We start from the raw sequence: 144,179 nt of genomic DNA, 5'->3' as shown, positions 1-144,179 counted from the left end.
GCCCAAAGGCTCATAGCCATTGCATTTTACAACTGCAGGAATTTTGTGACCACCCCCTCCAGAACCCATGTATGAACGCCTGTGGGTGTGTTGACACATTAAGAGCAATGAGCCAATTTTCAACAAAATAAGCTTGAAATATATGTTAGCTTTCCAGGTTGTCACAATATGGTGCTATTTGTCAAACATGTCTGTAGCTCCAGCCTGAGAACACACTCAGAACCTATTTCCTGGACACAAAATCAGTCCCAGTTATTTACTTTTGTTTTCTCCCAAGAGTATTTCTTGTCGTGCTTTGTTCATTATCTTTAGTTGAATGACTGTGGGCTATTTTTGAAATTGCAAACCATTCTCAGAAGAGTCCATCATTAAGGAAATCCAGAGACTGTGCAGTAGGCTCTGAAAGAAACCCGAAGGGGGTTTTAGAAGGGATCCTGTCCAAGGTTAAACCATGAGATGAGGAACTCTGCTCAAATACGACCATGTGTTGGTTACATGTGCTGACTGTGGTTATTATTTTAAGGACAGTGATGCGTATTTCAGTGTATATGACATTTAAAAATATTACTTTGAAGAGATAGTAAATTTGATTGTTTTAAGTTATCTAGTAAAGTTACTTGCATCAAGATTATTGGAAATATCTAGATCTTTGTCACTTGTGTAGGTACAATTTAGTGTCACTTTAGAGACACGGTTCGATCCATGTGGCAGGAAGATCCTCTGGAGTAGGTAATAGCCGCTCACTCCAGTATTCTTGCCTGGGAAGTCCCATGGACAGAGGAGCCTGGAGGGCTACAGTCATGGGGTCACAAAGAGTTTAACACGACTGAGCGTGTACGTGCAAACTGTCTTTGAAAATCTAATCCTTCAGTGAACCTGTGTAGAAATAGTATATATCTCAGTCACTTGACTTGTTTGTTTGTATAATCTGGTTAATTTTCTTTTTTCTGTTAAAATCTGGTTAATTTTCAATGATCTGAGAAGCTACTGAATAATTATACCTAAATGAATGGTTAAAATCTTTTTCTTATGGCAGTTTTCACTGTATTGTCTTTGCTTCTAAAGCCAGACTGAAATGTTATCCATTCTAAAAATTATTTTTGTTTTGGGAATATGATGTTACTCTTTGGATCACTGGCTCTAGTTCTAGAACTGTTTGAACTCACTTTGGATGTTTAAGTTATCAGTTGTATTGACTGGAAAATTGCGTCTTTCTGACCACATACCCATATGGTGCTTAAAAGCCAGAAACTGTTTATTTTGTACATAGATGTCGGTTAGTAGAAGGGTACGATTAAGATTTCCACAGTCTAATTTTATCCCCCATCTCACTTAAATGGTGACTGACGTTGTTGATGTGTGTCTGTGCCAACATCATGGGCTCCCCTTTTTGAACGGGCTTTAGGGCTGCAGAAGTGGTTATACTTTTCACATTCCAGTTTGAATGTTTGAAGCATGATTCTCACCTTTTCAAAAAACTTCTTCCTCCCTCCCTCCCTCCCTTCCTTCCATTCTGTCTGCCACACGGATACACCCATTCACAAGTCCTTATGGGCAATACAATCCCATCACACAACTCCATCTGGTAACTAATTGTTGGGTCATTGAAAAGATAGGCTTTGGTGCACATGGCTGTTTCAAGTCCAGGTACTTGTTCTAATACTATCACTTTCTTTCTCGTAGAGACAGTGATTCCAGTGTACTATGGCTGATGACCACTGGCTTAAGACAGATAATGTCCTTCGTATTTCCTCGGGATGTTTAGTGTTGGTTCCTGCTACTCAAGACGTGATCCAGCAACCAGCAATATCAGCATGACCTGGGAGTTTGTTAGAAAAGCAGAATGCCAGGCCCCACCCCAGATCTGCTGAATTGGTATTTGTTTTAACAAGACCCACTTGTGCTTGCATGCACATCAGTGTTTGAGTGGCACTGATTTAGATAGTTCTACATAAGCTCAAAGAACTTGACACGACTGAACGACTTCACTTCACATAAGCTCAAATACAAAGAAATTGCAGAAAATGCTGAATTGCTGTATTTGGGTGATGGATAATAGAAAAAAAAAATGTAAGTAGACTGAATAAACACAGCTTTATTTAGCAAGCAGTGGGTATAAATACGTGAAATGGTTAAATTCCAGATATTTGGCTTATTCTCTTTATCCTTTGAAATTGGTTATTTTTCCATTTCCATTGCCTTTCATGTTAAGTTTGGGCTCTGTTCTGACTCACTGACTAAAGCTCATTATCCGAATCAACATTTTAAATTTGCTTCTCTTGGGAGTAAGATTTTGTGGTTTCATCTCATATGAAACCACAGGTCTTGTGAAGTAATCTAATTTCATCCCAAGTTAGTAGCAAGGATTAAGGATGCGACCAACTGACCAAAAACATGTTGTAAACACAATATGCAACCACAGGTCTGGATCAAAAACTAAACATTCAGCCTAGAAATTTACTTCCCAATCTGCAGAACTCTGTAGATCTAGCTGGAGCTCCTGCTAGCATTCTGCTATCTCCTGAGCCATTGTTTGGTAGGATGTTGAAATGGGTCCCTCTTCTCTCTTACTCTCCTGGTGGAAGAGAAAATGGTATAAGCCTTGCAGAAGGCAATTTTGGGAACATGTATCAGAAGCATTCAAAAATGCATATGCTATGATCTAGTAATTCCACTGCTAGAAATGTATTTTCAAATAATCATATATATGGATTTGTAAGTGAAATGGGATGTCAGTTCTATAACAACATGGCTAGAATATCTATAGAAGACTAAAGAATGCTTCTGCTTGCTGCATCACGGGCAGCCCTCTCTCTCTGTCTGCTCTCTGCCCAGCATGCCGCCCACCCCCACCCCCCGCCAACCCCACCTCAATCTTGCCCCTCAAGACTTCCTCAAAACCATGGACGTTCTTGTAGAAAATCATCTGCTACCACTTAGGATTCAGTTTCCTCACTGGGCACAAAGTTTAGGATAAAGGCAGTGTTTCTTAGAATATTACCTATATAGATGACCTGAGTGAGAATCATTTTGCCTGCTTGTATGAAACAAAGATTTCTGGGCCTGAATTATTGCAGCATCCTGTGAATAAAAAAGTTATTTTCTTTTTATGCAGAAGAAACTAAGATTCAGAGAGACTTTCATTTTACACTTGTTGAGAGGTAGAGCTGCAGTTTGAACCCACTTCTGTGGATTTAAGGGATCAGACAGTAAACAGTCTGCCTGTAATGCAGGAGACCTGGGTTTGATCCCTGAGCTGGGAAGATCTCCTGGAGAAGGGCATGGCAACCCACTCCAGTATTCTTGCCTGGAGAATCCCATGGACAGAGGAGCCTGGCAGGCTACAGTTCATGGGGTTGCAAGACTGAGTCACACACACATACACACAATGGACTTAATTCCAGTGCTTGCTTTAGGTGCTGGACAGACAGACCCCTGTCCTTCTGAGGTCACATCCTAGCAGGGGGGACTGTGAAGACTATTGTCATGTGCCCCATGTGGTTCCTTAGAGTGGCTTTTTCGGTGAAAATATTTTGAGAATCTTTACAAAATAGTGGAAGATCTGGTTTTGACTTTTTCTTGTCATTTTTTTTGAGTTATAGAGAATGAGAGATACTGCTCTGCACATATTTAATATTCAGTAGCTACTGAAAAGTGCTACGTCTTACTTTTAAATTACAGACCTCTCTAGTACTATTGCTCTGCTTAGAAAGATGGTGCTGTTCTGTGAACTGGAACAAGACTGACTCCCGTTCTGTGGGTTATGGTTGCTCTGATGTATGAGCCTTGTTTCTTACTCCAGGGAAGTCTGGTTTCCTGGCTGGTAGTTGCAGATTTGATACTGCCTTCAACCTATGCTGCTTTTATCTCCTTTAAACTCTTTGAACTGATTCCTGTTAGGAAAAAATAAATCTCATTTAAAGCATTAAAGAAGTACACCTATTGAGCACTTCTTATATGCCCAGCACTGGACAAAGCGGGGGCAGCAGTGGTGGGGCTACCGAGTGAGCTAAGCACGCAAGAACTAGTGACTTTATGGATTCAGATCACTGTCTCAGTACAGACATGCCTCATTTTGTTGTGTTTCACATTAATATATATATATATATTTTTTTTTCTTTTAAATGAATTGAAGGTTGGTGCAACTCTACACTGAGCAAAAACTATGTGCTCTGTGCGTGTTTAGTTGCTAGGTCGTGTCTGACTCTTTTGTGACCCCATGGACTGCAGCCTGCCAGGCTCCTCTGTCCCTAGGATTCTCTAGGCAAGAATACTGAAATGGGTTGCCATTTCCTTCTCCAGGGAATCTTCCTGACCCAGGAATCGAACCCTCATCTTCTGCGTTGCAGGTGGATTCTTTACCACTGAGCACCCGGGCAGCCCAGATGCTCATTTACCATTAGGAAAAACCCAAGGGCCTTAAGAATTGTGCTAAAATCTACTCAGTCTGTGCTTTATAAATGGAACAACAGAGCCAGGATGACAGCACATCTGTTTACAAGACGGTTTCCTGACTATTTTACGCCCACTCTTGAGATCTACTGCTCAGAAAAAAAAGTTTCCTTTGAAAATATTACTCTCATTAACAGTGCACCTGGTCACCCAAGAGCTCTGATGGTTAATGTTGTGCCTGCTAATGAGATAGCACCTATAGATCAAGGAGTGGTTTCAATTTTCAAATCTTATTCTTTAAGAAATAGATTTTGTAAGAATATAGGTACCTCAGGTAGTGATTCTTCTGGTGGATCTGGGAGAAGTACATTCAGAACCTCCTGGAAAGGATTTACATTCTAGATGCCATTAAGAACATTCTTGATTCGTGGGAAGGGGTCAGAATATCAACAATAACAAGAGTCTGGAAGAAGTTGATTTCAACCCTCATGGATGACTTTGAGGGTTTGGAGACTTCAGTGGAGGAAGTAATTGCAGATGTAGTAGAAACAGCAAGAGACCTAGAATCATAAATGGAGCCTGAAGACGTGACTGAATCGCTGCCATCTCATGATAAAACTTGCACGAATGAAGAGTTGCTTCCTTATGGATGAGCAAAGAATATTATTTCTTCAGATGAAATCGACTCCTGGTGAAGATGCTGTAAACAGTGTTGAAATGACAGCAAGGGACTTAGAATGTTGCATAAACTTAGTTGATGAAGCAGTGGCAGACTTTGAGAAGATTGACTCCGGTTGTTAAAGAAGTTCTATGGGTACAGTGCTATCACACTGCATTGCATGTTGCAGAAAAATCATTTGTGAGTCTATTAGTGTGGCAAATTTCATTGTTTTAAGAAACTGCCACACCCACCCCAGCTTTCAGCAACTACCACTCTGATCAGTCAGTTACCATCAACATCAAGGCAAGGCCCTCCACCAGCAAAAAGATTACAACTCACTGAAAGCTCTGATGATGTTTAGTATTTTTTAGTAATATTTTAAATTAAGGTTTGTACAGTTTTTCAGACATAATGCTTTGCACACTTAACAGGCTATGTTATTGTGTAAACATAACTTTTATATGCAGTTGTTCAGTCACTGAGTTGGGTCCGACTCTTTGAGACCCCATGAACGGTGGCACAAAAACTTCATGTAACTAAGTTTATTGTGATATTTGCTTTATTGTGGTGGTGTGAAACCAGACCTGTCATGTCTCCAAGGGGTGCCTATAGTCTGCTTTTAAATCCTTTCTCCATTTTGCTAAGATTTGATCTAAAATTTAGTTGATTAAGAAAGTGAGCAATTAAGGTGCAATTTTGTATATACGTCTATCTCATTGGAAATGCAGCAGTGTGACAGCCTGCATAACTGAAAGCTCTCCTTCCAAGGAGAAGACCCACAACAGGTTAATTTCCATTGTTAAAACTGTGAACCCATTTTTGGGGGTAAGTGTTGTTAAAGGATCTGGTTGCTTTGGAAATCCTGCCTTAATATTTACTGCTCTTTCATTATATTTGATCTTCAATTTTATGGGCTGCTTTGGTTAGTGATGGTAACACCAGAGAATTATGTAGGCTTCAATAGGATGAAAGGAGGAATGGCACTGATTAAGAATAAGTCGGCTTTTTCATATACGGGAAGGAGGAATAGTGAAGAGGCAGCAACACATCCTTGAAATGACTCAGTAACTTACTAGGGCGTTGTGAAGCCTGGGTAAAAATTAACAAATTGATCTTAATGCATCTTGTCTCATTTTGTTGGAAGGTTGCCCAGTGCCTTGAGATGCTGGTTAATGGGCTCGAATGAGAATCTCTACCAAATGGCAGTCATCTAACATTGGAAAACCATCTCTCTCTGCTATTGATTATAGTGAAGCAAAGACAGAGCAAGGTGGGCCCTTCTCTAGGATGATTTTCACAAAATTTACATTTTGATTTATTGACCACACAAAGAAGCAATCTCCCAAGTGTTGCTACTGCATCTGAGATTTGTCTCACTTGAGATTATAAATGCCTTTGCTGAACACCAGCTCTATCTACTGGAGAAGGCAATGGCACCCCCCTCCAGTACTCTTGCCTGGAAAATCCCATGGACCGAGGAGCCTGGTAGGCTGCAGTCCATGGGGTCGCTAGGAGTCAGACACGACTGAGCAAATTCACTTTAACTTTCATGCATTGGAGAAGGAAATGGCAACCCACTCCAGTGTTCTTGCCTGGAGAATCCCAGGGACGGGGGAGCCTGGTGGGCTGCCGTCTATGGGGTCACACAGAGTTGGACACAACTGAAGTGACTTAGCAGCAGCAGCAGCAGCTCTATCTACACCCATTTAAGTAAATTAGATTAGATTTAAATTCTAAGTCTCTGTGAACTGCTTAAGTTCACCATCGTGAAATGGAAGAAACAAGACTAGGAAGCTGGCCTGACCCTGCGGTCTGCTAGCATGGTTAGGTCACAGCTCTGTCTTTGTCCTGTTCATTCTTGCTGGAGGAGCTGTTGTCCTTTGGCTATTTGTCATATTCCCATCAACAAATCAAGGGGTCTCTTGTGAATATTCATTCCCTAAGGAGTGTTTCATCTGCTAGGACACCAGTTATGCATCATTTTGCATGTATCATCACTTTATATGAAAACTCATGATATCAGGAACCATTCAGTTAGAAAAGGGCCTCAAAATTCTCAGTCAAATCCATGCCTTTCCATTTGGCTCTATAGCCCCACCTTAGGCTCTATTCCTTACCTAAAGACTTTGAACTAGAATGTGGAAGAGTCACACCAAGTCTCTTCCCTTTGCTTATCATTGTCTACTTCCCAAGCGTTGATTACATCCCTTCTGTTTTATTCATTTCTTCAACATACACACATAGACACACACACGATGCATCCTCTACCATTGCTAGTTATTATTTTTAAGTAGGATAACTTGCTAATACTTTTCAAGCAAACTTCTAGACATATCTTGAAAGTGTCAAAAAAAATGTCACAGTATTCCTAGTCAACACATCCATGCATCATATATTAACAGTATTTTGTTCCAGTGGCCTGTGTTTATGAATCTTTTTAAAGCTACCATTTTAGTTTTCAGAGAAATGATATATACTGCTTTTTCAATTCACATTTCATGGATTTACGTAAAATGTCATTGCTTGTACGTGGTTAAAATAGCGGCATCAGAATTTGCAGTTTTGAGAACTAAGAACAAGTGACAGCACAGCACTTCAGAGTGAACGTGTGCGAGGATAGCAGAGGGGAATACAACAGCAGTGAGTGATCAGTATTCCATGGACGTCCGCAGGCGTTAGGTAATCTCGTGGCTTGATTAAGAGAAGATTGGCCAAGAAGGCTGTCATAACTGTGAATAACATTTATGCAAGGTTCATTCTGGGCACACTCTGTGTTAATTTCTGAATATAGTCTCTCATCTAACCTTTAAGGTAACTATGAAAGTTAGACATTAGTAACCCCCATTTATGTAAGGGAAAACTATTTCTGCGAAGTACCTTGTCCAAGATCAAAATGCTGGAAAGTAACAGTTAAAAAATCCCCTAGCTGTCTCCAGAGACCTGATTTTTAACCATCTTGCTATATCATAGTAATTTTTTGACTAACAACTCAAAAATATTATAATTACAGAGAGAATGCAGATATCACTAAAAAGGCTCCATTTTACTAAAGAAATCATTTTCTCTACTTAATGTCCATTTGTTGTTCCTCTTGTTACAGGGATTCACAGAAAAAGTTTTGTTGAAGGAGCCTGGAAAAATACAGGCAGTGACTTTGGAGTTCTGTATAAACGAGGGCAAATAGACCAGATGTCTCCTCCTGCTCTGAGTTATTCATTAGAACATTTCCAGTTGAGTAGCGAGTGATGCCACATTTAATGTAGCCTCAGGACTTCCATGAGGTCTATTAGCTTGCACTTTCCTAAGTTAGGAACACAAAGACTTTATGACAGGCATTTGTTTTCTTGTGGTTCTTTGTACTGTTGCTTCGCTCTGTTAGTTTAAGTCCTTCAGTTTTGATGAAAGCTTTGATGTCTGATTAGAGAGGATAATTAGGATAATTAGGGGAGGTTTGTGGCTTTTATTGGTGATTTAGACAGTGACATGTTTATGGCTAAGCTATGGGATCAACCATATTTCATATTTATATATATATATTCACATCTCTTATGTTTAGGAAAGAATATTCTGAAAATAAGTTGAAAGTAGAAAATTGACCTTGACTTTAGGACATAAGTCTTGGAGTAAGCCAACCATTTGTTTTGGGAGGTTTCTAGAGCTGATGAAGAAAACTGTCTAAAAGTCCTCATCCTTCGTGAATCAGCTGGTGCTATTGCTCTGCACTCTGTTTAATCAAGTCAAGATAATTCTGGGTTTAATAGGTTTTTGGAATCTCCTGTACCTAAATGGAATGCTTTTGCCTTAAGTGAATTTGACACTCAACTCCCTAGAGTGCCTTTTTCATCAGCGTGTTTTCTTCATACCTTTTGCATATTTTCATGCATTAGGAAGTCACTTCTCTTGTGACTTTGAGTGTTGACATAGATTACACGGTTTATCCAGATCAGCCTCTCCTTCCCCTGGTGATGTGCTGGTAAAGGTCTAACAATGGGCTCTTAGTGGGAAGAGACTTGGCCCTGATCAATAGCATTTGGTGATGTACGTGGTAAAAAAAAATCTTCCCTTCTGGCCTATGTGAGGCACCACTGTGGTTGGGTTGGGAAGAGATGTGAACAGTCAGTTCTCACTAGGTAATCTGAGCAGGCAATCTGTCCCTTATCAAGTAGCACAATTGTGTGAGTTCACTTCTGATGTTGACCAGTGGGAATGCAATGAACAGTTGCTCTGGGGGAATTCCCTGGGAGTCCAGAGGTTAAGACTCTAGGCTTTCACTGCTGGGGCCTTAGGGTCCATCCCTGGTCAGGGAACAAAGATCCTGCAAATGTAGCATGGCTTAAAAAAAAAATTTCCTCTGGCAGTGCATCCTTACTGAGTTTTCAAGCTATTTCTTCTCAACTCTTTAACTTACATACTCTTGAGAGTCCCTTGGACTGCGAGGAGATCCAACCAGTCCATTCTGAAGGAGATCAGCCATGGGATTTCTTTGGAAGGAATGATGCTAAAGCTGAAGTGCCAGTACTTTGGCCACCTCATGCGAAGAGTTGACTCATTGGAAAAGTCTCTGATGCTGGGAGGGATTGGGGGCAGGAGGAGAAGGGGACGACCGAGGATGAGATGAATGGATGGCATCACGGACTTGATGGACGTGAGTCTGAGTGAACTCCGGGAGTTGGTGATAGACAGGGAGGCCTGGCGTGCTGCAATTCACGGGGTCGCAAAGAGTCAGACATGACTGAGTGACTGAACTGAACTGAAGTGAAAGATTTCATTTTAGAGCTTATCTGTGTGTAAGTGTGTATGTTTTTTTTTTTTTTTGTGTGTGTGTTTGTGTGTATATATACACGCATATATTGGTGGTGGTGTTCAACCACTAAGTTGTGTCTGACTCTGTGACCCCACGGACTGTAACCCGCCAGGCTTCTCTGTCCATGGCATGTCCCAGGCAGGAATACTGGAGTTGGGTTGCCATTTCCTTCTCCAAAGGCTCTTCCCAACTCAGGGATCGATTCTGCATCACCTGCATTGGCAGGCAGATTCTTTACCAGTGAGCCACCTGGGAAGCCCACACATAAATATAAACAGACATATGCTATTTATTTGTATTAAAATTGATACTCTGTTTCAGGTTTTCATTTTGGGTTTTGTCATACCACATTTTCTTAATGTTTTCAAGTCTTGAGTCCTGTCTCTTTAACTTGTTTTACTCAGCGTCCTGAGTAATAAAATCAGTAATCAATCAGTAATAAAATTGTCTTAGGCGTGAGCCCCTCACTTTCAACTCTTCCTTCCAGTATATCCTCACAGATTTTCCTAGTGCAAACTTACTGTGGTGGGATAGACTTTTTTTTTTTTTTTCAAGAAGGGAAACAACGCAAATGTGACCCCAGCCAGTTTCATGCCAGCTCTTCCTAACCTTTGAACAGGATTTCAAGTGCAAGTGAGATGATTCCATTGATCTTTTAATGATAGAATGAAAGGGGGTTAATTTCTCTTGAAACATTGCCGGTTTTTTATGGCTATCATGGTCTGCAAGTTCCCTGTGTTACACTGGATACTATCAGCAGGATGAAACATGGAAAAATACTACCACCCACTGGTCCTTCCTCCTCAAGACAAGATTTCCAAACGTTGGATAGGTTGGCTCTTCTTGGTAAGGTTTTGGTCCCTTTACAGTTGGTACAAGTAGTGACCGCAGTAGTCAAAATGAAGCCGAGGGTCAAACTTGGAAAATCCCTTCTGCCTCACACATATAGAAATGATAGATGAAATACCATCAAAGCTCAGAAAACAAACAAAAAAGGACAAGTGGCCCCACAACAAAATAAATATTTTGGGGGCCTCGGAATGTTGTAGAAATGCCTGAGTAGTGTTGGCGCTGCTGTCTCTGAGGTCTTCCTCTCATGTCACCTTCCCAACTCGGATTCCCTGAACACCACACTATAGCAACTTCTCTTTCTCCACCCAGACAAGCACTCGCCCTCTTCTCTGCTTCATTTTTATCCTTTGGTGTTGCTGTTCAGTCATGTCTTTCTCTTTGCGACCCCATGGACTGCAGCATGCCAGGCTTCCCTGTCCTTCACAATCACCCAGAGTTTGTTCAAACTCATGTCCATTGAGTCGGTGATGCCATCCAACCATCTCATTCTCTGTCGCCCCCTTCTCCTCCATTCCTCGATCTTTCCTAGGATCAGGGTCTTTTCCAGTCAGTTGGCTCTTCACATCAGGTGAATGAAGTATTAGAGCTTCAGCTTCAGCATTAGTCCTGCCAGTGAATATTCAGGGTTGATTTCCTTCAGGATTGACTGGTTTGATCTCTTTGCTGTCCAAGGGACTCTGAAGAGTTTTTCCCAGCACCACAGTTTGAAGTTCATTTTTATCCTTAGTACTGATTATCCCTTAACATACTGTGTGCCTTATTAATTTATCTTATTGTCAGACCAGGGTGTCAGGTTTAGGAGGACAGGGCTTTTGTCTTTCAAGTATTTGTGAATGAATAACTGAATAATAACACATGTAATGCATTTACCAAAGTAGTAGCATGTGGTAAATGTCCAATGAATGTTGTTGTTATCATTAGTCTTATTATTAACATACAGTTCTTAGTGTTGGCAGAATCTGATGTTTCCTGTTTTCTACTTCATTTCTGTCTGTCTCCTCCATCCCTCAGCTGCCTTTATGTCTATTTACTACCCATTTTTCTCCACGATTCTTTCTTTCTTCCTCTTTGTCCAGTATTGAAGCCAGTGCCCTGTGTGTGTGGAGAATAGCACAGGCCCCTGCAGACCCTCAGTTTCTGAGTTCAGGCTGTTTGTAGGTATCTGGTGGCCGATAGGAGAGGGCAGTGGGAGAATAAGGGGGCTCCTGGCATTGGTAGGGCAGGAAGACCCCTCCTCATCCCTCCTCTATCTCAACGTCACTGCTGTGTCCACAGGGTTATTTAGCTTCCATGAGGTCAGAGCCTAAGGTTCTTGCTGATTCATATCAAACTACACAGATAAAGTACAATCACAGTGGACTGGTGATTTGGGGACACATTACTTCTGTTTAATAAAACCTGGGCTTTTTAAAATTTGTATTTTTTTGATTGAAAAATACAGTTAATTTATAATGAGCCAGTCTCTGTTGTATAGCAGGGTGACTCAGTTATACACATGTAGACATTCTTTTTTTAAAATTTAATATTTTTTCCATTATGGCTTGTCACAGGATATTAAATATATTTCCTTGTGATATGCACAGTGGGACCTTGGTGTTTATCCATCCTATATATAGTAGCTTGCATATGCTGATCCAAACTCCCAGGCCTTCCTGCCCCACCCTCTTGGCAACCGCAAGTCAGTTCTCTATGTCTGTGAGTCTATTTCTGTTTTGTAGATAGAGGTTCATTTGTGCCATATTTTAGATTCCATATTTTATGATTTATATCCTATGTCCTTCTCTTTCTGACTGACTTGATTTAGTATGGTCATCTCTAGGTGTATCTGTGTTGCCGCACATGGCATTAGTTCACTCTTTTTTATGGCTGAAGAGTATTCCGTTGTGTATAGGCACCGCATCTTCTTTATCCATTCATCTGTAGATGGGCATTTATGTTGTTTCCATGTCTTGGCTATTGTGAAAAGTACTCTATGAACATAGGGGTGCATATATCTTTTTGAATTATAGTCTTGTCTGGATATATGCCTAGGAGTGGGATTGCTGGATCATATGATGGCTCTATTTTTGGATTTCTGAGGAACTTCCACACTATTTTCCATAGTGGCAGTACCAACTTATATTTCCACCAACAGTGTAGGAGCACTGTATTTTTTCCACACCCTCTCCAGCATTTATTTGTAGACTTTTAAAAAGAAATTTGTGGGAGGAAGAAGCAAGATACAACCTATAACCAAGATATAGGAGGGGTACAGGGCATCAAGAACTCGATTTTAGTACTGAAGCAATTTATTTTTTAATTAATTAATTTATTTAAATTAATTTATTTTAATTGGAGGCTAATTACTTTACAATATTGTAGTGGTTTTGCCATACATTGACATGAATTAGCCACGGGTGTCCATGCGTTCCCCATCCTGAACCCCCCTCCCACCTCCCTCCTCATCCCTTCCCTCAGCGTTGTCCCAGTGCACCGGCTTTGAGTGTGCTGTCTCATGCATTGAACTTGGACTGATGATCTATTTCACATATTCTAATATACATGTTTCAATGCTGTTCTCTCAAATCATTCCACCCTCACCTTCTCCCACAGAGTCCAAAAGTCTGCTCTTTATATCTGTGTCTCTTTTTCTGTCTCGCATATAGGGTCATTGTTACCATCTTTCTAAATTCCATATATATATATGCATTAATATACTGTATTGATGTTTTTATTTCTGACTTACTTCACTCTATATAATAGGCTCCAGTTTCATCATTAGATGAACTGATTAGAACTCAGTTAAAACTGATTAGAACTGATTCAAATGCATTCTTTTTAATAGCTGAGTAATATTCCACTGTGTATATGTACCACAACTTTCTTATCCATTCATCTGCTCATGGACATCTAGGTTGCTTCCATGTCCTGGCTATTATAAACAGTGCTGCGATGAACATTGGGATACACATGTCTCTTTCAATTCTGGTTTCCTCAGTGTGTATGCCCAGCAGTGGGATTGCTGGGTCATATGGCAGTTCTATTTCCAGTTTTTTAAGGAATCTCCACACTGTTCTCCATAGTGGCTGTACTGGTTTGCATTCCCACCAACAGTGTAAGAGGATTCCCTTTTCTCTGCACCTTCTCCAGCATTTATTGCTTGTAGACTTTTGGATCGCAGCCATTCTGACCAGCGTGAGATGGTACCTCATTGTGGTTTTGATTTGCATTTCTCTGATAATAAGTGATGTTGAGCATCTTTTCATTTGTTTGTTAGCCATCTGTATGTCTTCTTTGGAGAAATGTCTGTTTAGTTCTTTGGCCCATTTTTTGATTGGGTCATTTATTTTTCTGGTATTGAGCTGCATGAGCTGCTTGTATATTTTTGAGATTAATTCTTTGTCAGTTGCTTTGTTTGAAGCAATGTATTTTCCCTGCGTAAGACAATAAACACAGCTTCTCCTCCCCAAAGAAATAAGAAATTGTGATATTGGCTTTACTATCTGAGGCCCTCCTTTCTTAGATTCCAGTCACAGGCAGGGTATAAGCTGTGTTGATGGAAGGATAAAATGATGAATCCCCTGCATTTGATGAGAGGGAAGCTGTCAATTTTTCTTGGTAAGAAAAAAGTGAAACATGTGGCTTGTCCCTATTAGCACTTTGTGAAATTTATTGTGTCCTTCACAATAGTCCTCAGCAAATGGGAAACATATTTTTAAGAAGTGACTGAGGGATTTTATCCCTCGTAAATAGTAGGATAGTTGGTTGAAGGAATGAGAAAGTTAAGAGCACCAAGAAAGCATAGTGTTCAAGCTGAGTCTTTCTGTTTTGAATTTTAATAAAACAAAATGACCATAAAAGTAGGTCAAATCATCATTCTCCATGCACCTAACTACTGCCTTATCAATGTATGTTTACTATACTGATTTGTTTCAAGGTGACATTCATCTTTGCTAAATCTCAGCAGAGAAGATGAAGTACTGAGATCCTCAGGTAGCAGCAGAAAGTGGGAGATGTTGACCAGAGGCCTCTGAGACATGAGAAGAGCTCTCTAGGGTAACTTTCTCTGATAATTACTCTGCTTCATGAGCACTCCCCACCCTGGCTGATGCCCAGAGCTGCTTGGAGCCACAGCTCTGGGTGCTTGAGGTAGTGGTGAAGATTGTTGAGAAATTTCACGAAGCAGGAACTCTTTCCACAACAGGTAGCCCCATGTTTAGGGGTGTTGGCTGCCCATCAGTTGTGGGGAACCATTGCCTTTTGGTGCTGGGAGGAGCCTTGAAACCTGCTCCACTCTGCTTCCATTGCTACAGCCTCTGAGGCTAGACAGGCCAGTCTATTTAACCAGCCATGTGATTCTCTAAAAGTTGCTCAAACATTCTGAGCCTCAGTTTCTTCAGCAATAAGATAGGAACAATGCTTGCTTGCAGTGTTGTCCTCCTAGAGGACATTTAATTAGTTAAAATTTTTTTATTAAGCATCTACTATGTGCCAGACCTGTGTTGTGGTTGTTCAGTTGCTCAGTTGTGTCCAACTCTTCGTGACCCCATGGCCTGCAGCACACCAGGCTTCCCTGTCCTTCACTACTTCCTGGAGTTTGCTCAAACTCTTGTCCATTGAGTTGGTGAGGCCATCCAACCATCTCATCCTCTGCTGCCCTCTGCTTTTGTCTTCAATCTTTCCCAGCATCAGGGTCTTCTCTAATGAGTTGGCTCTTTACCACATCAGGTGGCCAAAATATTGGAGCTTCAGCTTCAGCATCAGTACTTCCAATGAATATTCAGGGTTGATTTCCTTTAGGGTTGAGTGGTTGATCTTGCTGTCCAAGGGTCTCTCGAGTCTCCTTCAGGCAGTGCAATTCTAAAGACCTGTGTTAAATGATGGGAATACAAAAGTGAGCAAAAGAAATACTGAGCTTGCTCTCATGGAACTTATAATCCATATTAAATGGTGACTGGTCTCAGAAAATGGTAGCTATCTTATTATTCATTTAAAAATGAGGGTGTTGCAGCTAAGAGGTTAAGTGACCTGCTCCAAATTTCAGTTTCTCCTGATATAGGCAAGACTTGATATTTTGGCCTATAATCTAAAATCAAATACTTTTCAGAGAGGTCAGTCATGGTGTCCAGAGCCTTTGTGATGAGATGGACATTTTGATTCATTTGGAGGCAATATTTCCTAACCACACCTCTGGCTAGCATGAGTGCCCCTAGCATGGCCAGGTATTACCAGGTCAGACTTACTTCCCATGGAATTCTCCAGGCCAGAATACTGGAGAGGGTAGCCTTTCCCTTCTCCAGGGGAATCTTCCCAACCCAGGGAATGAACCAAGGTCTCACCTGCATTGCAGGCAGATTCTTTACCAACTGAGCTACAAGGGAAGCCCAACAATGCTGGAGTGGGTAGCCTATCCCTTCTCTAGCGGATATTCCTGACCCAGGAGTCAAACCAGCATCTCCTGTATTGCAGGTGGATTCTTTACCAAGTGAGCTATCAGGGAAGCCCCTTACTTCAATTAGAATAATTTAAAAAATTATTAGTTCATTTTATGTGAAGTTTGTTATCCTCTTGTAGGTTCTTAGAAAATCTGCACCAAAAAATCAGTACTATAAATCATAGGCTTAGGGTTAAATGAGCTTTGTTTTGCCTGGACCACAGAAGTGGTAAGGAGAATGATGTCCATAATGGAACACAATGACTCCCATTAGAAGACTCATATGAGAAATGTGACGCTTTAGAGCCCACAAATTTTTTACTTTCTCCTAACAACTGAGAACCATGAAAATAATGGTTTGCCTCTTTTGCCAAATCTGCACAAAATTTTGGATTCAAAATTAATGTCCAGTCACAAGGAATGTATATGTCCTTGAGGTTAGGGTATATGTTTTCTTTCGCTTCTTTGGTTCCAGTGTGTTTCATGTATATGATTTTATTGTCTGTATGTCCTTTGATGTGAAGTGAAAGTCACTCAGTCGTGTCCAACTCTTTGTGACCCCATGGACTATACAGTCCATGGAATTCTCCAGGCCAGAATACTGGAGTGGGTAGCCTTTCCCTTCTCCAGGGATAGGCCAGAGATGTATGTCCTTTAATCTGAGTTAATTGCCAGAAGAATATGTTCAAAAAACCCAACAACAACAAAAACTGCTTTCCTTTGTAGGGCAGAGAGTGCCAGTACAGGAAAGATAGAAGCAATGAGGGGGACAGTGGGGAAAAACATGAATGAGGACGATCCCTGGACAGTTTTTTTGCTGTCGACCTCTTTAAGGCTTTCCTGATGGCTCAGTGGTAAAGAACTCGCCTGCCAATGCAGGAGATGCCAAGAGACGGGGGTTTGATCCCTGGGTTGGGAAGATCCCCTGGAGGAGGGAATGGAAACCCTCTCCAGTATTCTTGTCTGAAGAATCCCATGGAGAGAGGAACCTGGCAGGCTACAGTCCATGGGGTTGCAAAGAGTTGGACACAACTGAGCGACTGAACAAAAAACCCCTTTTCACTTCCTGTCTGCTCCTAATGAATGTAGCCCAAGGACCTGTGACCTCTTGTTTGACCTGGATCCAGTCTCAAAACAGCCCTTTCCTTTGGTCGCTGTGTACATTTGCAGGCATATTGGATAAGGCACAGCAGTTAGAAACTTTTTGGTCCCATATTTCCTGTTTGTCTAGATTTGCAAGCACAGTTTTATCTCAACTTCCAGCACTTTTGCTGTGATAATTAGGATTTTCTTCTTCAGGACCAGAGCTACCTTTCCCCTTATTTTCTTTCCCTTTGTGCACCAAGTGCTCTTCAGATTTCTGCAGAAGAGCATGTTTTCTGTTCACTGCTTTTCCCTTCTCTGCTTGTTACTATCGAGAAGGGAAATACAAATAAAATATTTGGACCCAACTCTTAAGCAGAAATATGTTTTGAGCAAGTAGAGCTATAAAAACATCATAAAACTCCCCAGATTTACCCCAGCTCTCCAGCCTGGGGACAGAGTGAGGCCACAGTAAGAGTCACAGAACAGCCCGTTTCTGGCCCAGCTCAGTTGGTGATATGCCTGCAATACAAAGCTCTTGCTGGTGGAAGGGGTCGCTGGGTGCCCCACCATACACTCACCAAAGGTCATGAATGATCTGCTCTCTTTTGCCCTCAGGGGTCCCATTGTCCTGTGTTTCTCCAGGGATCCTCTCCTGCCTGTAACTCTGAGGACTCCTTTTGAGGACCCTCTTCCCAGTGCTCCATCCTCCTGGCCACAGGCTGGGGGCTGTGGTTGGAGCAATTCCTCTGCTCCCATCCCACTGTCTCCAGGCTCCCTCTGATCAGGGCTGTACCCTGTTACCAGGTACAAAGCCCGAGTACCTATGTCCTCAACTGTCCACAGGCCCTCGGGCATGACTGTCTTTACACTTCACCTGCTCATTAATTTACTGGACTAGTGTGGAGACTGCCATATGCCCAGATTTATTGTCCCTTTTCCGTGTAATTGGGCTGCCTAGCTAGAGCCTACCTTTTCCCTCTCCCCTGCAGCTAGGTTAAGGTCATGGTGCTGAGAGCTCACTGATGGGATATTTGGGTTGACATTTTTGGTCACTTACTTGAAGAGAAAGTGTTGGCCTTATATTCATACATCATTGTTCCCCCTTTCCCCTGGGGGTCAGTCACACTGATGAGGACAGAAATTTGAATTTTGGAAAATATGTATCTGCCACTATGAACCTGACAACATCTCACTGCCTAAAAACTTTTATTCTGAGGTTGGCAGTGATATGAATGAACGTGATTTTCTGCTGCAGTACAAGAAAATGTATCAACATTTGGCAGTTTGGCATAACTCAGTGAACCAGTAATTTCCAAAGGGTAGATGCATGATGTTATGAAATCACACAGGGGTAAAAGAACCCATGTGTGGAAAACATGTAGTGTAAGATAAAAAACTTTGCTTTTCTGTTTGATAATTTTTGATATAAGTAATCAGTGTGCAATCACCATTATATGGATTTTAATGTGACAGAGTATAAAAAGTTCATTGATAAGGTTTCAGATTTCAAATTGCAACAACCTTTTTAGAAAATACCACTTGAGTTTTGTTCTTTATAGTATTAAAGAACAACACAACCATCTGGAAAAGCTATTATACTACTGTCCCTTTTCTCAGCTATATAGTTGTGTGAGGCTAGATTCTCTTCACACACTTTAACTAAAACAACCTTCTGCACTAGATTGAACATTCAATCATCACCAGCACCACCGTCATCATGTCGCCTATTATTAAGCCAGACACAAAAGAGATTTTAAAAAATATAAGTAATGCCAGTCTTTACACTTTTTTAAGACATAATTTTTAAAAAATAAGTTAAATTGTGTTAGCATACAATAGGTTTATCATTGCTTTAAAAAAGAAATGAGTGAACAAATGTTAATAAATAGTTTTTCTATTTTTGAATACAGTCAGTGTCAATAGATACTTCCCACATAAACAGATTTCTCTGGGGTCCTCAATAATTTTTGAATGTAAAGGTGTCCTGAGACCAAAACATCTGAGAACCCTTGCCTTCAATGATGGCAGAGCTACATGTTAGACTCACCTGGGACCACTGAGTGAGCTCTTAGAACATAGCAATCTCCTTTCAGATGTGGTATATGAGAAAATAAGATACCTCTATTTTGTTTGAGATGCTTGTATATTGGGGCCACTTTACTACAGCATCTTGGCCCATATTCTAAATAATATATTAATATTAGTCTAGAAATTGATCTAATGTACACAATTAGAATCATTATTTCCTTTTAGCCCTCATCAATGTCCCCAAATTGAGCTTGTGTATCTGGACTCTTTATCAAGAAGAGCCTGGATAGTTGACCAATGACTTTTTCCTTAATTTTTTAGGCAAAATCATTGTTGGGCGCTTGTTCATCCTAACATATCAAGTCAGTTGTCCTTTTCGTGAGGGACCTCTGGATTCTTAAATGGTGGAATTTTTAAGAAGTAAACTGCCCATGTCCATATTCTGGGATCTCTTTTGCATAAGGTTTTAATCTTCATTCTGTCTGTTCTCTTAATGTTAATATGTTTGGCCTTGTTCTTATAGTAATAATATTTTTTTTCTGAAACAACAATGAAGACATGTGTTTTTACAAGTCCAGAGTCTAATCCAGGACCATGGAAGAATACTTGAGTGTGAAACTTTCTGAAAAATTCATCATTGTTCATCATGTTTATAATAAAAGTCCCTAGAATACGAAAATCACATTTCACTAATTTCCCTTTACTAGACTTTCTGGAAACCTTTCCAAATTCCATAGCGTAGAGTGATTTTTCTAGTCTCTGAATCTTCTTCAGCAGTTCTTTCTCAGTTAATTATGTTGGCACATCCTGTCACTGACTCGCCTTTGGTTGTCCTGTTTCCTGGCTCTACATGTGTGATCTGTCTGTCCAGTGCGGTAGTGATGTGCCCAAGGGTGTCAGTCATCATTTATTTATCTTGTATCTGGGTATCCTATAGCACGTGTGTGCATGCATGTTCAGTCGTGTCTGACTCTTTGTGACTCTATGGACTGCAGCCCACCAGGCTCCTCTGTCCATGGAATTCTCCAGGCAGGAATACTGGAGTGGGTTGCTATTTCCTCCTCCAGCAGATCTTCCTGACCCAGGGATCGCATCTCTTGCGTCTCCTGCATTGGCAGGTAGATTTTTAAACACTGTGTCATGTCTCCTATAGAGTCCTAGGTTAATAATGAAGCTGAATTAAACAGGCTTGGATGTCATTTCCTTTCCTCATTGAGTAGCAAAAGAGACACCTTGAGGCAAGGAACCCTGAGTGGAGTTGTCAGGTGCGTGTGGTGTGCTTTCTGGGACAGTAAGAAAATTCCTCTGCCCTGCCTACAGATTTCTGCCCCTGTCTTCCCTCCACATTTGCTCAGGGATGTCTAATAGCAACTTTCTGAGAAACTGTTAGGCTGAAAATAGAGTGAGGGGTTTTTCTTTTAAACTTCTTTATTGAGGTATGATTGACATACAAAAGGCTACAGATATGTAATGTATGCAGCTTGTTACGTTTGGAGATAAGTATGCACCTTAGGAAACCAAAGTCACTATTAGGAACAAGGTATTTAAAATGCAGATGTCTATCAGCAGGGGCAAGATAGTGGCTTACACTCACAATTCCTAACTGGTTCTTTTCTAGAAAAAATTAGTGGAGGGTGGAAAATGAATAGAATGTCTGAGATGAAAAAATATGCTAAAAAGGAAAGCAATGACCTGATTTATACTTTAACAGATCAGCTCTGGTCTGGACTAGCAGACTGAAGAATCAGAGGATATTTCCTTGAGTTAGAATCAGACGTGGCTGAGACTCTGTTCTAGGAAATGCCTGGCCCAAATCTTAACTCTCTTATTACAAACCATGTGACCTTAGGAAAAATACTTCATTTCTCTGGGTCTGAGAACTCCTACTTAGCTAATGAGATTACTTCTTGGCTTATTGTGAAGATTAAACGAGTATCTAATAAATATTAACTATCGGAGGGCCCTTTTCTTAGTTTAAACCATCCTCACTGTAAGTAAGAATAAACCTGTTCTCTCAGGAATGATGCGGGAGGTGAGGGGTGGGGCTGATGCCTGAGAGATTGCTGTTTCTTCCCTAAATGCTTTCTTATTAGGGGCAGTGGTCCTCTGACTTTTGGAATAGAGGAGTTGCTTTTTGTTTTCCTGAAGGTTTGAAATCGCCAGGATGTAAATATGAGGGGAGATGTGGATAATGAAAAATGTCTGAGCAGGTTGAAGTGAGTGTGGGGAGGATGGCACTGATGTCTATGAGAGTGATCTTGCCCCAGAAAGGAACCATCTAGAATGAGCCACACTTGACCCTTGAAAAACATGGGCTTGAATTGCAAGGATCCATGCATATGTTGATTTTTTTTTGTCAATAGTAAATACTACAGTCCTATGTGGTCCTGGTTGGTTAAATCCAAAGATGTAGAACTATGGATGTAGGAGGCCAACTGTAAGTTATACTTGGATGCATACTCTGGCTGCAGAGGGTCAGCACCCCTAAGACCTCTTTATTTTTTAAGGGTCAACTGTAGTTCCTTGACTCCTGGGAATTCCACCAAGCTGTGAAAGGAGGCTAACCCTGGAAGAAAGATAGGTATAGGCTTATCCCCACTTTAGAATTTAGCCCAGTGAACTGACTTGAAGGAAAGTCATGCAGACGGACTCCAAGGCACATGCTCTTTTGATAACTATGCTGCCTTTCCTGCACACTTCAGAAATGAACTGAACAGTAAAAGTGCTGAAATCCAAAGAATATTCTAGAAGTCCATGTGAAACCTCTCAGAAGTAGATTTGACCTGTAATGTAGGGTGGGGGTGACCTTTCAAATAGTTTAGAAATCTAATGTTTATGTTACATCAACTTTCTCATAGACCTCACCGCCTCTGAAGACACAGCACTTCCTGCCAGCTCCCAAAACACCCTTGAAGTGGTGGGCATCGTGACTCACGGTCAGGTAAACATTCCTTTTAGACACATATCAGCAGATTTGTTATTCCATTACTGTCCAAACAGCAGAAAACCTCAGGAGGTAAAATCGGATTAGTGTTGAAGAATTCAGTCTCACCTGTTCTCTTTTATTCAAATCAAACTTTCAAAACATTCACTGTGGGGAGTTCATTTTTGCTTCCAATAAGGGATAAGGGAAGGATGTATGGCAGGTCTCAGTCTTTGGAGTCAAGCCTTATTTTGGAACTGTTTCATTTTGAAACCACACCTAACTCGCAGCAAGGAAATCATCTGACATAAACCACGACCACTTGCATGTGTAGAAAAGGAAGGAGTTGGCATCAAACAGCACAATGTATAAGGGTAATCAACAGAATTCTATAAAATGTCCATTAGCTACTCAAGGTGGAAAAATGGCTTGCTTGCAGTGGAAACTGGTAATGTGGGTCAGTAAAATGGCTAGATTCATATACCTTAGCCATAAATCTCATGTCATAAAATCACAGCCAATGACCAGACTCTTATACATAATTTCCTGAACTAATCTGTAAATAGTATAAAGTACTATAATATCTGTAGTGTACACTGGATTAAGGGAACATATATTTTAGATCAACCATAGAAGCTAAAGGTACTAGTACACAGTGAGAGTCAATTACATATGTGTTGATTGATTTCATAGTTTGTTAAAATGCTGCAAATGTTTGAGTAGTCCCCGAATTTTAATTTTTTTAGTTTGCAGAGTAAAAGATTTTCTTTTATGTATTTATTAATTTAATAAATACTTAAAGCATCTAAACCAAGCACTAACTCCGATTCTTACTGGTTGATTAAACTTTGGCAGTTACCTAACCTTTCTGCCTCAGTTTCCTCATATGTAAAATCAACCTCCTAAAGTTGTTGCAGCTATTAAATGGATGAATACCTATGAAGTGCTTAGAATATTGTCTCAGTGGTAGGAGACACATCTGTTAAGTTGCTGCATACTATTACTCTAAAGTTTAGAGGCTTAAAACAACACATTTATTATCTTATAATTTTTGTGGATCAGGAATCTGAGCATGGTTTAAGATAAGTCTTCTACTTTTCAGGCTGAAATCAGGGTGTCCCCTTGGTTGTCACTGCAAGGCTCAGCTCTGGGAAAACCTGCTTCCAAGCTCATATGTGTATTTGTTGGCAGAATTTAGTTCCTCCATAGCTGTTGGCCAGTGATTACCCTCAGTTCACTGCCATTTGGGTCTTTCCAACATGGCAACTTGGTTTGTCAAAGCATGCAACATGAGAAGTCAAGAGATTAGAATCAGCAAGCAAGCTGCAGTTCATAGCTTTTTACAACCTAATTAGGGAAGTGATATTCCATCACTCTTGCCATATTTATTGATTAGATATGAGTCACTAGGCCCGGCCCACACTTAAGGAGATGAAATTACACAATTCCAGTGTGACTATCAGGGGTAAGCAATCACTGGAGTTCATGTTAGAAGCTGCCTACCACGATGGTGAACAATACACATTTGAGGATTACATGCTTATTGGGGGAGAAAGACGTTAAAAAGAATTCTAGAATAAAATAGCAATTAGACATTGTGATAAGCACTATGAATTGGAAACACAATGTTTGATGACAAATTACAATCTTGATATCTGTTTTGAGTTGGTATTTTTCAAATGAAGACATCTTTGAGGAAATAATTTTTAGTTTCAGATGTGAAGGGTGAGTGAAGTGAGCCAAGAGTGGAGTCAGGAGAAAGGTGAGCCCTTCAGAAGAGTGAATAGATGGTGTGTAGGCCCTTGAGGGAGGGGAACACCTAGAGTTGGCCCCTCCATGTGGCTTGGGATTATTTTCTCTGCACATGGCTAGTTTCTGGGATAGAGTGCTCCAAGAGAAGAAAATAGAAGCAGCAGCTGCATTCCGGTCAACTTAACAGGCATCCCTTCCACTGTATTATATTGATCAAGGCAGTTACAAACCTATATCAGAGTCAAGGGGTACCAAGCTCTGCCTTTTGATGGGAGGAGGAGCATGCTTATATCAGAACAGAAGAGTTGTTTGGGACTCTCCAGGACAAAGAACCACATCTGATGATTTTAGCAAGAGTCATTTATTTTCAAGTTAAATATCAGATAAGAAAGAAAGCAAAGAAATCATGTGTGGGTCCCTCTTTGAGACCCTTGGGTAGGTTGGGAAGTGAGACTTAGAGGGAGGCCTGGAGGAAGACAGGGGTGAAGAGAAGACGTTAAAGTGATGTTGTGTGTTTTCAAAAGCAGAGACATTACTTTGCCGACTAAGGTCCGTCTAATCAAGGCTATGGTTTTTCCAGTAGTCATGTATGGATGTGAGAGTTGGATTGTGAAGAAGGCTGAGTGCCGAAGAATTGATGCTTTTGAACTGTGGTGTTGGAGAAGACTCTTCAGAGTCCCTTGGATTGCAAGGAGATCCAACCAGTCCATTCTGAAGGAAATAAGCCCTGGGATTTCTTTGGAAGGAATGATGCTAAAGCTGAAACTCCAGTACTTTGGCCACCTCATGTGAAGAGTTGACTCATTGGAAAAGACTCTGATGCTGGGAGGGATTGGGGGCAGGAGGAGAAGGGGACGACAGAGGATGAGATGGCTGGATGGCATCACTGACTCGATGGACGTGAGTCTGAGTGAACTCCAGGAGTTGGTGATGGACAGGGAGGCCTGGCGTGCTGCAATTCATGGGGTCGCAAAGAGTTGGACACAACTGAGTGACTGGACTGAACTGAACTGTATGTTTTAGGGACTGGTCCTCTGGAGAGGGTCATGATAGAAGTAGGCTGGTGGATGAAACACATTTCTGAGAGATGGAAACGGAAGGAATTCAGAGTACATATTTGGGGGAACTGAGCTTTGATGGGAGAAATTTTTCCATTGTCACAGGAAAAAAAGGATACAAGTGGTGTTGAAGGCTGACTTTTCATTAGTGTTGGGGATCCCAGGTAGTGTAAACAGCAACACACAGCTAAGTGGGAGTACTCTGAGTGCTGAGACATTGTAGGGGAGAGAGGAAGAGGGCTGTTGCCACAGATGTGGCTGAACCCAATCCAAGGAAAGATTTTTTTTTTTTAGTTTAATTAGTGTGTTGTTACCTTAAGAGATTGTTTTATTTCAGGGTTCATTCTTGTTTTATCACCTGAACAGGAAAGAGCACAAGAAACGTTTTAGTCACTTACCTGTTTTGTTTGTCTCTTCTATTAGCTTTCTTTTTAAGTTAAACTAAGTGAACTTAAGACAGGAAATATTCATATCAGAAGCAGAAGGACCCCTCACCCCAGTGAGAGGAAATATATCACTGGGTTGCAGATCAGCTCTGTCTTGAGGTTTGATTGAACATTTGTATAAGAAACACTTATAAGAAAAACTGTCAGATATTGTTTGCAGCCCATTCTGATGCCCATTATTTCTTATATAGGACCATGCATGGTTTACTCTTTCTGAATTTTGTTCTCAGAAGATTTTTCTTTTGAAGAGGATGGCCTGTTTCATTTGTTGGATGATGAAAATGCTAAATCAGTCACTTTTTCTTTAGCTACCCTCCTTTTTTGCATTACATGTCAGGAGCTCAGACTTAAAATTTAGGGCTGCACCACAGTATGTATTGATGGTGAGGGCATAGCACAGAATTTGAAATTTTGTCTCTCTAAACCACAGTTTATTCATCTTTCAAATGAGATAACTTTGGAACCTACCTCTTAGGATTATTTTAAGGATTAAATGAGTTAATACAAGTGAAGTACTTAAAATTACTGCTTGGCATTTGACTGTTAATTCTATTGGTCTCAAATGTATCCTTCAATTTACAGTGATTGATTTGTAAATATATAAATACCCAGTTTTCTGTGCTCACATATGTTTTTAGGTATCTCTCTAGCTTCTGTAGAGACTAGAATAAGTGATTTCTAAGAAATTATCCAGTTCTTTGATATCATATATTCTATGACTCTTCTCTAAGGAGGTACAGGTAAATAATATATACTCAAGGCAACATATAATCAATATGAGTAGCTCTGACTTAACACCTAGGGACTCGAACTGGAGAGTGGATGTTAACACTTGTGATATCCTTCTCACTGTAAACTTTTTTCTACCTAATTTGAATGGATGGGCTGTATAAACAAAGGGCTTATTGGCTCATGTTATCTTGGAAAAGGCAGGATAAGAAGGCTTCAAAATTTTTGACCTGTAGGGACATAGGATCTACATATATAACAAACACTTTACATCAGCATGAAAAAAAATAGACCCAAGGGGATATACAACACTTGAGGTAACCAGTAATCTTACTTAAACATGTACTTACCCAGTCACTTAAACCTGGTGTCGTGAGATAATAATTTTCTTACTCAAACAAAGTTGATGGGCAGTTTTCTAGAATGTTGTAGAGAGAATGGATATATTAAGTAGATGACTGGAATAGATAAACTCTAATATCCTTCCAACTCTTAATATTCCTGGTTTCATGATCTTGTCCTCAGAGCATTGGGTCTGGATTTTCTCCACTCAGTGCAATGGTCTCATTTGTGATTAGGTGAGTCATTTTGATTTCATCGTGGGGCTAGGTGTCAGGGCATTCCAAACAAAGGCAATCAGACTTTCCCCTTTGTATACTAAATTAATCCCCCTGAGGCCAACTTAACTGCTGCTCAAAGATTTGGCTCTAAGTGTTCATTCTTTCAGATCACGGTATGGGTTTTTTCCTCCCTGTATTTGTAATTGTATTATAAAAAGGGTTATCAAACTCTGGTTAAGGGTTGGGTAGGTTCAGTGTACATCTGCGTGAAATAAGGGATTTTTTTCTTTCATTTTTCATCTTGCTTGGCCTGAAAGACAAATATACCAGAGGGATTTCTTCTATCTGAAGTTTCAGGAATTCACTGGATACCACCCAAGGCTTTAAATCAGACTAAAGTCTCTTTACTAGATTTGATGCTTCATTTGTACTGTTATGATTATGTGGGTGTACGCTCGAAGTTTAGGGCATGAGTATGAGAGGAGGAAGGCAATTATCTAGAGTCTAAGGTGTGGGCAATGTGAGATGCTCTCCTTATACCCTGAATATGCCAGAATGAAACTCACTCTGTAAGAAAGAAATGGGATGCTATAAATACACTTCTCTCTCATCAGTTCAGTTGCTCCATCATGTCCAACTTGTTGTGACCCCATGGACTGCAGCATGCCATGCTTCCCTGTCCTTCACCATCTCCTGGAGCTTGCTCAAACTCATGTCCATTGAGTCGATGATGCCATTCAACCATCTCATCCTCTGTTGTCCCCTTCTCCTCCTGCTTTCAATCTTTCCCAGCATCAGGGTCTTTTCTAATGAGTTGGCTTCTCACATCAGGTGGCCAAAGTATTGGCCTTTCAGCTTCAGCATCAGTCATTCCAATGAATATTCAGGGTTCATTTCCTTTAGGATTGAGTGGTTTGATCTCCTTGCTGTCCAAAGGACTCTCAAGAGTCTTCTCCAACACCACACTTCAAAAGCACAGTTCACTCTCATACTGATCCTGTATTTGAAATACACAGTCATCCCAATCTTATTACTTAGAAAAAAGACCCCTGACTTAGCTGTGCCCAGCATCCTGAGAAATGTTGAGTATTACATGAATACTAGACTAGTAGGTAATCACTGCCAAGGACTGCTTATGATCTATCACTGATAATCAAAATCTGTCTGGGCTTTCCTTTTAGTCCTTGATAATGTCAAACTTGCTAGGAAAAATTGGCAAAAATGTAAGAATTTTGGGTTGATTCTCTTTAATATGCATTTTACTAGGCTATCAGGTTTTTTTTTCATTGTAGACAATCTTACATTGATCTCTAATGGTTTAAACTATATGCTGGATACATTTCAATGGCAAAAACTGGGCTTCATTAACTCTCTTTTATATTAATATCTTAGTTTCTCCTCAAGAGGAGTCAAAAGTAACTAATGTCTTGAGACTCTTTGATGACTAAGAAACAGGATTTAGTTCCAAGTGCTTAAAGGGATTAAAGAAGGCAATTTAAGTTTTTATTTAACACTTCACAAAATAGACAGTCTCCACTGGGCCAACTTCAAAATGGGGTGAAGGGCAGGGAGCTTTTAAGATAAAGAAGAACAAAGAAGAGAAAAACAGAAAATATCTAGTTAGCTGGAGCCATGTAGTCAATATGTTTGGATGCTTGTGGTGAGAAGGAATAAGGAAATAAGTACAGGGCCCAGAGTAAGCTTGGCCTTTGGGAATTGGCTGACCAGATAATAGTGCATTTCTGGTCAAGCAGAGCATTTAATTGGACATGAAAGCTGAATGGAAAAAAAAGGAACTAAGTTTAGATTTGCTGATGTGGCACTCTGGGCAGCAGAAGCTCCATCTTGGGCCCAGAGAGTAATTTCAACACAGGTAATGCGTTAAAAACTGGACTTTCAGCTTCCATTTCTTCAGGTTATCCTAGGTGGTCTAGCAAGCGTGGAATGCAGCTGCACACTTTTCTCCCAGGGCATAGCTGGTATGTCAAAAAGAAGGGTCAGTGAGAGGGCAAGAGGCAGAGAAGAGGCCCAGGTGAGCAGGCAGAGTCTGCTTTCCCTGGGCCTAGCACATCGTCTGCTTGGTGTATGTGGTGGTTAGCGCTGGCCACCTGGTAGACACTGGTTGATGAATGACTGTATGAAAGCTGAATTAATCTGGACAGACAAGTTGGGTTAGCTCTAAATCTCCCCTCTGTTTGCTTGGGAAAGCTAAATTCAATCCAGCTGTTCTTCAGACTGCCAAGCCACTTACAAGCAAGTTCCTTTCTATTTCTTTCATTTCTATTTATTCCCCCCTTGGGTGCTGAAGAAGTAAATGCTTCACCAATTATTTATTCTTTATAAGAGTTGGCTCTTTGTACTTGACATTTTCTTAATTGTTCACATTCTGCATATTTGCTTATTTTCCCTGATGCTGTTCCATTCCCAGTAACATCTTATTATGCGACTCTAGTGATGAAACTGCAGGGAGATTGCCTATCCCGGCCTTCTTATTTGTCCTTTCTGCATGTCTCTGTTACAAATTTCCCCTAATGCCAATTTTCATAACTAAGCTGAGCACACCATTGGCTTTGAAGTTAGAAGGTGTCGTAGCTCCTGCATTTAGGACATACTGTTCCAAAAATTCATGTTCGTGTGTGCTAAGTCACTTCAGTCATGTCTGACTCTGTGCAACCCCATGGACTGTAGCCTGCCAGGCTTCTTTGTCTATGGGGATTCTCCAGGCAAGATTACTGGAGTGGGTTGCCATGTCCTCCTCCAGGGGATCTTCCTGACCCAGGGATTGAATCCACGTCTCTGATGTTTCCTGCATCGGCACGTGTATTCTCCACCACTAGTTCAACCTGGGAAACCCTGTAAAAATTCATACTGATGTTCAACTCAGCTCTTTCTCAGAAACTGCTTTTAGAATAGATGTCTGTCAATCAGATTCACTGATCTAATGTGACATGTGACCAGCAGGTGAGAACATATCTGTTGGTGAATTCATACATGAGCTGCACTAGGGTGACCTGCCTTCTGGCACCATTAGGTGATACAGGATATGATCATAGGAACATATGAAGGAAGATCAGAAAAACTGAAGAACTGAATCAGAGCACCCCCTGCAACTCCAACCTTCAGTCAGCCAAACTTAGGGAGAAAATCTATTAGCATTAAAGTCAGTTTTAGGAAAAAGAAAAGAAAAAAACAAAACAAAAACCAACAGTCTATTCTATAATGCTGTTCATTTTGATGTCTTCCAATTCTTGTTCACATACTACTACTGTTTTTAAAAGAGCAATGATTATAAGATGTATGCAACTTTAAATTGTTTTTTTTTTTACTTTATACCATTGCTTTCTTTGTCATATATATAATTTACCTTGTTTCTGCCCTCATTTGCCATGTATTTCCCTTTATTCTTAAATATTAGCTAATATTATTATTTCTACTTAAAACTTCTGAATTATTTTGCAGCCCAATGTACAAAGGCAACCGAAGCACAGCCGCACTCACACTTCCTCTTTCCCTTCTCTTGCCCCTCTCCATTTCCCCGCTTCCCCTCCTCCTCCACCTCTCCACCACCTCCCTTCTCTCCTCTTCCCCCACCTCTGCTCCGTTTCCTGTCTCCTTCTCTCTTTCTGGTACAACTGAATTGATTTAATAAACCATCCTCTTAAGTTAGTAAGAAAAACATCATAATTTATCTAGATACTTGGCCCTTATTTTATGACCTTTCCTTACCTCATCCCCAGACCTGGGTTCCACTGACACAATATCCTTATGTTCAGATGGTTCTTTGGAGGTATTTCTTGACTAGTCAGATGCTTCTGTGTTCTTAAGGCAAGTCTTTTCCTCCTTTTCTGAAAAGAGGAAATTTCCTCATATTTTCCACATTCATTTTGTTGTCCTGGTTTCAGTGATAAATGCAGAGCAGTGGTTCTCAAATTTTAGTGCGCTTGTTATCACTTGGAGGCTTGTTAAAACAGATTCCTGGACTCCACCCTCAGAATCTCTCATTTAGTAGATCTTGGGTGGGCCCAGCAACTAGTATTTCCTGGTGATATTGGTCATCATGATCAACCACTCTTTGAGAACTGCCTCGTTCCAGGAGTTCTATCTTTTTTTTCTTTTGGTCAAAGCATAGGTATTGGAGATAATTTAAGGGAGAGTGACTTGCCTCAGGCCAGAAACCCAAGGTTTTACTGTGTGTGTGTGTGTTTAGACATGTATGATTCTGAGGCTGAAACGTACCTCTGCCATCAAAAACCATCTAACTGCTCATCAATCCTGGGAAGTTACGTGCTTTTATTTAACAAAGAAGTCAGGTCTTTTTATTAGTAAGTGGTAAGTAAGACCCTCGGAGAAGAAAATGGCAACTCATTCCAGTATTATTGCCTGGAGAATTTCCTGGACAGAGGAGCCTGGCGGGCTACAGTCCTTAGGGTCACAAGAGTCGTACACTACTTAGCAACTAAACCATTAAATCACCAAGTGAGACCCTACCATGACTCTGTAAGAAAGTCCAAAAAATTCATTGCATACAGTGTGGAATGTCATTATTTCCGTGTTAATAAAAGAGGTGTGGAAAGCCAACTGGTCGAGCAGGAGCCTATAGCAATTGGCCTCATATTTAAACATATGTTAATTGCAGGCCAATTAACTATAACATCTTAGTTAACTCTAATCCTTGGTCTCTTCAGACTGGAGTAATCCAAATAAAACTTTTGAGATGTGTAATGCAAAAGATCAGCTGATCTGGGGATTTGGGCTAGCAATGGAAAACACAGAGGGAGGAGCAATATTAGACTTTCAGCAAGACAGTGAAAAATGTTTAGGGAAAATCACAGACACCTCTCCCCTTCCTTTTTCTAGTTCTTTCTACAGACATTTGTTGCAATGTTGAAAAAGTGAACGTAAGCTTAATATAGGGCCAGGTACATAGTGAAAGTGAAAGTCATCCAGTTGCGTCCAACTCTTTGCGACCCCATGGACCATGCAGTACACGGAATTCTCCAGGGCAGAATACTGGAGTGGGTAGCCATTCCCTTCTCCAGGGGATCTTCCCAAGCCAGGGGTTGAACCCAAGTATTCAATAAATACTTGCTACATAAAGAAGAGAATGAATGAAACGAGGAGGATGTGAAGTTTTGTGGGAGTGAAGAATTAGGTGATGATACTGCTGCTGAGTGTAATTTTTAAGGCCCAAGTGACCTTAGAGATGGTCCTGCCACTGATACTACTACAGAAATATTATCCTACATGTGGGGTTTAGATATAAGTGTACAGCGCAGGTCATCCTGAGAGCATGACATGGTAGGCTGGCTGTTAACCATTATTAACATCTAAGTGTGAATTTGTGTTTCCCACCAAATGTGATATGACTGGGGCATTTTATGGAGAAAGGGAGCTCTGGATGATTAGGAGAGAGGGTGAATTTTTGGCTTGGGGCATTTGCTGAGCAGGCTGCCCCTAGTGCCCAGGCTCATAGAAAAAGGACAATCAGAGAGGGACAGAAGGTAGACTAGGCAGGGGAGAGGAGTGACAAAGTCTGCCTACCTCTCAGGGATCAACCCTGCTCTTAGGATTATTTATGCCAAGAATCATCAGATCACCTAGAGGCCTTTCGCTGAAATATGGGCTGCTGGCTCCATCCTCAGGCATTCTGATTCAGTGCCTTCAGAAATACTAAATTTACTTTTCAAACAAGTTCCCAGATGATGCTGTCTGAGCACCACAGTTTGAGACCCATCACTTTAGTCATTTCTGTGTGCAGAGCAAACTTCTCAGTTAATCTTTTATCTCTAGTAATAAAAGTAAGGAGATTAGAAATGGCTGTAATATGCTTTAAAGAAATATGTTTAAAATTTTAAAATTTATTTTTTATTGGGAACTAATTGCTTCCCAGTTGGCTCGTGGGTAAAGAATCGGCCTGCCAATGCAGGAGACACGGATTTGATCCCTGGGTTATGAAGATCCCCTGGAGAAGGAAATGGCACCCCACTCCAGTATTCTTGCCTGGGAAATCCTATGGACAGAAGAGCCTGGTTGCCTACAGTCCATGCAGTTGAAAAATTGTTGGATAGGACTTAGCAACTAAACAACAACAATTGCTTTGCAAAGTTGTGTTCAGTTCAGTTGCTCAGTCATGTCTGACTCTTTGCGATCCCATGAACCGCAGCACGCCAGGCCTCCCTGTCCATTACCAACTCCCGGAGTCTACCCAAACCCATGTCCATCGAGTCGGTGATGCCATCTAACCATCTCATCCTCTGTCGTCCCCTTCTCTTCCTGCCCTCAATCTTTTCCAGCATCAGGGTCTTTTCAAATGAGTCAACTCTTCACATAGGTGGCCAAAGTATTGGAATTTCAGCTTCAACATCAGTCCTTCCAATGAACACCCAGCACTGATCTCCTTTAGGATGGACTGGTTGGATCTCCTTGCAGTTCAAGGGACTCTCAAGAGTCTTCTCTAACACCACAGTTCAAAAGCATCAATTCTTCGGAGCTCAGCCTGCTTCACAGTCCAACTCTCACATCCATACATGACCACTGGACAAACCATAGCCTTGACTAGACGCACCTTTGTTGGCAAAGTAATGTCTCTGCTTTTTAATACGCTGTCTAGGGTGGTCATAACTTTCCTTCCAAGGAGTAAGCGTCTTTTAATTTCATGGCTGCAGTCACCATCTGCAGTGATTTTGGAGCCCAGAAAAATAAAGTCAGCCATTGTTTTCACTGTTTCCCCATCTACTTGTCATGAAGTGATGGGACCAGATGCCATGATCTTAGTTTTCTGAATGTAAAGTTGCGTTAGTCTGTGCTATACAATGAAGTGTATCAGCTAACTGTATACAAATATCCCCTCCCTCGTGACCCTTCTTCCCTGCTTCCATCTCACTCCCCTAACTCCTCTAGGTCATCACAGAGCACCAATATGAACTCCCTTTATAGAAGGCTCCCACTAGCTATCTCTTTATACACGGTGGTGAACAATTAAAAATTTTTTTTGCATGATATGGTTTTAATTGATGCAGATTGACTAGAAATGTATTACAGACCTCATGTTATTTCCAGTAGGGCATAAAATTAAAAAAATTATCAGATCCAAATAAATTAAAAAAATGAATTGTTTTAATCAAGTAATAAGATTAACATGTTATATTTTGGCAGGAAATCCTGTGGCTGTGTATTTTGGAGCTTTTTCTTTCAGATTTGCATATAATATTTTCCCTACATCATTGAACTTCATTAGAAAAGAAAACCATTGTCCCTAATTATGAAAGAAAATAAAGGTTAAAAAAGAATGTGGTCTGTAGGTTTGTGTGGGAGTGTGTGTGTGTGTGCATGCATTCACGATCACAGAGGAAAAGGAGGCCTCATGTAACAGTTCAATATCACGGATGATTTAGATAAGTATAAGTCAAGGTAAATATTTAAAATTTCCATCTTAGCTTGGGAAGCCCAGCATACAATAACCAGAAGTTTTCTGTAATAGTAAACATGTTTTACATCCCTTTTATGTTTTAACAACAGTTGCTTGAACCTACATTGACTTCATGATTTTACTCTTAGTAGAGTCAGTCTTATATTTATTTTCCTTGTGATAAAGAGCTGTGCTAGGGGAAGCTTTACATGAGTTTCATGACAGTGATAATAGCAATAATCATAATTTATATGAACTATCTGGTTATTCACGATATAGTTTCATACAAACTATTGTTTCTTCTGATTACCATGAATAAATCAAGACGCTAATATTAGTTCACTGATGTTATAAAGTCACTTTGAAGTGCTTAAAAAGCAAATATTATCATTTTCTGTGTTACATATTGGATCCAGGGATCTTCAACAATGAACTGTTTCGTCTGTACTTACTCAGGCTGGGTTAATATAAGAGAAATAAGAGTAAGTGATCCAGCAATTTCAGCCAGCTTCACATCCAGAGCATGTTGATTGCATGGTAATCGGTGTGCAGAAATAGGTGGGAGACAGGACAAGAAGCCAAACCAATTGATAAGTATCACTGAGCAACAAGAATCAATTTAATCCAAGTTAATTGAGATGTTATTGTGAAGAAAGAAAATCAACTGAGGGTACTAAAAAGGCCTCCCAGCTCTATTGGAGTACTATTTACTTTACAAGTATTTAGATATGTGAAGGGCTACAGCTTCCTTGCATGCATGCTGAGTCACTTCAGTAATGTCCGAATTTTTTGCAACCCTATAGACTGTAGGCCACCAGACTTCTCTGTCCATGGGCTTCTCCAGGCAAGAATACTGGAGTGGCTTGCTGTACCCTCCTCCAGGGAATCTTCTTGACACAGGGGTTGAAGCTGCCTCTCTTGCCTTCTCCTGTATTGGCAGGCAGGTTCTTTACCACTGGTGCCACCTGGGAAGCTTCCTTAGGATCATGCTTACTTTTGTAAAAGGGAATTATGGAATTATGTAACAGGGCAAATTTCCCTGATAATGTATGTTTAAACAAAGAATGTAATATTTATATGTATGACTGATTTATTTTGCCATATAGCAGAAATGAACACAACATGGTAAATCAACTATTACTCCGATAAAAATTAAAAAGCAAAACAAACAGTGTAATAATCAATTTCTTCTGTTGTGGAAGGAACACAGAGTTGAAGAATTTATTGTAGATTTAAAAGATAAAATAATACCCATCATAAAGATGGAAATAAAATTCCAGATTTTGAAATTTATGTATTTTCAGACATCTAAAATAGAAAACCCTCTTCAGGCTAAATGACTTGAAACAGACTAGGAATTAAGAGGTGTTTAAAGGAGAGGAAGAGGTCTTCCTAGGTGGCTCATTGGTAAAGAATCTGCTTGCTAGTGCTGGAGATACAGGCTCAATCCCTGGGCCAGGAAGATCCTCTAGAGAAAAATGGCAACCCACTCCAGTATTCTTGCCTGGGAAATTTCATGAACAGAGGAGCCTGGTGAGCTACAGTCCATGGGGTTGCAAAGAGTTGAACACAACATATCGACTAAACGACAACAAGAGGAGAGGAAAGGAAGTGTGACTGAGTCAGGGGGAGAAGTGGGACATAAACTCACCTTTAGAAGCAGGGTACTTCTCAGATGGGCTCCCCTGTGGCTCAGCTGGTAAAGAATCCGTCTGCAATGCAGGAGACCTGGGTTTGATCCCTGGGTTGGGAAAATCCCCTGGAGAAGGGAAGGGCTACCCACTCCAGGATTTCAGTACTCCAGCTATTCATGGACTGTATAGTTCATGGGGTTGTAAAGAGTCAGACATGACCGAGTGACTTTCATTTTCCTCTCGTAGCTCAGTTGGTAAAGAATCCTCCTGCAATGCAGGAGACCCCGGTTCGATTCCTGGGTCAGGAAGAGCCACTGGAGAAGGGATAGGCTACCCAATCTTTTGCTTCCCTTGTGGCTCAGCTGGTAAAGAATCCGCCTGCAATGCAGAAGACCTGGATTCGATCCGCAGGTTGAGAAGATTCCCCTGGAGAAGCAAAAGGCTACCTACTCCAGTATTCTGGCCTGGAGAATTCCATGGACTCTATAGTCCATGGGGTCACAAAGAGTCAGACACAACAAAGTGACTTTCACTTCTTAGATAGGTGATGAGAGAAGACCCTTTCTACAACTGCCCCTCTAACATGGGCAAAAAACCCCTACAATCTATCAGGCCAGTACAGAAGACTGTAAGACTGGAGGCTGTTATTATTGTTGTTGTTATTTTTACCTAGCAAGCTGTCCCATTGTCTTTCTCTGTCTAGAGTCCAGGAGACAGAGTTCTTGGTGAGCTGTCTGTCTTCAATGTTTAGCCTATCCCAGTAAATAATAGCTTCCTTTTTGGCTTTGGTTACTTAGAATTGGGTCTCTGCCATTTCATGAAGATAGATCTTCACACAGGTGTGCTTCCTAACTCATTATAGCTGGCAAACTGCTGTAGGAAAATCTTTTTAAAATGCTACTTTCTGAATATTATTTCTCTTCACATAATCTTTCATGGCACTCTTTATTCCTGTATCCAGTCTATATATTCCTTTGGCTTAATTGCAAAGTCAAAAAGGGTGATATTGGTGAGCCTCCAGACTTTCAAAGCACTAAATGGTCTAGGGTGCAACTTCAGAATAACTAGACATTGAATGTGCTAGTTCATGTTGGAGACTGTAATGAGTGAGTCTCTAACAGTGACAAAATTCTTAATGTTGTCTGGTGGGAGGTCATTGCCATCGATGGCATCAGGGCTGAATCTAAATTTAAATTTTGGACTCATATAAGCTCAACCTGCAGGGCTTTTTGTGGGGTACCCGGGGGTTTTCAGAAAATGGGGATCTTTTGTGCTTCAAGATGCTACAGACTGAAAATGGACTCCTTTGATAAATGCCAGAGCACTCTGTCTTTCCAAGTACACTTCCCAGGTGATTCAGGTACCTGTTTCAAAGAACTTTGCTAGTCCTGGGACTTCTTTACAGAAGTAAGGGAGCACTAGAATATAATTTCCAAATCTTCAACTGGTGATCAGGGGCTTGGTTGGCTAGCATTCACGAAAATGCCTTCTTTAATGCACAGAGATAGCACGTGTTGGATTCGTAGACTGTCATGATTTATTGCTTAACCATCTGGGAGTTGGCAGAATGTGTTCTGCTAAGCAGATTTTCCTTTATTTTTTCAACCAATGAGTTTTATTTGAATGTACTAGAATTCATGTTTTTCATTAATTTGCAATTAACTCATATCAAGATGTTATTTTGTATGAGCAATTTAACATCCATCAGACCCTCTGAGTATTATTTTTATAATGCTCTATGTTCCTTTTTGACCTTAGAAAGCAGTAGGCGTGGCATTAAAGACAGATGACACAAAGATAAAGCCTGGATTTGGCTCAAAGAGGAGAGCAGGTCCCAGTAGGTATTGAACGAGAGCCAATAAAGTTGTTTTGTTTTAAAATTTATTACATATAGTTGCTTTACAATGTTGTGTTAGTTTCTACTGAACAGCAAGGTGAATCAGCAGTATGTATGTGTGTGTATATATATATCTCCTCTTTTTTGGACTTCCTTTCATTTAGGTCATCACATAGCACTGAGTAGAGTTCTTCCGCTACACAGTAGGTTTTCATTAGTTATCTCATAGTATCATAGTGTGCAGGCTTCCCTGATGGCTCAGTGGTAAAGAATCTGCTTGTCGTGCAGGAGATGCAGGTTCAACCCCTGGGTCGGGAAGAGCCCCTGGAGAAGGAAATGTCAACCATTCCAGTATTCTTACCTGGGAAATCCCATGGACAGGGGAGCCTAGTGGGCTGTAGTCCTTGGGGTCACAGAAAGATTGGACCTAACTTGGTGACTAAACAACAATGTGAATAGTGTATATATGCCAGTCTCCCAATTCATCCTATCCCCCCTTCCCCTGCTTGGTATCCATACATTTATTCTCTACGTCTGTGTGTCTACTTCTGCTTTGTAAAGAAGATCGTCTATAATACTTTTTTCAGAGTCCATATATATGCTTTAATATATGGTATTTGCTTTTGTCTTTCTGCTTTGTTGCATTCTCTATGACAGTCTCTGGGTCTCTCCATGTCTTTATAGATGACCCAGTTTCATTCTTTTTTATCCATTCCTCTGTTGTTGGACATTTAGTTTGTTTCCAAATCCTGAGTATTGTAAACAGTGCTGCGGTGAACATTGGGGTGCACGTGTCTTTTTGAATTATGGTTTTCTCTGTGTGTTTGTCCAGTAGTGGATTTGCTGCATCTTGTGGTAATTCTATTTTCAGTGTTTTAAAGTGAAAGGCAAAGTAGAAAAGGAAAGATATACCTATATGAATGCAGAGTTCCAAAGAATAGCAAGGAGAGATAAGAAAGCCTTCCTCAGTGATCAATGCAAAGAAATAGAGGAATACAATAGAATTTGAAAGACTAAAGATCTCTTCAAGAAAGATAGCGATACCAAGGGAACATTTCATGCAAAGATGAACACAGTAAAGGACAGAAATGGTATGCACCTAACAGGAGCAGAAGATATTAAGAAGAGGTGGCAAAATACACAGAAGAACTGTACAAAAAAGTTCTTCATGACCCAGATAACGATGATGGTGTGATCACTCGCCTAGAGCCAGACATCCTGGAGTCTGAAGTCAAGTGGGAAACATCACTATGAACAAAGCTAGGGGAGGTGATGGAATTCCAGATGAGCTCTTTCAAATCCTAAAAGATGATGCTGTTGAAATGTTGCACTCAATATGCAAGGAAATTTGGAAAACTCAGCAGTGGCCACAGGACTGGAAAAGGTCAGTTTTCATTCCGGTCCCAAAGAAAGGCAATGCCAAAGAGTGTTCAAACTACTGCACAACTGCACTCACCTGACACACTAGCAAAGTAATACTCAAAATTCTCCAAGCTAAGTTTCAACAGTATGTGAGACAGAAACATCCAGAAGTTCAAGCTGGATTTAGAAAAGGCAGAGGAACCAGAGATCAAATTGCCAACATCTGTTGGATCATAGAAAAAGCAAGAGAGTTCCACAAAATCATCTACTTCTGCTTCATTGACTACACCAAAGCCTTTGATAGTGTTGATCACAACACACTGGAAAATTCTTCAAGAGATGGGAACACCAGACCACCTGACCTGCTTCCTGAGAAACCTGTATGCAGGTCAGGAAGCAACAGTTAGAAGTGGACATGGAACAACAGACTGTTCCAAATCAGAAAAGGAGTACATAAAGGCTGTATATTGTCACCCTGCTTATTTGAGTTATATGCAGAGTACATCATGCAAAATGCTGGACTGGATGAAGCACAAGCTGGAATCAAGATTGCTAGGAGAAATATCAATAACCTCAGATATGCAGATGACACCACCCTTATGGCAGAAAGTGAAGAGGAACTAAAAAGCCTCTTGATGAAAGTGAAAGAGGAGAGTGAAAAAGCTGGCTTTAAACTCAACATTCAAAAAATGAAGATCATGGCATCTGGCCCTATCACTTCATGGCAAATAGATGAGGAAACAATGGAAACAGTGGAAACAGTGACAGATTTTATTTTCTTTGGCTCCAAAATCACTGCAGGTGGTGACTGCAGCCGTGAAATTAAAAGACGTTTCCTCCTTGGATGTAAAGCTAGGACAAACCTAGACAGCATATTAAAAGGCAGACATTACTTGGCCTACAAAGGTCTATCTAGTCAAGGCTATGGTTTTTCGAGTAGTCATGTATGAATGTGAGAGTTGGACCATAAAGAAGATTGAGCACTGAAAAACTGATGCTTTTGAACTGTGGTGTTGGAAAAGGCTCTTGAGAGCCCCTTGAACTGCAAAGAGATAAAGCCAGTCAATCCTAATGAAATCTGTTCTGAATATTCATTGGAAGCACTGATGCTGAAGCTCCAATACATTGGCCACATGATGTGAGGAGCTGAGTCATTAGAAAAGACCTTGATGCTGGGAAATATTGAAGGCAGGAGGAGAAGGGGATGACAAAGGATGAGATTGGATGACATCATTGACCTAATGAACATGAGTTTGAGCAAACTCCAGGTGATGGTGAAGGACAGAGAAGCCTGGAATTCTTCAGTCCATGGGGTTGCAGAGTTGGACACGACTGAGTAACTGAGCAACAAGAAAGGAACTGCCATTCTGTTCCCCACAGTGGGTTTATCAATTTATTCCTATCACAATGCAAGAGGATTTCTTTTTCTCCACATCCTCTCCAGCCTTTATTGTTTGTAGATTTTGTGATGATGGCTGTTCTGGCAGATATTAGGTGATACTTCATTGTAGTTTTGATTAGCATTTCTCTAATAATCAGTGATGCTGAGCATCTTTTCATGTGCCTACTGGCCATCTGTATGCCTTCTTTTGGAGAAAAGATAGATCTGCCTATTTTTTTTAATTGGGTTGTTCGTATTTCTTTGATATTGAGCTGCATGAGCTGCTTATATATTTTGGAGATTAATCCTTGGCCATTTCCTTATTTTGGAAATATTTTCTCCCATTCAGAGTTATCTTTTTGTCTTATGATTTCCTTTGCTCTGCAAAAGCTTCAGTAAGTGGTGCTGGGAAAACTGGGCAGATAATTTCAAAAGAATGAAATTAGAGCAGAAAACTGGACAGATAATTTCAAAAGAATGAAATTAGAACATTCCCTAAAACCATATACAAAAATAAACTCAGAATGGATTAAAGATCTAAATGTAAGGCCAGACACCATAAAACTCTTAGGCAAAAACATAGGCACAAGAGCACTTATAATGAGAATAAAAACAAAAATAAACAAATGGAAAGAACTGATAAAATTTAACTGAAACTAATTAGAAAGGGAAGCCTGGGTGTCAGTTTAACTAGTTGTTAGACTATGAGCATTCCTTGCCTTGATTTTCTTCTCTCTCTAATGGGAATAATGAGAGTATTCTGAATATAAAAGGATATAAAATAAAAAATTTTTTGAAAGATGGGACCAAGTTCAAGGAAAGTAAATATGAGATTCTTGTCCTTCAAACCTTTCTTCCTCAATGTTATTGTCAGACTTAGTTGATACTAAGATGAATATTGCCTCTGCCACGTAGTCCCCAAATTATAAACTAACATGGGTGATGTTTTGGAAACATTTTCCAGCGTCATTGTTTTATATTTCCATATTGTGTGCATACGCACACAACAGGTTAGTACCTCAGTCGCTCAGTTGTGTCCGACTCTTTGTGACCCCATGGACTGTAGCCCATCAGGCTCCTCTGTCTGTGGGATTCTCCAGGCAGGAATGCTGGAGTGCGTTGTCATGAAAATATTGCAGTTTGATTGGATAAGCGTAGGATTTTGTGTCAGAATTGCCTATGTTTGTGACATGAAATTGAAGGTAAGTTAATTGTCTTGTTCATTCGATGCTTTTCTCCTTTTTTGGAGGAACATGGGGGCAAAGAGGATATGATGCAAACATGGGGGGAATTTCCCTATGAGGCATTGCTCGTCTACCTGCCTGAATCATAAAAATGGGAATGTTTTCCTTTACAGAGTTGTATATTCAATTTATAAACTAACGTATAAACATATAATTTTAACATATACATTAGTGATATAATTTTCACTGGAATTTGCTACTGTAGTAATCATTTATTACACGTAACATTATCCCCATTACTCTGTTGAAAGGAGATTATTCTTTTTCTTACTAAACTAGGAAGATTCTCACAACCCCTTTTCACTAGAATCTTCAGGATGGAGGGAGGGGCTTGCAGCTGCAGGAGGCTCTGCTCAGGCCCCCCTCACTCCTCCTGATTTGAACTTCTGGACCAGCCTCTGGCTTGCCTGCCCGTCCTCCCCTTGTTCCCAATTAGCCTACAGTCTGCTGCCAGAATTCACCTTCTAAATTACAACTCCAATGAGGTAATTCAACAGAGCATAAATTTTCTTGACTCCACATTGGCTATTAAATTAGATAAATGTATCCAAGTGACATCCTGAATTCTCTTGAATATCATTAAACATTTTTTAAATGTCTGAAAAGACCTTTGCGTTTTTATTTTTAATGCTTTGTCCAACTCGATGACTTGCTCTTCCCCAGATACCAACCTGCTTCCTTTCTTGGGAAAGCCATTTTTCTCAAAATCTTCCTGTTGAATTCCTTTTTATTACATAGCTATACTTAGTTGCTCAGTCATGTCCAGCTCTTTGCAACCCCATGGACTGTAGCCTGCCAGGCTCCTCTGTCCATGGGGATTCTCCAGGCAAGAATACTGGAGTGAGTAGCCTATCCCTTCTCCAGGGGATCTTCCTGACCCAGGAATTGAATCGGCGGTCCCCTGCCATTGCAGGTGGATTCCTTACCAGCTGAGCTACCTTACATAAGGCCTATGTAGGAAGCCACTGCCTCCGTGAAGCCTGCCCTGTTCTCCCAACAGCTCTTTGTGTCAGTGATGAAGACTTATCCTCTCATGTGAGTTATTGTGGTTGTTTACTTGCTAAGTCCTGTCCTTGAGACCCCACTGTCTATAGCCCACCAGGTTCCTATGTCCATGGGATTTCCCAGGCAAGAATACCAGAGTGTGTTGCCATGTCCTTCTCCAGGGGATCTTCCCATCTCAGGGATCAAAACCACGTCTCCAAATTGGAGATGAATTCTTTACCACTGAGACACCAGGGAAGCCCTTAATGAGAGTTAGCGTGCACCTCTTAGAGGCAGGCCTGGTGTGTGTCATTATGGTCTTCCACCACACAGATAATTCCTCCACCACACAGATAATTCCAACACTAATGCTGTAAACACACCTCCAGTGAATATTTCTTGGGCTGAAAATTGAGTGCTCTTTCTAGCTTTTCTTCACTCACCCTGTAGTTTCTACTACTTGAATGGAGCTTGGGCCACCTACACACATTCTTCTTCAACAAGTTTTGGCAGTAGCTTCCCTACTTGACTTGTTAGTACCTTTTAAAAAACTACTTGTCCCGTTGCTAGACTTCAAGGTGTTAAATCCTTCTGTCCCTCTTGTTTATTTTCTCTTGTGTTGGCTCCCCAAACTGCATTTTAAATTTTTAAAAAATACAGAATAGGTTGAGTGCATAGCACCTTTCAAGGTGCCTAGAAAGCACCCTGTTATACAGATGGTCAATTGGTAGTTATTGATTGACTAATGTTGATGAAAGTGAAAGAGGAGAGTGAAAAAGTTGGCTTAAAGCTCAGCATTCAGAAAACAAAGATCATGGCATCTGGTCCCATCACTTCACAGCAAATAGATGGGGAAATAGTGGAAACAGCGGCACACTTTATTTTCTTGGGCTCCAAAATCACTGCAGATGGTGACTGCAGCTATGAAATTAAAAGACGCTTACTCCTTGGAAGGAAAGTTATGACCAACATAGACAGCATACTGAAAAGCAGAGACGTTACTCTGCCGCAAAAGGTCCGTCTAGTCAAGGCTATGGTTTTTCCAGTAGTCAGGTATGAGTGTGAGAGTTGGACTATGAAGAAAGCTTAGCACTGAAGAATTGATGCCTTTGAACTGTGGTGTTGGAGAAGACTCTTGAGCGTCCCTTGGACCACAAGGAGATTCAACCAGTCCATCCCAACGGAAATCAGTCCTGAGTGTTCATTGGAAGGACTGATGTTGAAGCTGAAACTCCAATACTTTGGCCACCTGATGTGAAGAGCTGACTCATTGGAAAAGACCCTGATGTTGGGAAAGATTGAAGGCAGGAGGAGAAGGGGATGATAGAGGATGAAATGGTTGGATGTCATCACCAACTCAATGGACATGAGTTTGGGTAAACTCCGGGAGTTGGTGATGGACAGGGAGGCCTGGCTTTCTGTGGTCTGCGGGGTTGCAAAGGAGTCAGACATGACTGAGCAACTGAACTGAACTGAATCCCAACAATGGGAGTAAATGGCTTACAAGGGAGAGGTCAACTTTGTCACCTGTTATGGTTGGGCCTCCCAGAAAGTCCAGTTTGCTGTAGACCTTTGGGAAAGAAGCACTGATGAAATTTAGATCAGAATCTAGCCTTGATGAATTTACCATAAATCATTATTGAGCAAATCTTATTTTTGAAAAGGTTCAGGATGCGTTCAGATTACTCAACTTAAACTAATAGAGGTTAGAATTGCCCCGGTTAGTTTGCCAGAGATTGCTAAGTGAAACAGTAGAAGGCTCTCACCTTTACTTAGAGTGAAGGGTTTTATTGGTGGATTAATTCTTCCTTGAGGGGTTATGTGTATAATTTGTGTAGGTGCCACTGGTTGAATGGTGATGGCTGGTAGTTACAATGGGAGGAGCATGTCCATATCTCTGGAGACTTAATATGTTATAATCCACATTTCTGAGCCCCACCCACTGTTGCAGTTTCTGATTCATATGGGTGGAATTGGAAATCAAACATGGTTTTTTTTTGTTGTTTTGGTTTTTTGGAAAAGTTCTGAGCTGATTCTGATGTACATCTATACACAGAGCTGTTGGTTTGGAATTTGGGATATCTTGATGTGCAAGTGTAAGTTTTTTTTTTTTTTTTTTTCCAGGTAAAGATGGCTGGAACCAAAGAGAAAGGAAGAAGCACTTGACTTTGCTCTTTGTGTGCTGTGGCTTAGTTGCTCAGTCGTGTCTGACTGTTTGCGACCCCGTGGACTGTATCCTGCCAGGCTCCTCTGCCCATGGGGATTCTTCAGGCAAGAATACTGAAGTGGGTTGCCATGCCTTCCTCCTCCAGAGAATCTTCCCAACCCAGGGATCGAAGCCAGGTCTCTGGCATTGCAGGCAGATTGGTTACCATCTGAGCCACCAGAGAAGCCCACTTGATTTTGCTATTTCTATATAATTATTTATGAAGAAAACTATAGGTATATTAATGAGCTTCTTCTGCCTATTATAACACTTAGAGTCAAAGAAATACACACTTCTAAGTATAGAACTCAGGATTTGCTTTGCAAGCTCTGAGATTTACAGGCTTCCCAAGCAGTGCTACCGGTAAAGAAATTACCTGCCAATGCAGAAGACATCAAAGATGGTGCTTCCATCCCTGGGTTGGGAAGACCCCCTGGACGAGGCCCTGGCAACCCACTCCAGTATTCTCGCCTGGACAGAGGAGCCTGGCGGGCTGCAGTCCTTAGGACTGCAAAGTTGGACATGACTAAAGTGACTTAGCATGAGTATTTAAAATTTTACTTTCCTTTCATCCTAAAGGAATGTTTTTGGTGTTTGTTTCATTATGGGAGTCTTTTGTAACTAAGTCCCTTTCCAGCTGTTCCTTCTATTCAAAGGGGAAGTGGAATTCCTGCCACCCCCGAACCCCAGCCCCCGGAAGTCTCCTTGTTTCCCTGCATTCAGTTCAGTTCAGTTCGGTCGCTCAGTCCTGTCCGACTCTTTGCGACCCCATGAATTGCAGCATGCCAGGCCTCCCTGTCCATCACCAACTCCCAGAGTTCACTCAGACTCATGTCCATCGAGTCAGTGATGCCATCCAGCCATTCCATTCTCGGTCGTCCCCTTCTCCTCCTGCCCCCAATCCTTCCCAGCATCAGGGTCTTTTCCAATGAGTCAACTCTTCGCATGAGGTGGCCGAAGTACTGGAGTTTCAGCTTTAGCATCATTCCTTCCAAAGAACACCCAGGACTGATTTCCTTTAGAATGGACTGGTTGGATCTCCTTGCAGTCCAAGGGACTCTCAAGAGTCTTCTCCAACACCACAGTTGAAAAGCATCAATTCTCCAGTGCTCAGCTTTCTTCACAGTCCAACTCTCACACTCATACATGACCACTGGAAAAACCATAGCCTTGACTAGACGGACCTTTGTTGGCAAAGTAATGTCTCTGCTTTTCAGTATGCTGTCTAGGTTGGTCATAATTTTCCTTCCAAGGAGTAAGTGTCTTTTAATTTCATGGCTGCAGTCACCATCTGCAGTGATTTTGGAGCCCCAAAAAATAATGTCTGGCACTGTTTCCATTATTTCCCCATCTATTTGCCATGAAGTGATGGGACCAGATGCCATGATCTTTGTTTTCTGAATGTTGAGCTTTAAGCCAACTTTTTCACTCTCCTCTTTTACTTTCATCAAGAGGCTTTTTAGTTCCTCTTCACTTTCTACCATAAGGGTGATGTCATCTGCATATCTGAGGTTATTGATATTTCTCCTGGCAATCTTGATTCCAGCTTGTGTTTCTTCCAGTCCAGCGTTTCTCATGATGTACTCTGCATATAAGTTAAATAAGCAGGGTGACAATATACGGCCTTGACATACTCCTTTTCCTATTTGGAACCAGTCTGTTGTTCCATGTCCACTTCTAACTGTTGCTTCCTGACCTGCATACATGTTTCTCAAGAGGCAGGTCAGGTGGTCTCGTATTCCCATCTCTTTCAGAAGTTTCCACAGTTTATTGTGATCCATACAGTCAATGGCTTTGGCAAAGTCAATAAAGCAGAAATAGATTTTTTCTGGAACTCTCTTGCTTTTTCCATGATCCAGCGGATGTTGGCAATTTGATCTCTGGTTTCTCTGCCTTTTCTAAATCCAGCTGGAACATCTGAAAGTCCATGGTTCACGTATTTCTGAAGCCTTGCTTGGAGAATTTTGAGCATTACTTTACTAGTGCATGAGATGAGTGCAATTGTGTGGTAGTTTGGACCTATAGTTGTTACTAATTGCCCCATTCTGAGCCCTGTTCCATTTATTTATTTCCCTGTCTTCTTAAATGGGCTACACAGTTCTAAATCTGAACACTTCAAAATCATCAAACAAAACAAGAGTAGAGAGATGATCTATTATTAGTATAATATTAATAGTATTACTATTATTAGTATAAACTGTGCTTAAAAATTTCTCAGGAAACCACAAGCGTTAGTCTGGCGGAAGGTATAGCACTGAGCATCACCCACAGCTGTGCCGTATGGATGCCTTTATTCATGAAACCGACTTTCAACAGAGCCCTTTTGGTACCTATGTTCCCTTCAGTGGGGATTGTGGAGTAGAATTTTGTTCTAGAAAAGTATTCTGTCAAGGAAGGAATCCTATGAACATTGACTGAGTAGCTCATGGGCCAGACTTTGTAGAGGGCACAATGGGATCTTTGAAACAGCCTTGTGAATTGATGTCATTCACATGTTTCATATGAGAACACTGAGAATGAGGGAATTACATAATTTGCCCAAGATCAGCCTAACTACTTGATGTGGATTTCCTCTGTCAGTCATTGCAGCTAATTCAACACCTGCCTGGCCCACTAGCCTAAGGCAACCAAGGCTTAAAACAGAGAAATTACAAAGGAGTCATACTCAGTGTCTGCCTTTAGTGTCCCTTCTTCCACGTGAGGGATTCTATTGAAGCACATGAGTGTGGCATTTGGGGAACATATGCTTTTACTTTTGGCAGAAATGACCTACCTTTTGCAAAATGAACAGTCTTATAAATCTAATTTATTTAGGAGTTTCAGTTCAGTTAATGAGTTAATAGGACTTTACCCCCACCTCCAATTCTGCCTTTGACTTTGGTGGTTAGAAGACTTCTGACTTGAGGCAACATCTTCAGTGAATTCTGTACATTTCAAGTCAATTTTGATTACTGGGACTCAGCCCAGCTTTCAGTTTCCAAGCTCACCTCTAATCTAAAGCCCTGAATAGTTCTTGCTCCATCTTTTAGTGCTGGGTGTCTCCAGAATGTTGTGAGCTTCCCTAGTGGCCTAGTTGGTAAAGAATCTGCCTGTGATGCAGGAGACAACCTGCAATGCAGGAGACTCAGGTTTGATTCCTGGGCAGGGAAGATCCCCTGGAAAAGGAAATGGGAACCTGCTATAGTATTCTTGCCTGGAGAATTCCACGGACAGAGGAGCCTGGAGGGCTACAGTCCATGGGGTCACAAGCGTCGGACACGACAGTGACTAAGTCACCACCACCAGAGCCTTGGAATGGGAGGAGGAAGAGGGGAAAGGGCTGCATTGTTTCATTTGCTGGCCCTGTTAGATTTCTCCTAGTTGCTTGTTGGTGTGTCTGTACTGGCCTTTGGTGCCTCTGTGGGACAGCATCCAAGTTTGGACCTCCTCCTGGGGAGCAGGCATGTGGTCTGCCCACTACCCAGCTCTCTGATGTTGGAATCTCATATTTTTCAGTTCCCCAAATCCCCACCATGAGCAGTCTAGCCACACCTTCCAGCTGCCGCAGTCTAGCCTTTGGCCAGAACATGGTAAGCAGTTTTCCTGGGTCAGCTTCCAAGAAAGACAGCCCTGGCTCAGCTGGGTTCTGCATGGTCCACTTGGCCCTTCAGAATTGAAGTATGTTTTCTACATCAACAGACTCCTCTTTCTATCACAATGTCCTTCTTGTTCTCCTTTCCCTTGCTCAGATAGACGGAGGCTAAACTTACCTACAAATAGCCTCCTCTCTTGTAGGAAAGCCCTCTTGGAATGGTCCCTAATCACCTTCCTACTCCCCAGGTTATGGGGAATAGGAATGCCCTTACTTAGGAGAGAGCGGTCCTTTCTATTCACAGCTGGTGTCTTCACCTCACCCTTTTCTTGTGCAACAGTCATGCCAATCTTGCTTGCAATTACAATCACCTGGGGAACTTAGTCTCCAGTCACTCGGGGTGACACCACAGACCAATTCAATAGTTATTTCTGCAGGAGGGATCCCGATATCGGATCTGCCAGCTCCGAGGTAATTCTAATGTGTAGCCAAGACTGAGAACTCTTGTGTGTAGATCGTAATCAGTGGGTCTGGTTTTGCCACCCCTTAAATGTCCTGGCAGGTATCTGCTGACCACCTTTTTAAAACGTGGATACTTCTGCCATGCTGGGAAAACTTTCCTGCAATGTCCTATTATCCAAGATGAAATGACATCCTGGAGAAGAGAAAGTGAAGTGAAACAGAGGGCTCACTGCTTTCTCCAACTATGGCCCCTGAAAGGGAGGTGACCATAAAGCTCAACAAGTGTTTGTGCTGCAATTGACCTGTCTAGATGAGTGCAGGCATTTCTACTCCTTCATTTCCAGGACAAATAAAAGCAGGACCTTCATGTGGTTAGTTTTTGCTCTTTCTCCCTGGTTATTTGTTTAAAATAATGCATGATGCCGAGGCTTTTTTTGTTGTGGTTTACCTAGTCATGGTTTGGTTGTAGGGAGATGTGAGATGAGTGTAGCTGAGGAGAGAAAAAAAATTCCATCTGTGAAATTGAGAAACACAACCAACTCTGAAGTTTGTGGAGAAAAGGAAGCATTTTTGATGTAGAGATAGCCAAGAGCCTCAGTGACTGGGATGAGGAAAACCTGTCTTGCCTGTGTGGAAATAGACATTTTAGAGTAGAAAAAACATTTAGGGTCAGGACTCTTGTGTTCTGGCCTTGACTCTGCCGCTAACTGGTTGAGTGAGGCAGTGGTTAATTACATAACATGTAGGGTCTACAAAAGGCGAGTCTGGGAGCTGATCCTGGCTTTGCCGTTAAACAGGCGAAGGCTCCTAACTTCTCTGTGCCCCGGTTTCCTCATCTGTAAAATGATGATTACAGTGGCATTGACATCAGGATTGTTAACAGGATTCAATGAGTTTTCTAATTTTCTAAAATGTACCACATAAGCAGATGTTGAATAAAAACTAAATTTGGGCAACTCATTGAATCTTTCTGCACTTCCATTTCCTTAGCTCTAAAACATAGAGCTTATTGTGATTTCCAGTGAAATAATCCTACTCAGGTTTGGTGCTTTTTACTTTTCTGGTTATTATTATTATTATTTTGGCTCTTGTTTATTTATATACAATTGCAGTAGATAAAATGTGCCTCCCCCAAATTCATATTTTAAAATTCTGACTCTCAATGTGATAGGATTAGGACTTGGGGGGCTTTGGGATGTAATTATGTCAAAAGGATGACATTACATTGGTTTTTGACTCTAGTTTTTCTAGAATACCAAAGAGATGGCAGTTTGAATTATATGCAAAAAGTAATTTTTTGTTTTATTATGTACTAGGCTGACACTTAAAAAACAATGACGTTTTATTGCAAGGGAAGGTAAACTTAAACAGCAAATAATTTGGGGGGATTCTGAAGAAAAACTTTTTTGCTGTAATTGCTTGATACTTGTGGAAGCAGGGAGAAAGTTCCATGAAAAGGTTATTTTTAAACATTGATTCTTCGAAGAGTAGTTCCAGACTTAGGCAAGAAGAATTTCTGGCTATAAAGAATTATTTACCTTTGTATTCTAATGAATACATATGGAGTCTAGAAAAATGGTCCTGAAGAATTTATTTATAGGGCAGCAATGGAGAAATAGACATAGAGCATAGACTTATGGACATGGGGAGAGGGGAGGAGAGGACGAGATGTAGGGAAAGAGTAGCAGGGAAACTTACATTACCATATGTAAAATACATAGCCAATGGGAATTTGCTGTACGGCTCAGAAACTCAAACAGGGGCTCTGTATCAACCTAGAGTGGGTGGGATGGACAGGGAGATGGGAGGGAGGTTCAAAAGGAAGGGGATATATGTATACCTATGGCTGAGTCATGTTGGGGTTTGACAGAGAACAGCAGAGTTCTGTACAGCAATTATCCTTCAATAAAAAATTAATTAAAAAAGAATCATTTGCCTTCATATGAGCAAGAATAGTTGGTGTAATTTTTTTCTGTGTGTTTCATCATTTCTTTTGGAAATTACTCTAGAATGCTGAGATTAAATAGTTTATCATACCCCTTGGATTCTGATATATTGCACCAATTGTCCGTGTTTAACATATATCTTAATGGCCCAGATAATCACGATGGTGTGATCACTCACCTAGAGCCAGACATTCTGGAATGTGAGTCAAGTGGGCCTTAGAAAGCATCACTATGAACAAAGCTAGTGGAGGTGATGGAATTCCAGTGGAGCTATTTCAAATCCTGAAAGATGATGCTGTGTAAGTGCTGCACTCAATATGCGAGCAAATTTGGAAAACTCAGCAGTGGCCACAGGACTGGAAAAGGTCAGTTTTCATTCCAATCCCAAAGAAAGGCAATGCCAAAGAATGCTCAAACTACCGCACAATTGCACTCATCTCACACACTAGTAAAGTGATGCTTAAAATTCTCCAAGCCAGGCTTTAGCATTATGTGAACCATGAACTTCCAGATGTTCGAGCTGGTTTTAGAAAAGGCAGAGGAACCAGAGATCAAATTGCCGACATCCGCTGGATCATGGAAAAAGCAAGAGAGTTCCAGAAAAACATCTATTTCTGCTTTATTGACTTTGCCAAAGCCTTTGACTGTGTGGATTACAATAAACTGTGGAAAATTCTGTAAGAGATGGGAATACCAGACCACCTGACCTGCCTCTTGAGAAACCTGTATGCAGGTCAGGAAGCAACAGTTAGAAGTGGACATGGAACAACAGACTGGTTCCAAATAGGAAAAGGAGTACATCAAGGCTGTATATTGTCACCCTGCTTATTTAAGTTCTATGCAGAGTACATCATGAGAAACACTAGGCTAGAGGAAACAAGCTGGAATCAAGATTGCCAGGAGAAATATCAATAACCTCAGATATGTAGATGACATCACCCTTATGGCAGAAAGTGAAGAAGAGCCTCTTGATGAAAGTGAAAGCAGAGAGTGAAAAAGTTGGCTTAAAGCTCAACATCCAGAAAACTAAGATCATGGCATCTGGTCCCATCACTTCATGGCAAATAGATGGGGAAACAGTGTCAGACTTTATTTTTTTGGGCTCCAAAATCACTGCAGATGGTGATTGCAGCCATGAAATTAAAAGACCCTTACTCCTTGGAAGGAAAGTTATGACCAACCTAGACAGCATATTAAAAAGCAGAGATATTACTTTGCCAACAAAGGTCCGTCTAGTCAAGGTTATAGTTTTTCCAGTGGTCATGTATGGATGTGAGAGTTGGACTATAAAGAAAGCTGAGTACTGAAGAATTGATGCTTTTGAACTGTGGTGTTGAAGGCTTTTGAGAGTCCTTTGGACTGGAAGGAGATCCAACCAGCCCATCCTAAAGGAGATCAGTCCTGGGTGTTCATTGGTAGGACTGATGTTGAAGCTGAAACTCCAATACTTTGGCCACCTCATGCAAAGAGCTGACTCATTGGAAAAGACCCTGTTGCTGGGAAAGATCGAGGGCAGGAGGAGAAGGGGGTGACAGAGGATGAGATGGCTGGATGGCATCATCAGCTCAATGGACATGGGTTTGGGTGGACTCTGGGAGTTGGTGATAGATAGGAAGGCCTGGTGTGCTGCGGTTCATGGGGTTGCAAAGAGACGGACACGACTGAGCAACTGAACTGAACATATGTCTTTAAATTGCCTTTTTAAAGAAAATTTTATCCAGACACATGGTTAAATATTCAAGCACTATAATAAAATACATTACAAACGTCTGTTTTTCCGCCAGTCCTCCCTTACCTCAATCCACCCCACCGCCATCTCCCCTTGGCCCCATTCCCACCCCCAGAAACAATGGCTGTGATCGATGTCTTGGGACTCAATTAAATCAGAGAGTGTTTTCTGGCCATCTGACTAAAAGTACTTGCCCAAGTCACTCTCTCTATTAGAACATATTGCTTTATTTTCATTAAGGCACTTAATCACTATCTCACATTTTCTTACTTATTTTGAGTATCTGTTTATAATTCACCATCTTCCACTCCTGGTCTAGAAAGTGAATTCTGGGAGAGCATGGATTTTCTCTGCTTCCTTAGTGTTGCATCTTCTTCTCCTAGGAAGGTGCCTGAAAAAGACTAGGTGCCTGTTCAGTGTTTGCTAAACGTGAAATCCTTTTGTAAGCTTTGTTGTTTAGTTGCCCAGTTGTGTTGGAGTCCTTGTTACTCCATAATCGGACTATAGGTAGCCCACCAGGCTCCTCTGTGCAATGAGATTTCCCAAGTCAGAATACTGGATTGCAATGCCATTTCCTTCTCCAGGGGCTCTTCCCAACCCAGTGATTGAATCCATGTCTTCTGCATCAGCAAGTGATTCTTTACTACTGAGCCCCCAGGGAAGCCAACTATCTTTATTGTACTATATAGAAAACCAATACTGTCTTTTCCTTAGAGGGAGAACTGTATCTTTCAAGACTCTTTTCCTTAGAGGAAGAGCTGTATGTTTCAAGGCTCTTCACTCTATCCATGTCCTTAAAAAGATAGTTGGAAACAAAAGCGGTCATTGCATCTATTTGCCAGACGTGCAGAAATGCAGGAGGCTCATGGAGAATTAATGCTCAACATCCCAGTTTGGGCTACTATGGATGAAGTTGCTGTAAGCATTAACAGGGACATTTTATATGGACATATGTTTTCATTTATCTTGGATAAATACCTAGAAGTGGAATTTCTGGTTTAAATGTATGGGTGTAGTTGAATTTTCAAAGGAAATGCCATATTGTTCTCCAAAGTGGCAATATCATTTTGCATTGGTCCCAACAATGTTGAGATTTCTAGCTGCTACACACCATCACCAGCATTTGGGATTTAAAAATTATAGCCAATTTAGAGGGTTGGTGGGATTTTCCATTAGTTTTAACATACATTTCTTTAATGACTGATGATATTGAATATTTTTCTCAATTTTTTCCATCTACCTCTCTTTTGGGTAAAGTATTTGTTTAACTATTTCATTAAAATTGTGGGTTGTTTGTCTTATTATTATCATTGAGGTTTCAGAGTTCTTTATATACTCTGGACACATGTTCTTTACTGGATATTGTGGGGAGAGAATTTATGGATTTTTCATGTTTCTGCAGATATAAGCGGAAACACTGACATACTGTCAGTGTTCCATACTGTCTTTATAAAGGTGTTTTGTGTGGCAAAATAGCCTTAGACAACTGAGATAATGTCTTCCTTTGGGGAAAGAAAATTTATTTGCTGTCTAGGACAATAAAGATAGCATCACCCAGGTTTGCTTGCAGCTCTTAAAAGAAAACGGCTTTCCTAAGCTTGAAGTTAATGAGTTGTGATGAAATCTACCACGTGCACAGCATACACTAGGGCCTAGCTGCCTGTGGATAGCACATAGGTGCTTGTTCTGCTGTGAGTAATGATGTCCTTCGTCTGTGACCCAGGAGTCTCAGGTCTTCTGCTAGAATCTGTGAAACTGTGGCAGGATGACATGCCAGTTTCCTAGGAGCGTAAAATCTCTGACCTTTTATAGCTAGCTCCTTACAGATAGGTTTCCAAAAAATTTTTTTCTCAGTCCATGTCCTACTCTTTGATTTTCTTAACATTAGCTTTTAAATACTTAAATTGTGATGAAATCTAATTCATGTTTTTAAAAATATAATCCCTGCTTCTTGTGCCTTATAGTCATAAAACTGCGGCTAACTCAAGGACAGAAGGATATTTTTCCTGTTTTCTTTTAGAAGCTTTATAACTTTAGGTTTTACGTTTAAACCTACGAGTCATTTTGAGTTAGTTTTTATATTTGGTATGAGGTTTGTTATTATTTTAAAATAAGGTTATTGAATTGTTTAGCATCATTTGTTGAAAAAATTGTCCCCTCTTTGTTGAATTTCCTAAGCATCTCAATCAATTCAAATTGGCTAAAAATGGATGGTCTATTTATGTATTTCCTATTCTGTTTCATTCATCTGTATGTATATTTTTAAGTCGTACTATTTGGATTATTGAAGTTTTATAATAAAGTCTTAAAATTAGGTGGTATAATTTCCACAACTGTTCTTTTTGAAAACTGTTTTATATATTCAAGATCATTTGCATTTCCATGGCATTTGAAGATCACCTTGATAATTTCCACATCAAAGAAGTTTCTGGAGTTTTTATTGGGATTGTGTTGAACTTTTGATCTATTTGGGGAGAAATGACATGTTTCTAATACTGAATCTTTTTGTGAACACGGTATCATCTCTTAATTTCTTTGGTCTTTTTAATTTCTCTCAGTAGTGTTTTGTATTTACCACTTACATATCTTGTAAATATTTTTGTTGAGTTTATCCCTCAATATTTAACATTTTCTGATGTGATTATAAATGATACCACTTTGTTGTAAATTTTAATTTCCAACTGTTTTTTGCTAGCATATAGAAATACAATGAATTTTTATATATCTTACTGCCTTGCTTATTAACTTCTTAATTTTAACAGAGTTTCTTTGTGGGTAGACTCCACAGGTTTTTCTATGTAATCATATCTTCTGGGAGTAACACCCACCCCCACCCCTAATTTGTAGACATTTGATTTCTTTTTCATGTCTTAATGTACTGGATAGGATGTCTACAACAGTGTTGAATGGAAATAGATTGGACATCCTTATCTTGTTCTTGAACTGACAGGGTAGTACTTAGTCTTTCACCATTTAATACAAAATGTTAGCAGTAGGTTTTTCCTAAATGCCCTTAGTCTCAAGTTCCCTTCTGGTTCTAGTTTGTTAAGAGTTTGCATTATGAATAGATGTTAAATTTGGTCAAGGGCCTTTTCTGTGTCTGTTGATCTTTCCTTTTATAGACTCTAGGATTGATTAGTTACATTGATTTTTGAATGTTAAAGCAGCCTTATGTTTCTGGAGTAAAACCAATATGGCTATGTTGTTTTAGTATATGTAGTTGGATTAAATTTATTAAAATGTTGTTAAAAATATTTGTCATGTGTTCATAAGAAATATTGGTCTTTAGGGCTTTTTAAAATAGCATGTCCTTTCTGGTTTTGGTATCAGGTTAATGATGCCCTCAGAATGAGTAGGGAAGAGTCCCCACCCCTTTATTTTCTAGACGAGTTCATGTATATATGGCACTATTTCTTGAGTGTTTTGGAGAATTCACAAGTCAGGCTATCTGGGTCTGAACTTTTCTTTTGCAGGAAGATTTGAAACTGTAAATTTGTTTTCTTTAATAAATATAGGGCAATTCAGGTTATCTTTTTCTTTCTGATGAGCCTCGGCAGATCATGTTTTTCAAGGAGTGTAACCATTCCATCAAATTTATCAAAAGTATTGCCATACACTTGTTCATCATCTTTCCTAATTATCCTTTTAATATCTATATAGTCATGGCCCGACTCCTGATTTGATAATTTGTGTTTTCTTTCTCTCTCCTCCTTTCCTCTGTCTCTCTGTATTTATGTCCAGTGTTTTCCAAACTTAAATGGATATAAAAAATTTACTCTGAAATCATTTTCCTTCTTTCTCAAAGAGTTTCTCTAATTTGTTTGTTTCTGTTCATGCCTGTTGGCAGTGAATTACCTGTGTTAGTATATCTGCAAAAAATAATTCATCTTTATCTTTTGAAGATTTTTCTTTTTCTGGATGTAGAATTCCAGATTATGTTTGTTTTTATTCTTTTCATTGTCTTCTGGTTTACAGTGTTTCTGACTAAAATTTCATGGTACTGTTATCTTTGTTTCTTAATATATAATATGTCTTTTCTCCTCTGGTTAAAATGTTTTTAAAACTTATTTATTTTCATAATAATTTGATTATCATGTAACTTAGTGTAATTTTCTTTTTCTCCAGTCTTTGACTATTGAGATGATTGGATTTGTGGGGTTTTATTAAAGCCTTCATCAACAACTTTTAAATTTTTATCAGATCTTTTGTTTCATCTTACTCTCCTTTCATTTTCCTATTTCTTTGCATAGGTAAGCTAAATGAGAACACACTCTTGTTGCAGTAACTATGTACTTTATAAGAAGGATGATTAAAAAAAATTTTTTTACAATTTAAAAACTGTCCTTTTTGCCTTTTTGTGCCAATTAACAGAAAAGTAAGTTGAGTAATATTATTTCTACAGTTATAGCAAATAAATCTCTATATATGTACACACACACACCTTCTTCAACATGGGACATGCTACACAGCTGCTTTTATAAATGATCTCTTTGGTTTTTCTATTTTTATTATTAATTGGCTAATAGGACACTGATTCTTTACAGTATTTTATGCAAATACAACATATATGTAGCTTTGGGTAAATGAATAAACTGTTATATGCTGTAGTCTTATTGTGGTATTTCAAGGTTAATGAGCAGACTGGACAGACTAGATTGAAACCCTACCCACTCTCTCTCTTTTGAGTAGTTTTAACTATTTTAGACATATTGAAATTATTTTTCTAGAACTTTACCTTAAGGAAGTTGATAGTTTTATTGTTTGGCTCTGTCTGTATCCATCAGATTGCCACATGGTTGAATGATTGTTGATATTAAACAAAAAAGGATTTAAGCTAGTAACCTGTGCTCAGGTCTAAAAGAGGTCTGTTATGTGCTCTCAAAGAAACTAGTTCTGTGACTGATACTGTCAGGTGTAGTACAAGGATTACCTGTTCTATCTAAATTGGTAACTGAGTTATCTCTGGGTGTTTGAAAGATCTTTTAATCCCATTACTACATGCAGTACTTTAAAATGTCTTGGTAATCTCAACATCTTATGAGATAAACAGAAAGAAATTAATATATTTATGCAAATTTAGTAACTAGAGCATTAAGAATTGAGGTACTTTTCCAAGCCTATGCAAGGCATCAGTATCAGAATGGCCTTTGGATTGCTTGGGTAAATTCATTCTGATTGTGGTATCTGATGAGTCATGTGGGTGACTATTCAAGAGATTTTTATCCTCAGTTCTGCTATTTCTGTGGGTATCACTGTTTTGGTTATTTGAAACCAAGGATACTCATAAGTCCTTAATTTGGACACAACTGGTAAAAATGGTCTGTTTATTCTTTTAAAAAAGTGCAATGGCATTAGGATAGTCATGGGAATTAACGTATGTTAGAAGCATCTGCTCTGCAGTCAAGAAACACTGTCGCTCATGTTAATCTCTTCCTCAAACATTCAAAACTATGCCTTGAAGGGGAGTTATTCTGCAAAGTTGCGAACGTATTGTATGGCATGCATGCTCAGTCATGTGCACTCTTTGCGACCCCATGGACTATAGACTGCCAGACTCCTCTGTTCATGAAATTTTCTAGGCTTGAGTACTAAAGTGGGTGCTGTTTCCTTCTTCAGTGAATTGCATGTGTGTATGTATACATGTATGTACAATACATACCTGTGTATGTATACATTTGAGGCAGAGGAGAAGGGAGAAACTGTTTATAGGGCAGTGAGGATTGCAGTGGTTTGAAGTTGAACAAATAAGTTTGGTTTTAATGTCAGGAATTTGGAAGGAAAATAATGGCAACAGTGAAGCTGGGTTTGAAATGTCTTTTCTAATGATTGATTTTATTATGAAAGGTGTTTCTCATTCATAGGTAAAATGTTACCATCTTAAGGAATTTTATAGGAAGAAGATATTCTTTCTAATCTCATATATAGGAACTAATAATTTAAGTAGTTAATTTTAGTCATATAATAAAGTCTGCAGTGGTTGTTTGTTGGCATCAATTCAGCTCCTTAATGCCTCCATCATAGATTGAGAATCCTTTTCTCTTTTAACTCCATTGCCCTTCTTTTCTTTTCTTTTGTCTTGAGAATTGCTGCTTTATGGTCACAAGATTGCCTCCCAAGCTTCTGTTGTGTTCCCTTTCAGCAGGAACACAAATATGCTAAAAACCTATCAGCTGAATTCCCTGCATGTCTCATGGCCAGGACTGGATCATGGGACTATGTCTAGCTGTGAGGGAGGGTGGGAAACTGACTTAGTTTCATCCTAATCCATCACCAGAGTCTGGGCACGTTGCTACTAAGGAATAAGGTATGGGGTTAAATCTTAGGTAGCAATAAACAGTGTTTGTCACAGAGGGCATATTTTTATCCTTCATTACTATAACCTAAGTAGTACTCTTCCAGATAATAAAGTAGTCCGTGTATTCACTAAAAGAGACTTACCTTGTACTCTAACATTTTTTATTCTTTAAATACCAACCTGCCTCTGTGAAGTTTCTGCATTTATTAACTGTCTCTCTCTTAATTTTGTAGAGGGAAACTCAATTTGTCGAAGATTTGATTACAGATCCACAATAGGAAGGAAATATAAGCACCCCCTGCCAAATGTGCAATTATAAATGAGTAAAACTTTCACAAAAGCAAAAGATACTCCTAAATTTAAGCTGTATAGTAGTTGCACAGGAAATATTTATGTTCCCATTTGATGCTAGAATCTTTGACAGTAAGGAAATACCAAAGTTTGAGTTATATCTGTTATATCACTTAATTATCAAGATATTGGAGTAAACCTTTGAAAAATAAGTTTAATAAGTATATAGTAAATACCTACTCTGTTTCGGGAGCTGTGTTAGCACAATGGAGACAAAAGGTGCAAATTAAAATTTTCCTTTAACCTCACAGTGAAATGACATAAATATCTCAATAACACAGGGAATTAAGTATTCAAAATCTAACAGTGAGCTGGGATTTTTGTCACCAAGATGACTGAGGAGTCTTGAAGTACGAGGATATAAGTATAGGGCTGCTGCTGCTACTAGGTGATCAGTTTTAAACAAAAATAGTATTGATGACTACTATTCCCCAAACATTGTTTTTCCAATTTGATGATATAGGAAAAGTAAAAGTGTTAGTTGCTCAGTCATGTTGACATTTTTGTAACCCCATGGACTGTAGCCCACAAGGCTCTTCTCTCCATGAGATTTCCTAGGAAAGAATACTGGTGTGGGTTGCCATTCCCTTCTCCAGGGGATCTTCCGGACCCAGGGATCGATCTGGTCTTCTGAGTAGCAGGTAGATTCTTTACTGTCTGAGCCACCAGGGAAGCCGTGGTGAGGATATATAGAACAAATATTTGGTGATAGTTTGTTTCCACTTTGAAGCCAAGCATTGTGACATTCTGAAGCCACGTTTTGTTTCATAAGCAAAAGAGATAGTGCTGTTATATTGAGAAGATATTTTCACATGTTACATACAGTGTTCATTCTAGGGACAGAGGAATAAGAAAATAATTGAAGACATTTATTTTGAAGTGATCCACACATTCAGTTTGGAAATAGGATTACCTGGGCCCCATGATAAAGAACATGCCAAAAGGGGTTCTGATCTCCATTTCAGAGATGGGGAAACTAATCTCAGAATCAGTAACTTGCCCAGGTTTTTGCAGACTATACCGCCATAATGGCAGTACTGGCAACCCTAAAAGGTTGGAGTATAAAATTTCTGAATCCATTTCATATAGCTGACACAATGGTGCTCAGTCTCACTCACACAGAATGACACAGGGAGCTTTAAAAAATCTTCAGCCATTTGGTGCCCCACTGGACATACAAACCTGGGCTTCCCAGGTGGCGCTAGTGATTAAGAACCTGCCTGCCAACACAGGAGACATAAGAGATGTGGGTTCAATCACTGGGTCGAGAGGACCCCCTGGAAGAGGGCATGGGAACTCATTCCAGGTTTCTTGCCTGGAGAATCCCATGGACAGAGGAGCCTGGTGGGCTACAGTCCAGGGGGTCACACAGAGTCAGACACAACTGAGGCCACTTAGCATGCACACAAACAGGCATACAACAGCCCAGCCCACTTCAAACTGGAGGATGTGAGAAAATCTGTAAGGGAGGCTTGAACTGTCTTTAAAATATTTCTCAGACACTCCTTGCTGGGATACTTGTCAGAAGTGCCCTAAGTCTATTTTTCTAGAGACATGAAACCCTTATTCAAGGACTTGTGGAGAGAAGGCAGACATGGCTTCAGACTCTGTTCTCATTTTTTACTGGAGGGCATACCTCATTTGCAAAAGGAGATTTAGATTATGTGATCCTGTAAAACTTGGCATAGAGAAACTGAAAGCAAATATTTACCCCTACAAGAATGGGTTAGCCATGTTAAGGTATTGAGACTTATCTTGTATGATTTTAAGGAAGTTTATTAAGTTATTAATGCAATGATGTTATCTCTGATTAACAAATGTTAGGAAACTGCTGTCAGATTTCTGGTAAATATTTAACAATACTTGTGAATCAGACAGCAGAAATTGAGTAAAATCCGCCCACCCATCCCCCTTCCCTTAAAAAAAAAAGCCACATTTTTATTTTGGCTCAAATCAAAGTAATATACTTTGTCCTATGCAACTGGCCTCTCTGTCACTGTGCATCTTTTAAGTTTCTGGGTCAGCATTGTGGGGAAATTGACACAGTTTCCAAAGGACCCTCAGATAAGTTTGCTCCATTTTGTTGATTCGTATGAAGAAACACAATACCTAATTTTTATTGAGAATATCCTAAAATGCCTTAATCCTGACTTTGGCCAAGGAAAATAAGAGGTCTTTTTGCTTCTTCATTTCTCTCTGTCTGTGGTATGTACATGTGTCTGTGTGTGCACGTCTGTGGGTTTGTCTGTATGAATGTGTTCATAAAGAATATTTGCAACAGTATTGAGATCCTGAATGCCGAGACAAAATTTCCTTCAACAAAAGATGGTGGTGTGTGGAAAATTCTTTTTGGTGTCAATTCTACCTAATACATTTCAGCTTTATCATAGCCTGGGGGTTGTGATAGTTGATGCCATGGGCATCCAGAATGTTGGCATGTGACTTCAAAGAAGAGATCAAAGAGAGAAACTCTAGAGGAGTTCCAGAGAAACTCTAGAGTTTCCAGAAACTCTAGAAACTAGGAGTTCCAGAAACTCTAGAGGAGTTCTGTAGCTGTTGGTGGAGAGTAGCAAACATTTATAATTCACTAGTAGTGTCTACACCACGTTGAATGGAGTAGAGATTTGGTACTCATTTCATTATTCATCTGTTGTCTCCCTACGTTGACAGCACACACCAATTAGAATAATGAGCTCATTGACCGAGCTCGACTTTGTCTTTTGTTTTATAGACAGTCCTAGACTATAGATGCCAAATGTGTGGTTCTGTCCTTGTGCACAATTTTTAAGATGACTTCGGGCCAGTCTAAACATTGCCTAGGGATTGTTTACCATGGCTGATTTAATACTCCTCCTGAAGCATGTACACTATTAATTTGTGCTGAGGAATTTCCAACAAAGCAAACATTTATACAAAGAGGGTGATTCCCTTCGAGCTGCAGGGGTGGATCAAGCCAGTGGGACCAAAATAGAAATGACTATGTCGAGGTCCTCAGGACTTTAATCATGTTTAATGACTGTACAGATTGCACCAGAAGGATGTGATGTCTCTTTGTGGCTGTGCAGTGTATCCTGTGGTGTATTTATGTGGCAGCCATAGAGGGGCCTTACTGTGGCTTTCACCCCAACTCCATTTATTGGCTGTTAGTAGAAAGACAGAGTTGGCATATTTAAAAACACAGAGAAGAGGGCAAGGCAAAAGAAGTGGAAGGATATGAGGAAAAAGGGAGGTTTTCCAGAATTACCAAGAGTTCATTCCACAGAGTAAGTCCTTCTCAACTGCTTCTTGTTCATGGAAATCTTGTCACCTGCCTTGCCAAGGCCTTGAAGATGATATCTGGGAGATGTTAAGCAATCCAGAAAGTTTATTCATCAGCTTTGATTCATCTTTATTCATGAAAGAGCAGAGAAATCAAAGTTATTTTCCTCCTCTCCCCAGAGTTCAGGATGTATAATGCCTTAATGGCTTGTTCCCTATTTAGAGCAGATACATGAGTCAAATTTGATATACTGACTCACAACTATGAGTCAGTATATCACACTGGGGCCAATCCTGTTCTGTTCTGAGAAATGAAGACTTCCTCTTGGCACATATTTTGGCTCTGGATTGAAACTGAATAATCAACATCTTTGGTTAAATTGTTGAATTTGGAAAGTAAACTGAAATACACAGGCCATCGGTGATCTCCTCAGCTCTCACAGATGGCACTGGTTTTAGGACGTGAAGCCTGGTGCATTTGGGGCTCCTATTTGAAATCAGTGCCCTTTCTGAGGGCTTCTCACTCAGTGAGTTTGAATTTAAGATCAAGTGGTTCTGGGTGTTGCAAGGAAACAACAGACTGGAGTGGAGTCTACCTAACGGAGACTCCCAGTCCACTGTGCGGAGTATCCTTGTTGCGTGGGATTGAACCTGAACCCTAACACCCCAGAGACCACCACAATCTAACCTTTGGAACCAAAGCACAAGAGCTAAGATGAGGCACTCTGTATGATCTGTGATCGAATTATTGCTAACTATGAATTAGTAATGCTAGAAATACATTTTTTTTGAGTTGAAAATATTTGAGATCTGAAGGAAGAACAGACTAATAGCTGACTCATTCCACCAAAGGAAAGCTTCAAAGAAGTAACCCAATCAAGACAACGTATTGCTTGATTTTTTAGAAGAAAAAGAAAACATCTGGCACTTTTCAATGAATAATGAAATGAATGTAAGAGCAGAATTTTCTCTCTCTGAAATCGAGAGAATCCCTTAAGTTGTGAAGATATTATATCAACCTTCTTAATTCTTTGTAGGAATTTTGGATTTTAGCTATCTTTACAGATTGTTTTGATATTGTCATAAAAGCTTTCTAGATGGGGGTATTTCCAACTCTTGTAAATGTCAAAGCCACACCCAGTCTTCTCCTGTGTCCTTAGGGGTGTCTATCCCTTGCCTTTTCCTAGAGGGTTGGGCTGAGATTTGAATGCTGAAGCCCAGGGTAATCAGAGCCTGGTTAGGAGCAGCTAGACTAGGTGAGCAGAGTTACCTGGACACACCAGGCTATGCTTGCAGGGCTGTGAAACAAGAACTTACAGGTTGCAGTGGTATGTCTGGTGAAGTCCACTGAGTCCGGAAATCAGTAATGTATCGATTGGATCTTATTGTGGTTTTGTTTTCCAGCATGAGTATCTACTATGTGCCCAACACAATGCTAAAGGATCTCTTAGCGCTCTTGGCCCCACACACTATAATACACCCTTAGTTTTTCCCTTCACCATCTAGACTGACAACAACATGGTCTGATAGAAAGTAGGAGGACTTTTGAATGAGAGTTCCAAGTTTATACCTGAGCACTGGCCTTCACTTGTGTGACCTTCGGTTCTTCATATTTCCTGAATCTCACGTTACTGACTTACAAGAATAAAAGCATCTCCTATATTTAAAATAGATGGCAAGCTTAGTACATTTTTTTATGAAGTTCTCATTTTAGACTTGAGCAAAGTATTAAGAGAAATAGAGCAATAAAATAAATGAAAGAAACAAGTGTGTGTGGAAAATAATATTTATGAGGGAAAATGGAAGGCCAGTTGAGACACAGGCAGCTTATGAACCAAGGAAGGGATAGTTGCCTGGGCAAGGATTTGAAACGTCTTCTGCCGAATGAGTCAACCGTGTCCCAGAACTGGGTTCCAGACTTCCCCTCTAGCTTGTGTGGTCAGATTGATAGTAAGGGGGCCATCCTCATTCTGTTTGTCAGAACCATCTGTCAGAGGGCCAAGCCCATCCTTTGTGTATCAGGAGGAGTGGGCCTGTATCCTTAATGTGGAGAGAGGTAATTTGTGTAGAATCACCGTCCTGCTCTGAGTTGGGAGTTGTGTCTCTAGAGCCTGTGGCACCTGAGTCAAAGTTGAACATTATGAGTTTCTCTTGGGCATGGCCTTTTTCTGTCTGGCAAGGCTGTGTGAATTTACACAAAACTGAGAAAAACAGAGGGCTAGCTATGCAAATTCCCGCAAGACGGGGATATCACATTTAAATTTCTCCTTTTCTTTTGTTATATGTTTGCTTTTCCGATTTTTACCTTTTTTCATTACTGTAATGCTTTGGGGATTCTTTGGAATATGAGCAGTGTATGCCTAGCTGTCACAGAGTTAGCGCTGACCTGGCCAGGAGTCCAGGGTGAATGACAGCAGTGTGCTAAGTCAGGGCTGTAGTCTGCAGCAGAGTGAGAGTGGAAGTTCTTGGGGATCTCTGGAGTGGGAGGACACAGAATCTTGGGAGTCAGAGAATCATTTTGTGCCTACTTCAGAAATGTGGTTCAGTTATAATCCCACTCCAGAGTCTCTTTCTGCTCCTCTGCTTCATACACCCATTTGGGGTGGGTATGTAGGTCCAACCTACAGTTAGAAAGTTAGATATCTACAGGTACAATTTACCCCTGATCAAAACCCACCAAACTGCTTCATTTGGCAGTCCAGAGGGAAGCGGAGCCTCTGGGATGGGAGACAGACTGAATGGAGAGCAGGAATGCCTGGAGTGTGTGATCCATGAAGAGGAAATTGAACGTTGATTATATTCAGATGGCCCATGGAATTTTGATTAATTCCAACAGGGAGAGCAGCCAGGTGTGAGAATGGTGTCCTTCAGCGTGCGAGAGATGCTGAGAACCAGTTCACAGCTGCAGTGGCCGGGCTTAGACAGAAGTAGGTATAGTTGAGCTGGAAGAACAGGAAGGAAGGCAGAGTGTACAGGCAAAGCTACAGTCAGGGGGGTAGGTCAGTGGATGGAGAATAAAGAAGTTCTTGTCTTTATGCTTCTAATTTCAGTGAAATAAGACACAAGGTTATCAGCTGGTAGTGAGAAAGGGAGGTGTGTTGGGAGGTATGACTGCGAAGTGAATGGCAGAGGAAATGAGATCACTGAAGATGAGCTGGTCCAGAAACCAAAAAGCCAAGATAACAGAAAGATTTTCCATAGGAATACATCTGTGTGTATAAAGAATGGTGATGGGGAGATAGAGAAAGCCATGAGCTGAGCTCTTCAAGAATTGCAGGTCAATCAGATGGATCTCTGTAGATTATTGTAGCAAGAAGACAGATTGGGTGCTCTAGACACAGGCATGACTTTTGCTGAAAGTTGCTGTGTTTGTATCATTGTCATGGGAAAGAATAAAGATCTGGAAGCAGAGTTAAATGGCAAGGACAACTACTGACAGTGGTCTGGTAGCTCCAGCTCAAGGGTGAAACAGCAAGACAATGAGAAGTTTTTAGGGGAAGCAGGTCCTCAAGGGAGTCCAGATTTCAGACGTGGCAAGAAGGTATAGGAAACAGTCATATGGGAGACTGAGGTTACCTGGGGATTGTGCTGACAGGAGATTGGGAATGCAGAGAAGAGCGGGAAAGATGAACGTGGGCTCTGAAAGTGGGTCCAATGAGAGGACAACAAATAGCCATATGGAAATGACGGTCTGGGTGATAAGGGATGACTTGGAAATTTTAGAAGAATGAAAATATTCTTATGAGCATATTTGGGGGGTGGATATAGAGGCTATGGGCTTCCCTGGCAGCTCAGTGGTAAAGAATCTGCCTGCAATGCCGGAGGCACAGGAAATGCGTGTTTGAGCCCTGGCTGGGGAAGACCCCCTGGAGGAGGAAATGGCAACCCATTCCAGTATTCCTGCCTGGAGAATCCCATAGACAGAAGAGCATGACGAGCTACATAGGGTCAAAAAGAGTCGGACACAGCTGAAGCGTCTGAGCACACATGTATACATAGAAGCTATACGATTTAGCTTTATCATCATCATCGTCAGACTGGTTAAGTGCCTGTCACTTGGATACAGCCAATTTCAGATTTGATCTGTTAGTGTAAGTTCTGTCTCCTGGAACATGTTTATTACTACTGATTCACGAGACTTGAAATAAACTTAGAGACCTCTAGTTGACTTGTCCCTCTGTGTGTGGTCAGTTTTATGGAGGTTTATTTTATATACAGTAAGAAGTGAGATTTATCCTTTATGTGTATCATTTTATGAGTTTTGATAAATGCATATACTATCAATTCAAGATCTATACTCATTCTAATAACTCTCAACATTCACTTATGCTTATAATCAGCACCTTATTCCTGCCCTCAGCACTTGACAACCATTGATCTGTTTTGGTTCCTATAATTTTGCCATTTTCAGAACGATAGCTAAGAGGACTCATGTAGTGTGTGGACTTTGGAGCCTAGCTTCTGTCCCTTAAACATAATGCAGTTGAAATTCATTCTTATTGTGTATATCAGTAGTTTGTTCCTTCTTTGTGCTGAGTGTTATTCCATTTTATGGATGTAACACTTTTTATTTTTTAATTTGCTAGTTGAAGAGCCTGTGTTTTATTTTTAGTTTTTGCTGATTATGAGTAAAGCCATTGTAAACATTTAAGTATGTATACGTTTTTGTGGGAACATAAGTTTCCATTTTTCTTGGGTGAAAATCAAGGAGATTGTTGGATCATATGGTAAATGAATGTTTAACTCATAAGAAACTGCAAAGCTAATGTCCAGGGTGGTTGTAACATTTTGCATTCCTGCCAGCAGTGCATGAGAGCTTCAGTTGCTCCTCATCCTTCCAGTGTTGATATTGTCAGTTATGTAAGATTTTTTTTTTTTTTTGACCAATCAAGTGGGTGTGTGGTTTTAATTTGTACTTTCCTAATGACTAAAGATGGGAAGCATCTTTTCATGTGCATATTTTCCATTTATTTGTATTTCTTCTTTGTTCAAATCTTTTGCCTATTTATTTTTCTTATTATTGAATTTGAAGTTTTTTACCTAACATGTCTTTCAAAAATATTCTATCCAAGGCAGCTTTTCTATCTTAATTTTCTTAACAGTATATTTGGAAGAACAGAAGTTTGCATTTTAATAAATTTCACTCTATCAATTTTATAAATAAAGGATTGTATTTTTGTAGCTAACAAATCACTGCCTAACCTAACCTAACCAGTTCCCTGGTAGCTCAGATGGTAAAGCATCTGCCTACAATGCGGGAGACCTGGGTTCGATCCCTGGGTTGGGAAGATCCCCTGGAGAAGGAAATGACAACCCAGTCCAGTATTCATGCCTGGAAAATCCCATGGACCAAGGAGCCTGGTGGGCTACAGTCTATGGGGTTGCAAAGAGTCGGACATGACTGAGCAAATTCATCATACTCATAACCTAATGTCACAAGTATTTTTTGCTATGTTTTCTTCTAGGTATGCTATACTTTAGAGTTTTACATTTAAATCTATAATCCATTTTAAGTTAATTTTGTGTATAGTCCTTGACCTTAGTGTAAAGATCAAGGATTATTATTTTTTTGAATGTTGAAGTCCGGTTTTTCCAGCAGCATTTGTTGTAAAGACTGTCCTTTATCATTTTAATTACCTTTGCACCTTTAGTGAAAAGTTAGTTGACCATATCTGTGTCAGTGTAATTCTGGGCTTTCCATTTTATTCCATTGAATATAGTTAGTACCATATTTCCTTGATTAATGTTACTTTATAGAAAGCCTTGAAATCAGGTACTGTGAGTCCTCCAGCAGTAATGAGTCTTCCATTACATGAACATGTAATGTATCTCCATTTACTTAGGTGTTCTTTCAATTTCTTTATTAGTTCTTGTAGTTTTCAATATATGGATGGTGATAATATTTTGTTAGATTTATATCTGATAATTTCATGCTTTTTTGTGATGGCAAATATACCTGATAAAAATTTTACTATAAAAATTTAAATTTCCAATGGTTATTGTAAATATATCAAAATAAAATTGATTTTTTGTACTGCCCTTTATCTGTGACACTTTATAGAGTCTATAGAGTCTTTGGGATTTTCTTTATTGTCTGAAAGTAGTAGCTTTTTTCTCCTTTCCAATTCTTATACCTTTTTATTTACTATTGTCTTCTTATTGTACTGGCTTCAAATTCCAGGGTGATCTTAAATAGAGGTGGTAAGAGTAGGTACTCTTGACTTTCTCATGGTATTAAGGGAAAAACATTGTGTTTCTATGTTAAGTATAGTTTAGCTGAACTCTTTACATAGATAGACTTGGTCAGACTGAGGAAGTTCCCTTTTATTCCTAGCTGAGCATTTTTATCATAAATGGATGTTGAATTTTATCAAATGATTTTTCTGCACCAATGAGATAATTATATCCTTAAGTCTATTTATGTAGTGAATAACATAGACTGATTTTCTAATGTTGAACTAGCTCTGTATCCTCAGGGTAACCTCATTTGTCCATGATGCATTATTTTATTTTGTAAATATTGCTGAATTTTACCTGCTAAGATTTTGTTGAGGATTTTAATGTTGATGTTGAGGGGGCACTGCTGGTTTATAGTTTTTTATTCATTGTAATTTCTTCATCTCGTTTTGGTGTTAGGGTATTGCTGGCCTCATAAGATGAGTTGGAAAGTTTCCCTTTCACTTCTAGTTTTTGGAAGCTTTTATGTATAATCCATGTTATATCTTCTTTAAGTTTTTGTAGAATATTCCAGTCAATCCATGTGGTCCTGGAGATTTTTCTTGTTGGAAAGCTTTAGTATAAATTAAATCTCTTTAGGAGATAGATACTCATTCAGGTTTTTTTGTCTCATCCTAAGTATACTTTGGCAGTTATTAAAGCATCTTGCACAGAATTTGTCCATTCCTTTTGAGTTGTTGAATTACCGATACTTGTGTTTCCTCCCCACCTCCTGTCACTTTCCTTCTCCCTCTCTTTTTAGTGTCAGTTTGCTTACAGGTTTATTAATTTTATAATCTTTAAAAAAAACTGGCCTTTGGTTTCATTATTATTAATTATTATTCATTTTATTTATTTATCTCTTCTCATTTTTATAGTTTTCCTCTACTGGCTTTGGGTTTACTTTTGTTTTGGTGGTTTTTTTTTTTATTTAATTTTTTTTAAATTTTTATTTTTACTTTATTTTACTTTACAATACTGTATTGGTTTTGCCATACATTGACATGAATCCACCACGGGTGTACATGCGTTCCCAAACATGAACCCCCCTCCCACCTCCCTCCCCATAACATCTCTCTGGGTCATCCCCGTGCACCAGCCCCAAGCATCCTGTATCCTGCATCGGACATAGACTGGCAATTCGATTCTTACATGATAGTATACATGTTTCAATGCCATTCTCCCAAATCATCCCACCCTCTCCCTCTCCCTCTGAGTCCAAAAGTCCACTATACATATCTGTCTTTTTTGCTGTCTTGCGTACAGGGTCATCATTGCCATCTTTCTAAATTCCATATATATGTGTTAGTATACTGTATTGGTGTTTTTCTTTCTGGCTTACTTCACTCTGTATAATCGGCTCCAGTTTCATCTATCTCATCAGAACTGATTCAAATGTATTCTTTTTAATGGCTGAGTAATACTCCATTGTGTATATGTACCACAGCTTTCTTATCCATTCATCTGCTGATGGACGTCTAGGTTGTTTCCATGTCCTGGTTATTATAAACAGTGTCTTCTTTTTAAATATAGACTTTTAATGCTATAAATTTTCCTTTGAGGTTTTTTTTTGAACTGTGAGTTACTTATAAGGCTGTTTAATTTCCAAATATGTAGAAATTTTCAGTATATTTTTATTGTTGAATTCTAGGTTAATTATTTTAGTATCACAGAACATACTTTATATGATTTTAATGACTATAGATTGGTTGAGATTTGTTTCATGAGACAGAATGTGGTCTATCTTCTTGAGTGTTCCTTGTACACTTGAAAAGAACAGTTATTGTGCTGTTTTTGTTTTTCTTTTATATATATATAAATACAGAGTTAGTACACATTGGTTGCTACTTTTGTTCGGGTTCCATGTTACTGATTTTCTCCTACTTATTTAGACAGAGGACTGTGTAAGTTTACAACTCTAATTGTGAATGTTTCCATTTATGTTTTTAGGTCTGTCAGCTTTCATATTTGCATTGTGAATATTGTTATCACACATTTAGGATTGTAATGCCTTTATTTGTAATATAATTTATTTAATCCTAAAAATATTCCTTGTTCCGAAATCCACTTTGTCAAAACAGTCACTACATCTTTCTTTCGGCTAATGTTAATATGGCAAATCTTTCTCATGCTTTTTGTTGTTGTTCAGTCACTCAGTTGTGTTCGACTCTTTGTGACCCCACGAATTACAGCATGCCACGCTTCCCTGTCTTTCACCATCTCCCAGAGTTTCCTCAAACTCATGTCCATTGAGTTGGTGTTGTCATCTCAGGCTTTTGCTTTTAACCTGTTTGAGTCTTTCAGTTCAAACTGGTTTTATTATAATCAGCATATATTTGCATGTTGCTTTTTCTCTTCTGATAATCTCTGGCTTTTATTTAATTTGCTTTGGCCATCTGCCTTTAAAATACTTATTGATATGGTTGAATTAAAATGTACCATTTTACTTGTTATTTTTATTTCATTCTTTGTTCCTTTTTTTCCTACATGCTAGTGGATTATTTTTTAATTTCTACTTTATTAAACTCCTTTACTGAATTTTTTTTTTTACCACATTTAAAAAATATTTTCCTCCTGTCATACCACTGGCAGTGTGTGTGTATGCTCAGTTGTGTGCAACTCTTTGTGACCCCATGGACTGTGCCCACGAGGCTCCTCTGTCCATGGAATTTTCTCTGCAAGAATACTGAAGTGGGTTGCCGTTTCCTCTTCCAGGGAATCTTTCTTACCCTGGGATCTTACCCTGCGATCTTACCCTGCATCTCCTGTATCGACAGGCAAATTCTTTACCACTGAGCCACCTGGGAAGCTCCACCATTGGCGATATACATCTCTAACTGCCATCTTCCTACATGTAATATTATACCTCTTAATGTGTAGGTTTAAGAAACTCACAGCAGTATACTTCCAATTCTGCTCTCTCAGCCTTTGAGCTATTGTTGCTATAATATTACTTTATGTATTCTATAAATACAGAGTAAATTTGTACTACTTTTACTTTAGACAGTCAGTTTTCTTTTAATGCCATTAAAAATGAGAAGAATATTTTGTATTTGCTTTCATCTTAACCATTTCCAGAGATCTTTAATTCTGTCTATAAATCCGAGTTTCTGTCTTATATCATATTCTTTCTCCTTGAAGAGTTTCCTTTTACATGTTTCAATGCACGTGTACCAGTAATTCTCTTATCTTTTTTTTTCTGAAAAAAGTCATTGATTTGGCATTGTTTTTAACGGCTGTTTCATAAAGTATAGAATTCTCAGTGTCAAGTTTTTCACTGTTCTTTTTTTTCCCCTTTCAACATAATGTCTGGTTCTCATACTTTCTGATTAAGAAATCTTTTTCAACTTTACTTCTGTTCCACGACATGTAATGTGGTCTTTTTCTCTGGTTGTTTTTAAGATTTTCTTTTTGGTTTTTGACATGTAGTATACATGTCTATTTAAAAAATATATCCATCTCACTTGGAAATCTGAGCTTCTGGGATCTATGCATTTGATATCCATCATTTTTGGAAAATTCTTGATCATCATCTCTTCAAATCTTTATCCTGTTCCATTTTCTTTTTTGTTTTCTGGATTTTCAACCAGTTTATATTAGACCATTTGATATCCTATTTTTAGCCCTTGGAGAATCTCATCTGTTTCATTCTTTCTCTTGATGTTTCAGCTTAGATATTTTTTTATTGATCTGTCTTCACATTAGCTGAACTTTTTTCTTCAGTTACATCATGTCTGTTAAAGTAACAGTTGAGTGCATTCTTCATTTCTGTTTCTATGTATTTGCTTCTAGCATTTCCAGTTGACTTTTCTGCTAATTTTCACATCTCCACTTAAACTCACTATCTGTTCACACATGTTGACCAACTTTCCTGCTAGATCCTTTAACATCTTTATTATCATAATTTAAAATTCACTATATTATGACCTAACATATGGGTTATCTCTGGTTCTCTTTGGTTCTGTCAGTTGCTTTTATTCTTACAGTGGATTGCTTTGTCCTTACCTTTTTGAATGTCTTGCTAATTTCTCACTGAATAGTGGGTATCATCTGTAGAATAGTAGAGAGTGAGTTAACTACTGTTAGCACACTGATTTTTAGGGCAAATGGCAAGATTTACACCTAGGAAAACTGGAGATGTTCTCCCTTAGATGAAATAACTCCATTCTATTGACCTCTGTCCTATGAACAGAAAGTGTATGTTGTGGGGAAAGGGTGAAGGCTTCCACCATGTGCTGAAAAAGAAACAAAAATAACACTGCTGTTTTCCCTGGATGCAATTTAAAATGACCAGACACACAGATTTTTAGATGAATTGTATCCAGTATTTATGCTTGGAAATGGGTCCATCTGTTTTCTCTAGGCTGTTACTGTGGCATGTTAGGTCAGTCTACTCAGAGCGGAGCTGGGCTTGGGTTATGTTGCTGCTACGGGTTCACTCATCGTATCCACGACTTCACATTTCTCTAGTATTACCTTTGTTTACTGTGAGAGCTCATTCATCAGTGGATTTTTCTTAATGTTTCTGTTCTACCTTTTTCAGCAATAGACCTTCTCTACCCATACTTCAGAGTGGTTTTTTCTCCATTCTTGCCACTCTCATCGTAGTGGGCTGCTGTTGCTTGCTTTTGGGGTTTTGCTATCTGAGGCAGGAGAGGTATTCTTTGTTTTATTGGTGGAGAATCATGAAGTCATGGAGAATGACAGATATGGCACAAATTATCCTCCCTCCTACAATTTCTAGACATTCCTTTTTTGAAGTCCCACCCTTGAACTTTAGAAATTTATTGAAAATTTTAACTGGGTTTGTCTTATCCACTTAGGTAGCAGCCTTGGCTTCCTTCTATTCTCATTAGGAAGTCCAGGCTCATATTCCCTCTCTCCTTAAAAATACCTATATTTTCTTAGGCTTTATGATGGTTGTGATATCAGTTCTGTAGGTTCAAGAAAACTCAAGATTTATAGTTTATCCAATTTTTCCTAGTTGATAAAATAGAAGCAATCCCCTCTCTATATTTCTACATCCCAGGCAGAAGCCAGAGGAAAGTACAAGCTTTTTAGTAAAAAGTTTCTAGTATTTTTTCACTTGTATTCATACAAGAATGGGTATTGGAACATTTTGATCTTGATTTTATTTTGATACTTACTTTGATCAGAATTAGAGTTTGGCTTATGAAACTCTGAACCCAGTCTGTACAGTTTTAAAAAAGAGACAACTGTACAGTCTACAGAAGGTGATTCCACTTGAAAAAAATCGAATCTTGGGGTAGTGACTTGTCCGTATAGCCACTGGGGTGATCTGTCCCCTATTTCCTGCCAAATTATGGATATAATGAGTCACAGGCACATTGCTAAATATACCAACAGCCCTGCAAAGTGTTTCAGGGGCATATCCATCAATTATAGTCATGAGAAAGGTCATCATAGTACAGGCTTTCATCATACTTCAGCTCTCCCTCCCCAGTTTGCCTTGGGTGTGTTGAAATGCTGTGATTGTTCAGTTAGAAGCAGTGTTCATTTTTGAAGACAACTTACTGGAAATGAATAAATATCTGAGGGAGACCATCCCATTTAAAGGCCTGTTTCCTTATTCAAAAGCTTTTTGTGTAATAGAAGTATCTCAAAAACTCTTCTGTGAGATTAATCAACCTCATTCCTTCTAAACCATTGAGTAGAGTCCATAACTTTAGCTGAAAAAAGATTAGCTGTAGACTTGGATGCCAGCCATTTTCACTGAATCCCCTTCTCATACACTTCTGTTAATAACAAAAGCATTGTTAATAACGCTGCTGTGTCCCTTCTTTCAAGCTTGGTGGGCATTTCTGAAACTATAACCCCGGAAGCATTGGACAATCCATAAAGTCCTCTGACATTTTAATGTGGCTATAAAATATGGTGAAATCTTACAGAAGGCTACCCTCCAAATTAGCCATGGATAAGAGAAAATTGTTCTGAATCCCATTATTTTGAAGAGTGTTCCCTTCCTACCAAAAACAATGATCCTGGCAACTTTCCATAGCCTATATAAATAAAATCAGAAAACAGGGATCAGGAAACCAGAAAACATTTCAAAATTAAATATTAAAAGATCTTCTGAAGCCAATACTCATAACCTAGCATTTTTTAGTTTTATTATCCTCTTGGTAAACTGTAATTGAAAGCAGTTCAAACTTTCCTTTTCTAACCTTCAGTCCCAAATCATATGGATTTGTCAAACCTCAGGAGATTATTCATCAAAATGGTTAATTTCATCAACAAGTTTCCATGTTTTGTCCGCATTTTGGCATATTAGTTTCCCCCTGCATATTAAAGGTCATATTTTGCACATGCTATATAGATAAAGAATTCCAAAAAGAAATCACATTGTTTCTTGCGTGCTTATGATTTGAAATGTATACATTTTCCTCTCCAGTTAATTTGGAGTTTTGTTTTTTTTTTAAAAAAAAAACAGTGCTTCATCACTTATTGTTATTCATTCTCTGTATATTTGTACTAACCATGAGTGAGGAAGTTCTTAAACTGCTAAGTTTATGATCAGTCACAGCTCTGTGAAGATCTGGAACCACATCACAAGTCTTTTGACCCAAAAGTAGAACATATTTATTTTGAATGAAGAGTGATATTAGTGAAGACCAAGCTGTTTGGATATGTTTTTGTTTGTACTAGAATGAAATTAATCAAACCAGAAAAAATTGCCTAGCAACATCTGCCATTAAAAAGATTCCATAACAAAAACTGAACCACATGGAGGATAAGATAGAAGACAGCCCAAGCCTTGTCTAGATAAGAGTCACGGTCTGTACATGGAACTGTCTTTAGTCCTAAAGAGAGATGGTAGGAAGGAAATTAGATACAGAGGAGCAACTAGATTTCAGCCAGCACGTATTGGGGCTTCCTTGGTGGCTCACTGGTTAAGAATCCACCTACCAGTTCAGGCAATACAGGAGACCTGGGTTCAGTTCCTAGGTCAGGAAGATCCCTTGGAGAAGGGAATGGCTACCCACTCCAGTATCCTTGCCTGGAAAATCCTATGGACAGAGAAGCCTGGTGTTCCATGAGGTTTCTAAGAATCAGACATGACTGAGCACACGTGTGCACATACAAAGCATATACTGAGCACTTACTAGATTTCTTATCCTGCACTAGGAGCATTATCAACATTTTATTTAATCCTCATAAAACTAATGATCTCCATTTACAGAAAAACAGAACCATGTGGGTCAAAACCAGTCAAGTCGAAGCCCAACACCCAACTTTTTAGAGTCTTGCTAGATTCTTATCACTTATAGGGACCTGTGTTCACTCAGTTGTGTCTGACTCTTTGTGGCCCCATGAACTGTAACCCACCAGGCTCCTCTGTCCATGGGATTCTTCAGGCAAGAATGCTGGAGTGGGTTGCCATTTCCTTCTACAATAGGGACCTAGGCAAATTAATTACCTTCTAATTGTAGCTGAAAAGTAGTGTGCTTGGAAATACAGATTTTTACAGTTTTGGAGTAGAGTTATTTAGAAAGTTAACTGGAATTTTCAGTTTTTCAAACTTTCTGTTATTATTAAAACAGACTTCTTTATATTAAAACAGACACATAAGTGGTAGGCTATATTTAGGTAGACTTTCTTTTTTTTTAATTTTTATTTTTACTTTATTTTGCTTTACAATACTGTATTGGTTTTGCCATACATTGACATGAATCAGACTTTCAGAGAGACGGCAGTAATGGGCAAAGCTGACCACGGCTGCAGTCACTTAGTGGGAGGGTGATTATGGAAGTGAGGTTCAAGAGTGAGGTTTAGTTTTGGGGTTGCAGAGTCTTGCCAAAAATAAACTTTAAATCTGTACATACCAAAATTCAAATTATTTTCTTTCTACTAAAAAAACCCCCCAAAACATAGAGATTTGAGTTGTAGCGGAGGAAAGAAGATCACAGCTGAAAATAACAGAGAAAATTTTTAAGAAGGATCATTCTACCAGGGTGGGGGTTAGGGGGACACTATGGATTAACAGGAAGGCATGCTTCAGTGGTGGATGAAAATCCAGCAATGCTTGGAACTTGGTAGCATAGATGACTAGTTTCTGGGACATCTGATTTATAAGGCGTTGGTTTCTTTCCCAGTATTTGTGAGGCCGCGGGGAAAGCACATACCCAGTGAAAAGGGGATTTTCCTTAGAGTTTTGCACTGCCAGGTAATCTGCATGTCCATATTCGTCATTTTATTTGTTAATGAATCTTTTGTGGTTTTGCTTCAAGAATGACTTGAGAAGCTGTATGGTCTTTTCTATATTCCTAACAGTGCTAGTGGAAATGAGGAAAATATGCCAGGAAAGAAATTAATGACCTTTTGAGGGGTTTCTGAACCTTTGGTTATGACTGGTTTTCAACACATGATAACCATCTTGTGATTCACCTGATTTAGAAATTTACATGGTTTTCTCGGTCAGTTACATTTTTGGAGTGTAGGTTTGTATGTGTGTATCTCTCTGTGTTTGTAGTTTTTTCTTTTCTCTGTGTTTCATAATCTGAGCCAGTCAGCATGCTATAGATTTTTACCTTGCCAGTTTCAAGGTTACAGGACTCAGAACAAATTAGGAAGGGGTAGGCAGCCTAGTAAGTCACAGCCTTCTCAGCGGGCTTGGTTCTTCTCCACCTCCCTTAACCTCTCTCCTAACAGGCTATTGTGTTAACTTTAGAGTGAACAAAACCAGGCTTTTCTTGAGTCTTTATCCATCTACATGAGCTGTGAAGAAGGTCATGTTATCCAGGCCAGAAGGAAAAATTAGAACAAGATAGAAGTGGGATCTTAGACATGCTTAATGAGTTTAATTCTACCCTTCAAATTTGGCAGAGAAAAAATTTTGTCTCTCTTGGCAGAAGAGGAGAACATTGTCTCTGAACTTCATACTGAATGCATCAAAAATGAACAAGCTGGTGATCTGAGTCCCCTGAGACTCACTTGGCCTCACTTCTAACAGTATTACCAAAAAAAAAAAAAAAAAAATAGCTATTCTTTCTACTGCGTCTCCTCAGCTTCAGTCTTATTCCCTCGCCTCTCTCTGCATCTTCTTTCCCCTGAAACACATACACAAAGGCGTATTTCTTATGGATATAAAACTCCCAGCCTAGGTCAGTGAGCTCAGGGACGCTGTTCTCCCCTGTCTCACTCAGAGCTGTCTGTATGTACTAACCTCAAGGGGTCTAGTTCTCACATCTACTCTAAGACCATTGTTAGGAACCTTCAAGATTATCAAATCAAGAGAAATATAGTAGACATGACCTTCTAGCATGTTTTCTAAAAATTCCATAGGATCTAAAAACATACATATAATCCTCTTGGGTGAACAATACTTTTACAGTGAATTATAAGTAAAAGTAGTTTTCTGTAATCAGAGATCCAATAGAATTTTGTCTTTAAGAAAGGCAAAACAAGATGGGAAAATGTTTAGTAAAGTAGTCTATGAATCTTGAGATTTATTTATCCGACCGTGTCTATCTAATTATTTTGTAAAAATAGCTGTTAATGGAAGATCGACCCTCTTACCAAATTTTTAAGTATAACACAATATTGATAACTATAGGTACTGTGCTGTACCTATAGGATCTCTAGGATTTATCTTATATAAACAAATCATTGTTCCCTGTTACTAATGCTTCCCCATTTTTCCCTCCTTCCAACCCCTGACAACCACCATTCTACTCTCTGCTTCTATGAGGCTGATTTTTTTAGATTGCTTGTATAAGTAGTATCACATGGTATTTGCCCTTCTATGTCTGTCTTATTTCACTTAGCATAATGTCCCTCAGGTTTATCCATGTTGTCACAAACGGCAAAATTTCCTGAATAAACATATACATTCTATTTATATACCACATTTTGTTTTTCCATTCATCCATCAATGGACTTTAGCTTGTTTCCATGTCTTGGCTATCAGGAGTAATCTACAAACATGGGACTACAGATCTCTCTTTGAGATCCTGATTTCAGTTCTTTTGTACATATAGCCCAAAGTGGAATTGCTGGATTATATACTAGTCCTGTTTTTAACTTATTGTGGAACTGTCACACTGATCTCCATAGTGACTATACCAATTTACATTCCCACCAAGAGTATACTAGGATTTTTTTTTTTTTTTTACTACATCCTGGGTTTTGAAGAAAATGTCATCACAGCTTAGTATATGGGTGATTTCAGCAGAAACTTGGATATTTTGGAGTAAATACTTATTTGTGGAAAATATTTTTGAAGCTCTGCATGTAGATAGAATCTCTGGATACAGTGGTTGGTGTCTGGTGAACTAGTCTGGGAGACTGACGGCAGGGCAGTTACATGTCTGGGCCGGGCAGGATAGAATTGGAAAAGTGGGTAAAGTTTGGTTATATCCTTGACTCCTTCTTTGTGCACTCTTCTGCTTCCCTTCCTCAGTAGTACATCCTTCCTCCTCTTATTAATCTAGCATCTTTACCCACTGACGAAAAGGTGGAGGATAGCATGAGCCCATCCATATAACCGTGGGGGCCAAGAATCTTCTCCAAGTCAGGATTGGGACGGTTCTCATTCAAATGGCCTTGTTACCAACTAAAGATTTCTCAGGAAATATGTGTGTGTTGTGCATATATGTGTGTGTGAGCGAGCGAGCATGTGTGTACGTACACATGTATGTGCACGAAAGAGAAAACCGAGGCCCGGGGAACATGGGAAAAAGGACTGATGCCTGTGACCTTCAGACCCAAATGTTTCATAAGCCACTGCTGCTTGTTTTCTTTCCACGTTCTTCACACACACACACCCCTGCAAGGGGATTTGTTAAGCACAGTACCACAGGAATGTTGTTTTTCTGTTTACTTGTTCCAAATGGCCAAGAGGCTAAAATTCCACCTGGAACCCTAAAATTTCAAATAACACTGAGCAGCTAGGCCAATGGCTTGGCTTGGAGAGGAGGATGTGCCCCACAGGAAAGACCCATTCTCCCTGTCTGCAGACCTTCCTTAATCCCTGCAATTGAGGACTCAGTATATCGTGGGGAAGAAAAGCCTCCTTTTGGAAAACGTTTCAGTAATGACATTGCATTCCTTTGCTGTTGACTGTCCTTTGTTTTGGAAGCAGATGGACTGTCATGTTGAGGCTGGAAGCCTATTTTGTGATGCTCATAAAAGCTACTCATTTTGTTTCCTATAACAAAAGGAATAAAAAGCTCAGTTTAGAAAAAATTAGATAACACCAAAGGATGGGGGGAAAAAAGGAGACACCCTACCACCTCACCAGCCATATATAACTTTTATTCATATTTTGGTGACTACCCTTCTAGTTCTAAATTTAAAAAAAGAAAGAAAAAAACAGGTCTCTGTGTGTGTGGTTGATGGGGGAGAGAGAGGGAGAGAGGAGTGTATTTGTCATAATGCTTTGTAGCCCCCTCCTTTGATATTTTAGCTCATTTTGGACATTTTCCCATGACACCAAATATTCCTGTTTAACAGTGATTCCCTACCAGGGGCAATGTTCACCCCCTGTGGACATTTGGTAACATCTGAGAACAATTTTTTCTCCTGGCATCTTCTGGCTATAAGTTCAGGATGCTGTTGCACGTCCTTTGGCGTGAAGGACAGCCCCTACAGCAAAGATTATGTGGTCCAAGATGTCAATAATGCTGAAGTTTAGAAATCCTCTTTTAGAACATTAAATAGCTACCTATCATTCTATCCTAAGATAGAATTATTCATTGCTTCACTGTTGCAAATTTAGATTGTTTCCACATTTTTTTTTGCTATTTTAAACAAACTGTTGAATATTCGTGGTCACACATTTTTGTGTATATTTGCTTAGGTTGAACTTGAAGAGACTCTTAGACATGAAAATTGGTGGATCAAAGGAAGTGGACTTTTTGAGCCTTTAATCACTGTTCTCAGATTTTTCTGTGGGAGGGTGAATTCAATTAATAGTTTCATGTGTATGCTAACTCTATCTTTATGGGGTTTTTTTTTGTTTTGTTGTTAGTAAAGTCCACATTCTTAGAATGTCCCACAGTTGATTTGAAGGGATTTTAGATTGTGCTCAGTTCGTGCAAAATTCATCAGAGAAACAGGAAGAGCAGCATCTGTGGGGTCATGACTTCACTCTTACCATTCACAAGTGGTTCTGGGGAACAAAGAAATTAAGAATGGAGGTTTGTGACACTCATTAATTTCTGATCTACATTTTGGTGAAAGGATTGAATGTCTAAACCTTGCCATAGCCAGTGGGCAGAAAGAAGAATGGTTTGACCAGAATTTATATCAGGTATTTGTTGTTGTTCAGTTTTCAGTCATATCCAAGTCTTTGCAACCTCACAGACTGCAGCACTCCAGTCGCCTCTGCCCTTCACCATCTCCGGGAGTTTGCTCAAATTCATGTTCATTGAGTCAGTGATGTCTTCCAACCATGTCATCCTCTGTTGCCCCCTTCACCTCCATCTCATAATCTTTTCTAGCATCAGCATCTTTTCTATTGAGTCAACTCTTCACATCAGGTAGCCAAAGTATTGGAGCTTCAGCATCAGTTCCGTTTAGTCACTCAGTCGTGTCCGACTCTTTGTGACCCCATGAATTACAGCACACCAGGCCTCCATGTCCATTACCAACTCCGGGAGTTCACTCAGACTCACCTCCATCAAGTCAGTGATGCCATGCAGCCATCTCATCCTCTGTCTTCCCCTTCTTCTCCTGCCCCCAATCCCTCCCAGCATCAGAGTCTTTTCCAATGAGTCAACTCTTCACATGAGGTGGCCAAAGTACAGGAGTTTCAGCTTTAGCATCATTCCTTCCAAAGAACACCCAGAACTGATCTCTTTTAGAGTGGACTGGTTGGATCTCCTTGCAGTCCAAGGGACTCTCAAGTCTTCTCCAACACCACAGTTCAAAAGCATCAATTCTTTGGCGCTCAGCTTTCTTCACAGTCCAACACTGACATCCATACATGACTACTGGAAAAATCATAGCCTTGACTAGACGGACCTTGGTTGGCAAAGTAATGTCTCTGCTTTTGAATATGCTATCTAGGTTGGTCATAACTTTCCTTCCAAGGAGTAAGCATCTTTTAATTTCATGGCTGCAGTCACCATCTGCAGTGATTTTGGAGCCCCCCCCAAAATAAAGTCTGACACTATTTCCACTGTTTCTCTATTTGCCATGAAGTGATGGGACCAGATGCCATGATCTTCGTTTTCTGAATGTTGAGCTTTAAGCCAACTTTTTCACTCTTCTCTTTCACTTTCATCAAGAGGGTTTTTAGTTCCTCTTCCCTTTCTGCCATAAGGGTGGTGTCATCTGCATATCTGAGGTTATTGATATTTCTCCCGGCAATCTTGATCCCACAGCTTGTGCTTCTTCCAGCCCAGCGTTTCTCATGATGTACTCTGCATATAAGTTAAATAAGCAGGGTGACAATATACAGCCTTGACGCACTCCTTTTTCTATATGGACCCAGTCTCTTGTTCCATGTCCAGTTCTAGCTGTTGCTTCCTGACCTGCATATAGGTTTCTCAAGAGGCAGGTCAGGTGCTCTGGTATTCCCATCTCTTTCAGAATTTTCCACAGTTTATTGTGATCCCCCCAGTCAAAGGCTTTGGCATAGTCAATAAAGCAGAAGTAGATGTTTCTCTGGAACTCTCTTGCTTTTTCCATGATCCAGCAGATGTTGGCAATTTGATCTCTGGTTCCTCTGCCTTTTCTAAAACCAGCTTGAACATCTGGAAGTTCATGGTTCACATATTGCTGAAGCCTGGCTTGGAGAATTTTGAGCATTACTTTACTAGCATGTGAGATGAGTGCAACTGTGTGGTAGTTTGAGCATTCTTTGGCATTGCCTTTCTTTGGGATTGGAATGAAAACTGACCTTTTCCAGTCCTGTGGCCACTGCTGAGTTTTCCAAATTTGCTGGCATACTGAGTACAGTACTTTCACAGCATCATCTTTCAGGATTTGAAATAGCTCAACTGGAATTCCATCACCTCCACTAGCTTTGTTCATAGTGATGCTTTCTAAGGCCCACTTGAAATCACATTCCAGGATGTCTGGCTCTAGGTGAGTCTTGGTCATGAAGATCTTTTCTCGTACAGTTCTTCTGTGTATTCTTGCCACGTCTTCTTAATATCTTCTGCTTCTGTTAGGTCCATACCGTTTCTGTCCTTTAGCGATCCTATCTTTGCATGAAATGTTCCCTTGGTATCTCTAATTTTCTTGAAGAGATCTCTAGGCTTTCCCATTCTGTTGTTTTCCTCTGTTTCTTTGCATTGATCCCTGAGGAATGCTTTTATATCTCTTCTTGCTATTCTTTGGAATTCAGGTGCAGATATCTTTCCTTTTCTCCTTTGCTTTTCGCTTCTCTTCTTTTCACAGCTATTTGTAAGGCCTCCCCAGACAGCCATTTTGCTTTTTTGTATTTCTTTTCCATGGGGATGGTCCTGATCCCTATCTCCTGTACAATGTCACGAACCTCATTCCATAGTTCATCAGGCACTCTATCTATCAGATCTAGTCCCTTAAATCTATTTCTCACTCCCACTGTATAATCATAAGGGATTTGATTTAGATCATTACTGAATGGTCTAGCGATTTCCCCTACTTTCTTCAATTTAAGTCTGCATTTGGCAATAAGGAGTTTATGATCTGAGCCACAGTTAGCTCCCAGTCTTGTTTTTGCTGACTGTATAGAGCTTCTCCATCTTTGGCTGGAAACAATATAATCAGTCTGATTTTGGTGTTGACCATCTGGTGATGTCCATGTGTAGAGTCTTCTCTTGTGTTGTTGGAAGAGGGTGTTTGCTATGACCATTGCGTTCTCTTGGCAAGACTCTATTAGCCTTTGCCCTGCTTCATTCCATACTCCAAGGCCAAATTTGCCTGTTATTCCAGGTGTTTCTTGACTTCCTACCTTTGCATTCCAGTCCCCTATAATGAAAAGGACATCTTTTTAGGGTGTTAGTTCTAAAAGATCTGGTAGGTCTTCATAGAACCGTTCAATTTCAGCTTCTTCAGCGTTACTGGTTGGGGCATAGACTTGGATTACTGTGATATTGAATGGTTTGCCTTGGAAATGAACAGAGATCATTCTGTCATTTTTGAGATTGCATCCAGGTCCTGCATTTTGGACTCTTTTGTTGACCATGATGGCTACTCCATTTCTTCTAAGGGATTCCTGCCTGCAGTAGTAGATATAATGGTCATCTGAGTTAAATTCACCCATTACATCCCATTTTAGTTTGCTGATTCCTAGAATGTCGACATTCATTCTTGCCATCTCCTGTCTGACAACTTCAATTTGCCTTGATTCATGAGGTTCCTATGCAATATTGCTCTTTACAGCATCAGACCTTGCTTCTATCACCAGTCACATCCACAACTGGGTTTTGTTTTTGCTTTGGCTCCATCCCTTCATTCTTTCTGGAGTCAGCATCAGTCCTTCCAAAGAATATTCAGGACTGATTTCCTTTAGGATTGACCGGTTTGATCACCTTGCTGTCCAAGGGACTCCCAAGAGCCTTCTCCACCACCACAGTTTGAAAGAATTGGTTCTTCGGTGCTCAGCCTTCTTTATGGACCAACTGTAACATCTAGTATACATGAATACTAGAAAAACCAGAGCTTTGACTATATTTGACTTAGAATAGCCGAGTTCCCCAGGTTATGAACATTTTCTCTGTTAGATCCTGCAGTGAGTCCAGTGTGGACATCCCTCCATTATTTCCTTGGTCATTGTCCTTTTCGGCATGACAGCATTCTTTGGTCAGAGCCTCTTCTGGTTGAAATCACCAATATGTACAACTGACCTTGAAAAATGTTGCTCCCACAACAGAACATCCATCTTTGAAAAATGGCTTTGTCCTATGTCAGAGTATTATGTATGGATACAGATGTTTTCCTACTTCAAATTTGTCATTTTAAAATTCTTTCTTCAAAATATTTGTTTGTGTTATAGTCTGATTGTTTTTCTTTAACATTTCTCTTCCTTAGTAACCTGGAATAGGTGTTGACTGAAAATTCATTGTGATGTTAAACTTTGTGCATACTGTTTTTCAAAGTGTCTCTTGACATGTGTGCCTAGATGTCTGTAAAACATCTTTTTCATTTCCTGTGGGGGAACACTTATGCTTCCAATTTCCACTAAGTTCAAAATGCCTTGAGATCATGGTTAATGCATTTTCATATCTCTGCCTAGAGCCCAGCACTGTACCTGCTGCATCAGATTTCCATATGTTATCAAAACAACTGAGTGTGACACATTCCCCAGCATCTGTAACATCATACCTTATAAACGGTTAAATAAAATGAAGAAAAATAGTTGCTGACCTTTCTTTAGCTCATTGAATCTTTCAATTTTCTTCTTTCCTCCCTCCTTTTATCTTTCTCCCTCTCTCTCTCTTTCTTTTTTTCCTTTCTCTCTTATTTCAAAAAATCATTGCTATATTTCTGGAGCTAGGCAGGCAGGGAAATGTAGTTAAAATAAAGAGAACCTGAACCCTTGGCTTTTTTAGGTTTAACCAGCTGTGTCTAAGTTTGACCTCTGGTATCATTTTCAAGGGGCTTCACTGGTGGCTCAGTGGCAAGTATCTGCCTGCCAATGCAGGAGCCCCAGGAGATGCAGATTCGATCCCTGGGTAAGTAAGATCCCCTGGAGGAGGAAATGGCAACCCAATCCAGTATTCTTGCTTGGAGAATCACATGGGCAGTGGATCCTGGTGGGATACAGTCCATGGGGTCGCAAAAGTGTCGGACACAGCTTAGCGACTCAACAACAATCCTTTTCAAGATTCTGATAAATAGGAAGTACAGTACTTCAGTGTTTATGCTGTTTTTCCTTAAAGAATGAGGAAGCACTGACCACACACAGGCAGTTTTTTCTCAGTGTTTTGTTGTAAAGCCGATGGCTTATCACTCTTTCCAGAAAATGAAGCCAGTCTAATTTCAAAGAATTCAAACTGTTATCTCATCAGAAATATTGCATTTCCTGTCTTGCACAATAAACAAGTTTCACTTTGCATTGCAGAGACTCTGGGGAGAGTGCCATTTCTTTGAAGCAGCTCTTCTGGACATTTTAGTAGTATTTGCCCATCACCAGAAAATTTGCCATTTGCTATTGACATCTCTGAGATAGAGTATATTAACAGTGGGATCTTGAACCTTACCAAATCCTCTATTGTCTAAACGCAAAGCATGTGATACCATGCTGGGCACAAGATAGCCACTGTGCAGTTGATGGCTCTGTAGGATAACAGTAGGCACATTTGTCTCGCTGTTATGAAAGGAATGCATTCAGATTTTGCCATCAAGCATCACATTGTCTTTAGTTTCTATAGACACACTTTATCAGATTCCTTAGATTCCTTTCTGTTCCTACCATGTGTATGATGTTTTAAAATCAGAAAAGCTTCTAAACTGCATCTAGTGCTTTTTCTGTGCCAATGGAATGACTATATGATTCCCAATCTGCTAATGTGTTGAATCATTGATATTCTCATATTATGCTAACCTTCCATTTCAACCCAAATTGATTATGGTGACTTATATTCATGGCTGGATTTGTTCTGGTAGTATTTTATTTAGATACTTCTAGGTTCAAGAGTGAGTTTAGACTCCAAGTTTTCTTTCAGTTACAGATCTTCTCTGGTTTTGGTCACAAAATTTTACTAGTTTCAGAAAATGAGTTGGATAGTATTCTTTGTTTTTCTGTTTTCTGGATTAAGGTTTGTAAGATTCTCATTTATGGACCATAAAATGATTGGTAGACTGTGCTTGCTGCCATGACATTTAGTCCTGGTGTTTTCCTTTTGGGATGATTATAAACGATTGATTAATTTTATTAATTTTAGTGTTTCAGTGGATGCGTGCTAAGTTGCTTTGGGCGTGTCTGACTCTTCGCGACCCCATGGACTGTAGCCCTCCAGGCTTCTCTGTCCAAGGGATTCTCCAGGCAAGAAAACTGGAGTGGGTTACTGTGACCTCCTCCAGGGGATCTTCCCAACCCAGGGATCGAACCCGTGTCTCTTTACATCTTCTGCATTGGCAGAGAGGTACTTTACCACTAGCACCACCTGGGAAGACCAAGTTTTTCATATTTTTAGTATTTCTCCTTGAATAAAGTTTGCTAAATCATATTTTAAAATTTATTCACTTTAGCTAAGTTTTCAAATTTAGTGGTATACATTTTTTAGAATATCTTTATAAGCTTTTATCTCTCTCATTATGTTCTCCCCTTTTCATTTCTAATGTTTGTGAATTTTGAGTTGTTTTCTTGATCAGTCATGCCAGTGTTTTTCTATTTATTAGTTGTTTAAAAAAGAAACATCCAACTTTTAGATTTTGGGTTATCTCTATTGTATCTTTTATTTTCTATTTAATTTTTATTTATTTCTGTTCTTTTCATTGGTTCCTTTTTACTACTTTCTTTGGGCTTTGTTATGTCAAGTTGTTTATTTAGTAACTTTCAGATTTTATGTTATTAAAATTTCTTGAGAGAGTCAAGGTTTAAGTATGGCTTTAAGCTATATTCTATAAGTTTTGATATGCATAACTATTTCATTATCTTTCAGTTCTAGTATTTTCAGTTTCCATTACGATTTTCATTTTTTTTAATTATTGAAAGTATGTTTTAATTTCCAAATATGTTACAGTTTTCTAATTATCTCTGAATATTGTGTTGAAGTCAGGTCATGTGATCTGCATGATATAAGTCCTTGAAAGATTTTTGAGACTTTCTTTAGCAACTTTTATGTGTTTTTCCTTTATGAATAAAAAATTTAGTAGGTATAATGAAATTTATATGTCCATAATATTAAAATAAGTAAATATACTCTTGAAATATTCTACAGCCTGACTGATATTTCTGTCTCCTTAATTAATTACTGAAGGTTTTTTTTTAAACCTCCCACTGTAGTGATAGACATTAATTATCATTTGCAGTTCTGTAGACTTGCTTTATGTATTTTGATGTATATTATTAGTTATATACAAATTTAAAACTTTTGCATCTACCTGGTGATTTAAATCTTTTATTTTTATGGTGTGACTAGATCAATTTCTGGTAACATTTTATCCTAAGTTATGTTTTAACTTACATCAGTTCAGCTAATCAACCTTTCTTTTGCTTATGTTTGCCTGATATGTCTTATTCCATTTCTTACTTTCAGAGCTCACCTTATCTTTTTTCTTAATGGGCACAATTTGATGATTTTAACAAATGTATAGGGTCATATGTCTGTCCTGCAATCTGGTAGTGGACTATTTCCATCTCCCCAAAGAGTTTCTTCATGACCATTTGTAGTTAATTTCTTCTATCTCTAGCCCACAATTGATCTGCCTCTTCTCTCTATAAATTTGGTTTTGGACATTTCATAAATCCAGTTGTCTGCTGTGCAGTCTTTTGTATCTGGCTTCTTTGGCTCAGCATAATTTTTGGACATTCATCTTTTTGTATCATGTTCGCTTCTTTTCATTGCTGAATATTAGTCCATCTCTGGCTACGTTTAAGATTTGTTTCTTTACTTCAGTGTTCCATGATGTTTATCCTACTTGTAATTCACTGGAATCCTAAACCTAAAAATCCAACAATTCTTCAAAATCTCCAGTCAGCATCTTTTTGAGTAATAACTTCCACCTTATTCTCTCATTTTTATATTACTAAGACTCTGATATACATAAATATTAGGTCTTCTCATTTTATCCCTCATGTTTTTTAACTTGTAACCATACTTTCTATCTCACTCTAAATTCTGGACAGTTTTTTCAGATTTTTCTATCAGTTTGATTGTGTTCTCATCTTTCATTTATGATTTGTTGTTTAACCTATACAAACAGTTTTTATATCTAAATATATATTTTTTAATTTCTAGGAATTTTATATATTTATCAGAATTGTCTGGTTTATGCTTTTCTTATTTATATTAATACACTATTTAGTTAGACATATGAAACACACTTTATTTTTTTTTCAGTGAATTCTGGTATCTAAAACTTTTGCAAATCTGAATTTACCATGTATTTTCTGATCACTCTCTGTCATGCTGTCCTATTTCTTTGCATGCACTGTGATTTTTTACTTTGAAGTCATAATCCTTGATTTAATAGATTATTTGAGGTCTGACTGCAAGTATGTTGCTTCATGTGTGCCTTTGTTTCTTCTCGACATGGTTGGCCTCTAATTCACTGAAGTGGTGACTACGTAAAGATATAACCCCTACTGGTTATGAACTTTGTTTCTTCTTCTTCTGTTATTTATGTGTTATTAATATGTAAACAGTGTCTCAAAAAGCTCATTTTTCCCTTTTATAAACTTTGTTCACTTTTTTGCTTCTTACTTAATGTTTTTATTTACCAGAAAGAAGAAATCAGAAATTTTAAGCCAACCGAGGGTGTTTGAGGTCAAGAGTGTAATGGTAAATGCCTTACATACCCAATTTTGACTCTCTTTTAACTAAAGGCCAGACCTTAATGATGAGTTAATGAAGCAGACACTTGTCTGTCTATTTTATAGGGCATGGTTAGTGACTCTGCAGTGTCCTCTCTTTATATCCTGCATGTTGTAATGAATGATGTCATTAGAAAATCATCTTTTTCTGCAAGGAGATGTATTAGCCCTTGGATGTTACTCAACCCACAAGTTAATTCAATCCTTATTTTTCTTCCCCTTTTCTTCTCTTTCCAAGATTGCATAAATAGTTTAAATATAGTATATACATATTTTGTAGGCCTTATTGTCACAGAATCATACAGCCAAGTGGTTTCTTCTACCCACTTGCCCATATATAGAAAAGGCAGCATTTCATACATGAACTGTAAATTACATTTTATGGTATAAAGAAGTAGGAGAACAGTATTAAATCTTAGTCAGATATACATTTCCTGTTAATTGCTGCCATGAGACATGTATTTCAGTACTTTCCCAATACATTTCTGGGTTTCCTCTAGAGCAAACCATCTCTGTGTTTGAAGTGCTATCATTACCTGTGGATTGCTGCTGCTGCTGCTAAGTCACTTCAGTCGTGTCCGACTCTGCGACCCCAGAGACGGCAGCCCACTAGGCTCCCCCGTCCCTGGCATTCTCCAGGCAAGAACACTGGAGTGGGTTGCCATTTCCTTCTCCAATGCAGGAAAGTGAAAGTGAAGTCGCTCAGTCATGTTCGACCCTCAGCGACCCCATGGACTGCAGCCTTCCAGGCTCCTCTGTCCATGGGATTTTCCAGGCAAGCAACCGAGATGTCCATCAGCAGATGAATGGATAAGAAAGCTGTGGTACATATACACAATGGAGTATTACTCAGCCATTAAAAAGAATACATTTGAGTCAGTTCTAATGAGGTGGATGAAACTGGAGCCGATTATATAGAGTGAAGTAAGCCAGAAAGAAAAACACCAATACAGTATACTAATGCATATATATGGAATTTAGAAAGATGGTAATGATGACCCTGTATGCAAGATAGCAAAAGAGACACAGATGTGCAGAGGGGACTTTTGGACTCTGAGGGTGAGGGAGAGGGTGGGATGATTTGGGAGAATGGCACTGAAACATGTATACTATCATGTAAGAAACGAATTGCCAGTCTATGTTTGATTCAGGATACAGGATGCTTGGGGCTGGTGCACGGGGATGACCCAGAGAGATGATATGGGGTGGGAGGTGGGAGGGGGGTTCATGTTTGGGAACTCATGTACACCTGTGGTGGATTCATGTCAATGTATGGCAAAACCAATACAGTATTGTAAAGTAAAATAAAGTAAAAATAAAATTAAAAAAGAGTACTGGAGTGGGGTGCCATTGCCTTCTCTGACCTGTGGATTAGGGACTGGTAAAATTAGTACATTCAAAGCCAGTGCTGTCATATATTGTAATAGTGATTTTGAAATAGCTAACATAAGTGAGTCTCTTCATCTAAAATCTTTCTTCTAAATAATGGAAGTCATTTTCATGAATATGCAAATTTTCTCTCCTATATGAAAAAGAAATACCTGCCCCATTGTGGGTGTTTAATAACTTTTACAATGTGAATTGAATGAATGTCCTATTTGTGATCTGGGAAATCATGTTTTATATCTTATATGATACCACACTTTAGGGGCATAACTTCAAACTCTGTGGTCTCAGGATAAATATTTTTTAATTCGAAAGGTTACTCTTTACTCTGAGCAACAGAGAATTAATGCTTCTGAATTGTGGTGCTGAAGAAGACTCTTGAGAGTCCTTTAGACAGCAAGGAGATCATACCAGTCAATCTTAAAGGAAATCAACCTTGAATATTCATTGGAAGGACTGATGCTGAAGCTGTAAATCTTTGGCCACTTGATGCGAAGAGCCAACTCATTGGAAAAGACCTTGATGTTGGGAAAGACTGAGGGCAGGAGGGGAAGCAGGCGACAGAGGATGTGATGGTTGGATGGCATCACCGACTTGATGGACGTGAGTCTGAGCAAACTCTGGAAGATAGTGAAGAACAGGGAAGCCTGGCATGCTGCAGTCACAAAGAGTCTGACAAGACTTGAAACTGAACAATAACAACAACTCTTCACAATATTTGTAGTTGTAGGTGGCAGGGTTTGGGGACCTTGCCTGTTTTGGTGTCTCAAACTAATGTGAGGCTATATTTAGAACTTGGATGTAGACCCAGTCCAAAGTGCTTTCCTCCAGATCAAAAGAATAGGTAAATTTGAATATGCACTCAGATTTGTTCATTGGTTTGGTATAAAAAAGGAGCAAATATTTCAAATTCTTAAAGCAGTCTGTTTTATTTCATTTCTTGAGCAGATGATCCTTGGACACCAGTGCAGATGTTTCCTTGTACAGACTGAGTCTAACTCTACATAACAGTTCAGTTCAGTCACTTAGTTGTGTCTGACTCTTTGCGACCCCATGAACTGCAGCACGCCAGGCCTCCCTGTCCATCACCAACTTCCGGAGTTCACTCAGACTCACGTCCATCGAGTCGGTGATGCCATCCAGCCATCTCATCCTCTGTCGTCCCCTTCTCCTCCTGCCCCCAATCCCTCCCAGCATCAGTCTTTCCCAATGTGTCAACTCTTTGCATGAGGTGGCCAAAGTACTGGAGTTTCAGCTTTAGCATCATTCCTTCCAAAGAAATCCCAGGGTTGATCTCCTTCAGAATGGACTGGTTGGATCTCCTTGCAGTCCAAGGGACTCTTGAGAGTCTTCTCCAACACCACCCACATAACAGGGTACCTGGTAAAAAGGGATTTAATTTTTTATCCATTTATTAATGAATTTGTATCTTTTGAGGGGTGGTGGTGTGGGGCAGGATAAAATGTGTTGGTCACAGGCAATGTCAATTTCTGAAAGTGAATATGTCAGGGGCCAAACCATCCTGGGTTGGAGACAGTCACCACGATTGATACTTTATTTATATCACTGTAGCTAGGCATCTAACACCAACCCAAGATCTAAACTAAAACTCTGAAGTAATTTTCTGTCTGAATGCAGATACTGGTCCTGGCATGTTATGTTTACAGTTCAGTAAAGTGAATGGAGGTGAAGGCAGTTTGACTATGACTTACATAGGGAGAAGAGATGATTTTCTGAAAAGGAGTTATATTAGGTTTAAATGGACCCAATCTCCCCTGGTGGCTCAGACCATAAAGTGTCTGCCTGCAGTGCGGGAGACCCAGGTTCGATCCCTGGGTCGGGAAGATCCCCTGGAGCAGGAAATGACAACCCACTCCAGTACTCTCGCCTAGAAAATCCCATGGATGGAGGAGCCTGGTAGGCTACAGTCCATGGGGTCGCAAAGAGTTGGACACGACTGAGCGACTTCACTTCACTTCACTTCTAAGGTTATCTAATGAGTTAAGCCATACTTTGGAGAACATAGTGTACCACTTTTGACTGGGCAAGTTCCTCCACTGAGTCTTCTAATTCTGCAGCCATATCTATCCATGATAATTAAATTGATTTATTACCTTATTTTTTCAAATCTTTGTCCATAGTAGCATATCTACTTTTTAAGTGACTTCCCCCCACCCCTTCATCCCCAAACACCTGTTTCTTGTTTTCAGTATCCTCTCTATTTCTTTGAAGATATTTCATATGTTGACTTTCAAATCTTGTTTGGGGTTTATTAATTTAGGTTTATTAAAGGTGATACACAGTGTTTCCTTTAATGATGGTGCTCCTAAGATGCTCCATGTCACCCTTCCCATTAAATTACTATTTCCCATAGCACTTTAACAACCTTAGATAGTAATGCGGGAGGAGACTCTCTTGTTGAGCTTAGCTGGTGGGGTGGCCCTTATTATTTTCCCCTGGGAGACATTTTAAAGAAGACTTGGGGTAAGGATGGAGAGGACGAAGTAGAAGGATGGGAGGAAGAAAGGCTCAAGGGTGAACAGATTTGCTTAATGCATGTTGTTTTTCACCTCTTGGGCCAGTCAGAACTGTGCTTTAAATCACGCTGGGCCATCTCCAGTGGGTGCTGGACTGGTTCCTGCTTTCCTCCTTCAGGGTGGTGATGGACAGGGCAATGATCTGCTCAGGGAAAGAGAGGGAAATGGTCATACAAAAACCCTTCTTCACCCCACTTACTGTGTCCTTGAATCTCGAGGGTTGCCTGAGTTCTAGTGGGAGAAACTGGGAAGGTGGGAGATGGCTGGAGATAAGAGAGTGACAGCTGCTGGATGACTCAACAGTGTGACTGGACCTCATATGTAGCAAGGGACAAGGAAGGGGGTATTTGTGCAAGGCCCAGCACTACTTCCTGCTCTTTGCTATCAGTAAGTTGGTTCTTGAAAGCACTTCCTCCCCTGTTCCTAGTTCATTACTCTTGAACAGCATAATTCATCCTGCATGGAGTGAAGAAACAGTTCCAGAAGCCTTTCCTTGGACCCTCACCTTCCTTGTCCTGTGGTTCACCAGGGGTTATACAATTACTAGTGGGTCTTTTGTATTTCATCATTTATGCTCCTGTCTGATGAGTCATCTATTTTATTTTTTAGGCAGTCTGATGTGGTAGTTGTGTCAACAGGCAGTTATAAAAACCAAGTATCTGTAAATCTTTTTGATAAATATTTGTGAAGTTTCAAAATTCTCATGTCTCATCAGTGTAAGTCAGTCTGCAAGACAGTCTCCTAGGAAAGCCATGTGGAGACACACAGCATGTTCTGGCCATGGGAACTTCCTTCTGGGGATAAAGAGTAGGGAACTCAGAAGAGCCTTCCGCAAAGATAAATTTGCTTTCACAGAAGACAGATAGTTTCATATGCTGATACTAAACTTTATTGAGAACAGGTAATGAAAGCTTCAGTTTGGGGAGTGGGAAAGTTTGGGGGATCAAAAGTCTCATTTAAGTATGGCTAAATAAAAGTCTATTAGAAGAGTTTACTCTCATTCTCCTAGAACAGAGGCAAGATTCTATATAAAGTAGTATTATGAGGAAGATAAATTTAAATGAAGGTTATATAAATTAAAAACTATAAATATGCAAAAATAAATATGCTTTAGAATAACTAACCTTTGGAATATTTTCCTGAACTTTGAACATGGACAAAAATATCTGTCTTTAAAAAAAAATTTGGGGGGGCTATGCTGTGCAGCATGTGGGATCTTAGTTCCGTGATCAGGGATGGAACTTGCACCCCTTGCATTGGGAGCATGGAGTCTTAACCACATAACTACCAGTGAAGTCCCAAATATCCCACTTTTTCACTCAAGTCCTCCCTAAAACTAACTGATTAGCTGAAAGAAAAATATGGTAGAAAGTAAAATCTCCCCTGAGCCAACTACATGAGTTGGACTGCATAGTACAAAATTAGAAATAGCTTTGTTTTTCTCCTACCATTAAAAAAACACTTCTTTGTCAGATAGTCTTTCCTTTCTCACAGGTAGGAGATATTTTCTGGTGACTTTCAGTTTCTTTTTAAAAGTATTAAAAGTACTTCCATATCCACTTTAAAGCCCTTCCCTTTCTCTTGGGCCTGATCCAGAAGGTTGGGGAAGGATGCAGCAAGTCTTCTGTGTTCCTTAGTTGATACCTTCCTGAAAAGACATCCTTCGTCTCGGGGTTGGATGGAATAGAGGAGCAAGGTATAAAGAGGAAGAAAAGTCTTATTTACTTAGCAGGTGCTGTCTGGAGATCTTACTTGGCTGGCAAGTGCTCTCTGGCATGGCCGACTTCTAATGCTGACTCTTCTATTAAAAATAGGGCAGCTGTGAGTTTTCTGTTAATCTCATGGACATCCCGCCCCCCACCCCCATCTAGGACACTACATGGTCTCTTGCTGTGGAGATGTTCTGTTTGGTTGAACCATTTCATCTTGCTCACTTTGGCTGATCTAGTGGTACCCACCACTCTATAGCTTTGTCTGAAATGAGGTCATTCAGATGGGGCAAATGAAAGACAGTCTTGGGTAAATCTCCTTTGAGGTTATTCAAACTTGTGGACTTCTATACTCTTCCAGCTCTGGTAATTTAGGCCATGTTTTTAGAAGTTGATCACTCTCTCACTTGTATATCTTGGGACAGGATCACAAGTCTGTAGCTCCTGAAGGCAGCTACATGAGTATGTGTTGTACATGAGTATGTGTATCAGACTTCAGCAGTCTTCCTTTATATACTCAAATGCCCTAAAATGCATAATGTATGTGAGTTGAACACAACAGCATGCATGAAAACAATGTATGTGAGTGAAACAAGGCATAGACAAACAAGTTGGAGACATTTAAATTGTTTCTGTACAATATGAATCCCAAATAGTAATATTAAGTTTTCCCTGGACAAATATGGATGGAATAGTAGAGCAGGAAATTAAGATGACTAAGCATTTGATGAAGATGAGTTTTGGAGACAAATGGTTGTGTTTTAAGACCCAGTTGAGTCTGGGCTAAGGTATGATACTTCATATGATCTGTATGATGCTACACCGAAGACACTAACCATCAGTCTGAGCACAGGGCTTCCTGATTACGGCAATGGAGTGGTTCAGTTTCAGAGAGTTGAGTATGTTTTTCTCTGAAACTGCCTGTAGATGTCACTACAGTAAATGACTCCTGTATCCTTGATTTGATGGTGGGGCAAAAAACCCCACAGAAAAGTAAAGTAAAACATGATATTTTGTAAAGTCCGTATATCTTATGATATTAACAGCGTCGAGGGCATGGCACCAACAACATTTCAATTCACAGTTTTGCAAACCATCCTTTCTATTTTACTGCTGTGACTTATCCTAAACAATGAAAGTATGTTTAGCAACAGTCTTCAGTTTAGAGCAGGGAGGGGAAATCCCTCCATTCTCTCTTCCCCCACAAACTCCTCTCTTTCAGGGCAGGAGGCACAATTCTCTCCCTTACCCTTAGAGATATTGTCCTCAAGCTGAGAATATTACTGCCTCATGAACGGAAAAGAATGATATAGGCATTGACTGTAAAAAGAGAAGGGATGTGGAGAAAACATTTAAAAAAATATGCTTGTGGCAACATATAATTCTACAAGCATTTAAATGGGCTTTTCCTTCTGCATTGACTTTAAAAACCACCTGTAAATTTTGATCATCTCAAAAAGATAGCATTTCCCCTCTACTTCCAGGGAAGGGAAAGTGAAAAGTGAAAGCATTTGTCACTCAGTCGTGTCCAACTCTTTGCAACCCCAAGTACTGTAGCCCCCCAGGCTCCTCTGTCCTTGCAATCCTCCAAGCAGTAATACTGGAGTGGATTGCCATTCCTTTTTCCAGGGGATCTTTCCAACCCAGGGGAAAGCTAGTGCAAAATGATCTAGGGGCCTGGGAGGGTATTCAGTGATGTTACCCAAGAAGCCTTTGTCCCCTGTCTCTTGATACAGTGGAGGGATGTTTTTGGCTGGGATCATATTCTGTGTGCCATTTTTCTTACCTACAGCATTTCATCATGGGATGGCCAAGACTGAGACCCACTGAAAGACAAATGCCCAGTAAAGAGGAATTTACACAGCTTCAGGGCTATGTTAATAGAATATGAACATATTTTCTTATGTTAACAAGAATTTTGTAGGCCTCCTTGGGAAAAGAATTTTCCTTCTTCTTGGGAAAAGAAACCTATGGTAATTGAAGTGAAGTCCAAGCAAATGAAAACATAGACCCTGAGAATAAGGCCTCTGAAAAAAAAAGTTATGTGTTAATGAAAGATAGCTCAGGGCAGAAAGACATGAAATACTGAGAATTACTAGTAGAATCTAGAAGAAAAAATTGTAGACAGAACAGAGACTAATCTTGTAGTTTTTCTAGACTAAGCGTTTTATTACCTGCTCCATGAGAGGAAGAATCGATAAATTGGCCTTAAGACTCCATTATACATTTTTTTATACTTTGTGATGAATAGGCATATGCAAATAGTAATACATAATCTTACATATTTAAGATATTAATAATATATTCAAATTCTCATTCTAAGTAAGGATTCAAGCCTTCTACCGATACAATTTTTGTCCTTATAAAAGCCTGGGCAAAGAACTCTTTCTGGTATTATTACTTATACATATTTGAAGGGAATGGACCTTACTTGCATAGCATGGTCATGACACTGGTGTCTAGACTGCAGAAAAATAAAGAGCATCCTTTGCAAAATTCTGCCTTAATGACCCTTAATTATGCTTGGAATTTTTTTCTCTTCGATAGTATTACCACGAAAGGAAAACGACCCCATTCAGTTGATATAGTAAAATTTTTTAAGTTATGCATTGAAGAAGTTTCTCAAAAAGTTAAACATAAGATTGTCGTATGGCTCAGTAATTCCAGTCCTAGGCATATACTAATGAGAGCATATGTTTACACAAAAAACATGGCTATGAATGTTGAAAGCAACATTATTTATGGTAACCCAAAGGTAGAAACAATTAGGACATGTAAGCAACCTAAACGGCCATCAGCAGAGGAATGGATAGAGATGCGGTCTGTGCATACAGTGGAATATTGCTCTGCTAGAAATGGAATGAAATTCTGCCATTTGCAGCAACATGGATGGACCTAGAAAGTGTCACACAGAGTGAAGTAAGTCAGAAAGAGAAAGGCAAATTCTGTATGATAAAATTTTTATGTGAAATTAGAAAAATGGTACAGATGAACTTATTTGCAAATAGTCACAGATGCAGAGAACAAACTTATGCTTACCAGAGGGGAAGGAAGGGTGGGATGAGATTGAGATTGACATATAAATGCTACTGCCTATAAAACAGATAACAATGAGAACTTAATGTGTAACAGAAAGAACTCTTATCTACTTAGTGCTCTGGAGTGACCTAGACGGGAAGGAAATCCAAAAAAGAGTAAATATATGTGCATGTCTGATTCACTTTGCTGTGCAGCAGAAAAGAACAAAACATTATATATCGATATACTCCAATATCAATTAGTTTAAAAAGAAGATTCCACCTCTCTTTTTCTTGCTGGGATAGAGAAAGACATTTGGGAGACACGTAATATACTGGGCTAGAAAGAAGGCTATGGTCTTTTATTAGTCACTCTGAAGAGGACCTTTTCCCTAGTGTAGCCTGATCAGTGAATACAAATGCGTCACTGTCCAAAGTAAATGAGTCACATTAAATTTTTGTGAGTGGAGCGTTCCTAGAATAGACGGTGGACTTAAACAATAACTCTTCAGGGTTTTGTGTGTATATGCATTGACAGTATATGGGAAACCAATTTCAATATTTCTGTGTTTGTATTGAGAGTATAGTTATACCAAACTACAAGATGACTCAAAAAACTGCAAGTATAATTATTTTAAGGACAATAACTTTTTTAGCAGTGAGCAAGTTAAAATGGCTCCTGCGGTAACCTTCTACTTCCAAGCAATATGGATAGTTTACCTTCAGGTCAGGACGCTCCTGTCATTAGAGTTTACTCCAGTGGCTTTGAGTATGAAGTGTGTTTATGAAAACCCAGGGGAGTTTTATAATTAGCAAAGCCCCAAGTACGCGCCCAGCTATATCACGTGACACTCAGGCTGCAGACTGTTTTCTCGTGGGTCTGGGCAGTTTCTTTGCTTTGTCTTGTGCTATTGCTCTTCTGGCTCAAGATGGATTTTGATGATTTGGCTTTTTCGGTACTGGGCACCAAACACCAATGAATTGGCAACTATATCTGTGGTGACACTTTATTAGTCTCACTTGATTGTTTATTTTACTTCATCCTTAGCATTTTTAAAAGTACACTTAAAAGATGTTTAAGCAATATTTTCCCTCCAGGAACAAAAAAATAAATCCAAGAACAAAACCTCTACATAGTTTGTTGCATCAAAAGTTATTCAAAAATATTTGCTGATTTATTAACATTCCTTTTTCCAAAGGACTTAAGGTGGCTGTAAAGTTATTTCACTGTGTTCATATCAAAAGTGAAAATAGAAGTCATACAGTAAATAAAGGTATGAAGAATACATAAGTGAACATATATTTACAAAAATGAAATAAAGAAGAAATATTAAATTCTGAATTTAATAATGATTTTTGATAGATTTTAGCCAGCCTATGGAAGATTCATTTTTTTTAACTTAACATTAAACAGCATTTCCTTTTTTTTAATTGAACTATACTTGATTTACAATGTTGTGTCATTAATAATTTCAGCTATAGAGCAAAATGATTCAGTTATACATGTATCTACTCCTTTTCAGATTTCATTCCTTTACAGATTATTACAAGATACTAAACATGAATATGTTTCTCTGTGCTATGCAGTATGTCTTACAGAACAGTATTTCTGGTTTCAGATGTTAGCATTAGCAGACTTAGTACCTGCATTTCTGTCCCTTCCCTCTTGAAATCGCAATATATGGTAGTAAAGGAATCAACTCCTAAAAGGGAGATTATGGGAGGAGAAATATTCTTGAATAAGACACCAGTAAATTTCTAGAAGATGTGAGGAAGATAGAATTGTTAACAGATTAAAAACAAATCATAGCAGTCTAGAACCATAGGAGGGAATGCAATGATAAAGAGATGCCTGAGCTGTATAGCAGAACTCCAGAGATGATCTCAGCTCAGAGAAGATGAGCAGTGGAAGCAGGAGGAAGGGAATCCAAACTGGAAGATTAATTGAAAGATTGACCATTGAATGAAGAGTAGCATTGCAGCATCCCTTCCTTCCTGCCCATCGACTTTTCAGGACAGGTGGAGTGCAGGCATTTTTAAGCAGCCTAATATAGAACTTTCAGGTAAAAACAAAGAACAACAAAAAAGTAATAACAAGACAGCCCTAAAACCACTTTTTAAAAGAAATCAAATGAATAAAATTAGGACTTCCAGTATAAAGTCATTCTTCTCCTGGCATTTGGAAGCTGTCTTTACCCCAGTGTAAATGCCTAATTTACCTTTGCGTGCTGTCGATTCAGTCATGTCCAACTCTTTGTGACCCTATAGACTGTAGCCTGCCAGGATCCTCTGTCCATGAGATTCCCCAGGCAAGAATACTGGAGTGGGAGGCAATGCCTTTCCACTGCTCACCTTAATATGAAGCCTGCCGGTAGACCAGGCTGCCCTTATGCTCTGAACTTTGAGTTCAGCATCATCTTTGTGTGAGACCTAGCTTTAAAATTAAAATAGTTAAACAGCAGCCTAGGACACTCATAGTCATTATCTTAGAAAATCAATCCAATCTATTATTCTCATCTGTCAAAAGCCAGCCAAAGGTCATAAAAAATATGAATCAACCCAGTAGCATTAAAAAGACAAAGAAAAATATTTGCTTCAGAGGAAACATAGATAATTTAGAGAAAAGAAGGTAACTTAAAAGGAAGTTAATTGTCATCCTCATGAAAATTTGAAAGGATCAGTTCAGTTCAGTTGCTCAGTCATGTCTAACTCTTTGCAACCCCATGGACTGCAGCACACCAGGCCTCCCTGTCCATCACTAACTCCTGGAGCTTGCTCAAACTCATGTCCATTGAGTTGGTGATTCCATCCAACCATCTCATCCTCTGTCATCCCGTTCTCCTCCTGCCCTCAATCTTTCTCAGCATCAGAGTCTTTTCAAATGAGTCAGTTCTTCATATCAGGTGGCCAAAGTATTGGAGTTTCAGCTTCAGTATCAGTCCTTCCAATGAATATTCAGGACTGATTTCCTTTAGGATGGATTGGTTGGATCTCTTTGCTGTCCAAGGGACTCTCAAGAGTCTTCCCCAACACCACAGTTCAAAAGCATCAATTCTTTGGCACTCACCTTTCTTTATAGTCCAACTCTCACATCCACACATGACCACTGGAAAAACCATAGCCTTGACTAGACGGACCTTAGTCGGCAAAGTAATGTCTCTGCTTTTTAATATGCTGTCTAGGTTGGGCATAACTTTCCTTCCAAGCAGTAAGCGTCTTTTAATTTCATGGCTGCAGTCACCATCTGCAGTGATTTTGGAGCCCAAAAAAATAAAGTCTGACACTGTTTCCACTGTTTCCATATCTGTTTGCCATGAAGTGATGGGACCAGATGCCATGATCTTAGTTTTCTGAATGTTGAGCTTCAAGCCAACTTTTTCACTTTTTCACTCTCCTCTTTCACTTTCATCAAGAGGCTTTTTAGTTCCTCTTCACTTTCTGCCATAAGGGTGGTGTCATCTGCATATCTGAGATTATTGATATTTCTCCTCTCCTGGCAATCTTGATTCCAGCTTGTGCTTCATCCAGCCTAGCATTTCTCATGATGTACTCTGCATATAAGTTAAATAACCAGGGTGACAATATACAGCCTTGACTTACTCCTTTTCCTATTTGGAACCAGTCTGTTGTTCCATGTCCAGGTCTAACTGTTGCTTTCTGACCTGCATACAGATTTCTCAAGAGGCAGGTCAGGTGGTCTGGGATTCCCGTCTCTTTCAGAATTTTCCACAGTTTATTGTGATCCACATAGTCAACGGCTATGACATAGTCAATAAAGCAGAAATAGATGTTTTTCCTGAACGTTTTTGCTTTTTCCATGATCCAGCAGATGTTGGCAATTTGATCTCTGGTTCCTCTGCCTTTTCTAAATCCAGCTTGAACATCTGGAAATTCATGGTTCACGTATTGCTGAAGCCTGACGTGGAGGATTTTGAGCATTACTTTGCTAGCGTGTGAGATGAGTGCAATTGTGTGGTAGTTTTACCATTTGGCATTGCCTTTCTTTGGGATTGGAATGAAAACTGACCTTTCCAGTCTTTTGGCCACTGTTGAGTTTTCCAAATTTGCTGGCATATTGAGTGTAGCACTGTAACAGCATCATCTTTTAGGATTTGAAATAGCTCAATTGGAATTCCATCACCTCCACTAGCTTTGTTCGTAGTGATGTTTTCTAAGGCCCACTTAACTTCACATTCCAGGATGTCTGGCTCTAGATGAGTGATCACACCATCATGATTATCTGAATTGTGAAGATCTTTTTTGTACAGTTCCTCTGTGTATTCTTGCCACCTCGTCTTAATATCTTCTGGTTCTGTTAGGTCCATACCATTTCTGTCCTTTATCAAGCTCATCTTTGCATGAAATGTTCCCTTGGTATCTCTAATTTTTTGAAGAGATCTCTAGTCTTTACCATTCTGTTGTTTTCCTCTATTTCTTTGCACTGATCACTGAGGAAGGCTTTCTTATCTCTCCTTGCTATTCTTTGGAACTGTGCATTCAAATGGGTATATCTTTCCTTTTCTCCTTTGCTTTTCACTTCTCTTCTTTCCCAGCTATTTGTAAGGCCTCCTCAGACAGCCCTTTTGCTTTTTTGCATTTCTTTTTCTTGGAGATGGCCTTGATCACTGCCTCCTCTACAGTGTCACAAACCTCCATTCATAGTTCATCAGGCACTGTGTGTATCAGATCTAGTCTCTTAAATCTATTTCTCACTTCCACTGTATAATTGTAAGGGATTTGATTTAGGACATATCTCAATGGTCTAGCAGTTTTCCCTACTTTCTTCAATTTAAGTCTGAATTTGGCAACAAGGATTTCACGATCTGAGCCACAGTCAGCTCCCACTGACTGTATAGAGCGTCTTCATCTTTGGCTCCAAAGAATATAATCCATCTGATTTTGGTCGTTGGCCATTTGGTGATGTCCATTTGTAGAGTCTTCTCTTGTGTTGTTTGAAGAGGGTGTTTTCTATGACCAGTGTGTTCTCTTGGCAAAACTCTATTAGGCTTTGCCCTGCTTTATTCTGTACTCCAAGGCCAAATTTGCCTGTTACCAGGTGTTTCTTGACTTCCTACTTCTGCATTCCAGTCGCCTATAATGAAAAGAACATCCTTTTGGATGTTAGTTCTAGAAGGTCTTGTAGGTCTTCATAGAACCATTCAGCTTCTTCAGCGTTACTGGTTGGGGCATAGACTTGGATTATCATGATATTTGAAAGGATATAGCATCCAAAAATAAGAAAAGGAAACTATAAAAAAAAAAAGCACAAATGGAGGACAAAAATTAGTGCTTTGTCACTGACTGCAAAAATTTAATAGATAGCTATAAAGGTGAAAATAAGAAAATGAGAACAGAGAAAATACTAAGAAGAAAGAAAAAGTAAAAAATATGGAGGATTAATCAAGGGAGCTTGATGTTGATCTAAGAGAAAACATAGGATAATGGAAGGGAGAAAGTTAGTGATGAAAAAATTGAAGAAAAGTTGCCAACAAGAATTATTGAACATTGTAAAGGTCTATTAAATTCCCAGAATGTTGAAACACATATTCATATTGTAAATTTAAAAAACAAGAAAATTTAAAAAGTAAAGTTCACATCTAGGTTACAGAGAATATGTCATATTTATGATTTATGAAAATCTGTCAGTTTGACTACAGAGAGCTTATCAACAGCATTGGATCCTAGAAGCAATGAAGCAATGCCTTGGAAGCGCTGAGAAAATATTCTAGGCTTAGTCACAGTGGCAATCAAGTATGATGGTAAAATATAGCTTTTTTTCAAATTTTCAGAAACATTTTTAAGAAGGTTACTTTTTAAACTTAAAGTCTCATTTCATAAACTTTTATTAACTTTTTTCTATGACGTTCACTTGAAGATTTGCTTGAGTGAAGCAAAGGTGAAAACCAAGAAATTGAATGACATGGGGGAAAAATACTGAAGAATTAACCCAGGAGTAATTTGAGAATAAATCCTAGCACATTGACTAACATAGGAAACCTAGAAAGCTCTTGGTTCCCATTATATTCAGGTATAATTATGGCAGAGACCAGCAGGCCTGAGCAGATGCCTGGGATTAGAGGAAAGAGGCAGAAAGAACTAAGGACAAGGACAAGAAATGAGGCTGCAGAGTTGTTGGAGATAAGTTACAGTTCATTCAGACTGTGTGATTTTTTTCTAAGAGTAAATGTAAGCTAAATCTTACAGTTGAAAATTGTTGACAGGTAGAAACAGTGTTTAAAATAGAATTAGACTTGACTGTATGTGACAGCAAAAACCCCACAAAAATTAATAGTGGGTTTAAAAGAAGTTTTATTCCCTTCTACAAACCAAGTCCCATAGTCAAAGTTCTTCTAGAGAATTTCATAATTTCCTCAAAGCCCCAGACTCCATGTAGCTTTTTTCTGTGCTACCTAGAGGATACGGCTCTTGTCAGGACTGTCTTCATTCCACCCAGAAGGAGGGAGAAAAATGGAGATGAAGGACACCACCCTTCCTTGGTAGAAGTGGCTCACACCATTTCTATGCATATCTCACTGACTAAACATTAGTCATATGACTAGGGGAAGTGGAGTGGGACTGTGTACCTGCTAATACTTTTGAGGTTGGATGAAGTGTCTAGTCAAGGCTATGGTTTTTCCAGTGGTCATGTATGGATGTGAGAGTTGGACTGTGAAGAAAGCTGAGCGCTGAAGAATTGATACTTTTGAACTGTGGTGTTGGAGAAGACTCTTGAGAGTCCCTTGGACTGCAAGGAGATCCAACCAGTCCATTCTGAAGGAGATCAGTCCCGGGTGTTCTTTGGAAGGAATGATGCTAAAGCTGAAACTCCAGTACTTTGGCCACCTCATGCGAAGAGTTGACTCATTGGAAAAGACTCTGATGCTGGGAGGGATTGGGGGCAGGAGGAGAAGGGGACAACAGAGGATGAGATGGCTGGATGGCATCACTGACTCAATGGACCGAGTTTGAGTGAATTCCGGGACTGGGTCACAAAGAGTCGGACCTGGTGGCTCAGACGGTAAAGCGTCTGTCTACAATGCGGGAGACCTGGGTTTGATCCCTGGGTTGGGAAGATTCCCTGGAGGGGGAAATGGCATCCCACTCCAGTACTCTTGCCTAGAAAATCCCATGGATGGAGGAGCTTGGTGCAGGCTACTGTCCATGGGGTCGCAAAGAGTCGGGCACGACTGAGCCACTTCACTTCTTCACTTCAAAGAGTCGTACACGACTGAGCGACTGAACTGAACTGAAGCTATTTGTGAAGGAAAAATGGACAGGGCACTACGGAGAACCTTTTCAACTGACTCCAAAAATAAGTCCTTTTGGTGGTAATTTTTATAGGCTTTAATAGCCGTATTTTACTACCCATTGTATTGACTTTAAAACTTTCATTGTATGTGGGGAGACATGAAATGCAAAGCTCTTTAGAAAATAGATTTACTAAGTGAGGGCATTAGACTTTTCATAAGGGTCCATTATTGATATGAATATAAAATATTTTTATTAGGTTAATATGTTATACATTTATATATTACTACTCTTTATGTGGATATACTTTTGACTCATAAAATATAATTTCACTTAACTGAATTCATTGTAGTTTATCATTGTGTAATTCATCAGTGAACACTTGCACACTTAGAATTGTTATCATGGCTGTGGGCAGGGCAGATTGTAACTTGAGGGTAGGAAAATTTCTAATTTTAAAAAAATCAACTTCATTCTAAAGAGAGCTGGAAACCATTCTTATCAGATTTTATTACAAAGGTTTATTTGTGTATTATTTATTTTTGACTTTATCTTATATGCTCTACCTATTTTTTTCCTTTTAGCCTGGCTTCTTTCACTTGCTTCTACTACTTTTTATTATGTTGCAGCATTGCTGTTTTATTTTTTGTAAGACACATTATAGTGTTTTTGGAACAAGATGAATATGAACACAAAATCTGATAATAGGTTCCCCTCTCACTGTAGCCAGGCACTGGCTATTGGAGTCAAAACTTTTAAATCTAGAAATTGCAAAAGTCTTCCCATCTGGGTATAAAAGAGATTAGTTCCAAGATGCATTAGCAGTGGACTTTAGATGTTTAATTATCCTTTGAAGTTAAATCCATTTTTTTCCCCTCTGTTTCTTTGAAATGGCTTGAAATTTGCATGAATTTCCAGCTGACTTCTGGTTTCAAATTTCCTAGAATTATGGTCTCCTTTTAAACCCCAAATCAGATTTTGGCAGTGCCTTCATTTCTTCAACACCTTACTGATCATGTCTTTTGACTATTTGTTGCCTTCCTTCATTTCTTAATTTTCATTCTTTGGATATTTAATGTCATCGTCATCCATCATTAACTCTTTGAATCTCGAGTGGTTCTATTTGCTTTGTCTTCTGTTTCTTCTCCTTCTGGAATGGCTGTGAGATATCAAGTGTTTTCCTTGGGGATTTTCATTTCTCTCTTACATTTATTTTTAGCTTGCTCTGGGGCTATTGAACCCAGACTTCCTCTCATTTAATCCTGCGTTTCTATGGATTATCTCATCATCATAGCCAAACATAACTGCCAAATGTACAATCTTCATCTTGGCTCGGGTCAGTCCTCCTGATCTTTTATGAGCCACACTGAGACCTTTGAAGTACTAGTTCTGCTCTCCACTGATGGCTGCTGGCAGAGAGACAGGCTGCCTGAGACTGATGGGGTGGGGGACGGGCAGGCATAGTTGCCAAATAGTCGTGGCATCATAAACAGTGCAGACTGCCTTGCCAAAAACTACGCATTGATCTTGTTTGGCTTCCAGAGTGATGAGGTAAGGCTTCATATTGAAATGAGTTGGAGACTGTGAAAGACTAAACTACCATCAAATACTTAAAAGTAATCGTTTTCAAATGCAAAACATTTTTAAAAGTAAAAATGATTGTCAGTCTGCACAAATTATAGGTTTCCTTTTTGCTTGAAGAATTTGACATTTGCAGTGATTTACCAGAGTCAGTATTGGTGGACCTAAGCTGAATATAATGAGCTATGCAGTAGTTCCACTCATCTCCAGAGATAGGAATACTGAAAGCATACAAAACACAATAATAAGAAGGATCGTGTGCAAGGAGAGAAAATATACCTGGTATTAAATGCCTCTAGTTCACATTACATAGAGTATGCAGGTTTTATTAAGTTAAGAAATAATCCAGGTGCAGGAGGAAAAGGGGTGACAGAGGATGAGATGGTTGGATGGCATCGTCAACTCAATGCACATGGGTTTGAACAAACTCTGGGAGATAGTGAAGGACAGGGAAGCCTGGCATGCTGCAGTCCATGGGCTGCAAAAAGTCAGACAAAGTCTGAGCAACTGAACAACAACAACAGACCCATGTGCTAATCAACAGTGCACAAATCCATAGAAAGCTAGCTGGAGTTCTGGTCAGGAAGTCCATAGCCCATCAGTGGCTAATACAAGTGCTTCTGTTTTTTATGTCTCAGTTGACAACCAGTATGAGAATTAACATAATGATGATCAGAAATTAACTTTTATTGGTGAAGTTGGCAGCTTACCAATTAGCATAATTTCACTGCATAATGAAATTGGAAGTTTTCAGGAAAAAATGTTTTGGTTAAAAATGTTTGAGACACTCTACACACTTGTATGAATGTAGAACAAGAAACCAGCAAGGCTTATACTCTTTTCTCTTAAAATAGGACCCAATGCTTGATCCCTAAATAATACCGAGACAAGCCATTGGTTTAGAAGATTTCATGTTGTCTGGAGTTGACTACCAGGTATTAGATCCTGCTTTGGGAAGGTTGTCATATCTGGCTTCAGTTAATTTTTCATCCAGGTGGAAATCTGTCCAGTTAAAAGGACAGAGCTGGCATTTTAGTGAAATTACAGTACAGACTATTTTTGCCTCCTTGTTAGTGAATAATTATTTAATAACTGTCTGTAAGTATAGGAGAATGTTGTATAAGACTTGCTTTTATTGTAACCTGGTAGGTCATTTTATTGAATGGTTAACTTCCAAACCAACTTCAGAAGACATGAGACTGAAGTGTGTAATATTGGCTATTCTTATTACTTAAAATTTCTGCTATTTTGAAGAATTAAAAACTTGTTATTTTCTTTAAATTTATTTTTACTTCTTTGATTATTGCTAAGGAAGATGTTAATTTTTAAGTGTTAACTGTGTGTATCTCCAGTTTATCAATGCTTAGTTCATGATCTTCATTGATTTAGCTTGCAAATATTTTACCCAGATATTTCTTACTGTTGAGGTTTATGGGGTTTTTTTTAATTGACAGAATTTTGAAAATTTTAGATCTTTAACTCTAGCAATATGTTCCTTGTTTTTGAGTTTAGGCTTTTTTCCTCCACTCCCATGACTGGCAAATTTGCTTACTTAACTTTTATTATTTTTTAGATGTAACTTATTATTAGTTTAAAAAATTTTACATTTAATTTTCATCATTCTGGAGTTGTTTCAGAACTGTTTATCAAGCAAATCTTCCCCTTCTTATTTATTTGCAATGCCTTATTTATTACCTATTTGATTCTTAAATTGTTGTTAGTACCATGTTCTTCACATTATTAGAACTCTATAACATATTTTAATATTTGTTAGGGTTAAACTCCTTTCACCCATTACTCTTTAAAAATTTTCTGAACTCCTTTTGTCATTTATTCTTGTATGAAATCTAAAAGTATTTTATCTAGTTTCAAAAGAAGCTCCTCTTGAAATTTTGATATAATTCTTGCCCATTTATGAATTAATTAAAAGATAGCATCTTGAAAGAGAAAGTGAAGTCACTCAGTTGTGCCCGACTCTTTACGGCCCCATGGACAGAAGCCTGCACCAAGCTCCTCCGTCCATGGGATTTTCTAGGCAAGAGTACTGGAGTGGGTTGCCATTTCCTTCTCCAGGGAATCTTTCCAACCCAGGGATCAAACCCAAGTCTCCCACATTGTAGGCAAACGCTTTACCATCTGAGCCACCAGGGAAGTCCAAACTAATGTTCTAATATTTTATGAATTAATTAAAAGATAGTATCTTACTAATGTTCTATTTCCTCATCCATGAACATGGGATATTTCATCATATATTCAGGTTGTTATTTAGATGAATAACCCAGAAAAGATATTCATGATTCTTATACATGTGTTGAAAAGACTATTTCTACATATTTTATGTTGATGAGGATTATGAACATCCTTTGTCCATTCTAGATTTTAGATGGGGCTGTCTAATATAGTTTCTATTAAGAAAATGGTGACTCATTTTAGATAGACTACTATATTTGCATATAAATAAAATACTTTTTAAATCCTAGTTTTTAAAATAGTTTTAAAAACAGGATGGGTCTGACTTTTACCAAAATGATTTTAACAGCTGTGTTGTGATAATCAAACATTTTGTATGTTTGTTTTGGGTCTTTTGATATGTATTTTACATGAAAAGTTTCCCAATTATTAAACTCTGTATCCAGAGAGATGTTTTCTAAGTTAAAACTTAATGAATCCCAGTATATATAATAATTTATTACATCTCTTGCATAGAGATTATATTATTGTGTATTTAAAATTTTTACCTAAATGTTTCTTTTTGTTTTTATTAAACAATCATACTTTAAGTCTGGAAAGCAAATAATTTAAAAAAATATATTAAGACTGAGTTTTTCCCACCTTTTATTTATTTATTTATTGCCTCAGGCTCAGGAACAGATATTTAGTTTGGAAAGATTTTTCTCTTTTCAATTATACTTGGAAAATTTACTGTTTCACAAAATGGCTTGTTAATGTTTTTCTTTCACATAACTTATTCCTTCTCCTACTGGTTTCAGGAAATTATCTGTGGCCAAGGCTGTTTTGTTATTTTTGTTAGCATGTGACTCACATCCTTCTGTCTTCCTTCATTTAGTCTTAAACAAACGTAAATGATATGATCAAGGGACTGAGGCTATGCAGCAATGACATAAAAGGATCATTATTTAATGAACACTTTTGTATTTTATACAAATTCACTATATATGACCCAAGTGTTGAACAATTGGGACTTAATGATTGTTATCTTTTAAAAACTGGAATTTTTGGATTGAGGTGCTTCATGCCACCCTTCTAGGGGAGGCCCTCATTAACCACATTTTTCCTGGGGCTCAGGTTTTGTGACCTTTGGATACTGTTCTATACAAATTCCATTGAAGTGTAGGAGATCAAGAGAGTGATTATATGTCTTAGAAATCTTTTCACTGGACAGCACCCCTGGGAAAACTTGAGGATACAGATTAATCTCTATAGAGTACAAAATACAACTCCTCAATACAGACATTTGTACCATGTAGACATGGACCAAAGAATTGATGCGTTTGAACTGTGGTGTTGGAGAAGACTCTTGAGAGTCCCTTGGACTGCAAGGAGATCCAACCAGTCCGTTCTGAAGGAGATCAGCCCTGGGATTTCTTTGGAGGGAATGATGCTAAAGCTGAAACTCCAGTACTTTGGCCACCTTATGTAAAGAGTTGACTCATTGGAAAAGACTCTGATGCTGAGAGAGATTGGGGGCAGGAGGAGAAGGGGATGACAGAGGATGAGATGGCTAGATGGAATCACTGACTCGATGGACATGAGTCTGAATGAACTCCGGGAGTTGGTGATGGACAGGGAGGCCTGGCGTGCTGCGATTCATGGGGTCGCAAAGAGTTGGACGTGACTGAGCAACTGAACTGAACTGAGACATGGACCAAGTATGTAGAAGACGTCCCATAGTTAAACTATTATGATAAAAAGTGAAAGTGAAGTCACTCAGTTGTGTCTGACTCTTTGTAACCCCTTGAACTGTAGCCTACCAGACTCCTCTGTCCGTGGGGTTCTCCAGGCAAGAATATTGGAGTGGGTTGCCATTTCCTTTTCCAAACTACTATGATACATACTAGCAAATGGCATTGACCATGATATTGATTAAATCATTTTAACTTCAGGGATATGAAGAATCTGAACAGTTACACAAAAAATAGGGAGTAGGAATTCAATCATATGATGAAGAAAAGAGAGTCAGCATTGTTATTTCTTTATCAGATTATAGATTGAAAATAACAAGAACAACTTCAGGGATGCTGTATCATCCACTGGAAAGAGTAGGAGAAGAAGACACTTGTGGTTGTGAATCCCCTCTACCACTTTCTTGTGTAGTTGGACAAGTTAACTTCATTTAGCCTCAGTTTTCTTATTGATAAAATAGAAATGATAGTAACCATATCATAGAATTGTTTTATCCCACGGGTGAGTGTATGTTTGTGTACATGTGTTTCTCCTAGTCCTTTGCTGTTCAAAGACATCCAGACCAGTAGTATGGGCATGACGTGGAACCTGGTTATAAATACAGAACCTTAGTCCCACCTGCGGGGCTTCCCCTGAGAAGGCAATGGCACCCCACTCCAGTACTCTTGCCTGGAAAATTCCATGGATGGAGGAGCCTGGTGGGCTGCAGTCCATGGGGTCGCTAAGAGTTGGACACAGCTGAGTGACTTCACTTTCATGCATTGGAGAAGGAAATGGCAACCCACTCCAGTGTTCTTGCCTGGAGAATCCCGGGGACAGGGAGCCTGGTGGGCTGCTGTCTATGGGGTCACACAGAGTCGGACACGACTGAAGCGACTTAGAAGCAGCAGCAGCATGGGGCTTCCCAGGTGGCACTAACGGCAAATAATTTGCCTGTCAGTGCAGGAGACTTAAGAGAGGTAGGTTTGATTCTTCAGTTGGAAAGATTCCCTGGAGTAGAAAATGGCAACCCACTCCAGTATTCTTGCCTAAAAAATCCCACTAACATGGGAGCCTGATAGTTACTGAATTACAACCTGCATTTTAACAAGATCTCTTAGGAGATTCATTTTTACAGTTAAGAAGCACTGATGGGGTCGCACAGAGTCGGACACGACTGAAGTGACTTAGCAGCAGCAGCAGCCCAGCCTACCACAGTGCTTAGCACAAGGTTGTGCTCAGTTAAAATAGTTTTTCTCCTCTCAAATTAAATGAGTTTCAATACATGAGCTTTCCTCCTTACCACATAAAAAAAAAATTTCCCCAACAAAAACTCGAGCAACAAGTATTGTCACAAAATATGTGACTGGCATGTTCTCTCGTTTTGACCTTACTCTAGGTGGTCCTTCTATACAGAATATATATTTGGGATTCCCCCCTTTTTTTTCATTATTTATGCTTAGTACCTGACATAGGATGCTAAAATTAAGTTTTGCATAAGACAGCAATACAAAAAAGATGTGAATTTTCAAACACATTGTAAATTGCATTGTAAATGTGAAATTCATCATTTCCATAACTCCTGGAGAATATCGTGAGTCAGAGAGTGGATTAGAAGAGTAGATTTAGGGCAGAAGGTATCCTTGGAGAAGTCTGTTCTGTGAGCTCATACCGCTTTGCAGACAGAGTGCCTGCTCATCTTCATCAAAGCCAGTGATGGAGAGACTTTCAAGAGCATGTAGGGAGCTTAGCATGTGACTTCAACACTGAGCCTTTCCGGGGTCTGGCTGCTACCAGGTATATTCAGAGAACAAAACAACGCTAGCTGCTCTGTCGGTGATGGAGCCATTAGAAAAAGGAGTGCTGTGATTTACCTGTACATCTATAGATGGCAGCGTCAAGAAATGTTTGTTTCCCATGGGAAAACGTTTAAAAGTTTTTATGTGCTGAAAAATGAATTCTCAAAAAAAAAAAATAAAAACACCCGAAATGAAAACAGTGCTCCCCCGACACCCAAGTTAGTAGCGTTTGTCTGTTTCTGTGGTGTAAATATCACCATTATGACCAATTACAAGCTATCAATACGGCATCACTGAACATGGGGTTGGAAAGAAATGAGTACAGTCTGCTGTGTGTGAGCTTCTAAGAGCTAGCTCTAGAATATCAACTGCAGAAAGAGAGAGTGAAGGAGGGAGGAAGGGAGAGAGCGAGGGGGGCAGAAGGGATAGAGGGAGGAAGGGAGGGATAAAGAAGAGAACGGAAACCAAATGCCAAGGAGCTTATTGAATGCGGATTCTAGTCTTGGTAAGACGGAGGATTCACAACCGTTTGGAGTCAAGTTATATCCTCTCAGAGCAAAGAAATTGTCCTTGGAGTAGCTAATGAGACTCTGATGACTCCATCCAGACGCTCTCTGAGAGGGCCAGTTTTAAAAATCTGCAGGTTCGGAGAATGTGGAGCCTGATGACCACAAGAAGGCCCATTATGATCTCACACGTTCTCTTTTCCTACCACTAACCCTTGGAAGAAGAAAAAGAGGCCAGAGAACTGAGGGAAGCAGGCCCAAACTGGGGTTAGAGGAAGGAAGACTTAATGTTAAATCCAGTTTAAAATTTTTATTACTATCCTGAACTAGACATTCTAATGACTAAATTGAGTTTCCATTTGTCTAAAAGTGTCCATAGGAATGTTTATTATCTAAGAGTGAGCCTGTAAGTTTTCATCTGGAGCTAGAGGAAACTACCTCTACTGAACAAACTTTGGAGGATAACTGTGGGGGAAAAGAAATCAACATTCAATTAAGTTTGTAAATTATGATCAATATAGCAGTTAACATAGACCTCTTAGTCTTCTAGCTGAAGATTTAACCTATAGGTCAAACTTTAGCCCATCATGAATACTCCCTGACTTTGCCTTAACAATTAAAGTGTATTTTGTAGCACTCTTTTTTCCCCCCAGATTTCTGTATAAATTTTGTTCCTCTAAGATTAGATATTATTTCTTCTACTTTGTAACCTTTCCTCCTCTGCTAAAACTTTCTGACCCTCATTTCCTGGTAAAGTGTGTGGTTGGCAACAGCTTGATAAAAGAATGGAATTAAATTTTATTTTCAGTAATTTGTTGTTGTTGTTGTTCAAGAAATGATTAAAATACTCATGAAAAGAGAAGTAATATAAATTTCTTTTACTTAACTAATCCTTTATGGGAAATTTGGCCTTTACCGTGGTCATATTACTGGGGAAAATAGATTATTTTAAACTTTCTTATTATATTGTATAAGAATACAATACAAGAAAAATACAAGAATACATGTTTGCAATGGACATGTTCCTGAAAATATAATTTAGAAATTAATACTTTATAGGATTAAAAATTACAACTTTTCATTCAAATGGTATGTAGTTTTATCATACCTTCCAAATGAGGAGGGAAGTTTTAGGTCCACTCTGGCGGAAAGTTAGGCCTCTGACAAAAAGACCCTTGATAGAAATGCTATGTCCTCAGCATATATAAGGCTTGGTAAAGAATCTGACTGCCAGTGCAGGAGACGTGAGTTCGATCCCTGGGTCAGAAAGATCCCCTGGAGAAGGAAATGGCAGCCCACTCCAATATTCTTACCTGGAGGGCTACAGTCCACGGGGTTACAAAGAGTTGGACAGGACTTAGTGATTAAACAGCAACAAATGTAAATTTATGTACATTTATATATATATATACACATAATATATATATTATCTCCTGGCGTAATAGCTGCCCCTAGCATTCGTCTATGGGGTCACACAGAGTTGGACACGACTGAAGTGACTTAGCAGCAGCAGCATTCTTAGAGAACTGGAAATGTTCCTTAAAGAGCTGTATGAGTAGGAGGCTAGACCCCGAGAACTTGATTGGCACCAAGGTTCAGGGAAAAAGGGAGATAATGCCTGTACCTAAGACAGATCAGGAAACGTTTGTTACTTTTTCAGATGAGAAAAGAGGAGATGAGAGAACCACCAGGAAACGTTTGTTACTTTTTCAGATGAGGAAGGAGGAGATGAGAGAACATGTGGAGTGAAGGATGGAGAGGAGAACCAACAAGATGAAGGGAACTGATATTACGTAGTAAAATGTCAGTGGCAGTCCCTGATGATGCTATAATAAAAGGGAATTTTAAGATAGCAGATACTATTTACTTTCAAGTTGATTTTGTGGCTGGAACATAAGTTTTTATGTGCTCTCTATGCCATAAGTCATCTGTGCCTTCACATTCTTAATCTGTTGAATATTTGTTTTGTAGAAACTAGAAAGATATATTTCAATTGGGGTGTATTGGGTTGGGATATATTGATTGGGGTGGAGGAGATATAAAGCAAGTATGAAAACAGAATTCTAGATCAAGAAGCCACAAAAATGAAGATCTTTATCCCATTTCCTCATGCTTTGTTGAATTTGTTCAGAACATAGGGAGAATTTTTTATTTCCAAAATACATGGACTCACTTGGAGTGAAGCGGCTAGTCAAATTAATGGCTATTGTGCAGCTGTCATTTGGGTTGCAGAAAAATCTCCTACCATTGCTTACATTGATATCTTGACTTGTGTTTTATCCTTTGTTTTTGAAGAAGACATCTAACAGGCTTATGGTAAATTTTATACATACATCACTGCAGCCTTTTTCTTAAACATTCTTGAAGTCAAAGCATTAGGAATTAGTAAACAGTTATCTTGTGAAAAGCTTAGCTGATCAATTCATCCATTTGAATGGAAAAAATATTTGAGCAGCAAATTAGTGTCGAGGAATAACTATAAATCAGCTGCCCACATTAGCACTATGGCACAGTGCCTGACATCTGGATCTGTACCATACAGCATCAATATCATCACACTTAAAATTAGAAATCAATGAGCCAGAAAAAAACAGTGTTGTGCAAGCCCCATAAAATTAAATTGTTCTAATATATTAAAATAAATTGTGCACTATGAAGGAAAAGGACAAGTTTTTTTTTGTGAGCTAGTATTGCAAGGGTATAAATGAACTTCCTGGATTAAGTCTGGTTCTTCTCTGTCTTTCTCAAAGCTTTTTTTCTTTTACTCATATCTATATTTTCTCTTTGACATAGTGAATGTCTCCAACAGAAGTCAAAAGACATAGGTTTACTGGAAACAAAATATGAATAATTGGATCTCTCAAGGTGTATGTTGACTATACTTGAAGGAGATAATTTGAGTACTTATGTAGTAAAGAAAAATCTCAACTTATAAAACTATATAAAAAAAAGAATGCAACTGCACTCTACATAGGAAAAGAAGAAAATAGTCTGCAAAAGAGAAACAGAGCAATATTAATTTGATTCTGAGGTTACCTAAATCAAGGAAACCACATATGTTGTATAAGGAAGTTTCACGTAAGCTGAAAGTTAACTAGTTCTATACAATTTAGTCCTTATTCTGTTTTGTTAGTTTTTTATATTCAACTAAAATCAAAATTCTTCTTTTGAAAAATAATTAAATTTTAATCTTTAATCTTTTTGAATTTTTAAAATAAAAAGATCAGGTAAATTTCCTATATTATTTTTTGACTTTTAAAATTTATTTTTATTGAAGTATAGTTGAATTACAGTGTTGTATTAATCACTGCTTATGGCAGAGTGACTCAGTTATACATGTATATACATTCTTTTGCATGTTTTTTCCATTATGGTTTATCACAGGATGTAGAATATACTTCCCAGTGTTATATATAGTAAGGCCTTGTTTTCTATCCATTCTATATATACCAGTTTGCATATAGGTATATATAATACAAAATTTGTTAATAAAAAATCTGAGTTTAACCCTTTTCCATCCCCCTTCCCCCTGACAGCCACCAGTCTGTTCTCTTTATGATTCTGTTTCATAAATAGGTTCATTTATGTCGTATTTTAGATTGTACATATAAGTAATATTGTATGATATTTGTCTTTATCTTTCTGACTTCACTTAGTATGATAATCTCTAGTTGTATCCAAGTTGCTGCAAATGGCCTTGTTTCTTTTTGAGGCTAAGTAATATTCCGTTGTATATATGTGCCGCATATTCTTTACCTTTCCTCTTTTAACGGACCTTTAAGTTTCCCATATCTTGTCTATTGTGAATAGTGCTGCTATGAACATAGGGGTGCATATATCTTTTTGAATTATGGTTTTGGTCTGGATATATGTGCAGGAGTGGGATTGCTGGACCGTATGGTAATCCTATTTTAATTTTCTGAGGAACTCATACTGCTTTCCATCATGGTTGTACCAACTTACATTCCACTAGCAGTGTAGGAGAGGGTTCCCTTTACTCCGCAACCTCTCTAGCATTTGTTATTTGTAGACTTTTTAATCATGGCTATTTTGACTAGTGTGAGGTGGTACCTCATTGCAGTTTTGCTTTGCATTTCTCTAGTAATTAGCAATGTTGAGCTAATTATTCATGTGCATATTGGCCATCTGCATTTCTTCTTTGGAGCAATATTTCTTTAGATCGTCTGTCCTTTTTTCTGTTGGATTTTCTGTTTTCCTGTTGTCAAGTTGTATGAACTGTTTGTATATTTTGAAAATTAAGTCCTCGTCAGTTGCATTATTTGCAAATATTTTCTCCCATTCTGTAGGTTGTCTTTTTGTTTTGTTTGTGGTTTCCTTTGCTGTGCAAAAGTTTGTAAGTTTGATTAGATTCCATTTATTTGTTTTCATTTTTATTTCTATTGCCTTGGGAGACTGACTTAAGAAAACATTGGTATGATTTATGTCAGAGAATGATTTGCCAGTGCTCTCTTCTAGGAGTTTTATGCTATCTTGTCTTATGTTTTAGTCTTTAAGCTATTTTGTGTATGGTGACAAGGTGTGTTCTAACTTGTTGATTTATGTGCGACTGTCCAACTTTCCCAACACCAGTTGGTAAAGAGATTGTCTTTTTCCTATTCTGTATTCTCGCCTCCTTTGCTGACGATTAATCGACCATACGTGTATGATTTTATTTCTGAGCTCTCTATTCTATTCCATTGATCTAATGTCTGTTTTCGTGCCAATACCATGTTATTTTGACTACTGTAGCTTTGATGTATTGTCTGAGGTCTGGGAATGTTATGCCTCCTATTATTTCATCCTTCTTCTTTGGTATTGCTTTGGCAATGTTGGGTCTTTTATGGTTCCATATGAATTTTACAATTATTTGTCCTAATTCTGTGGAAGGAAAGTTATGACCAAATCTAGATAGCATATTCAAAAGCAGAGACATTACTTTGCCAACCAAGGTCTGTCTAGTCAAGGCTATGGTTTTTCCAGTGGTCATGTATAGAGTGAGAGTTGGACTGTGAAGAAAGCTGAGTGCCAAAGAATTGATGCTTTTGAACTGTGGTGTTGGAGAAGACTCTTCAGAGTCCCTTGGACTGCAAGGAGAAACAACCAATCCATTCTAATGGAGATCAGTCCTAGGTGTTCTTTGGAAGGACTGATGCTAAAGCTGAAACTCCAGTACTTTGGCCACCTCATGAGAAGAATTGACTCATTGGAAAATACTCTGATGCTGGGAGGGATTGGGGGCAGGAGAAGAAGGGGACGACAGAGGATGAGATAGCTGGATGGCATCACCGACTCGATGGACATGAATTTGAGTGAACTCTGGGAGTTGGTGATAGACAGGGAAGCCTGGCGTGCTGCAGTTAATGGGGTTGCAAAGAGTCGGACACGACTGAGCAACTGAACTGAACTGAATTCTGTGGAAAAAGGTCACAAGTAATTAAGGCATCACATTAAATTTGTAGATTACTTTGGGTAATTTGGCATTTTAACAATATGTATTCTTCCAGTCCAAAGGCATTGGTCCTATAATACTTTTAGATACTATATGTTAAAAAAAATTTCAGTACTCTTTCCTCAGTAATTGATATAGTGAGTGAAATGTAAATCAGTAAAGATGTTGAAAAATTGACTGGAATTAACAGCCAACTAAACCTAATTAGCATTTACATAGCACTTATTATCAAGTAACCACACAACATTTACCAATATATTCTATATATTGGGTTATAAATGTGTGATAATATATATATAATAATTAGAAAACATATAATAAAGTAGAAACCATACAGAGTTTGTTCTTTGATCACAACAGTTTAGGAACAAATAGCCAAAAGGCAATCAAAATGTCTTCAGATGTTTGGAAATTAAACAATATTTTTCATTAAAAACACAAGACCAATGAAAAAAAATCATGAACAGAATTAGAAGCTACTTGAAAGTAAACAAAACCTGAAACACATTAAAGTGTGGAGGATATAGCTAAAGCAATACACAATGCATAAAAGAAAATTTACAGTTTATGGGCTTACTAGAATAGAAGGAATTACAAATTAAATTCTCTAAACCCTCACTTTAACTAGAGGAGAGCTATTTGATCCCAAAATAAAAAGGAGGAAATCAATTAATTTGAAATCAGGAAAGCTTGAGAGAAAATAAGAAAACAAAGCATATTTTTGAAAGATCAATACAATTAAAAATCTCTGTGGAAACTGGCAAAGGAAAAATGAAAGGAGAAATATTAATATCAGAAAATTTTAAAAAGGGCATTCACTGCAGAGTGTAAAGACACACACAAAAAATGAGAGGAAGCCAGCACTCCTCTTACACCATAATCACACAAAGACATATAAGAAAATTATGGAGGTCGATATTCCTTAACATTGATATAAACACTCTTAAAGAAACCAGTAATATACAGCTGGGATAATACATCATGTCCAAGTAGGATTTATCTCAGAAATGTGTTTGGTTTCACATTTGAAAAGTCAGTGAAGTTGATATAATTACCAGAATAAAGATGAAAAAAAAAAACCCTATTATTTTTTATTAATTATAAAAATGCCTAGAAAACTAAGTTTTAGAAGGAACTTCATCTACCTGAAGTCACTCAGTTCAGTTCAGTTCATTTCAGTTGCTCAGTCATGTCTGACTCTTTGCAACCCCACGGACTGCAGCATGCCAAGCTTCCCTGTCCATCACCAACTCCTAGAGCTTGCTCAGACTCATGTCCATCGAGTCAGTGATGCCATCCAACCATCTCATCCTCTGTCGTCCCCTTCTCCTTCTGCCTTCAATATATCCCAGCATCAGGATCTTTTCCAATGAGTCAGCTTTTCACATCAGGTGGCCAAAGTATTGGAGCTTCAGCTTCAGCATCAATCCTTCCAGTGAATATTCAGGACTGATTTCCTTTAGGATTGACTGGTTTGATCTCCTTGCAGTCCAAGGGACTCTCAAAAGTTCTCCAACACCATAGTTCAAAAGCATCAGTTCTTCGGCACTCAACTTTCTTTATGGTCCAACTCTCACATCCCTACATGACTACTGGAAAAACCATAGCTTTGACTAGATGGATCTTTGTTGGCAAAGTAATATATCTGCTTTTTAGTATGCTGTTTAGGTTTGTTACAGCTTTTCTTCTAAGGAGCAAGCATCTTTTAATTTCATGGCTGCAGTCACCATCTGCAGTGATTTTGAAACCCAAGAAAATAAAGTCTATCACTGTTTCCATTGTTTTCCATCTGTTTGCCATGAAGTGATGGGACCAGATGCCATGATCTTTGTTTTTTGAATGTTGAGCTTTAAGCCAATTTTTTCACTTTCCTCTTTCACTTTCTTCAAGAGGCTCTTTGGTTCTTTTTCACTTTCTGCCAAAAGGATGGTGTCATATCCATATCTGAAGTTATTGATATTTCTCCCTGCAATCTTGATTCCAGCTTGTGCTTTATCCAGTCCAGCATTTCACATGATGGACTCTACATGTAAGTTAAATAAGCAGGGTGACAATATAGAGCCTTGACATACTCTTTTTCCTATTTGGAACCAGTCCATTGTTCCATGTCCAGTTCTAACTGTTGCTTCTTGACCTGTATTCAGATTTCTCAGGAGGCAAGTCAGGTGGTCTGGTATTCCCATCTTTTGAAGAATTTCCCACAGTTTGTTGTGATCCACACAGTCAAAGGCCTGGCATAGTTAATAAAGCAGAAGAGGATGTTTTTCTGGAATTATCTTGCTTTTTTGATGATCCAATGGATATTGGCAATTTGATCTCTGGTTCCTCTGCCTTTTCTAAATTCAGCTTAAACATCTGATAGTTCACATACTGTTGAAGCCTAGCCTGAAGAATTTTGAGTATTACTTTTGCTAGGGTGTGAGATAAGTGCAATCTTGTGGTAATTTGAACATTCTTTGACATTGGAATGAAAACTGACCTTTTCCAATCCTGTGGCCACTGCTGAGTTTTCCAAATTTGTTGGCATATTGGGTATAGCACTTTCATAGCATCATCTTTGAGGATATGAAATAGCTATTTCACATAGCTGGTATTCTGTCACCTCACCAGCTTTGTTTTAGTGATGCTTCCTAAGGCCCACTTGACTTCGCATTCCAGGATGTCTGACTCTAGGTGAGTGATCACACCATCATGGTTATCTGGGTCATGAAGATCTTTTTTGTATAGTTCTTCTGTCTATTCTTGCCACCTCTTCTTAATATCTTCTGCTTCTGATAGGTCCAGACCATTTCTGTCCTTTATTTTGACCGTCTTTCATAAGATGTTCCCTTGGTATCTCTAATTTTTTTGAAGAGATCTCTAGTCTTTCCCATTCTGTTGTTTTCCTCTATTTGTTTGCACTGATCACTTAGAAAGGATGTCTTATCTCTCCTTGCTATTCTTTGAAACTCTGCATTCAGATGGATATATCTTTCCCTTTCTCCTTTACCTTTTGCTTCTCTTCTTTTCTTAGCTATTTGTAAGGTCTCCTCAGACAACCATTTTGCTTTTTTGCATATCTTTTACTCAGGGATGGTTTTGATCACTGCCTCCAGTACAATGTCATAAACCTCCATCCACAGTTCTTCAGGCACTCTATCAGATCTAATCCCTTGAATCTGTTTTGTCACTTCCACTGTATAATCATAAGGGATTTGATTTAGATCATAACTGAATGGTGTAGTGGTTTTCCCCACTTTCTTCAATTTAAGTCTGAATTTGGAAATAAGGAGTTCATGATCTGAGCCATAGTCTGCTCCCAGTCTTGTTTTTCGTGACTGTATAGAGCTTCTTCCTCTTCGGCTGCAAAGAATATAATCAATCTGATTTCAATATTGAGCATCATGATGTCCATGTTTAGAGTCCTCTCTTGTGTCATTGGAAGAGGGTGTTTTCTATGACCAGTGTGTTCTCTTGGCAAAACTCTGTTAGCCTTTGCCCTGCTTCATTTTGTACTCCAAGGTCAAACAACCTCTCCTGTTACTCCAGGTATCTCTTGACTTCCTAGTTTTGCATTTCAGTCCCCTATGATAAAAAGAACATCATTTTTGGTGTTAGTTCTAGAAGGTCTTCATTGAACCATTCAACTTCAGCTTCTTTAGCATTACTGGTCGAGCCATAGACCTGGATTATTGTGATATTGAATGGTTTGCCTTGGAAATGAACGGAGATCATTCTGTCATTTTTGAGATTGCACCCAAGTACTGCATTTCAGACTCTCTTCTTGACTATGGTGGCTACTCCATTTCTTCTAAGGGATTCTTGCCCGCAGTAGTAGATATAATGGTCATCTGAATTAAACTCACTTATTCTGGTCCATTTTAGTTCACTAATTCCTAAAATGTCAATATTCTCTCTTGTCATCTCCTCTTTGACCACTTCCAATTTACCTTGATTCAAAGTTCCTAAGCAATATTGTTCCTTATTGCATTGAACTTTACTTCCATCACCAGTCACATCCACAACTGGGCATCGTTTTCACTTTGGCTCCATCTCTTCATTCTTTCTGGAGCTATTTCTCCACTCTTCTCCAGGAGCATACTGGGCACTTACTGACCTGGGGAGTATATCTTTTCAGGATCATATCTTTTTTCCTTTTCGTACTGTTCGTGGGGTTCTCAAGGCAAGAATACTTAAGTGGTTTGCCATTCCCTTCTCCAGTGGACCATGTTTTGTCAGAACTCTTCACCGTGACCCACCCGTCTTGGATGGCCCTACACAGCATGGCTCATAGTTTCATTGAATTAGCAAAGGCTGTGATCCATGTGATGAGTTTAGTTAGTTTTCTGTGATTGTGTTTTTCGTAGGTCTGCCCTCTGATGGAAAGTTTAAGAGGCTTGTGGGAGCTCCCTGATCAGAGAGACTGGCTGAATCTGGGGAATCTGGGTCTTGTTCTAATTGGCAGGGCCATGCTTAGTAAATCTTTAATCCAGTAAATCTTTTCTGTTAATGGACAGGCTGTGTTCCCTCCCTATTATTTGGCCTGAGGTCATTATTAAGGCTAAAAGGCTAAATGCTTCTTACCTTGAAGATCACAAACAAGGCAAGGATGCCAATGCAGAACACTTCTATTTGACATTTTATTGAAGGTGTTGACTAGTGTAATTTCATGGCTGCAGTCACCATCTGCAGTGATTTTGAAGCCCCTCAAAATAAAGTCTCTTACTGTTTCCATTGTTTCCCCATCTGTTTGCCATGAAGTGATGGGACTGGATGCCATCCAGTAGTCATATGTGGATGTGAGATTTGGACTATAAAGAAAGCTGAGTGCCAAAAAATTGATGCTTTTGAACTGTGGTGCTAGAGAAAAGCCTCAAGAGTCCCTTGGACTACAAGGAGATCCAACCAGTCAATCCTAAAGGAAATCAGTCCTGAATATTCATTGGAAAGACTGATTCTGAAGCTTAAACTCTAATACTTTGGCCACCTGATGCAAAGAGCAGACTCACTGGAAAAGACCCTGATGCTGGGGAAGATTGAAGGAAGGAGAAGTGGTCGACAGAGGATGTGATGGTTGGATGGCATCACTGACGCAATGGATATGAGTTTGAATAGGCTCTGGGAGTTGGTGATGGACAGGGAAACCTGGTATGCTGCAGTCCACGGGGTCACAAATAGTTGGACACAACTGAACTAAACTGACCTAGTGTAATAAGGCAAAACAAAAAGAAAAACATTCAGATTGAAAAGGAAGAAGTAGAATTTCTTACTTGTAAATAATGTGACCAGCTATTTAGAAAACTCAATGGATTAAAAAGTGCTACTAAAATTAATAAATGAGGTTAGCTACCTATAAGGTGCAGTGATGAACTTACAAGAACTATAACTGCAGAACAGAAATAACAGAATCCAGTTTAGTTGGAGGCTGGTTACCCCGACACTAGTTACCCCTCATTTGAATATATGTCATCGATGATGCCGTATTGCATGTGTACAGCACAAGTGACTTAATTTCACCTATATATATAAGCTAAACAACCCGACTTCAGTCTTTGTGTAGATCATTAGCAGATAAAAACGTTTGGTAGATGAGGTCATGTGATTGCATTTTGGGTTTGTTTATGAAATTGTATCTGTGTAACACTTCCAATCTCAGAACTGTTTGGCTATTCATATTTATATATTGAGGGAGAATACAATGGAGACATTATTCATTGTAGGTAGACTATTTTATGATAGTGAAAGCTGTCATTTCTCTGTTATTAGAAATATTGCACAAGCATCATTTGTGGTGTAAGAATCTACTCATGGGCATTGTTTTTCACTAAGAGGCATTATTTATGATTATTTACTTACTATTTTGGCCAACATCAGATCTTGAAGTTAATAATACACTAAAAACATACAACCTGGGGGGGAACAGCATGGTTTATCATAACCAACAGAAAAAATATCTTAATTGCTTAGTTACACTGATAGTTGTTTATTTCTATCATAACTCAAAGACAGCATTTTCAAAGAGACTTAACTCTAGACATCTGTGAACATTCCCTACATCCCCTTCAGAAAATAATCACTGTGCATCTCTAGTTTGTAACTACTGGCAAAGTGTGATTCTCCCAGTATTTATATATTGTAAATCTGCCAGCTGTCTTAAAATACATGAATCATTAGCATATGAAGGGATAAAAACAATAAAGATGAGAGTTAATGGTTAGGAATTGGTAGAGGGGTAAAAGCTTTCTTATTGGAATGAAATGAAGGATTTTAGAATCTATCACCAAAAAAAAAAAAAAAAAAAAAAATCAGAAGGCAAGTAGATTCTTTGTCATTTACTTGTTCCTATTTATTGTAGACTACCCATGTGCACATGAAAATATTAATCAAGTTTAAAGGCAAAGAATTGAGAGTGTGGTCGCAGTTTATAAATATTCTAAGGGTGTAAATGTCCTGTAAAGACAGGTTTTACCGTTGAACGTGAGAAAAAGAGTGGACATAAAGCAGAGCCATAAATTTAAGGCAAATGAAAATATAGTTCAAGTATTTAGAAGAAAAGCTATTTCATGAATAATCATCTCCATTAATTATTTTGGCTTAAAATGCAACAATTTATTAAAGAACATGGTTTTTTTCCTTGTGTACATCCCAAGTCTCTATTTACTCTTTAAATTTTAAAAAGCTCTGGCCCATTTAGAGGTATAACAGCTAAGTGAAGTAGACATTTGAGCCCACAAAGCTAAACTACTGCAGATTGATTGGGCATCAAACCATAAAATATTCCACATGAATAGAAAAAGCTTTTTGGAGGTACAGTTCTGGTGCTCTTGTCTATAAGAGACTGGAATGTTTATGGGAGGAGAAAGCAGCATTTAAAATGCTGCATAACTTGAGAAAGCTTGTTTTGTTATGTAAAACATAAATAAATAAGGCATTATTTTTACACATCATTAGAATACCTGTGAGCATATGCCTTTATTAAAAAGCTTTTCTGTATCTTCACTCTTTTTGAGTTGTTAATGATTTGTGTATGAGCTTCCCCCCAATATCCTTGTAGCTCCCTGTGGTAAACTGTGACTCCCCTGAAATTGTTTTTCACTCTGTTTTATTTTTTTTTATTTTTTATTTTTTTATTCTTTTATTTTTTTTTATTTTTATTTTTTTTAATTTTAGAAAATCATGGAGCAAGCGAATGAGCCACCATGAAAAAAAAATACTACAAGCCCTTACATGTGTCTCCCTACAAGCTGTTTTCTCTTTACTGTAATTGTTATGCTGGAACTCATAGTAACAGCCAGTGCTAATTACAAGCTCTGTCACTAGCATAAATATAAATATTCTAGCCTGAGCAATCAGGTGAGAGACTAAGTCATTCAGTGTCAGTTGAGCCATATCTGGATTCTGCAACTGTATTCAGCTGTTTTTATTTTCCCATGAAACTGAAGTTAAAATGAATTTGATACACACAAAAATAAAGTTCTAGCGATTGCTTCAGATGGATGTGTATGTCCTTAAGTCACTAAATACGAAGGGTTAGGCTTCTAGTTTTTCAAAATTATCTTAATATAATTTCTCTGCAATGAAATCATGTGGTTTATAGTGTTTGGGATGTCATTAAATGGTAAGCTTGCTAGTACAAAGGATCTGGAGTTTTTAGCCAGCATTTCAAACAGTTTAATGTTTTGGTGACGAATAAGTATCTGTGAGAGAGTCATTTCCTAGGCAGGTTGATAAGAAGTCTAGGGGTCCCCAAGGAGAGAGGGGTCTGGAATTCTCAAGGAGGAAGAAAAGACAAACTTTTTTTTCCTTCTCTATTTAGGATTATATAACAAAAATGTATTATGCCTGAGGACAGTCTCTGGATTAAACCTTCTGGCTAATTCTGTTACCTTAAAATGTAAATTATGGGAGTAGGTCTGGTGAGGTCTTTACAACATCCAGACATTCTTTGGATTTATGGGAGAGTATATAACTTCATTGCTAACACTAACAAGGGGGTACTCTTTCTGCCCCCTTCTGATGCCTATGTCAGAAGCTTTCTCTATCTCCTTTATACTTTAATAAAACTTTATTACACAAAAGCTCTGAGCGATCAAGCCTCGTCTCTGGCCCCGGATTGAATTCTTCTCCTCTGGGGGCCAAGAATCCCGGCGTCGTGATTCAACAACAACTTTTCATCTGCCTGACAGTTTTGAATGGCAATACTATCTTATCGTTAAGAACATACAGATCAATATTGTAATTGGAGGCTATAGACTCAGTTTTTCTAAGATTGGCATACACAAAATAGTGCCAGCAAGTCAAATCTAGTCTTCTATGGTTGCTTTCATTATAATGGTAGAGTTGCATGGTTGCAACAGAGATGGTATTACCTGCAAAGCCTGAATTATCAGTTATGTGACCTTTCATAGAAAAAATTGCTAGCTTTTGCTCTAAAGCAACATGAACATATTAATTTTTTAAGTTATAAACTGAAGAAAAGGGTGGACTTAAAGCAATCTTTGGGGCTTCCCTGGTGGCTCAGTGATAAAGAATCCACTTGCAATGCAGGAGACATGGGTTCAATCTCTGGATCAGGAAGATATTCTGGAGAAGGAAAAGGCAACCCACTCCAGTATTCTTGCCTGGAGAATCCCATGGACAGAGAAGCCTGGCGGGCTGCAGTCCATGGGGTATCAAAAGAGTCGGACATGACTTAGTGACTAAACAACAGTGAAACAATCTTTTTTTTTTTTTAAAACAGTCTTTAAAATTTGATGTTTGAATTCTGTTTCTACCTGCTCATGACTGCATTAGTGTTTAAAATGGAACATTGTACAGCTGCATTATGAGTTGAATCTTACATGAAGCTCTTGTAACTTGCTTAATAATCACATTCTGTTCCTGTCATCAAGGCTAAGAGTGGTTAAATCCAAAAGCAGTGTTACAAGGCCCTTGGAGGAGTTGTCACCATTGAAGTGTAAAGTAGCAAGGTGGTGGCACCTGAAATATGCTTGATTCAAGTAATATGTTGATGAGAGAGCAAACCCTCCCTTAAGAAGTCAGACCTGAACATCTGTTATAAATCCCTCGACCCGCAATGGCTGTCCCAACTCTCATGGCCTACAATTCTAGTTATGTGCTCAAACTTGGAGGTAGCTTTAGGGAAGTTCAGATTGCGTGAGAAATAGTTACTCTTAACTGTGACCTGAGAAACGTATCAAGGATGGTAGTGAGCAGAGAGACAAGTTCCCTGTTAAGCCCACTATAACCCATTTTTCTTCATTTAAAATATAATTGAACTTTCTATTAGTTACCATTCAAATTATTATATGTTGAAATCTCATAGGCTCAATGTTTTTGTAATTAATTCATAGTTATCCTTAGGAAAACGGCCCATAATAAAACAACCCTCTAAACCCAAATCAACCAGTGGAAAAACAAGTGTATTTGGTGAGGATAGATACAGGATAAATATAAGCTAAACCTAGGTTTTCTTTGTGTTAGCAATGTGGAATGGGAAAATATTTTATTCATAATACTGATGAAAATTATTTAGCAGTAAATTTAACCAAAAAGATTCAGAGCCAGTTGTGTAGAATTTTATTAAGGATCATAAACATTAATTTAGTAGAAGGCATAAATTTAGTAGAATGCTTAATAACATAAAAATATCAGTGTTATAATTATATAAATACAATATAGTTCCTATTAGAATCCCAACAGAGTTTCTGTAATAGATTGCATAAAAGGCTTTTTAAAAATTGTGTGGAAAAATTAATACCCAACAATAGCCAATAATACTTTGGAAAAAAATTAATAATAAGAGGAGAGTTGCCTTACTAGGTATTATAATACAGAAGAGACCTACCTATGAAATCAATATGATTTGGGCATAAATATAGAAAAATAAATCAGTGGAACCGAATAGAGGATCAAGAAGTGATCCTCAGTATATGTAAAAATGTATTTTAATTCAGAGGAAAATATATGGTTTATTAAGCTATGCCTCACACTGATTATTCTTCTGAAATAAAGGAAAGTGAGACCCCTAATTGCCATTTGTCCCATATCATGAGAGGCTTGAGCCCATTTCCCTGAATACCTCCACCCACATTTTCAAGTTTCATCTGCATTCCCTCCCCGTGGGGGGTGGCCATACACTTGGCCACTTTTGGGGCTTAAGGCATACCTGCTCCTACAGCCTTGTCTGCCCTCAGAGGGATGTGCTCAGGGAGGAGAGGGCCTGCCTCGCAGAGACCGTTTGGGCAGGCGTTCTGGGATCCTGCAGCAGACTCCAGTTTGTTAGGAGAACATGGACTCAGGAGGGGCATTAACCTTTGGCCTTTCAGACTAATTGCCCATTAAGAGGCGCATGTTCAGAGGAGGGCCAGATCAGTGCCTTTTAAAAAGTGTAGGCTAGGGCAAGCTATCTTTTGACTGATACTAGTATTGTCATGTTATTTTTCTGTCTGCCACCACAACTATAACAGCTCCATCAGTCAGGATCTAGGAGTAAAGATAACTTTGAGCACAATTTCCTAAAGGTGGAAATATACCATGATTAAGAAATATTTGCAGTATTTTGCAGTCATTTGTCATAACAGCATAACATTGTCTTTTCTTACTGATCAACACACATATATGTGTGCAAACATGTCTGTGTGTGCATGTGTGTGTATGTATGTTCATAGTGAGTGAGTGAAAGTCACTCAGTCGTGCCTGACTCTGTGACTTCATGGACTATACAGTCCGTGGAATTCTCTAGGCCAGAATACTGGAGTGGGTAGCCTTTCCCTTCTCCAGGGATCAAACCCAGGTCTCCCGCACTGTAGGCGGATTCTTTACCAGCTGAGCCACAAGGGAAGGCCTTATGTTTATAAGCATATATGTAAATATTTATCAACTTGTTTGTCAACATGGGTTACTAGTCAGGAAAGATATAATCAGAGGTTAGAAGAACAGAAAGAAATGGGAAGTGAAAGATAAACAAAAAAAATGGAAAGGGAAATAATAAAATGATAGAGTGCATTCTTTAGAAGTGTGAATTCTCTGTGGCTCAGATGGTAAAGAATCTCTCTGCAATGCAGGAGACCCAGGTTCAATCCTTGGGTCAGGAAGATCCTCTGGAGAAGGGAATGGCAGCCGACTCCAGTATTCTTGCCTGGAGAACTCCATGGACTGACGAGCCTGGTGGGCTACTGCCCATGTGGTCACAAAGGGTTGGACACGGCTGAGTGACTATCCCACACATAAGATATAATGCCACTTATCTAAAATGAGGGGCTTCCCTGATGGCTCAGTGGTAAAGAATTCACCCACCAATACAGGAGATGTGGGTTCAGTCCCTGGGTTGGGAAGATCCCCTGGAGAAGACATAGCAACCCACTCCAGTATTCTTGCCTGGGAAATCCCATGGACAGAGGAGCCTGGTAGGCTACAAGTCCATGGGGTCATGAAAGAGTCAGACATGACTTAGTGACTAAACAACAGCAGCAATGTAAAATGAGATGTTTATGATATTTGTGCCTAAGATGCATGAAAAGATGGGCACTAAATGTTAATAGTGATAATTTCAGGGTAGGATATCAAGTGATACCTTACTTGGCACTTTATGTCATTTGAATTTTCTAAGTGATAATTTTAAGTAACAAGAGAGTAACAATGAAACCATTTTCTATATAGAAGAAAAAAAAGATTAATTTGAGGGAAAGTGAGCCAGTTTTTCTCCTTGAATTGAACTGCCTAAATTAATTCTGGTCCCTTGACTACAATCTTTTGTGGTTTGTTCCCAGAATTTATCCAGATTTCAACAGGTTTGTAGAACAGAAATCATGAAGTTATATTACAGTTTCTTTAAATGAATTGGCTAATTTGTCAGGGAAAAAGACATTGTCATTCAGGTAGTCCTGTGCTGCCCATATAGGCACATTATCTTTATATTGAGAGTATATTTTTGGCCTAGAGGTTGATTCAGTTGTCTAGCATCAAGGATTCATAATAGAAGTCAGACTCTCAGACCAGTTGCACAATCAAAAGATTTATCTAGGGAGGGAACTTAGGAGATCTGGAAAAGATGCTGTAAAACCCATAAGAGGAAAAATTATTCTCTCAACATTCCTCGCTTAGGGGCTGGTCCAGTCTCCCAGATGCCTCCTTTTAGCCAGTATTTCTGCTTGCCATTTATAAATGTTGGGTAACATTTAAAAGAAAACAAGAATTATATCTTAGATAAAAATAACCAAGATACCATAATAAAATGACAAGATAAGGGGGCATAAAATAAAATACAAATAACCAAGATAACATAATAAAACAGTAGGATAAAGTGGCAAGAATAAAAGTCCAGAATTAACAGGATATCATTAAAATTAGAGATGAGACAATGAAAGCTAAAGAAACTAAAAGATTAAAGAAAATAAAACTGAGCTGAAAAGTAAATAATATCTCAAGGGCCAAAGTAAATGAAGTCATGGAAGAGAACATATCAATTAGAGAATATAATAAAATAAAATTATAAATAAGGACACAATCCAGGGATTAGCTGGGCTGAAACTGCTGTGAACAGTTCTTGGGCTTCATGTTCAATTCTTCCTAAGCTGGAAGTGTGTTGGCAGGGATTTGGGGGCTTTGAGGCTCCCAGATGGATGATTTCAGGAGAGCAGAGTCCTGAGGTTTTGGCCCTGAAACTTCCTTCTTGTATTTTTCCTGTCATGACCCCACCCATCTCTTCCAGTCAGGCGAAGTTGACCCTGATAGCTCCCCAAACATGTGACTGATGCAATCTTTACTTGGACACATACTCAAATATTTGCATTTCTTTGTACTAGTTTCTTTGGGCAAGGAGAAAGAATAATAATAATAATAAACTCAACAAAAAGCCCCTAAATTTCACATTTAGTCCTTACTCTCATTTTAAAAAGAGAAATCACTGTTATCCATTAGCTCCTCTCAATTTGAAAGTTGGTTTAAATTACATCTGTGTCAGTACCAATTCATATTACAAAATTATAATATTTACTTCATTTTGTGTAAAGGAAATTCTTTAAAAATCTGATTTTCCTCTCATTTTCTAGTGTATAATGCAACTGATACAGACTGATTTGGGTCTCAAAAATCTATCAGTATTTCTACCAAGGCTTGAAACAAACTTAAATGGAATGGATATCACTGGGATATAAACAACACATTTTTCTTACTTGGAGTAACTTTAGATCATTTTATTTGATTAACATTATATCATAATGAAAATTATTTGAATTAACCAAATGTCCTTGAATAACTTGACTGTTGTAGTAAACATACATGCCACATATAAAAAGAGCCACATGCGTGTATGCCCTGTAAACAGGCAGCACATGATAAGCATTACATTGAAAGTGACACACAAGAACAATTGTGGTTTAGAAAAATCTTGACATCTGGGGAAATCTGATAAAGACTCTTGCTCTGTAGAAGAAGGCCAGGAACGAGGCCATTTAGAGAATTATGCATTGACTATCGTCACCTAGTCATTCATTTCTGAATTAGTGACCGCCGTCCCTGGGGAGAATTTTCAGCAGTATAATCTGCAAAACCTCTTCAGCAGTAGTTATTTATTCAAGAATAACAATAACAACCAAATTAGGATTGTCTTTTCCAACTCTGTGTGACTCTGGACCGTTGCCTGCCAGGCTCTTCTGTTCATGGGATTCTCCAGCCAAGAATCCTGGAGTGGGTTGCTGTGCCCTCCTCCAGGGGATCTTCCTGACCCAGGGATTAAACCAGCATCTCTTATGGCTCCTGCACTGACAGATGGGTTCTTTACCACTAATGGTACCTGGGAAGCTCTTTTAAGGATTAGCTAAACTTAATATTTCAGTTCAGTGTTTCAAACGTAGGCTAAGCTTACTCAAAATAGTCCTAACTCATTTAAACTGGTTTTGAGGTCTCAGTTCTAAGGCAAGCCTAGGTGTGGGTGGACATTTTGGCAGCTGGGGAAGCAGCAGTAATGATGGTGCCACCATACAGACTGTGTGACAACATTGCCTGATAGATAGAGCTCCAAAGCTGCCCTAAAAGAGCCACCGAACTCAGCATATAGTGGAGAGTCACCTACACCACCAGGGTAACTGGGACTCTTCCTGTGTCATAAGTCACTTTGTTGAACCAGGTTAATAAGGATTTCAGCTACTTTCGGATCAAACATCCTTGAAAAACCACACATATTCCTGACTCTCAAGCACGTTGGGGAACGGTACTGTTACCATTTATTTTTAACTCCCTTCCAACACAAGTTCTTAACACTGTCACAGTCAAGGTAGACTGACCAAGAAGGTCCAGTTTACCCCTTTTCTAGGGCTTACTGATCTCAGACAAAACAGCACTCTTCCTGCAGGAAGCATTGAACTGAGCAGCATACTCAAAACTGTTGTTTAAAACCCTGGGCTCCTGATTATCTTTATTTCAGATGAAGCACTTGGAAGAGTTTGCAGAACTAGTACCTGCCCTGGAATTACAGTCACCACCTGTAGCTTCATTGCTTTGTACAGTGAATCTAGATTGTGTCCAGTGCTTAGAAAAGATTAACACAATCTCTAGTCTACCCAACACTACTGTTGCTGGCAACCCCCACCCCCCCCCCCCCCACCCATATCGTGGAAGAAGCCATCAGTTCAGAAGATTAGGTATATTCATTTCTCTTTGTCTCATTTGTGTAGATCAGCACTGCTAAAATCCAGTGCAGCTATTTCAAATCCTAAAAGATGATGCTGTGAAAGTGCTGCACTCAATATGCCAGCAAATTTGGAAAACTCAGCAGTGGCCACAGGACTGGAAAAGGTCGGTTTTCATTCCAATCCCAAAGAAAGGCAATGCCAAAGAATGTTCAAACTACCGCACAATAGCACTCAGCTCACACGCAAGCAAAATAATGCTCAAAATCCCCCAAACCAGATTTCAACAGTACATGAACTGTGAACTTCCAGATGTTCAAGCTGGTTTTAGAAAAGGCAGATGAACCAGAGATCAAATTGCCAATATCCGTTGGATCATTGAAAATGCAAGGCTCTTCCAAAAAAACATCTTTTTATGCTTTATTGACTATGCTAAAGCCTTTGAGTGTCTGGACCACAACAAGCCCTGGAAAATTCTGAAAGAGATAGGAATACCAGATCACCTGACCTGTCTCCTGAAAAATCTGTATGTAGGTCAGGAAGCAACAGTTAGAACTGGACATGGAAAAACAGACTGGTTTCAAATAGGAAAAGGAGTACGTCAAGGCTGTATATTGTCATCCTGCTTATTTAACTTCTATGCAGAGTACATCATGAGAAACGCTGGGCTGGATGAAGCACAAGCTGGAATCAAGATTGCTGGGAGAAATATCAATAACCTCAGACGTGCAGATGACACCACCCTTATGGCAGAAAGGGAAGAGCAACTAAAAAGCCTCTTGATGAAAGTGAAAGAGGAGAGTGAAAAAGTTGGCTTAAAGCTCAACATTCAGGAAACTAAGATCATGGCATCTGGTCCCATCACTTCATGGCAAATAGATGGTGAAACAATGGAAATAGTGTCAGACTTTATTTTTGGGGGCTCCAAAATCACTGCAGATGGTGACTGCAGCCATGAAATTAAAAAATGCTTACTCTTTGAAAGGAAAGTTATGCCCAACCTAGACAGCATATTAAAAAGCAGAGACATTACTTTGCAAACAAAGGTCCATCCATTCAAAGCTATGGTTTTTCCAGTGGTCATGTATGGATGTGAGAGTTGAACTATAGAGAACACTGAGCACTGAAGAGTTGATGCTTTTGAACTGTGATTTTGGAGAAGACTCTTGAGAGTCCCTTGGACTGCAAAGAGATCCAACCAGTCCATCCTAAAGGAAATCAGTCCTGAATATTCTTTGCGAGGACTGATTCTGAAGCTGAAACTCCAATACTGTGGCCACCTGATGTGAAGAGCTGACTCACTGGAAAAGATCCTGATGCTGGGAAAGATTGAAAACAGGGGGATAAGGGGACGACGGAGGATGAGATGGTTGGATGGCATCACCGACTCAATGGACATGAGTTTGGGTGAACTCCAGATGTTGGTGATGGACAGGGAGGCCTGGCATGCTACAGTCCATGGGGTCGTAAAGAGTCGGACACGACTGAGCAACTGAAGTGAATTAAACTGACTGGCAATGCAAGAAACAAGTATCTGGGCTTGTTTCATGTTGCCTGACCTTTCCTGTTGTCCTGTGAAGCCTGCCACAGAGACTAAGAGGAAACCAGAAGGTTTAGACCAGGCTACCTGGGCTCCCAGGTTGTAGAGATGTAGCACCCAGGGGAACAAGGGGCTCACTGAACAGAAGAGTTCATTTGAAAAGTCCACTATAACCCACTTTTTGCCCAGCAAGCCTCTGTACATTTTTGCCTACCCCAGGTTCAAGAATAATGTTTAGTTTAACTCACATCTTTAAAAGCCTGGCCATGCACCCCACATTCCCCAACTAGGCAGCTCATAAAACAGCATCCAGTGACTACTCAGCGTTTGCCAGTCAAACTTCCCTGTGCGAATTTCCTCCCAGCTCTTGGATTCCCCATTCCTCACTGTTCCCTGTCCTATCTCTGTAAGCACTTACTGCATGTTTCCTAACTGGACTTTGGTCCCAGAATTCTGATAGTCTCTTGCACTTCACATCATCTCTCTGAAAGCAATGATGGATATTGACCTTCTCCCTCTTTTTTTGGTATCATCTGAGTATTTCCATATCTGCTTAGCATTCTCGCAGACCAGGGAGATGTTGGACAAGGCTAAGACCAAGAGAAAATTGTTGAAAATTGTTCACTCCAACAAAAACTAGTTCAACCCGGTTCTACCTTTAAGAAATCTGGTTCAAAAGGATTCAGATTAGCTTAGTGTATTAAGATTTACCTTTTAACAAAAATCACATATCAAATTGACATCTAATTCCTCTCCATCTAGTTTCAGTTCCGATCAGTAGTCTGTTCAGCAGGCAACAGGAGTAAATTGAAAGAGGAATGTTTTTTCCTTTTTTGGCACCTAAAGTCTTTTGGCTGTGAAAGAATTATTTATTCAAAAGGGTATCATATTTATATATCATGAGTCTATTTAGAGTCTAAGATAGAAATTTCATTTTGAGAAGCATCAGATGAAGTATTTTGATCAAATAGATTTTGAAATCTTAGAAAAAGATAAATTAAAAAACATACCACTTCCAACCTTATTTCTTTGAATTTCTAAATTTAAAGATAAAATCATCAATGCCTGAGAATATGATGACAGAAGGCAGCATAACTTTAAAATCCAATATTATTAAGGGAAATGGGGAAAGAAAAGCAAATGTTGGAACTATGCAAACTATTTCCACTTGAAATGTAGTTCTTAAACTTTCAGACTTTGACTAATACTTTTCAAAATATCTCATCAACACCAAAAAGTATATATTTTTAGGTACCAAATTGTTTCAAATTCTAAAGAAAGGAGTCTTTTTCTGTTAAAAGGATAAAGAAGTACAGTATAAAAGTCATTTTCTTTTCAAGCAGTGTTTATATTCAGGTTTTTTTTAACCTACCTAAACATCTTTTTATGCACCATGTTTTTTCAATCAGTTTTTTGGCAACATATCTTAAATTTAGAATTAAAACCATTTCATTGAAGGCTTTCAGGAAAGAGAGAATGAAAAATTAAGTGCTGATTTCAGACTTATTGAAGTCTCTGCCTAAATCTGCTTTGGAGAATTAATAGTGCCAAAGTTATTTCATTTGTGACTTATTTACCATTTGGCTGAAATGAGAGAATAGAAATCATTATCTTATCACATTTTTGCCTCCAGGGCCAGCAATTTCCCTTCAGTGACTGACTCCTGAGACAATTTTTTTTTTTTTTAATGAAAAAGTGATATTTGTATTAAATGTAGATATTCTTTTGGTCTCTACTGAGATATCTCTTCACACTTGATGGATGATACTTTAATTTTGTGCTGTCCTTTGTGAAAAGTTTAGTACTTTTGGTACCTCTTGTATAATATGCAAAACAATCAGTTGTTGGGTGGCTCTTTGCCATTAATATGTGAAAATCAATGGTGTCACCATATGAATCTAAGTGATTTGAGTGGAAACGCCTTGGGAAGGGGAATAAAACTATATATTGTTGAATCAGAAGGTTAAGAGATGGAAAAGATCTTTGAGATCATTTAGTCCAAACTTATTTTAGTTGGAGTCACAAAATTAAAATCTAGATAGTTTGGGGTTTTGCTCTAAATCCCTCAGATTATTTAAGGCAAGAATCAGGCCTGGCTTTCAAGGTCTTGTTGTGGAAATGAGTAAAATAAATGTCAACAGTGTACTTTTAAGCAAAAAGGAATCTCTGATGCTGTTCAGTTGCCCACAAGCACTTTCAGTCGAGCCGTATATTGTGAATATCATGATTCAGTTATAAAAATAAAATCTTTTGTTTTCATTTGAAGTTGGGCCACAAATACTCAAACATGCAGTTGGCAGAAAGCTAAATTTCCATCAAAGAATTTTGTTTTGTTTAGCTGATTTTTCCCATCTGATTCAATGGCCAACACAGCCAGTTTTGTAGTTAATTTAAGAGGCAAATATTGGATAACTTTAGGTAATAATGGTAATTACTGCATGTGACTTATGAGGCTTACTACAGTCCTTTGAGTTTAGTTTCATTTCTGGGAAATGGTCTAAGACAATAGTTCTCAACTTCACATGAACATTGAAATCACCCAGGCAGGCTTTGAAAATACAAATGTCTGAATTCCAGCCAGAGACTTTTGATTGGTTGTGGCTACCACATGGACATCAGATTTTATTTTGAAAGCTCTCTGGGGAATCTAACATAGAACTCAGTTGAGAACCACTCAGTGAGGAAATGGGGCTACTGTCATTGTGACTGATAAGTGGCCATTGGAAATTTCAGCTGATGGTTTAGTCATCTTAAACATCTCTATTTCTGTGTTCCAAAGCTAATGTGGTAACTACTGTGTTAGGGGTCTCAAAATAAAAGATGATTCCTTTTTTTTTTTTTCCTGTGGCCTTTAAGGACCTTGTTCCCTGAGGAGATCCGATTTGGATTCCAGTATTCTCCTGTCCTAAAGTGTGGGCATATAAGTGCGAGCCAGGTGCTCTGCCATGTTGGGTCAGAGTTCCCCATGGCCTGCTGCCTGGCCTGTAGGGAGCACTCACATCCATATACTGCAGGATGCACAAATCAGTAAATCAGTGCTAAGATGCATCTCTTCTTCATCTCATTTAGACCTTAAACACATTTTGATATTGTTTTTCATATTGTTGCTGTGTTGCATGATTGAGATATTTAATTGTACAGGTGAGGAGACAGAAATGGATAAGGTGAGAATGTGAAAGTATCTCCCCATTGCCAAGGTTAATAAAAGGAACTTGTTAAATTTTTCTCTATTTTGAAACCCACTCCAGAATAGTACTTCTGTTCTGTTTGCAAACTAGACCCTTCCAGAGTACTTTCCTGGAGGAGGGCACGACAATCCCATGGATAGAGGAGCCTGGAGGGCTACAGTCCATGGGGTCGCACAGAGTCGGACATGACTGAAATGACTTCGCAGCAGCAGCAGCAGAGTACTTTCAGTGGAAACTAGCTCACCTCCATATTAACCATAGGAAGTAAATACATCCTGGATGCTAACTTTAAAGCTCTATGGATAGTTATGAGTGCGAGATGGAACTCAGCTGAACCTCAAACCTTGGGACTTTCAAGTTGGAGTTTGTCTAAAATCATGTTTTCTTTGGCTCATAGCATTTTATATTAACATTTCTTCTCTCCTGTTTGGCTGTCTCTGGTGTTTTGGCTTTGGTTTCCATTGGTCTGAATTTTACATGTTACATGGACTGGGTTTCAATAACAGTGTCTGAAACATGTCTTCCAAATTTGGCAAAAAACTGTTTAATATTATTTTTTTGCTCTGAAGTAATAACAATTAAGTAGCCACACATGTTGTTATATTTATATTGATGATAAGATAATTGACAGTTTCACCAGCTGTATCAGGTACAATGAACTATTTCTCTGATACTTTTTTATAATCCCCTTTTACTTGTCTGAAATTAAATTCATAGAATAAACAAATGTACTTATACATATAATTTAAAATAATATATATTATCGTAACATAAAGGAACATGAAGAAATATAAGAAAAGTGCTTTATCATAAAATCATATATATGCCAATATGTACATGCACAGCCACCATTTCACAAAAAAAGCAAACAAAGCCTTGCACATTTCCTAAGGGGACTGAAGTACCCAGCTCTGCCTCTTTGAGAGGCATTGCCTGTGACATAGCCTTCGTACTACAAGGCAGATTCCTGACCCTCCTCCAAATTCTCCATGCTTTAGTTCTCAAACTATTCTGCTTCTCACTGCTTTATCTAAATTTTCTTTTTGTGCAGAAACAACATGACTGGCTGTTCCACCTCCTTCTCCCAGTCTGATTGACAGCTCATCCAATTTCATTCCCTTTTTTTTTTTTTTTTTACAGAGAAAGTCTTTTTTTTTTTTTTTTTAGTTTTCATACCACTTAAAATTTTTTAAAAAAATTTTATAACTAACAATGTTGTGTTAGTTTCAGGTGGACAGCAAAGTGATTCAGTTATACACATACATATATCTATTCTTTTTAAAATTCTTTTACTTAGGAGTTCAATCCACATGTATTCACTCAGGTAAAGGAACTGTCTTCTTAGAGTTCAGGATCATTAAGATAGTAAGCAATGCCTGTTGAATACCTTAACAGTCTAAAGAGAGGACCACTGAAAACCAGTTACAGTTCTTAGCTTTCATGAGTCTGGCTTGGGATGAAGGAGCTGGAAAACTTGGTTCCTAGGTAAAATTTCCAGTTTCTTTCTTTTGCTCAGCTTCTGATTTGACACCTCTGGCTGAAGCTGTTCTAGGCAGCCAAGATAGTTAAAATTTTAACAGTCTGACCTCTGACAGAAAGCAAGTCCATCTGTTACAGATTGAAAGAAAATTCATTTGAGATCCATGTGAATTGCTTGTTTTTCCCAAACTATTTGCTCATTATATATTTAAAGGTCACAAGTATACATCTGTAACTTGCTGGGAATTTATTCACTGCTGGTAAGTTAAAAGAGGCCGCCCTGTTTTTCATTACTGGTTGGTATTTCTGTCTGTGAGCTCCGACCTTCTAACTTAGAAGCAGAATAGGATAGCTTGGTTTCGACATTCTGAATATTTCCAAGATGACCATCAGAACCGGATGCGGTGCTACCGCTTCAGAAACCAGTGTTATCCTAAGTAGGAAACTCACATTGCTGCCACAGTGGCCAGATCTGATGGGTGTAAGTTTCAGCTAAAACATTGCCAAGTGTCTATTGGATAAAGCAATCTCTTTCAGTTATTCATTTTTATTCTCTTTAGAAACACTGTTATTTGGATGGAAGAATGAACAGTTATCAATAGTTTTCCCCACATGGTGAGATTGTATGTGATTTCCATTTGCGGGGTTAGGCTTTTCCATATTTTAAAACTTGTCACTATAAACAAGAGGGTTTTTTTTAATTAAAAAGTAAAATGCCATAGATTATCACAGGTATAATCAATATTGTTCATTTTATGTTTCAGTCATCATCATCAGTTGCTTTGGGCAAGGTACTTGAGGGGTTCCCTGGTGGCTCAGACAGTAATGGGTCTGCCTGGAGTACGGGAGACCTGGTTTTGGTCCCTGGGTCTGGAAGATCCCCTGGAGAAGGGAATGGCTACCCACTCCAGTATTCTTGCCTGGAGAATTCCAGGGACTGAGAAGCTTGGTGGGCTACAGTTCCTGGGATTGCAAAGAATTGGCCATGAGCTGAGCAACTTAACACATACGTAAGGTACTTGAGGAAGAACTTAACCAAGACTCTAGTCCTTCTTACACTTTAAAATCAACTGGGGTATTATTTAAATAGAGTGTAATTCAGCAAATCTGGTGGTGGAGGTTGGGGGGAGTGTGCCTAAAATCTTGCATCAACTTTACAAAGTCCTTGGTGATGCTGACACCGCTGGTCTAATAACCAGACTTTGAATAGCAAGGTTCTGACCAGTGGTTTCAAACTTCGATCACATCACAGTCATGTGGAGGGCTTGTTAAAGTGCACACTGCTGCTCATCGCTGGGCCCCCCTAGTCCTCACCAGTTTCTGATTTAGTAGATCAGGTTGGCCTGAGAATGTGTGTTCCCAGTTGATGGTGGTTGCTGTTTCAGAAACTTTGTGATCATTGTGATTGAGCTCTGTTAATCAAAGCCTGGTTCCCACACAGCATCAGCATCACTTGAGAGCTTGGTGGAAATGCAGAGTCTTAGGCCCAAGTCGATTTGGATCTACTAAATCAAAACCCACATTTTAAAAATTCCTCGGGTGATTTCATACATTAAAATTTGAGAAGCACCACCTAGACAATGTCTTAGTTACTCTTCATCAGTGACTCCTTAAGTGTAGCCGTCTATAATAATCAGCTGCAGAGCTTATAGAAGTCCCAATGCTCAGAGTGAACCTCAGAATAATTCTGTAGTTTGAGGGCTAGAGCCGGGGGTAGCATTCATTTCTAAAACTCCCCAGGGGATTCCAGTGTACAGTCAAACTGGGGAATCACACTGTAGCTAGAACTGGAGAATGGAAAAGTCCTCATCTTATTTGCCGAAAGATGGAGCTTTGGAGGCACCCATTTTCCTGTTTCCACCTTGTTAGACAGTATGTCATCATCCATTGGGCCAACAGGAAACACTCTGGGCCAGAGCATTAAATTGCCTTGATACGCTGGATTTCAGGAACCTGCTTATATATTTTGCCTGTATTACCTGGCCTCACTTAGCTTTAGCTTTCTCACACACAAACAGGAGTAGCAGTCCTTGTATTCTGCCATCTCTGGGCCAAGCCCTTGCAGCCCAAGGACATGTAGGTTATATCTTCCCTACTTTACTAAAAATTAATGCATTCCAGCCTCTGTCAGATTTAATGGGAACAGAAAGATCTCCTGCATGGATATTATGTACCAGGACGCTGATTAAGCTACTTTAGTGAGATAAACAGTTCATAACTGAACAGACACGAGAGATGATTTATGTGATGGATCAGGTTGAGTAAAATGCTCTCCTTAACCACATGTTGGTCATTTTCCCTAAAAGCATAGATTGATCTTATGTGAATATATGAGCAGGAACACTTGCCATTATAAGCCTGTCCGAATATTCTCAAGCCTTAAAATCTTTCCTAGGCCAGCCAAGAGTTTGTGATTGATTGTTGGTTTTGGAAAAAATCACACATTACTCAACCTATGAAGAAGTGTTAGATTGCTATCACTTCTCAGAGTGGTCAAGACTGCTTTTGATTCTGGATAATGTTTCTTAGTTTTATGTTCCGGGAAAGGGTGAAGTATATTTCTACATACATAACATAGGAATTTCTGTACGCATCAGAGCCTTGATCTATTTTGTTTTGGCAACAGAATCATACTTAAGAGGATGGAATTTATTCTAAATCCCTTCTCAGAGAGGAGGAATCTGTTTGAAATGTTTTTGGTGCCTTTGTATCTCTGTCAACTTTTAAGTTTATTTAAATTGTTGACTCAGCTAGTACCGCTTGTCAGGCTAGAGGTTCCCATACGTTTGCCACCTGCTGTCTGAATTAGTGCTCCTTTCCCTTTTCCTAGGAAGGTATGCGTGCACACGTCGCTTAGTCCTGTCAACTCTTTGTGACCCTATGGACCATAGCCCACCAGGCTCCTCTGTCCATGGAGAGTCTCCAGACAAGAATACTGGAGTGGGTTGCCATGCCCTCCCTTTGCGGATCTTTCCCATCCAGGAATTGAACCTGTGTCTCTTGTGTCTCCTGTATTGGCAGGCGGGTTCTTTACCACTAGCGCCACCTGGGAAGCCCTTCTAGGAAGGCAGCATCTGTTGATTTTTCACTCCTCCCTGCCTTCCTGATTCTCATCTGCAGAGGAACCTCTCCTAGCACCTCAGGTGTCTCTTTCATGAAGTGGGTTTTCCTGCCATGGGGCTCTTTACCCTGTGCTGGGCCCCCTGAGGGCAGCAGTGCAGTTGTACACAGAGTTCCACATGGGGTTTTGCCTGAGCCAAGGACACAGCTTTCCAGTTGGTTCCTAAGATCTTTCCCTAGTGTGCCCATAAGTGTGTTGATTTTTATGTAAAGAGTTTTGTTTTCCTGTTTTTTTTTTTTTTATTCTGGTGTATATTTTGGATGTGACAGAAAACAAAATCCTCCCGGTTGCCTTTCCCAGCTATAGCTGAGAATTCAATGTCATTACTCTGTAAGGACCAGAGGGATTTTTTTTTTTTTCCTAACCCTATTTACCTGGATTAGTCAAATTAACCAAATAGTTGCCAAATGGTCCTTCCCCTCTGGCTGATGGGATACAGAAGAGGAATGACATTGAGTGGTTGTCTCAGAGATGGACACCTACAGGATGCTGTTCTGTGAGCTGCAGGCACTATGTCAGCAAATCTCTGGAACTTACTCACCCAGCACAACTGAAACTATGTACCCATTAAGCAGCAACTCCTCATTGTTCTCACTCCCAGACCCTGGAAGCTACTATTGCAGTCTCTGCTTCTAGGAGTTTGACTGCTTTAGATTTCCCCTAAAAGTGGAATCAACTTCCCAAGTGGCTTAGTAGTAAAGAATCATCTGCAATGCAGGAGATATGAGTTTGATCCATGGGTCAAAAAGATCCCCTGGAGAAGGAAGTGTCAACTCATTCCAGTATTCTTGCCTGGGAAATCCCATGGACAGGGGAGCCTGGTGGGCTACAGTCCATGGGTTTGCAAAAGAATTGGACACGACTTAGCAACTAAACAGCAACAAAAAGTGGAATCATGCAGCATTTGTTTTTCTGAGGCTGGCTTTTCTCACTTAGCATCTTCCTTCAGGTTCATCCATGCTGTTGCAAATGACAGTATTTTTTTCAAGTTGGAATAGTGTTCTATCGTATATATATATATATATATACCACATCCTAAAAAATTCATTCATCTATACAGGGATACTTGAGTTGTTTTTGTATCTTGACTACTGTGAATAATGATGCAGTGAATGTGGGAATAAAGATAATCTCCTGAAGAGCCTGATTTTAATTCTCTTAGATGTAAACACAGAAGAGGGATTGTTGGATCATGTAGTAGTTTTTACCTTTAATTTGTTTAGGAGTCTCCATGCTATTTTTCATAATTGCTACAAAGTAGATCTCATGTGAAGTATCCTTATCAAAAACCAAAAAAACATGGAAGTATAGTCAATATCTTGTAATAACCTATGATGGAAAATAATCTGAAAAAGAGTATATACGTATAACCGAATCACTTTGCTGTATACTTGAAACTAACCTAATATTGTGAATCATACTTCAGAGGAAAAAACCCTAAAAAACAAGCTAAAAGGATACCAGGAAATTTGGGGAGATGTTGAGTATATCTACTACCTTTTGTGGTGATGGTATCATAGGTGTTTGTTTATATCTAGACTCATCAAATTGTACACATCAAATATGTGCATGTCTTTGCGTATTAATTGCATCTCAATACAGCTGTTCAAAAGAAATTTCTAGGTGACTCAGACTCATGACTCTGTGGCTAAGGATGAGAGAATGTATGCAACTAATCTTTTTTTCTAATTTTTATTTTATACTGGAGTACAGTTGATTATTGGTGTTTGTTATTTTTGGGTTTATAGCAGAGTGACTCAGTTATACATATACATGTATATGTAAATCCATATCCTTTTCAAATTCTTTTCCCATGTAGGTTATTATAGAATACCAAGCACAGTTCCCTGCCACTATACAGGAGGTCCTTGCTTGCCTAAAGTAGTGTGTACAGGTCGATCCCAAACTCCCAGTCTCTTCCTATTTCCATCTCCCCCATAACAGTAACCATAAGTTAGTTCTCTAAATCTGTGAGTCTGTTTTGGTTTTGTAAGTAAATTTACTTGTATCATTTTTTAAAGTTTGCATGTAAGCAGATATGATATTTGTCTTTTTCTTTCTGACTTATTTCACTTACTATGATAATCT

The sequence above is a fragment of the Budorcas taxicolor genome, chromosome 4 (assembly GCF_023091745.1).
Source record: "Budorcas taxicolor isolate Tak-1 chromosome 4, Takin1.1, whole genome shotgun sequence".
Lineage (NCBI taxonomy): Eukaryota > Metazoa > Chordata > Mammalia > Artiodactyla > Bovidae > Budorcas > Budorcas taxicolor.
This window is presented reverse-complemented; position numbering follows the sequence as displayed.